The 144,179-nt window shown below is 35.2% G+C and overlaps 1 protein-coding gene across 4 annotated transcripts; it reads left to right on the top strand.

Annotated features, from left to right (window-relative positions):
* Positions 1–52,591: 52,591 nt before the first annotated feature.
* Positions 52,592–136,428, top strand: TPR8 (Tetratricopeptide repeat (TPR)-like superfamily protein). Of its 4 annotated transcripts, none has more exons than XM_089797768.1 (10): positions 52,592–52,819; positions 63,623–63,879; positions 83,109–83,142; positions 97,844–97,992; positions 129,541–129,610; positions 129,771–129,870; positions 134,254–134,417; positions 134,571–134,617; positions 134,819–134,866; positions 135,742–136,428. In XM_089797768.1, the coding sequence occupies exons 1-10, from the start codon at positions 52,744–52,746 to the stop codon at positions 135,799–135,801; spliced, it is 1,005 nt and encodes a 334-aa protein (XP_089653894.1). In that variant the 5' UTR covers positions 52,592–52,743; the 3' UTR covers positions 135,802–136,428. The 4 variants fall into 4 exon arrangements, with proteins under 4 accessions (XP_089653894.1, XP_089653892.1, XP_089653893.1 ...); XM_089797766.1 differs by having other exon boundaries at positions 135,735–136,428; XM_089797767.1 differs by having other exon boundaries at positions 97,829–97,992.
* The last annotated feature ends 7,751 nt before the right edge of the window (positions 136,429–144,179 follow it).

Raw genomic sequence — 144,179 nt, 5'->3', positions numbered from 1 at the left:
TATATGACAAAGTGTTTGACAATAATAGACAACAAAACTTAGAGATACCAACAACATATGATTTAATTCCATCATTTCCTCTTATTTAGTTTGGGTCATAAAGATGTGTTTAAAAATAAAGTAAGAATATACAAGTTAATATAAATTATTAAGCTAATATACTTATTTAAATAAACATGTATAAATGTCAAATCTCTTTGCACATATAAAATATTATGCAACATTATCATGTTATTAATTTAAATAATCTTAAATCTTAAATGGTTTAATTAATAACATAAATGTACATTATTAGATTTAAATATTGATATCAATTCCATTTCTAAAATATTAATATGACTTTTTTTAAGTCTAATATTAATATTTATTTTTCCTTTAATTCATAATGCAACTAGAAATAACTCAAACATGAAATTAAAATTTTAATTAAGTTATTTACAATTTCTCTCATAATGTTAAATATTTGTAACTAGATGACTATATAGTGAACTCCACTATAACTTTTCTTAAAATATAACTACGTCACAAATATATAATTATTAACTTATAACTCCACTTGCATTAATAATATATAACAAGTTATAACCCACTAAGAGTTTTAAAAAGAATTAATATTAAAAACCCATAAGTAGTATTTATTTATTGAATTTTTCAAAATAAATAAATAATATTTATAAAAATAATTTCTTTTTAAAATTTTTGAAATTAATAACTAATCATTAAAAAAATTGTTTATTTTTCAATAAATCTAAAAATTAAATTAAATTTTTTATATAAGTAAAATAAACATTCAATTATTATTTTCACATGGTTTTGATGTTCTAAAAACATGCAAGCATATAATATACATTATTCTCTATCTTGAATGTATCTGGTTTTCTTCAAGCTTTTCTTCTATGAAGTTCTAGTTAAGGGTTTGATAATAAGAAGTTTTCCAATTCCTCCAATTTAGATATGAAATTTTCTATTGTTTGCACAGATCCAAGTTACTACAATAAATAAAATAACCAATTTGCAAGCACTCAAGATAACACAGAATACACATCTTTTCAAACTAATTTACTAATATGGGTTTTAAACCCTAACTTAACATGTTGCTACTAATCTAGACAATCTGCTAAAATCCTTGCTAATTCAAAATAATTAGAGCTTCCAACAATTCTTTTGCTCTCACTCCAAAATTCTCTCCTCAAAAACTGTGTGTCCCTCAAGTGAACTACAAATCCTCTAATCAAGAACCATAACCCTAACTAGGGCTTTTATTCTCAATTACTAAAAACTACTAACTTTGTTAAATAATACTTTCTTTTATTATTTAATCCATTCATGCACACTTAAAGAACTTTTTAATTAAAATATTATTTTCTTTTCTTTCCCTCCACTTTATTAATTAGTGCAAGCACTATTTAAAGCATAGTTTATTATTTAAATTAATAATAATTAAATCTCATTATCTAGATGAAACTCTAATTTAATTATTATTAATTGAATAATTATAAAAAGCAATATTAAATCTTTCGCCTTTTAATTCTTTTTATCCAACTTCTTAAATTGGATTTTAAATTAAATCTTTTAAACTAAAGCATGTATTTAATTAATTAAATATCACCATTTTTTGTTTCTCTTTAACTAATTTTTCAAATTAGACCTCCAAATTAAGTCTTTTAAATTAAAGCACATATTTAATTATTTTTTAATAAACTAAATATTCTCATATTTTAATATATTTTTTAATAAAATATTATTTAATATTTCTCAATATTACATAATTAACCCAAATATTATGGTTAAATCATTTATCAAATAAATCACATAGCCAAATCCACATAGAAGCAATATTACAAAAACTGGTTAAAACTCAAACTTAAACAACATAGACAATGATAAACTCATGGGTTTAAATAGGGTGGAAAGTTAGATACATGTCCTCATTCTCAAGACAAGTAATTAGGCTATGGCTAGGATTAGACCCAAATATTATCTTCGCATTCTTACTATTGAGTTATTGCGATAGGGCAAGCTCATCCTGGCAATTCAGGGAAGTCAATGTTTGGTACCTATAAATCTATATAAAAGATGAGCATGTGCATGTGCATATATATCTAAGATAAATAGGCAATGGCAAAGAGTGGTGCATCATGTAGACCCTGACTAGAAGGTTACTATGGCTCCCTCCCTCAACCATATCAAGCATATCAAACATAAATGTAAAATAAACACACACACACACCATACACAAGAAAGTATGAGGTAAGTATAATAGTAAATCCTAAATATAAATAACATCATATTCTAACATGAACATATCATCATCATGAGGACATAATAAACATCTTTCTAAGACACACCATATGACATCATCATAAAAGTAATTTCACTAACTAAGAGAAATTAAAGCATCATCACTGCAAGTAAAAAATGGTCACACCCCCCCCCCACGAGTTAAGTGAGTTGGTTTGAGGTTGTGGGAAGCTCCCCATGGTCTCAGTTCAATTCACCTACTCGGTTGTTATCATTTCATGCCTACTTGAGGGCAGGTGTGGATTGCAGCATGACTAAAGAGACTAGTCTCACCCCAAGCTCACCCTGTAAAAGGAAACCGCTAGGCTTGGGTTGTGGGGATACCCTCTGATAATTTAAAAAAAAATTCACAACCTTAACAACAAAAAACTTACAATCTCATCCCTCTTAAATAAAATAGAAGCTAGTATCACAAAAGTTATGAATAGTAATTTTAGGAATGCAAACAAAGAAGAGTGATTTGTGGACTAGGATGTAGATATGCACAAAATTTGGAGCAAATTAATTAATCCCCCATTGATATACCCCAAAAAGAACAAACAAGAAAGAGAAGAATGCAAATGGAAACCCCCCCCCCCCCCCCACCTGGTAGCAAGATGGACCAAACTAAACTTTGATGGGGCTTCTCGTGGCAACCTAGGGAAAGTAGGTTTGGGTTGTATCATATCTCTAGACACAATGGAATGGATTATTAAGAGAGCTAAAAGGCTTAAATAAGTGACCAACAATATAGAAAAAATTGAAGCTTTGATAGAAGGCTTAAATCTGAGCTAACGATGGGGGGTTAAAAAATTAATAATCGAAAATGACTCCCAACTAATCTTAAAATGCAACCAGGAAATGAAAAAAACCTAACTAGAAAATCAACTTAAAATTAGAATTCACACTCACACTCTTGGATAAATCTGAGGAGATCATAATATAACATATATACAGAGAAGGAAATAAACTAGTAGACTCCCTAGCAAATTCAAGAGTAGATGGTGAAGACTGGCTAATTAGGAGAAATAATTAAAAGAAAGTTATTCAAGTCAAAAATAAAAAGGGCTGTAGATTTCGTCCATCTAGCACTTATTTCCTCTTTACCACCTTTATAACTCAAAATAAAGAAACTTTCTTAAGCAAAGAAGACCAAAAATAAATATTGAGGTTATAATCTGGAATAGACATATTTAACAACTCTACTACCTATTTATGAAATGGAATAACAAAATTCAATGAGTTTGGAGATTTTGATTATAACAGGGATTTGAGAAAATATCAAATTGGATCACAAAAGGAAGAGAAAATATGAGAATTGCAAAGTGCATCAAGGTTCCAATGAATGACAACAAAACAACTCACAATCAAGAAGGGAATGCCCTTCAATCAAACATGTAAACTAGGGTATTACCCCTTTATTTTATAATATAGAACATAAGTACCAAGAAAAACTAGAGGTTTTCTTCTTCATTCTTTACTACCAGTGCCCATTTGAATGAAGAAACTAAATTTCAATCTATTTTTAACTTCTATATATGAAAAGGCCTTGGTCGTTTACCAATATATATATATATATAATTGCTACAACCTGACATAATTAATTACTCAATCTATCAAAATATTGTGTTTTGAATATCAAATAAGGTGTAACACATCTATAGAAGAGCCATTAAGAAATTTAACATCTAATTCTATAATGATAGAAAATGAGGGGTATTACAACTCTAGTATTGGGAAAAACTATATAAGCACTACATAATTCACTATTCAAGACAAACCTATATTTTTCAAACTTAATGTCTAGCATCAAAGGAATTCCAAGCTTAGTTAAGATCAATTCTAGTGTTTCTGTGATTACAACTATTTGAAAATATTGCTAAGCTAACCCTAAAATTTCTAAACACATTTCTTAAACTCATTTTGGAACATAGAGTATTGTGGTATGGACTCATAGGATATTATACCTTCTTGGGTTATGAATTATTATTTACATGGATGCATAGAATATAGAATTGAGAAAATAAGGTAGTATCATTTCATGGATAATTATCATTCATTTTTATATAAAATTCAAGAGATGATAAGGTTGCAAGTTTTAGAGAATCGTTTATCATAAGACCATTAGTTGTTAAGTTTATATAAGTACTACATGACTACTTGATAAAAGATGTGTTAAGGAATATATTTATTTCCCCTATCATAACTTATGATGAAAATACACTTGTAGGGAATAACTCAAAATTGTTAGACAAAGAAGTTATAGATTCATATTCTAGTCTGACACAATAATGGACCATTAAACTAAATATATTTTTTCTTTCTTTCCCAAAGTCTATAAAAAGCCAATAATTTGAAGTGATGTAGAGAAATAAGTTACAAAACTATTAGGTCCTGAGTCCCTCTTGTTGGAATTACAAGGGGAGAGAGTAAACTTCTGAGGGGGGGGGGGGGGGGTGGTGAATTAGTAGTTTAAGCTTGGACCCATAAAACATTCACAATTCATTAATCACATGCATTAACAAGTAAGATAAAATAACATGTAAAGCATATGAATCTAAAACATATAACCATGTAAGCATTCACACACATAACACCAAATATGATTACCCAGAAACCCTCCAAGTGAGAAGGTAAAATTGAGGTGGGGATGACACCCACAAATCTTCACTACTGTAGTAATAAAATGTATCCAATGAAGGTTACAATGTTTTGACCATGAAACATGATCTACCCTGTGAAAGGTCTACCCTGTTAAAGGCTTACAAAGACTATTAGGTTTCACCTTATTAGAGGATTTCAACACCCTATTAGAAGTGTGTCTTGTTAGAGGACTTCAACTTACAACTAAGTAAGCACCTTGTTAAAGGATTTCATATAGCCTATTAGGAGTACTATGTTAAGAGATTTAACTGAAATCACATGTTAAAATGTCTCGGCATAGATCCTACGGTTAGCACTTGATTTCCTAATAACACATCACCTCTAAATAATGTCTTATTGATCCTTCTCGATTAGATGTCTTAATACTATATCCTTCTCTCTATCCTCTGTTCTTCTCTAACTGATTCTACAATTCACTCTTTCAACATAACTTCTAAGTCACCTTGAATGCTCTGCAAACTATATTGTTTGCTCCTTCAATTCCTTAAACATTCCATAATCTCTTTGTTCACTCACTAAAAAATTTATAGCTTTGTCCTCCTTAAGAAGATTCTTGTGGCTTAGGGTTAGGTATGAGTCTATGGTTGAGATTCATCCATTTTGCCACTTAATTCCTCCCTTTTTTTTATTGGCTAAATTTAATTGCATAGGGAATCCAAATAGAGATTTGTCCTCATCTCCAAAATATTAAAATATAATCTTAAGTCAGCTCAAAGATGGTTTACATAGTTTTTTGTAACATTACAAACAAATATGTCAAAATTGTGTCACTTGGCATATAAGTCACTGATGCTCGACATGCACTATTCTATATACTATGACTCGGCACCTACATTACTTGGCATCCATTGTTTGCTTGGCTCCTAAATCACTCAACATGGTCTATCTACTTAGCACTTGAGTGACTCAACACTCATTGCAACTCGGCATAGTCTAATATTTACATGTTTTTCTCGACATGTATTACTAGTTCGGTATGAACTAAGTAAATGGCTTAAGTGTGTTGACATTCAGTTGTTAAAACCAATCTGAGATCAAAAATCTCCCTCTTTAACATGAGTTCCAAAAACACTTGAATATACAATATTATCCTTAATCTCAAGCATAACATATCCATGACTCAGCTTATATACAAAACTTCAAATTTTCAAAATTTTGCACTAACTTGTATACCTCAAAATTTGATAACTCCCCCTAAGTTAATATGTCTATTTTGCATCCAAAATCTGTACTCCTTTCTCAGTAAATGTGTCTCTGTTGATACACTTTGACTTCAATGCACTATGTTACTGATACTCTTTCATCTAATATGCTCTCTCTTAGCTGATATTTGTCCCTTTGTGTTGCTTTCTCTTCAAAAGTGTATATCACCGCAATGATATATTTTTGCTACTATGCTCTCCTTTTCTTATTTCTCTCCCTTTTGTTCATACTTCCCCATATTATATTTCTCCCCCATTGTATATTTCTCCCCCTTTTTGACACTTATGTCAAATGGGCTATACACCTATGGTGTGTTTGTCCATAAAAGATTTATGGGCATCCATTATTATCCTTAGAGTTGCATCATAGTTATCACATGCAACATCCAATGACTTAATTTGGATTGCAAGCTCAATAGCAAGGTGTACTAGACCATCTAAAGTAGAAAGATTGGGGTCTTTCTTCAATAGAATTCTAGCATAGCCTAGCTCCTTGTGCATTATCTCCATATGTGGGGTGAGGGTAGGTTGAATACTTGTTAGTTTGGCTCTAATATTAGCCTCATATGTTGTTAAGATAGCTAACTAACTTTGTATTTGAAGTAATGTTCTAAAATGCTTCTCACTCTAAGTTGGAGTTGTAGGTAGTCTTGCACCTGATGCAGATATTTGACTTTCCAAGCTCAGAATGTGACTTCTGGTCTCTTGGGTGAAGATTACAGGAATACATAGTCTTGTGTACAATGAGAATATATTCTCAAGTACCTTCTTCACATCCTCAACCTTGGTTGCTAATGCAACTTGTTGGAGTGCTATCTCACTAGATATTTTCTCATTTACCTTGCCTTGAAACTTCTTTTCAGACCATTCTAATAGTTTTGTATTTGTATCAAGGCCTTCATTAGTGACCTTTTCCACTATATCATTTAGTTGCTCTATTAGTGGCTTGGTCTTGTCAGGAGTTGGTAGGCTAAATGCATCTAAAAAGATGTCCTTTATATCTTGAAGTGCTTGCTTCTGCTTGTGTTCTCTCCTAAGCATTTCCTTATGCTTTTTCCTTTCTAAGGCTTGCTGCAAAATGCCTATTTCCTCCAATGTCATATTATTATAATCATACTTTGGAATAATAATTTCTTCATCAAGGCTTATGTGTCCATAATATATTACCTTTTCCACCTTTGATGAGCTTGGGCTTGGCACTAAGATCTGCAATGGAATAGCATTTGTGCTCAACCTCTAAAGAGTTTGTGTAGGAGTGCAAAATGTTGGTAAAGCCACCAGTACTTGGTGGCCACTTGTTCCTTCACCTTTGGTTCTATTTCTTTAGGCTTTCCCTAGTCTTTCACTATGACTTGGCTTGCACCTTGTTCACGTGTTGTGGGTACAGATGAATCTATCTATCTTGTTTCCTTTTGTTGTCTTGTAGTCATGTCTTGCTCTTCTACTTTCTTTTCAACTGTATCAACCTTAGTAGATGTATTTATTGTCATTTGGATTAAAGGTTGTAAAACAGTAATTAAAGGGATGATGGAAGGTGGTTCTTGTAGATTCACCTTTTCCCTTGTAACATCAGTTACTACCTTTTGCAGTTCTTCTACACTAACCAAAATAGGATTACCACATAGTTTTACTTGTAATGTAGATTGGCCTAAAATCTTCTTTAAATCTTCTATAGTAAGAGGATTGATTTTTTGAGTTGATGGATTAGATACATCCTTAACAATTATAGTTTCAGTGGTTTTGGTTGTGTTATAAGGAGGACTAACACTTGGCACTTGTGTGTCATTCACACTCTGTTCTTCTTGGTACTGCTCAGTTGTTGCCTTGTCATCATCTTGCTTATCATCATCTTTTTCATCATCTTCATTATCATTTTTACCATCATCTTTACCCTCTGAAGGGTCAACTTCTCCTTGCTTAATAGTGGTTAACCCATAAATGAGTTTACATATTTGTGTTGATTTCTTAACAACATTTCAATATTATTTTGGAGAATGCTAAAGGCTCAATATTTAGGTGTGAATCTAACTGCATATTTCTTGACTGCCTTAGCAATTTGTCCCTTTGTCAACTCTAGCATTACTTGGGCTAATGTTGTTTCCCTAATTTGTCTTTCCAAATTCATACAATAATGCCATTTTTTCTCAAAAATACCATATAGTCTTTTAGGTATTGAGTTGGCAAATTCTAGTGGTGTGTTCTTAAACTTTGACATCATGGCATATAATGCCTCTTCCACTTGGTTTTTCTCTTCTTTCCCCAATTTATCAAAATAATATGATTAAAACCTGATGAATCAACATTGTTCTTGACATTTTCACACAAGTTCTCAAGATCTGAGAGAGGATTGTGACTTACCATCTTGAATTGGCTATTATGATCTGATTTTGTCTTCTCTTCATCAGAATTTGGTTGAGCCACATACTTCCTTCTCTATCTTTTATGTTCATGTCCTCCTTCTCTATTTTCTTGGTCTTTTCCTTGGCCTTTTGGGTAGTTACACATGTGGTGGCCCTTGTAGTAGGTATAGTAGGCTTTGGCTGACTAGGTTTTACAATTTTCTTTCCCTTTTCCATTGGTTGTGCCTTTGCCTTCCTCTTCTTTGACTCGGCAGGAGTAGGTGCTTCCTTGACTTCTTCTCCCTTGACACATACAGTCTCCTCTTCTTTTTCTTCTCCAAATCCTTTAGTTAAAGCTAGAGGTTCATGAGCTTGTGTTTGTTCCTCCTCTTCATCTTCTTCCTCTTCCTCCTCGGCAGCATCTCCAAATTTTTCTTTTAACTTCTTTACCAACTTGTCTTTTTTCTTGATTGTGGAGGTAGTCTTCAATTCCATGGTAATCTTTGATTTCACCATCTCATAATTTCCAAAAGCTTTAGCATTCTTATCTACTTCCTCTACAAGTAGGGTTTTTATGGTTTTTGAGGCTTCATCTATATTTACCTCATAACCTAAGGGTCTTAACCATCTTACCCTTGGTGTGGCAGCTTGCACAAATGTGTAGTCAGCATCAACAAGAAAACATACATCATTATAATGTTTCTGAACTAAGGAAACTAGAATCCTGAGTCTCTACTTCATTGACTTCTTAAAATCTTCAAAGTAACTAGTCATTATGGATTTAAAGTTTTCTCCTAGTTGCTCAACGTACTCTCCAATCTGTGTTGCAACTACCCTGTTGGTCTTCCATCCTACTATTCCAAATGAGGGAAATGTGTTCTATCCATAAAAGAATATACAAACTAATATAGAACCAAACTTTCATTGTTCACTCTTGGTTTTTCTTATTGCTCCAAGGTTCTTCATAAGTTGTTGTAATTGAAGTTCTACTAGATCATATGTATGATCTTTCTTAACAATCTTATAACCAACATCCACAGCTATGTAGGGTACACTATTCAATCTACTAGATTGATAGAATTTATGTGAAATTACCCTTACATCAAAGTTTAGTAATGGATTAGTGATGGTATCTATAGTTATACCTCTTTTATTCTAGACTGCTCCAGTGTTCTTCTCAATCACTTCCTTGGAATCACTCTTGAGTGTCTTTGGTTGATCTAGGGTTGGGTAGCCAATAACCCTATGAATTATTCTCTTAGGTATTTTGATTGGTCCTCCTTCCAGCCATAAGGAACCATCATGAATTTGTCTTAGTACAATTCATATCCACTCAGTTTTAAATACATTTGGAAAATCTAGGGCTCATGTTAAACCCTTTTTCTCAACAATTTTGTATTCCTCTTTTAAAACACCATTTTCATACAACCTATTGTATGCTCCTCTTATCTCCATGTCACCAATACTCTCTATCTTGCAATTATAGCATTTCCTCACATCTTGCACCATTATCACATTTGGTGGGATTATAAACAATGTGCCAAAGGGGTCTTATTTGTAAGTGAAGTTAGGAATGGCTTTAAATGCAGGCTACTTAACTTCATTACTAACTAGAAAAAAAATTTAAACTTCCTTTCCTTCAAATTTTATTGAACTTGATGCTATTGTGACAAGCTAGGGTTTTGAATATTTAAACTATGAAGCTCGGCTCTTGATAAATACCTTTGAAAATCTGATGAACTAGCAGTGAATTGTTGCACAAATCTTCTTCAATCACTTCTGACAAATTTTAGGTTATTTTTAGCTCTTCTCGCTCTTTCTCAATTTTGAAGTGATGAAAAATGAGCTCAAATTGATCATATACCCTTTGAAAACCTTGCATTTAATGCTAAGTACTTACACAGTTGTAAGCTCGATAAGAACCAATTTTGGGTTAATTCGGCATCCATTGATATTTCTATTACTCGATAGCTACTATGAGATCAGCCTCCACTAACTAGTCTGATAGCTCGACATCAACTAGCATTCCACTCGACACATACATGATACTTTTCATATTCAACAACAACATGAAAAACTTAAAGATTTGTCTTTAGTTTCTAATAATATCTTGCATCTTTACTTATGCTAATGCATTATTTTTAGTCCTATCTCCTCTTGGAACCGATGCATGATATAACCTTTAAATATCAGTCCCACATATCTCTTGTTTTCCTAATTTGATGAGGTGTGATCACCTAACCCATTGGGTGAAGTGATCCCTTCTTCATTTGATGTGTTGCAAACACCTTTCTTCTTCCATGTCTTGTTCATCTCATCTTTGATGTGTTCAACATTTGCCTTGTCTTTACCTTTATCAAATTCACAACTTGGTGCCTTTGACCTAGTTGGACAATATTTATTGATGTGACCAATCTTCAAATAGCTAAAACATGTAGTTTGACTCAACCATCTTTTGTAATTGCCATTGAAGTGTGTCCTAATACAATTCTTAAGAACATGTCCATATTCTTGACTATAATGACAGCTATATCTTGTGTTATTATCTCAATTATAAGAGTTCCCATTGTTTATTACCTTTGTTGGCTTGTTTGATGACCACATGGATTTGGATCTACATTCAAAAGCTCTATGTCCATACTTTTCACAATTGTAGCAATATCCTTCAAATATTTGTGTATGCATGGTCCTGGTTCTGCATTCATGTGCCTGATGACCTTGCTTGTTGCACTTATGACAATGAGTCATGTTCTTAGGCTTGGCATTCTGATTTGTATTCTTGCTCCTACACATATTAGTAGTATGTCCTTTCTTACCACAATTATGATTAGTAGGTTTGGAGTTCTTACCTTTGATGTTCCTTTCTTCTACAACTTTGGATGATTATCCTTCTTTAGTGTTTGTATAGCCTAGTCTTGATGTATTGTTGTTGGATCTAGGGGATCTCAATAATTTCTCAAAGTATTTGATGGCTTCATTTGGCTTGTTGAAACTTTTAGAAAATTCCTTTACTCTCTTTAGGTCATTCTATAATTTTTCATTCTGCAACTTCAATGTAGTTATCTCAATATCTTTGACATTCAATTCATAGTTGGTATTCACCATTTGACTTAGAGTATCCAATTGCATGTTGGAAATCTTCGTTAACTTTGTTGACTTCTCTTCCAATTTTTTGGCTAGTATTCTTTTGTCTTCTTCAATTATGGCTTTGTCTTCTATAGCTTTCTTCTTTTTTTCAATCACCTCATATAGTAGTATAGTTTGTGATTCTTGTTCTAGCTTGAGATTTCTGATTTCCTCAACTTGGACTCTATTCTTTTCCATTAGATCTGCAATTGCTGCATCAAATTTATTGGAGTCACCATCTGCAAATAGCTTGGTAGTGTGTATCTCTTTGTATAGTGTGTCATTTGTAGCAATAGCAATCTCTTTCCTTCTCTTCAAGGATTTCTTTAGTTCCTCTCTTGCTTCATTCAGTTGATGTAGTATGAGATGTATTTCAATCTCTTGGTTTTCAATATTCTTTCCCAACTTGTAGACTTCCATTTCAAGATCTTTCCTCAAAGCTGCAAAGCTTCTCTTTTAGAGAACAAGGCTCTGATACCAATTGTTGGAATTACAAGGGGAAAGAGTAAACTTCTGAGAGAGGGGGGGTGAATCAGTTTTTAAAGCTTGGACCTATAAAACATTCACCATTCATTCATCACATGTATTAACAAGTAAGCTAAAATAACATGTAAAGCATATGCATCTAAAACATATAACCATGTAACCATTCACACACATAACACCAAATACGATTACCCAAAAACCCTCCAAGTGAGAAGGTAAAACTAGGGTGGGATGACACCCACAAATCTTCACTACTGTAGTAATAAAATGTATCTAATGAAGGTTACAATGTTTTGACCATGAAACATGATCTACCTTATGAAAGGTTTGCATTGTTAAAGGCTTACAAAGACTGTTAGGTCTCACCTTGTTAGAGGATTTCAACACCCTATTAGAAGTGTGCCTTGTTAGAGGACTTCAACTTAGAACTAAGTAAGCACCGTGTTAAAGGATTTCATTCAACCTTTTAGGACTACTCTGTTAAGAAATTTAACTAAAATCACTTGTTAAAATGTCTCAACATAGATCCTATGGTTAGCACTTGCTTGCCTAATAATAGATCACCTCTAAACAATGTCTTATTGATCCTTCTTGATCAGATGTCTTAATACTCTATCCTTCTCTCTATCCTCTATTCTTCTTTAACTAATTCTATAATTTAGTCTTTCAACATAACTTCTAAATCACCTTGAATGCTCTACAAACTATCTTGTTCACTCCTTCAATTCCTTAAATATTCCATAATCTCTTTGTTCACTCACTAAAAATTTTAGGGCTTCATCCTCCTTAAGAATACTTTGGTGGCTTAGGGTTAGATATGAATCTATGGCTAAGATTCATCCATTTTGCTAGTTAATTCCTCTCTTTTTATGATTGGTTACATATAATTGCATAGGGAATCCAAATAGAGATTCATTCTTATCACTAAAATATCAAAATATAATCTTAAGTCAGCTCAAAAATGGTTTACATAGCTGTTTGTGCCATTACAAAAAAATATGTCAAAACTATGTCACTCAACATATGAAGTCGCCAATGCTCAACATGCACTATTTTGTATGCAATGACTCAACACTTGCATTACTTAGCATCCACTATTTACTTGGCTCCTAAATCACTCAGTATGGTCTACCTACTTGACACTTATTGAAACTTGGCATGGTCTAATATTTACATGTTGTGTTGGGCATGTATTACTAGTTTGGCATGAACTAAGTAGATGGCTTAAGTGTGTTGACACTCACTTGTCAAAACCAATCTGAGATCAACACCTCTCCTCCTATTATATAGAAATTAATCACTCCTCTCCCAAAAAAAGGTTGAATAGTTGAATAACTTAGCAATAAGAAATGATTCTTAAGGACTAATAAAGGCCTATATGAAATAAACAAATAGTTATGAGAAAGAAATCAAAGATCTACTTGATATTAGTAAAATCAAAGATCTACTTACTTGACACTCATTGAAACTTGGCATGGTCTAATATTTACATGTTGTGCTGGGCATTTATTACTAGTTTGGCATGAACTAAGTAGATGGCTTAAGTGTGTTGACACTCACTTGTCAAAACCAATCTGAGATCAACACCTCTCCTCCTATTAAATAGAAATTAATCACTCCTCTCTGAAAAAAAGGTTGAATAGTTGAATAACTTAGCAATAAGAAATGATTCTTAAGGACTAATAAAGGCCTATATGAAATAAACAAATAGTTATGAGAAAGAAATCAAAGATCTACTTGATATCAGTAAAATCATATGTTAAGTGTAAGTTTTAAACTTTGTAGAATATTTTAAGATAGTCCAAAGGTACTTTGAGCTAGGAAAATTTGGGACAATGATGAGGAGAAACTATAATTATGATAATATTTGATACCGAAAAATAATAAGATAATTAACCATGAACATAGATTAGCAAGATGTATCCCACCAAGGGATTTGTGATATTTAATGAATAGAAAGAATGTAGGAAATAACTCCTTATTGACCAACTAAACACCTAGGAGAATTATAAAAGAAAAAACTTCCCTAAATGGTTGTAGCTTTTGGTTTAGGTAGAAATAAGTAACCTCTAACCTAATAGATTTATCTTCTCTATACAATTAATTAAAGTACATGACTATTATATTTGGTAGCATAGAGAAATAACTATGCTTCAAGGCTATACTCTTTACCTTTGAGAACTAAGGTGTTGAAGTTCATTTAAGGAAATTGTAAATAAAGCAGGTAGTATAGGAATATAAGATTTTTATGCTTTATCATGTTAATCAAATATGAGTACCTACTTAAGTATGAGATCAAGAAAGGTAAAAGTCTCTAGATAAATCACATTTATACATGAACTAGAATTTTAGATAAAACTAAGAAGAAAGGATTTTTCAACCATAGAATCTAATTAGGTAAATAAGACAACTAACTCATAGAAATAAACTAAGAAACCTTGCCTCCTAATAAAGGGTTGTATTTAATTTTGAGAAGATGATTTAATTAAGGTAGGTTACCAAGAAATTTGATAACAAAATTGTGATGATGTCCAGGAGTAAGTCAAATTTTAGGGGTGGAGGATGTAACACCCCTCTTATCTTAACAAGTATTAGTAAGGTTTTGAAGATAGTATAAGTAAACTTGGACTAGGTTGGGAGATAAGGTTACTTTTGATACTCCTTGATTTCATAACTTTATGAATTCATGCATAAGTAAAACTATAAGGTAACATCTCACATTCTTAACACAAAAGATTGACACCTATCTACTCATTAACCGATAATCAACTAGGTTCTTATGCTATAGTATATTTATACATATCATACATGTAGTGCCTGCCCTAGTTTGCATTTTGCTATTATTGCCAACCTCTTTCTTTGTGAATTTTCTATTAATTAAGCCTAATTAAAAGATTCAATTAATGGTTTAATTTAATGCAAAATTAATATGGTATTTTAATATTTAATTTTATTTAATTAATTAGGAAATTAATTAAATAAGAAGAATTAAATTTGAAGATAAAAGTTATAAGTTTAAATTTGGAACGTGACAATATTTATTTAATTTAATAATAATATATTTAGAGTTCATTTTTAAATAAATGCTAAATAATATTATTATATATTTTATCAATTAAGTATCAAAAATAAATTTTAAAAATGGAAAAGAAATTAATTTATTAAAATTTCATGACCACATGACGAGTGCATGAGATTTAAAATTAATAAATTAATAAAAATAAATGAAGTGAATATTAAATAAATTAATGTGCATTATTTTAATATTTATTCACATAGGTGTATGCGAGCTCTTGGGAGTTGTCATGTTGACAACACAGGAGTTTGCACTCTAAGTATGCACATGTTGTCTACACTCAGGAGTTGGCACATTATTTGAGCACATGGTGTCTACAACATTCTAAACACCTCATCATGTTTATCTTCTTATCATGGAAGTTATGTGCTTAGTTGTCATGCTTATCTCCTAGTTCTTTTTAGACACATTATAGATGCATCTTAGAGGCCTTTGTATACAGGCTCTCCTAGTGTGTATGGACATCCTTATATGCTTCTGCAAGCACTCCTAGTCACTTGGGGGTTCGGTTCTCGGAGGAATTACGAATGTTGGAGAAGGAAGGAATTTTTGAAAAGGAGAAGGTTCTAAGAGGAGGAGCTTCTCTACAATTTTTTGAGGCGTAGCGAATTAGCATCAGTGTCCAGGTAGGCACTCGTGATTATTTCACATATTTTATTATGCTCTTTCTTTTCCTGTCTTCATCGTGTCTTTTATGTGTGTCTAAATAATTCTCTATGAATGAATCTTCTATTTTGTAATTTGGAATTCGGGCATGCATATTGTTTCATCCAGTTATGGGAATAAAAAAAATTCATTACAACCTTCCTTTAGTAGAATCAAGAATTGGAAATTAATTCAGGTTTGGGTTCGAATTAAAATAGAATTGAGAGTGAAATTTGGGAAAAGTTTAAAATTATAAATGAAAATTCTAAGCTGGAAATTCAAGAGGTTAGTTGTAAGTTTTCTATCAAATTATACTTTCAAATGTTTTATATATATATATATATATATATATATATATATATATATATATATATATATAATACATTTATAGAGGGGAAATATTGGTTTGTTTATTTATTAAATAAAATCTTATTCAAAATATATATACATCCCTTTGAAATAAATCTATAATATTTACAGGGAATGTTTTAAATTGAAAACGTATTTGTTAAGGGGAGCGTTGGATTTGAAAATGTTTTTATTAAAACTAAAAATTAAAAAAATAATAATTACAAAATATATATTGTGGGGGGGTTTTATCCCCACCCCAATTACCTTATTGGTCGGCACTCCCTGTACCTACGCGTACCCGCGATGCAGGATGGAGCGTGCATAGTAATGTTGGCGGCTCTATAAGGTGGCCGCACGGCCATAAATTTGATCAACAACTGTAATATATGATACAGTAATTCGTTAATCGCTTTAAACCCTTGTCACATGCCCTTTGTAAAATATTTGAAATTTGACTTTTGTTTTAAGTTTAGTTTATATTAAAATTTTAATATTAAACCACCGCACGCCAGTCCGCACAACAATTGATATTTGCTTATTATAATGTGTCAATTTGCATCATACTTTTATTATTCTATATTAAAGTTTAATATTATAAATCGTTATTATAATCTATGGGATATGCCAAACATTGAGGCATATACGGGCCACTAAACAGCAAATGAGTGATTCCACCATTTTCATTCTACTGGATATAACTTCAAATACTGAAACAGGTTCTATAGTTCAGACTTTAAAAGAAGGCATGGGCTCTCAACTATTCTTATCTGTCATGAGATGTTCAATGTTCTATTTGAGCTCCCATGGGTGATTATAAAATGATTCGAGCTTATCATGAAAAGATGCAAACTTCGAAAGAAAATTCAAATGGATCGGAGGATGTCTAACTTGAAGCATAACCTTTGTAATCTTGTGGGGAATGTGACTCATGTACCCACTTCCTCTATCACTTCTACCCATTCCAATGCAGATCCATCCAACAAAGGCACTTCATTGCCACCCTCAATTTCAATGTGGCAATTATCAATGCCCATCCCTTCCAAAGCAGAGAGAAAGTACTCTATGGTACGCACACTTGTTCCACCTCTCCTGACATGAACACTCGGAGTGGTATCAATCAAATTCATTGTAGAAATAGGAACCCTGACCATATGTATATTATCAATAATGAAATATCTGCCCTTTCTAGCCATAGCCAGTAAGACTCTCATAATGAGCTTCTTCTTTTGGACGTAGCAACAACCCAGTTATAGGCACAATTCTGCCACATTCGACACAGCTATCTAGTTTGCTACCAAAAAATTGTGATGCCTTTGATGCCCTTCACTTGGACGTTGCATTGGAGGTATTAAGAGGTATGGTTTCTACAAGGATTTGTCTTACTGCTGATACATATAACATACTCGTGGCTAATTTATGTAGAGAATGTAGATTAGACGATGCAAAACAATTGATCAAACATAAGAAGGATAAGTGCTCTTGCCCAACAACTATAACTTTAATAGGCTACTTGAAGCTTACATTGAGAAGAATAGTTTGAGGAAAGCATTTGAATTGGTGGATTCAATGACTGAGGCAGGTTGTACTGTAGATTCATTTACATATACACAGCTATTGCATATTTGTAACGATTATTGGGTGCATCTTGCAATCACCTCTTGCCATTAACGGGAGGCATCATTTAATGACAATTGGTATTCATCTCTTTTTTCTATGCCCACTCTCCTCTTAATTGTTGGTGTCTGTGGGTTGTTGTATTGCACCTGCGAGCGGCAGTGAAGAATGTGCACAACTTTCTAATATAGCCACATGGGCTTTAAATGTTTATCAAAGTTTATAAAAGTTTGTTTATTAAAGTTAGTTGTAATTGTTATTAAATGTTTTAATAGTAATTTTGTTTATTGATATTAATATTAATAAATGTTAATATATTGTTTAATATATATATTGAATTTTTATTTATTGTTTACTATATTAAGTAATAATAATATTGTTAGATTAATGATAATTTAATATAAATTATTATTATTATCAAGAGATATAATAATAATATTTATTTATTATTGTTAATTAAGTTATTATTAAAGTAATTCAAAGTCATAAAATTGGGAGTTAATATGGATATTTCTTACAATTACTAATTAATTTAATTAAATGAGATTTAATTAAGATTGATTAATAATGTAAGGCATTTTATTAAGTTTTTAAGCTTGTCTAGTTATTGTGATTATGTTTTAATAAAAAAAAAAGGTAGATAATTAATGAATGGTAATGGTAATATACTAGTCTTGTATAATCATTAATCAATTTAATTAGTTTAATTGAATTTAATTAATGATTAACATTGCTTAAAGAAGATATAGTGTTATCTTATTAAAGTAGTAGTATTATTGAAATATCAATGATTTAATGAATGATCATCCTTAGGTGATTTTGGAGAAAATTTACTAAAATTTGAATAGTAGTGATGCTTGTTATTTGAATATCCAAATGGGTTTAATTATTGGGGTGAATGAGGAATACTTTTACCTAGAATATACTTTGAAATGAAAATTGAAACCTCTTACTTGGCATAACCATGTATTTGCATCTTGATTATTTTTGGAAATTGAATGGGTAATTTTGTATTCTATTTGAGCAATCAAATGAGTTAAACCATATCAAGTAAGATGTACCTCTTTAAATTTGGAAGCTCACACTAAAGTGAAAATTGGAACTTTACTGTAAATTGACATTGTGTGTTCAGAGCTAAACCCAAACATGAAACTTACATTGTGGTATGTATATTGTTTGTGTTTTGGGATTTTGGGTTTGACTAGATTGTTGACCAGTCTTAGGTTGTTACCAAAGGCTCAGGGGTTAGGTGTTTGCGATGTCATGCTGATGTTGATCTCGATCTTTTTAAAACCCAACCATGGTAATGTGATGGTATGCTCTATGAGATGTTTGTATTTATTGATTGTTATTACTTTCTAGTCTTTTTGTGTGAAGCTAAGGTGTATGTATTTGAGATACTTGACTTAACCATTTTTGAGTCATCGATCAATCATATTTCAATTACTTTCCAGTCACCTTGATGGGACTGAAGTGTTTGTTTTGACCTTGATGATGTCATGTTGTGGCATGTTTTACTTGACCATTTTGAAGTCTTCGATCAATATTATTTGCTTTGAGATGCCTTTTCGGTTGCTTGTTGCGAACCGATGGATGTTGTGATTTATCATTGATATGGATATTGAGATTTATTTTGGAATACTATACAATTGCTTGATGAGGACCGATGGATATTGCAATTATCATTGATACCTTCAGTTGCCAATAGAGAACTGTTGTGGTCATGATTATCAATGGATGCTTTTCAGTTGTTCATAGAGATTTGATGTTCTTATTATGGATTATCTTTTGGTATTTTTCTAGTCATTTGTTCAGGATTGAGGTAATTTTGTGATTTGTGATTTCTTGAGCCTAGGGTAGGTTATCTACTTGTAGTGTCGGGAAGTGGCTTGCAATGGGGACTAGGGCCCTAAGTGGCTGCCAGGGTAACTCATTATAAGTTATTTAATAAGTGAAAACATTTACACTAAATGGGGATTAAAATGAACCTAATAAGATAATTGTATGTTCTCACCCATGCCTCGAATGCTAGTACAGACTAGGATGAGAGTAGAGAGAATGCTTGGTTGCAACCCTGCATTTCGTAGTATGCCTCATCAGTACGAGAGGATACTAGTGGCCGCATGGGGATCACTAGGGAGTTGGGGTCTATTGAGAGACTACTAGGGTAACTCTAGCATGATCCGCATGATGACACTTTCTCACTTACATAATAGGTTTCCTACGTGTCTTGTGTGCCTCTGGGTATAGGTGTCAACCCTTTATGATAGAACCTTGAGTTAGTATATTTTTAGGATTCCTGGACTTAGAGAGTACTTATGTTACTTGATTTGTTATCTTGTGATATGTGATTTGATATCTTGTTTGGGATTTGAGACTATCTCCTCAGCACAATGGGAGTGGGCCATTTAGGTCCCACACGGTCGGGTGGTAGTGTATTTTCACTTTTACCATTTGAGATCCATCTGAGACACCATGGCTGGAGAATTCTTGGTTGGTATTTATCTTCATTCTATTCTTGGCTCTTCTGATGGATGTTATTTACTGGTATGTTTCTCTGTATTGATGATTAGCATGTGATAAATGATGTTATTTACTTACAGAACCATCTTATGCTTTATTTTGCATGATTAGATTTCTTATGTATATGTTGTAGCATGTTAGATTCCTTTCTACATATGATGTAGTATGTTTTAGGAGTGACATCCCTACTATGATAATACCAATGATCTCTTCAGTGATTTGGGATGTTACGCGTGGAGGGATGGCTAGGGCCCATGATGGTCTAATGATGCTATTGACGGTTGGGAGGAACCGCGCACTTAGATTAGTTGTGTTTTATGATGTATGGTTATCTTTTATGATGGTTGTTATATCTTTATTGATGGATGGATGTATCATGCATGTTATGGTTTCATTTACTTTATTGTACTTGTATCATGGATTTGATGAGGATGATGTATCTTTATTTCTACATATGTTTAATCTTTTAAGCTTTTCATACTCTGTGACATGTACGGTGGATGATTGAGTATTTCAAATTTAATTGCAAAGAGGCATTCAGAATAAATGTATATTATGGACATTAGACTTTTCATTATTCTTTCATGTAGATGGGGAAGTTGTTAGACTTAGTATTCATTAAGATTAAATGTGATTCAACGTCTTGGGATCCTTAAGGAATGTAACCTGTTATGTATTCTTTAGTTGATTGCATGTTATTACTTCCACTACTATGTGTTTGATGTGAATGGTTTATCTTTCATGATTTTTTTTTAAAAATGTTTGGAAAACTTAGTAAAAATTTAGGTCAATTCTTTTGGATCCCTTGGTGGGGCGTTACAATACACATATTTTCTTTCTTATGATGTTCGACATTGATTTACATTAGACATTTGATCATGTTCTATATAATGTCTTTAGGAGATTGGGTATATGGTTGAATTGTATCACTCTCTATATAGTATTTTAAATTTATTATTTATGATTTCAATACCTTGTTTATAATATTTTGATTATTAGTTATTCTTAAGATAACCTAGCTAATCTATGGTGCATTATGTGTGTATGTGTGTGTGTGTGTGTGTATGTTTTCTCTTCTTGGTGTGTCTTTTGGATAAGTTGAGGTAGTCGTAGTCACTTCTTCAGGAGATATACATGATGTCTCACTCCTTCTTCCTTGTTTGTAATTGTTTGTATCTGGATATGTATATATGTATGTGTGTGTGTTGTATCTTCGTGGGTGGTGATAAAGTATGTGCAAGTTCCAGACATCAACTCCACCTCACTACACATGTCTAAGCATACTTAAAAATCCTCAAACCAGTTGTTGTTAAAAAGGAGATAGAACCATGATCCATATAGGCCTACTTATATCCTTAGAAATCTAATAGGAATTCAGTCACCTAGTACGGGGATTATGTTTTTATCATTTCTTTTTATGGTTTGATCGGTGGATTCCAATGTTTATAATTATGTATTAATAATCTTAATATTTGTATTTTCATGTATATTGTCAATCATATGTTTTTGGTATATTTATATAAGAATATACAAGTACACACATGTATACCTATATAAACATACATTGTTGCATAGTTAATGTATTTAAGTATTTGTGTACGTTATAAATTGTTTGTGAGTAATTTATTTATACACTTAGATACAAAGAGAAACTTATTAGAATACAAAAGTGAATAAATTAAAAGGGAAAATAAAAAGAATAAGTATTTAGAAGAGGAGTGATAATGTGCATTAAAGAAAAAAATGTAATAGGTGTTAACCATGTGGAAGAATACAAGACCAAAACATAAATACAATGATGTGCATAAAATAATGGATTATAAAGCACTAGAAAGGGTATTTATATAATTTTTAGACCATTTATTCATTATATACCCCTAAAATAGCCTTAATTTTACCCCTCATAAGCCTAAACAACTTCTAAAGTGGTAGTTAAATTCATAAACTAAGGCAATTTCGGATTTTGAAATTACTTTTATTTTAAAGGGTGGTGTCTTTTTACCTAAAGGGGTATGAAAGCTATTCAAGAACACATGTATGTGGTTTAAAATGTAAATATGAAAGGGGAGGATGGGTGAAAGGTAGAAGAAAGATTGGTTGTAATTTTAATGAATATTTTTATGGAGCTTTTTTTCAGTTTTTATGGAGAAAAATTAATGATATGTGAGGGAGAATTTGTGAGTATAATTCTTTAAGGATTTATAAGTTTTTTTTTTCTTTTTACAAGAGAAATTTATATATGAGAATTTAAAGGGCTAATAAGGGATTTATTACTGTTTGATTTCTTTTTCTTCTATGAAATTTTGTGAAAGTAGAGAGGGTTTGAATGATGCATCCCAAGTGGCTTTATTTTACTCTATTTGTCTCCTTGCTCCTACTTCTATTGAATCTTCATAGGATTTGGGGTATGAATTGAAATTATTAATTGTATTATTTATCTGACTAAATGTAGATCTATTTATATGTTCTCATGATGTACTATAATTATATATTTGATTCCTAGAGTTATTTAGATGTTTTGAGTTTCTATTTGTGAAATTTACTATGTATTTTCCTATGGTATTTAGCTACTAGTTTTTGGAGATATATTATTTTTTGTTAGAGGTTGTTGGTAACTCAAGTCATGTAATATTGTATTTTGATTTATTTCATGTGTTCCATGGTTTCTTATGCATGCTACATGTTTCTATTCTATGCTTTCGAATTATTTTTGCTTGATTTGGGGTTTTTAAAACCAGTCTGACCTCTTACTTGGGTTTTCATGCTCCCAATTGTTGTTTATGATACCAAAGGAATGTCAAATTATTATGTGACATACACCATTTATGTTTATCATTTAAAATTCTTGTAAAGACATATGCTTATAGTTTTTGTGCCTTTGTAATTATTTATGCATTGTAATGCTTATTTAATGTGTTAAGGTTTTGTTCAAACTATCGGTATGGGACCCTAAGAATGTTGTGCCCTTATATTTTCTATGATTTTGGTTTTGGATTTTTTGATTAGGGTAGAGGATCTAAGTGAGTGGTTCATCATAGGTTTTGGGACCCAAAAGTGGTCATTGGAGGATCCTATATAGTAGAGACCAGAGCCCTAAGTAGGTTAGCTCTACATGTGAGTTTGTAATCAAGTGGAAACATTAATGAAATAAATATGTTATTGGGGGTTTGGGTTGACACATTAATCAAGATAAGTGATATTGGGTCACACTTGTCCTATTGGAGTACTGAGACTATATGTCATCTTGTATAAGGCATTGATGTAGCAGGGTGACAATGGTTCAAGAGGTTGATACCAACATTAAGGAAAGTGTGATAAAGCTACATATGCCATGTTGGAGTACTAAGACCATATGTCATTATGTATAAGACCTATATACAACATGATGACATTAGTTTAGGAGGTTGATCCCAATATTTGAGAGGTATGCAATGACACTCACCTAGATGCAGTTGAACCCCTATCTCTGGTTTTGCCTCTAGTTGTCCATTTAATTTGTGATTTTATTTCAAGCATTATGCTTTGTGTGGCCTTATGATATCTTTGTACTTTTATTTTTGGAGTATAAGCCTTAGATAATCTTATAACCTATGTGGATCATGGTCTTATCTCTTAGCTCAAGGGAGTGGACCATTTTATGGCTCCATGTAGTTGTGTGGTAAAATATTTTGTAGATATTGATCTAGTTTTCATGGATGACTTTATATGGATCCTTGATGAGCAGTTTTTGAAGATTTATTGTTTAATCTATTTATTGTATTTCCTTGGAAGAAACCTATGTAATATTATAATGTAAAATATTTAAGAAAGAACAAGCTGTATGTGTATGTATTATGAAATGGAAAGACATGTAATAAGGGTAATGGGTATCTCCAAGATAAATAAAGGGAAATATGAACATATTGTATTATTTCAAAAAATGAATGACGTTATGATGACACCATAACATATGTCTTGTATTTAGATGAATATATGATGAAATAAAATAAAAATAAAATATTATTCACCAAACTTCGTATTGATTCATCTTATCCTTTTGGGTTCCCTGGTGGGGCATTACATATATCACTTAGTAATGATAAATCAAAGCCTAATGAAGGGGGTGATAAATCATGAAGGAGGAATTATTACTTCTTGAAGAAGTTGAAATGCGACATCAAGGCATGATGAGAAAACTGTCTAAAGGATCCTAAAAACCATAACTAATGATATAAGATAATATAAAGGAAGATATTGATATACAATAATCACTCACCAAGGAGACACCTATTTGGCCAAGTATTAGACTAAACTAGTAGGAGATGGAGCTAAAATCATTACATGTATAGAAATAGGTGTCTTTTGTTATGATTACAACTAATCATAAAGACCACCAATTGTAAGCATTGAAAATTCACATAATAAAAAAAAATTATAGAGTCTTGAGAGTAAAAGCATTGTGTATGAAAAATAAAAACTCATGATGCTAAATAGATAAATTTCCAATAGTAATCACTCCTCAATGTCATACAATTGCTATTAGCTCATGATTAGATCAAAGTTATGTGAAAAGATAGTTGTAAATGTGAGTGTTACTATTTTGGATATAACGTTAAGATGAAGCCTAGGATAACTGTAATAAACTTAAGGTCTCTAAATGTTACCTCAAAACAAAGCAGATTTAAGCTAACACTATTAAATTGTATGAAAAAACTCACTTCCTAGAAAATTTGAACATCCAATAATAAAAGTAGTCTACAAAAGGTTTTTATTTTGAATCTCCAATCCCAAAAATGTTGGTATAGATAATATTAAAATAATACTCTTTGATACTGATCTCAAAGTTGAGAATGATGACCAAAGCTATATTGTCATCAACCTACTTAAATAATGATAGCCTACAAATAGATAGGACTACCATAAAATAGCTATATATCTTAAGAAGGTTTTAAAATAATGATATCCGTTAATATCCTACTATCTTTTGTTACTAACTAAAGTTAATAAAGTAAATAGACCCAACCATATTGATTGTTATAAGGAACAAAAAAACAAAAAATTCTATACTGGACTTGGAATAGTTGTAGGTATAATTCAAGAAGTCTCCTTTGAGAGGTTTATGGCTAATAACTAACTTAGTTCCATAGTGTCAAATTGTTAAAGGGATAAGATAAAGATAATTACATAAAAAATCTATATAACTAATCTAAATTAATTCCTTAGCAAATCAATATGATAGATCTTAGGACCCATGTAGGAAAAAAAAATAAAAATAAAAGATAAATGAAACTTATAAAGTTGACTGAGCTTTGCTAATTGTTTATTAATACCTATATATGAAGGATAGTAAGGTTCAAGCCTTGGTATTTCTTTAATTTGGAACATTTATCAAAGTTGTAATGACATTAAACAACTAAAAAAATGCTTTAAATAATAAACATTCTTCCCTTGGTTTAGGATAGACAAAAAAAAGTCAAAAACTAAAAGCCTAAGATAAACTTTAAAATATTGAATCAGAATTGATTACATTAAAATTATAGGGTGCTCCCATTAGCTTTTAAACTTGAGACCGGGAAAACTTTAAAGAGACAAAGATAAAGTATCTATAATTTATTCCCCTAATTTCAAACCATAGGGGGAAATGATAAAAGATACAAGACTTAGAAATTAATTCAAGAATAATCGATAAAAACCTATGTTGGCTAAATAATTGACCTCCATATTACCTTCTTGATAAATATGATTGAATTCAAGATTCTCACTTGCCTTTAAAAAATCTAGAGTTTCCTCTACAAAAGACTGGATTTTACAATTAGGAGTGCTTTCCTTATGTTGAGCATTAATGATAATTTATGAATCTCCTTTTATCTCTAATTTGGACATGCTTAGTGACTTTCTCAATTTTAAATCTTCAATTAATGTGAGAATTTTTGCTATATTATTGGTGGTTTCTAAAAGGAGTCTAGCCAACTTTGTTATTACCTTGTTGTTATGGCTACGGTTAAGACATCCAATACCCAATTTTCTCAGATCTGCCCTAGATACACCATTGAAGTTTAGTTTCAAGCACCCAATATTAGGAGGAGCCCATTTGCAATGATCTCTCAAATTTTTGCTAATGCTAGCAACTTTCCCAAATTGGGCAGGAATGATTAATCCAAACTAGTTCTAATGAATGATAGCATCCATAATAGAAAAATACCCTTAAATTGGCTTTGGTTACGAAGTGTTTTGTTTAGAGTATCAATAATACTAGCTTCCATCTTATTAGAGAGTGCTTCAACTATCATCTCTTTATTTTGAAAGATATGTCAATTCCTTTATTTCCACAATTCCCAAGTAATAATGAATGGGATAATTTTCTAGATGTTCTCATAAAATCCTTTATGTGGTTAACTTGGCCATTGTTTACGATGTTCTATGAGGTCATAATGGAAGGCAAATTGCCAGTTTAGTTTTGCATAGATATTGAGCCAACAAATTTTAGCATATGGGAAGTTTAGAAGAATGAAATCAACAGATTCCTCGTCTGTCTTATATAGACAACATCTCGAGGGGCCTTCAGAGCCCCACTTTTTAATCATTCTAGAGTGAGGATTTTTCTTTGCATATATTACCATGAAAAAGTTCCATATTTTGGGGGGCAATTCCTATCCCAAAAAAGGTCAATAAGAAGAGAAACTATTGGATGGATAAGAGTGGAAGAAAAGGGTCTAGAACCATATTTGACTCTATAATTACCATCTTTAGAGCCAACCCAAATTAATCTATCCAAACTATCTTTAATAGAAAAACTTATTCTTAAAAGAATATCCTTAAAAGTCTCTAATTATTTTTCCGCTAATGGGATATCACTACAATCTTTCCACCTCCAATCTAAAAGAGCATCTTTGTCCTTAATTATATAATCACTAAGATTCTTACCCCTGACTTCACATCAAGTATTTTTAATGTTAAGATATAAACCTAATGAATCCAACGGAACATAGCTTGCCCAATAACCCTCCTAGAAAAGAGCATCTATCCCATCGTCTATGTCCCAAGATAATTTCTTATTAATAATAGATATACCAAATTTAATGAAGATCCATATCCTAGACCCTTTTGGGTGATTACACACCCTAACTAAATTAATAATATTAGCATTGATAACATACTTATTCAAAGAAGGGAAGTCCATTTCCTATTTTATTCATTGAGAAGGTCCCAAACCAACTTAGCTCCCAATGCTAGATTTTTCTTAGCAAAGTTTTTTATCCCTAATCCTCCATTCTTAATAGATTGGAAAATGTACCCCCATTTAATAAGAGAGGAATTCTTGTTTTCAAAAGAACCTTTCTAGAAGAAGTTCCCAATTTTTGCTTCTAATTTGTTAATCTTGGATGGGTTATGAGGAGAAAAAACATTTGGCTAATAGGAATTGTTGACAAAATAAATTTGATCATGGTAATTTTACTTGCATTAGACAACCATCTCCCTTTCCAATCCTCAACTTTATGGTGAGATTTGGTTAAAATATACCCCCAAATCTTGTTGCTTCTAGTACCTTTATCTAGTGGGACCCCTAAATATTTGCATGGAAAGTTCTCCAATTTGAATCCTAGGATGTTACAGATGTCTTTCTCAGTTGAGGGAGGTGTACTTATAAAGAATATTTATGCCTTATCATTATTAACCTTTTTCTTAAAGGCCTCCATATAATTATTAAGAATAATTTTAAACTTCCTAGCCTCCTCACATGAGCTTTCCACTGGAAGAAAAGTTTCATCAAAAATTTGTTGATGGGTAGTGTTTGAAGTATTTTCCACAATTTGAAAACCATTGATGTTCCCTTCTTTATAGATTTTTTGTATGGATTGCCCAAGGCTTCGACCATTATAACAAAAAGAAATGGCAATAATGGATCACCTTGCCTAATACCATTAGATGTATTTAAAAATCCTTTCAGCCTACCATTAACCATGATGGATAGCTTAGGTGTAGTGATACAACTAAAAATGAAGTTAATCCAACTTCTATAAAAACCAAAAGCCTCTAAAAATCTACATAAACACCGTAAATCAATTGTTGAACTTGGTGAAAGCTCTAATAGAGTAAAGTGTCGTTTTAATTTAATTTATTAAATTACCTTTACTCCCTTCTTAATATTTCACTTTATGCACTTTGCATTTCCATTTAATAATTGATTAGTAATTATTAAATTTCATTTACCTCTTAGGGTTTCCCTTTTAGTTTTTTGATCTCCTTCCATAAGGATTGATCTTTTGTAAAAATATCATATTCTTTTTAGTCTGATAACACAATTTGCATATTCTCAAAACAAAACCCTTGCCTCTTCTTTGCTTTTTCTTCTCTATGACAGGTACTTGCATACAAGTATTCTTTGAGCTTTTTGGATTTGTATTGCTCAAATCCTTCATGGTATTAGAGTCAGATTTATTATAGCTTGTTTAGTATTTAGAGAAAAAGAAGAACGAGGGCTTGATAGAACAAATCTGACATTTTTAGGGTATTTTCTATAAAAATAGGGGGTATCTAATTTTTGGAGCACTTTGAGGCCAAATAGACCTCATGCTTAGATTCATGAGGCATCAAAACCCCCATTTTCATATAAAATTTGTCCAATTTGGTCACAGTTAAAATCTAAGGCAAAATAATATTGCTACTAGATTGGGCACGTTTCTCAAGGTGGTAATTTTATTGTTTTCAACACATAAATCGAGATTTTTGTCACACAAATTAAGATTTTTGGCTCAAAAATTGAGAACTTTTTGGCATGTAAATCAAAATTTGTTAGTAAACAAATTGAGATTTGTTGGCACACATATCGAGATTTTTAGCTCAAATCGAGATTTTTGGCATATAAATCAAGATTTTTGGCACACAAATTGAAATTTTTAGTCCATAGATCAAAATTTTTTTTGCACGTAAATCATGGTTCATTGCATGTAAATTGAGATTTTTGGCATGCAAATCAAGGAATTTTTGCATGAAAATCAATGTATTTGGGCACAAATCATGAGGCATTTGGTACTTGTTATTTGCTCAAAATCAGATGATCCTTTTTATCTTTTGAGGGGTGTAACTTGCTCATTTTAGCTTTTTTTTTTTATCTGAAAGAAGTGCTAGAAAGCTCTTCTCGAGGACTTTTGAGATTCTCTTTCTTTTCACTAGTATTTTATACCAGGTAGTTGTGATACACAATTGAAAATATTTTTTCTATTCTTGTATACACATTCCTTCTGCAAGTTGGGGTTCAATTTTTTTGCATTGTGGGGGGTGTTTTATTATTATTTTCTATTATAATATCAACATATCAGAAAACTTCAAAACACTTTCTTAAAATTGTTATTATCTCTTGTTATAATATCAGTATATTAGAAAATCTCATATGCAATGGCTTCTCCATTCAAAGGGTTTGTGGTCTTGTTTAGATATAATGCAACCAGTATTTCAAAGTCAATATCAAACTTTGCAACACATGAATAAGATGGATGAAGCCATGGGTCTGATTTCTTTGAGTGTTTTAGACAACTTACAATTTCATCTTGATGATTGTTCCACTCCTCAAGAAATGTGGGCCAAGTTCAATGACTTGTTTGGTACCATCAACGAGTTCAGAGAACTTTAGATTAAGGTAGAGCTTCTCTTATACCTGACATTTTCCCCTCTATTCAAGACTTTCTTATGAGGTTCAAACATTAGAGAACTTTTTTATAGGGATGTGGGAAAGAGAAGAAAGATAAGGAGTGCATCTATCTGATTCTATCAAAACTTCGAGGAAACTTTCATATTTTCTCTTCTAGCTTCCATTCCATTATGGATGCCTTGGGTCCCAAATTTATCATGCCCACTTTTGAGGTCTTTTGTGATTGATTGACTAGAGAGTAGTCCAAGCTTACATTGTTGGATACTATTACCGGTTCAAAGACCCAAGCATTGGTTGCTTAGTCATCTACAAGGAAGATGAAGCATACTGAAGCACAAAATAGATTTAGTGGGTAGTGAGAATTCCTCCAAGCCTACTCCTAAATTAGATGTTTAGAAACCCTCTCAGAAGGGTAAATCTTCTCAATCTAGTGAGTCTTCCTTGAAGACTAAGAAGTACATAGGTGATCCTTGCACCTTTTGTGGCAAGGTAGGGCATCCAGTTTCCATGTGTTGGAAATGTCTTGAGGCTTTAGAGGAGGCCATGTAACATCATAGTATTGCTTTTCCAAAGCCACCAACTCCTCCTTTAGGGAAATGACATGCTCTTTCTACGTGAGAATTATCTTCTATAACTACTTGGATTATTGATTTAGAGGCTTCACGGCTTATGACACATTCACTTGATTTGGTTACCTCACTTGCTCGGAGTATTTCTAGACATATTGTTGCTGGTGATTCTACACAGCTTTCAATCACAAGTTCAAGAACTATCTCTTTAGAAGGTGGTTCACTACAAGATGTTCTCTTGGTTCCTATCATTTCTATGAACCTCCTATCTATCTTTCAGATTTGTCATTATAGCTCTAGAAATATAGTTGAGCTCTCACTAAATGATGTGGTTATTTGAGACCTCCATGATATTAACTTAGTTGTTGCTACTAGAAGTGTTGATCTTTAGTCTCACTTATATCATTTTGATGGCTTTGAGAGCTCCAATTCTACAAGTGTTTCTCACATTGCTCATCCAGACATAGTGAGAAAGCTTTGGCATGAGCATTTTGGTCATGTCAACTACAAATATCTATAGTAGATGAGTACATAAGAGCTAGTGATTGAGCTACCTCTGATCTCTTGTACCAGTAGTGTGTGTCAAGGTTGTGCACTTAGCAAACATCACAAATATCCATTTTTAGTAGGTAGTTCCACATGTGTTAGGGCACCATTGGAGTTAATACACAATGATCTTATGTCATTTCCCACTCCATCTTTTTTAGATGCTTGATATGTGCTCACCTTCATACATGACTTCTCTAGACGCACATGGGTGTACTTTTTGAAGTAAAAACCCATTTCAAATTTCAAAATTTTAAATTTTTAAGACATTTGTGGAGAAGAAGTTTTCTCTTTCTATTAGGCATATACACATTGACAATGGGGGAAATATGTGAATAAATATTTCAAATATTTTTGCACTGAGCATGGTTTACAACACTCGTTCACAGTTACCCACACTCCTCAGCAGAATGGGGTTACAGAGAGAAATAACAATACATTATGGGAGATGGCCAATTGTATGATATAGTCTTGAGCTATGAGTTATTCATTTTGGGCTAAGGCTATCAGTTGTGCCAATTATATTAAGAATCAGATGCCTCACAAGGTATTGTGACACATGACTCTTTAGGAGGCTTCGACTCATGTGAAGCCAGATGTTTCTAGTTTTCACATTTTTGGTAGTGAGGCTTGGGCATTTATTCTAGATGCTCAACGGAAATCCATGGAGAAGAAAAGTTGACCACTCATCTTTGTTATCTATTGTAAGGATATGAAGGTGTATAGGTTGTTTGATCATAATTCTAGAGATGTCTTGATTTGGTGAGATGTTCAGTTTGATGAACATTATCCTTAGATGGAGCCACCATCACCAAATTCTCCCTCACTACACAGTACCTCCTCTACTCCTCTATAAGATTATGCATCCTTTTAGGAAGATCTTGATATTGATCCCCCTTCACCACCTCTACCAATTTTTTAGTGAGTGCCCAAATGGGCTCGTGCTACTATTGATGCAACAAGACCTATGGCAGGTAATCCTATAGATTCTCATCACACTCATGCTTAGACTTTTGGTACTAGACTCTTGTGTAATGCCATTTCAGATGATCCATAGATTTTTTCATAGGCAATAAGACACTTAGAGTGGGATAGGGCTATGGATGAGGAGTAATCTTCTTTGGTGAAGAACCACACATGGGATCTTTGTCCTCTTCCAAAAGGAAGAAAGTTGGTTTGGTGTCGATCGGTGTACCATACCAAGCATGATGTAGATGGTTCTATTGATAGGTACAAGGCACATCTTGTTACAATGGGATTTTCATAGGTTGAGGATATTGATTACTCTAAGACATTTTTTCATGTTACCAAGATGAATTCTATTTGCCTTGTTCTCTCTCTCCCTTGCAACTTCATAGGGATGGACAATTTTTCAAACGGACGTGAAGAGTGTCTTTTTACATTTAGACATTCATGAGGAGATCTATATGGAGCAGCCTAATGGTTTTTTGCAGGACTCTTCATTGGTATATAGGCTTTGAAGGTCTTTATATAGTCTCAAACAAACCCCTCAAGCTTGGCATCAGAAGATGGATTCCTTTTTGCTTGCTTCATAGTTCACTCGGTGTCATTCTGATCCTATAGTTTATATTTAGCATCATGGGGCTCACTTATTAATACTTGTTCTTTATGTAGATGATCTCATCATTACAAGTAGCTCATCCTCCATGATATAGAGTGTTCAACAAGCCTTGGGAGAGCAGTTTGAGATTACAGACCTTAGATTTCTACACTATTTTTTGGGCCTACAAGCTGTTCAGTCTTTAGATGCGATAGCCATACTCTAGCAAAAGTATTCTCTTGATATGCTTCAAAGATTCAGCATGCTTGATTGTAAGCCTTCTCCCACACCTTTTTAGTTAGGTGTTGTTTTTTTTACCACTTGCACTACTCCTACAATGGGTTCCATTTTATGCAGACAACTTGTGGGTAGTTGGTTGTACTTGACACACACATGTCCTGATATTTCCTTTGTGGTTGGACTTGTCTCTTAGTTCTCACGTGATCCACATGAGAGTCATTGGTAGGCTTCCAAACATATCTTGAGGTACATTAGGGGTAATACATGTTATGGCATTCACTACAATTAGGCGATCTTTACCTTGTTGGTTACACATACTTAGATTGGGTTGGTGATATTGGTGATCACAAGTCTACTTCTAGATTTGTCTTATGTCTTGGTTCTAGTCCTATCATATGATCTTACAAGATCCAACATGATCATGCTTCATCATCTACTAAGGTAGAGTACAAGGCAGTTGTGTAGCTACTTAGGATGTTGTGTGGCTTTGACAATTGATGACAAAGCTTAGATTTTGTGTGGCTTCGACAGTTGATGATAAAGTTTGGATTTCCTCCTGATAGTCTCACCTTTTTGTAGTGTGACAATGAGAGTGCTATACACATTTTCCATAATCCAATTGAGCATTAGCAGGCCAAGCACACTGAGCTTCACATGCACTTCATTAGGCATTTGATTCTAGATGGCACTTTGAGTATGGAGTATATTCCCATTGTTGAGCAAGTTGCAGACATCTTCACTAAAACTTTTGCATCCCTGCAATATCTTCAACTATGTTATATGCTTGGGGTGAAGGAAGTTGTCCTTGGGGGATCTCAGTGATGAGTCCTTCCTTCCTTCTTTAATTTCTATCTCTTTTTGGAGTAGAGTTTTTCCCACTAGGTTTTCTCTATTTCTCCATTTCATAGAGATTTGGTTGTGGTTGGTTACCTTGTCAGGCTTTGTTGCTAGGACCCAAGTTTTCTTTCAGCATTCCATTAGTTTCCTTGCTTTTTCTAAATTATTTATAGCTGTATTGCTACTCATCTTAAGGTGAGTATTAGAGTAAAGCAATAATTTCATTTCATTTATTAAAGTAATATTACTCCCTTCTTAAGATTTCACTTTATGTACTTTGCATTTCCATTTAATAACTAATTAGTAATTATTAAATGTGATTTACTTCTTAGGTTTTCCCTTTTAGGTTTTCGATATCATTCTATAAGGATTGATCTTTTGTAAATATCTCATATTCTTTTCAGTCTAATAATACAATTTGCATATTCTCAAAGAAAAATTGTTGCCTCTTCTTTACTTTTTCTTCTTTATGATAGGTTATTGCATACATGTATTCTTTAGGCTTTGTGGATTTGTATTTCTCAAATCCTTCAAGATCAACCCCACAGCTCCCACGAATCATCTGCATGCAAACACCTATCATAGAAAGAGAGAAGCAAAAGCTATGGAGGCTGGAATTCCTAGATCTACAAATGAGACTTTCTTGATAAGTTAAAAAAAAGAAATTGCTATTAATCAAAAGTGAATGAATTACAAAGAGATCAATCCTTATAAAAGAAGATAAAAATCCTAACAAGTAACTAACCTAGGTTGCATGATAATAATTTATAAAAGAATTAATTATTGTATGCCCAAAGTTTAGCTTAAGTGAAATAGAGTTAATAAGTGACTTAATAATTAAATCAATATGATTTAATTAATAAGTAAATACTTTATTACTCTAATACCTCTCCTTAAGATAAATTTAGGGAGTAGCTAAAAGCCTAGAAACTACTACTGAAAGTAAATTTGGGTCCTGACAACAAAGTCTGATGAGGTACCCAAGCACAACCAAATCTATAAAAAGAGGAGAAATGTAGAAAATTGCATGGGAAAAACCCTACTCCAAAAGGATATGGAAATAATGCTAAAAAGAACTAGTGAAGGATTGAAAAAGCCTCCAAACTAGGGAATGTCCCAGGAGATAGGAACACGAGATAATCATGAAGAACACCACTGAAGCATGAAGATGCAAAGCTCTATCGAAAGTAACTACTATTCTTAAGAACCTCCACTTAAATAGAACCTAGCCAAGTAGAGAAGACTATAATCTGCATCGAATTAAGAGGCACACAAAGGAAAATAATTGAATTTGAAGATATAGATGGCATGAAACACCAAATCTTGAAGAGTTGATCAATCGAACATGGAAGGTTACATCCGAAGTAGGAATGAAAAGAAGAGTGTTTATATGGTAAATGATCCATCTCATTGAAATGTATAGGTACTCAACCATTGCATCTGCCTATTACATAGGAACAAAAACTAAATACATAGCTCAATCCATTAAACCAAGGAAGCATAAGAAATAACAATAGAATCCCCCTAATGCAGACAAGGGTGAGGTGATAGACCATTGGAAAAGTGGGCCAAAAGAACTACATGTCAAGGAACCATGATCAAGATACACAAAAGAATACATATGTAAGTACTGAGGTGATCAATTGAAGACACATCATGAGCCTAATGTCACAAAATGGAAACTCACTAGATAAAGGAAGATGGAAAACAAAGGCAAAACATCACCCCCCTATAGCACTTTAATCATAGTAGTGCATGTACAATAAGGCACAAGATATGGTGAATCCCAAGACATAAGGCTAATACAATAGGTAGTATAACCCATGATGAATCATCTGAAGCAACATAATCGATCCTCGAACCTAAAATAACTAACATATCTATTAGAATGCAAAAATGAAAAATACTAAATAGAATTTGTCTGGAGCAGAATCTAGAAAAAAAAAGCATCACTAGAAAGAGCTCTAAAAGACCTTTCCACAGATATAAAGAATTCCCAAATTGGAGAATGGATGCTCAAGATGTCTCCTAGAGTGCAAAATAGAACCTCTAACTTTGACTACATAAAATGGAAACCAAATATCATCAAAAGTCCAAATAGACTGCACCATCATGACAGGCTCAGAATCAACTTTTCGATTATATCTTGTTTATGAAAAACAAATTTCAGATGAGAAAGTTACGACCAAAAAACCACAGGTAGGTCAAAAAAGAGCTAGAAGGACAAAATAAAAAAGCACTGCCTCAAGATCCATGCCAAAATATCACGAAAAGCATATTCACTAGTACTATAAATTACCTTGGGATACATGCCAAAATACACTAGTTGTTGTGTCATAATGCCTCATTTTGCGAGCAAAATTCTTGATTTTTAAACCAAAAATCTCATTTTGTGAGCAAAAATCTTGATTTTTGAGAAAAAAAAATCTTGATTTCTATTTTGAAAATCACTAAATCACTGCCTTGAGAAACATGGCCAATTTGGGAGCAATATTGTTTTGCCTTAGATTTCAATTGCGTCCAAATTAGACAAATTTTATATGGAAATAAGAGTTTTTGGGTGCTTTGATATCAACGACGTGGTCTGTTTGGGCTCAAAGTACACCAAAAAAAGATGACCCTTAGATCCAATACAAAAATCCTTTGAAAAATCAAACCCTCTGAAAGAAATATCACACATCTGAAAGCCAAGCCAAACCTCTCATAAATAGAAAATGGTCATGAAGATCTGGAGCTCTAATACCATGTTGAAGATTGATAGAGATCAACCCCACAACTCCCAAGATTCTTCTGCATGCAAATACCTATCACAAGAAGAGAGAAGCAAAAGCTATGGAGGCTAGAATTCCCAGATCCATAGATGAGACATTCTTGATAAGCAAAACAAGAGATTATTATCAATCAAAAGTAAATGAATGAATTACAAAGAGATCAATCCTTGTAAAAGAGATAAAAACCCTAACAGGTAACTAACCTAGGTTGCATGATAATAATTAATAAAATAATTAATTATTATATGACCAAAGTTTATCTTAAGTAAACTAGAGATAATAAGTGACTTAATAATTAAATCAATATGATTTAATTAATAAGAAAATACTTTATTACTCTAACATCAACTTTGTTGTATGCTTTTTCGATATCGAGCTTAATCATCATACAAAGGTCAAAATTAATTTGGGTAGAGTGAATAAGTTTTTGTGCAATGATAATTCCTTCAGTAATGGATCTATTAGGAACAAAACCTACTTTTTCTTTAGATATGATTTTGGGAAGCGAGAGCTTTAATTTATTAGCCATAATTTTTTAGAAGATTTTATAAAAGGGTTATTGTAGGATATGGGTCTAAAGTCTCCAATAGATTTGAAGTTATACTTTTTAGGGATAAGTGTATTAAAAGTGTTATCAATCTCGTTTAGGAAGAACCTTTACTTTCTAGTATCCTCGATAGCTTTGTAAAGATCGTGTCCAATGATATCCCAACACTTTTGAAAGAACTTAAGGTTAAAGTTGTCTAATCCTAAGGCTTTATTCAAATTCATTTGAAACACCATGATCCTAACTTCTTAAAAGGAAATAGCTTTATTAATATTTTTATTATCCTCCTTGGTTACAAGGTTTGGGATGGAAGAAAACAATTTAGTTTATGAATCCAAGTTAGAATGGTGTTTCTCGTTATTAATATTTAGGAAGGAATAAACAATTTCATTAGATATCTCTTTTGGTTGCTTGAAAACTTCACCTTTACTATTTTTAATTCTAGAAATCCTATTACCTACTCTTCTAAACACAATACTATTGTGGAAAAACTTAGTATTTCTAACCACTTCTAAAAGTCAAATTTCTCTAGACTTCTATTTCTAGAATATTTCTTCCTTGGACAAAACATCTTCAAGATTGACAAGTAGATATTTTTCCTTTAGGAAACCCTCATTATCCATACCTTCCTTAATAAAAATATTCTTTAGATTCATTAATTCTTCTTCAATTGCTAGTTTATCATCAAAGATATTGTTGAAGTGCTCTTTATCTTAGGTAATTAATTTAGTCTTAATGTATTAAAGTTTAGAAATGAATTGAAACATCTTAGAACCATCCACTTCACACTCCTCCTATCAAGACTTAACCAAATTTAAAAAATCCTTATTCTCTAGCCACATATTTTCAAATCTAAATGAAAATTTAGCTTTAGAGAGAGTTTTAGATATATTAAGTTTAACTAGAAAATGGTATGATCTGGAATGGTTAAGAATTTTCGGTTCAAGAATTAAGTCAAAAGATAGCTAGAACACCTCTAGACAAAAATCTATTTAATTTTTCAGAGATGCTACTAAGTCTTTCCTTCTATTAGTCCAAGTGAAAATTTCCTTTTTTGTTTAAATTCCTAATAAGTTATTGTTAGCTACCCACTAACTAAAGTCCTTTTGGGCTTGAGAAATAAAATTACTCCCTCCTTTTTTCTCAAAGGAATCTAAGATAGCATTGAAGTCAGCCCCAATGATAAAATTCTCAAAAGGGCGGTGGAATAATAAGGAAATAATTTGGTTCCAAATTGTAGCCTTATACCTAGTATTATAATCACCCAAAAATGGGCATCTAGACTATGAGCCCCCTTTCTAGCATTTTCACATAATTTATCTAATGCTTATTGTTGATCAAATCTCCAAAAATCCATTTATTTGATTTTATCCTATAGTTTGACCACTTTATCCTAAGTTCATATTTAATTAAAAGAACATGTCTCCCTTTTAATTAAATAAAATTCCCCACTCATGTCTTATCCTAAATTGCACACACAAAAGCATTTCCCTTATTTGAATATAAAAGAAAAAACATTTTTGTCCCACATGAGGGACAAAAGTCAACTCTTCATTATGATTAGTGGAAATGCTTGTGCACATGGATCACTCCCACTTTCAAACTCCAACCTTAATCATATGCATCTTGCCTCATGATCTCTATCATCCATTTCTCTTGAAAAGGGAGAGCTCTCTCCTCACTTCACAACTCCACTCTTTTACTAATGTTGTGCTGCAGGATTGAAAATCTCATACTTGTGGAGCTCCTCTTCTTCTATTCTTTATTCTTCATGCTTCTCATTCATTCTAGCTCTATCCATGCTTATAGCTTAAATCATCTAGTCTAAATAGGGGTTTTAATACTTATTTTCTAGTTTAACTTGCATTCTACTTTCTCATATTTATCTTTCATTTGCATTACATTCATTCTAGATTTTTGGATATTGGCACTCTTATCACTACTCTTTGAATCTTTCATTCTATGGTGCACCTTATAAGGGTTTTCATAGCTAGGTTCAATTGAGAGTCACCATCTCATAGCTCTTGCGCAACATAGATAGGAAGCTATAATCCACCTCTTGAGGTGTCCTCTTTTATGGGTATTCTTGAGAATAATGGTTTATAGAAGTGTGACACTTTTTGTACACACATTTTTGGCACCCACTGTGGGGGTTGAATCAAGTTTCTAGCTCCATTTATTTTCATTTTAGTTTTGTTTCTCATTTCTAGTTTTTTACAGCAACATATTATATCTAATCAAGTGGTTTTGTAGGGTTCTCACTTTGGTTTTAAGGCTAACCCTTGTGCAGATTGGTTTGAAGACCAAAAACTCTAGATTTTAAAATATTTGATCATATCTCCTAAACTGCTTGGAGTTTGGTTTCGAAATTATTTTTTCAAGTTGGTGATGCATCCAAAATGTATCAATCTAATTTTTAGATTTATTTGAGTTGATCTGCGTTAGTTGTGATTTTTGTTTTTTTTCATAAAAAGTCATTTTTGGTCACAAATTAGAGAACTTTTCAAAAAACCTTACATTTTTTGAAAGGTTCTTAAATTCTAAAAGGGCTTTCTTCTTTGTGTTTTGAATTTAAAACTCATATGAGGGCTCAATAACTCAATTTGTAAAAACTAGTTTGTTTTGATAAAATGAGTCCCTAGGGCACAAATGAAGAGATATTGCTAAATTTCTTGCATTTTTAGAAAGCTCTTTCATTTTCAGAAAGGGTCTCTTCTTTTTATTTCTATTTTTCAATCTAAAATCATAGTAAACAAGTCCAATCTTGTTGACCAGGTCAAAAGCAAAGAGTAAAAATGAGAGCATTTGTGATTAGCTTGCACTTTGTTTGCATACACTTGGTTAACAAATAATTTTTTGAGATAACTAATCACATTGTGTTGTAGGTCTTACTTGGTTATTATGCCCTAACCTTGGTTGTTTTGTAGGAAGTTTCTCATTTCATTGCTAAAAAGAATGCTTGTTAAAGATAAAAATTGTGAAAAGGGCTACTAACACTTGTTTGCACGACTGCCCAAAGAAAATAAACAAACAAACCAAAAGTGTTTGTGTGCTTTATTTATTTTTATGTGCAACATTAGACTAGTTTTTTTTAATTTATAAGTACATAATTACTTACTTTACTAAAGTTTTTCACTTGATAGGAGAGTATGCTCTTCACCTTTGGGTGAATCAGAAATCTTGACCCATTTGGTATGCCAAGGTGGAGTAAGGGGTAAATGAGCATTGCTTAGTTTGTTTGGGGTAAACAATTGGAATAGGAGAGTATGCTCTTCACCCTTGCACTAAATAAGAAATCTTGACCTCCAAAACTAGATCCATTTTGTGTAGTCTAGAATCCTTTAGAGGGCCTACTCTTGAGCAATCAAAAAGAACAACCCAAATGGGGACAAACAAACCTGGCTATTCCAACCTAGGACACAAAACCTTGGTAGACATAGTACTTGTCTTCATCTAGTGGAGGTACTTGTGAGATTGTGACCATGAGGGGAAATCACTAGGTGGGAATGCTTAAGGCACTCTTGTGGTTGCGAGGTCTATTACTTATCATATGATAAGGTGTCCTGTATTGGGAGCAAGAGGAGTGCTATGAATAGAAGCCCTTCCTAAGAACCTAGGATTAGAGACCACTCTATTTTCCCACTCAATATCTTGGTGCAAGGATCTATCCTAGTGGACTACCCTGATCACCCCAAGATTTGACTCACCATATGTTTTCCTTTAGATGTGGGTAACCCATCTATGACAAATCGAATATCTATTGTGGGAAACCACTTTATGTGAGGAAAGGGAGCATCAAGTTGTGGGCCAAGGTATTGAGTAATGAATTGTGTCCTTTAGGTAGATATTGCTTGATGTGTTCTCGAATGTGCTAGACCTATAAAAATCTTTTGAACATACACATGATGATAGTTCTAGGGTTTTCCTTTTTACATCTCACATATGCTTATACCATGCAAGGTTTCTTTGTCTCTTGCTTGATTGTTTGAAGACTACTCCATGTTTCACTATCTTTCTTAGAAAAAAAAATTGCTTTTGAACGTCAAACTTTCTATGTTATCAACTATTGTCAAACTTTGTCAACCAAGTCAAAACATCAAGTGCAAACATTTGTTTGTGTTGCTTTCTAGGGGGGAGTCTCATCATTTGACTTCGATTTTCTACATTTCTAGTGTTTGAACATGCTTGAATTGGTTCTTTGGTCTTATCACTCTTGGTCTTTTTCACCTTCTTGGTCTATGTCAAGCTACTAGGACCTTTTTGGCTAAAACGATTACCTTTATCTCTTCACTACACTCTTTGATTGGGAAAGTTGTTCACTTGCCATCTCTTTTTCTTTATATACTTTTTTATTTGGGTGTCTTGCCTAGCTCTTGACTTGAGTCACCAGTGTCGTAAGTTTCTTGGACACTTTTCTTGACAAGTCACTTGTTCATTACAGCCTCTCTTTGACAGGAGAACACTCTACCTCTCTAGTTTGGATATCAAGTTATCTTGTGTCACTTTATTAGCTTCCTCTAGTCTCCTTCATGCTTGATTTTATATATACCACTATGGGCTTCAAACCTTGTGCTACCAAACCTCAACCAAGTCTAGATGATCATGAGTTCTTCCATGCCACTAAAGATTTTCAAGACCTATACACTTGATAAAAAGAACTAGAAGAAATAGACGATCTGGTTTACCTTCATCTCACTAGGTGCATGATAGAATAAAGTCTAAAATTGAGAAAAGGTTAGAGGAAAGAATGGAATCATCACATGAGCTTCCCTTAAGCTCTCAATATACACATGAATCATCTTCTTCTAGGTATGCATGCTCAAGACATCAATCATCTTCATCTTCTAGTTCCAAAGACCTCTTTAGAGAGCAAGAAAATGATAGCTCCCCAGAGCTTATGCCGAACTTTCATGACATGTCTATCTTTGACCAATATGATGAAGGCATGGATGCATGCTAGTCACTTGAGAAACAACAAGAAGATCCTAGACATACTTTTGAGAGAACTTTACTCTCTTGGAATATTCTTATGATGCTAGTTTGCAAATGCTTCTTGCTAATGAAGTCATCACATTGCCTAAATCTAGCTCATATGGAAACCCATTCTTGGATATATATTGTTCTTATCATCAACAGAATGAGCATAGTACTAAAGATTAGATATAATTGAAACATAAAATTCAAGATCTCATTGATGATGGGATTGTTGATACCTCTAATGACTCATGTGGTGAGGATACTTCTCTTGAGCAAGATCATATTAATGAACCTATGTCAAGTGATGGTTTTCTTAACACCTTCACTTCTTTTAACACCCATGGACCTCCTAAAGTGTCAAAGCTTTCCAAAATGCCTCCACCAAACAAAGAGCCTAATTCTTTCCGCACTAATTATGGATATTGTCAAAGGCTACCTCTAAAAGAAACTCAAGCTAATCTTCACTCAATTGCATTTTTTTTCTGTGATTCTAAGATTAAAGAACCCTAATATTCATGCACTACTATGCCTACTTTGACAACTACTTCATTCTCTCTTCATACTCCCTTGTCCTTATAAGTGGCTCCGTGTCAAGAGGACTCTAAAAATATAAGGCTATAAATGTTAAGAAAGATCAAGATCAAGCACCATTTCATCTCCTTCAATATGTCACCCCTTCATATCCTATGTCTTGTCTAGCTCCTAAGCATGATGATGAAATCACTTCCAATAGTTTCACTAAGCTTACTTAAAATTATGAAAAAAGTGCTCTTTCTATACTATCCAAAGAAAATTATCAAGATCAAAGTATCCCTTCTTGTTCTACTTCTCTATATCCACTTCAAAAATATGTTCATGCTTCAAATTATCCTATCAAAGAAGTTGCTCCTATAAAATCTACTCATGAGTCTATTGATGGCCTTGGTCACGTTGCTCACTCCAAAGATGCTGATATCATTATCCACTATCACTTTGCATCTTCTAAATCTATCCTTGGTCCTTATCCATCTAAGCCAAAGTATTCAAACTTTCCATCCATATTGAGACCTTATGTTCCTTCATCTCCTACACTTTCCACTTCTATATCTCCTATTGTACCTCAGTATCAACAAAGACATTCGTCCTTGAAAAATATCCATCCACTCAACCATCTAAACTAGTCATATCAGCCTTAACCATCCATAAGTTCCAAGTTTGTTGGAAGCAATTTGGATGATCAACATATGAAATACAAGAATATATTGACAAATAAACATCACTACTTGTCATCTAATTGACATGTGGATAGAAAGAAAGAAAAATTATTCAAGAGGCCACAAAGGTCAACTACCCAAAGAGCTAAATCAAATCAAATATGGGTTCCTAAACCCATTATTGAAGAAATGTGTTCTAAAACATCCAAAGGAAAATCTAAAGCTATATGGATTCCCAAGTCTCTCTTGAAAGACTTGAATATTGACCATAAATCTAAGTTGACATTCAAGCTTCCAAGGGCTTCCACTCCATCTTCTTCAAAACATCTTCCTTAGAAGCTTTCAAAGTCGTCCACTCCATCTTCCTCCAAGATTACTCTACCACTTCATACATCTAAACCTCAAGCTATTTCCTCCATGATCCCTTCATCATTCCATCACCCTTTATGGTGTGTTTCAATGTCAATCTTGCCCACTTTTTTGTCTACCCTTATGCAATCCTTTCAAGCCTACACTTACATGCCATATATCCATACTCCTACAATCCTTTCAAGACATGAATTCTTATCCTCCATATACTTATCCTACTACCATCTCTCTTCCTTCACCCTATCAACATCTTTGAGCATACTTATTTATGGTATTGGTTTATCAAGGCTTATCTTTCCTATAGGAGCACTATCTAAATTTAAAAATCTTGATCTCTTTCTAAAAATCAAAAATCCAAAAAAAAGGGAAAAAGACAAAGAAAAAATGTGCCTTGGTGAAAACCACTTTTTGTGTCACCCTGGTAGCAAAAGTAAAGAGAAATGAATTCGTCCTATGTGAAAATCACTTCTTGTAGCACCTTGGATAAATACCATGATGAAAACCTAGTAAACAAGCCTCATGCATAGTTCTTCCATCATCCATCTATTCCCTCTTCCTCTTTGATCTTGACAATATTGAGCTATCCTTGTGTATTGGCAATCTTATCCACTAGCTTCCCTGTTGTGGTTGCTCATTCATTCATAGACTTCATGTCTAGCTTCATTCTTATTTCTCTATCTCATCACTATTCTTATTTCTCTACATTTTGCAATTTCCCTTCACAAATCAAACATCTCATTTTCCCTTTTGCACTTCTCCAACATTCATTGTCGATTGATTCCTTTCATTTTCCTTTATATCTCTCCATATTTCTCCATGTTGCATGCCCATTACTCAATGTTATATATATATATATATATATATATATATATATATATATATATATATATATATATATATATATATATATATAGTTTTTAAAAAAAAAATTCTAGGAGTTGTGTCTTTTCATAATATAATAATAATATTTTATTTTTAATATAATTATATTAATAATTAGGTTATAACATATTACTAATATATTTCTTTTAATATATTATTACATTGAGAAATTATATATTGTTCTTAATAATATATTAACAATTTATCATAAAGAAACTTTTATTGTTTATTTAAAGAAATTAATATACAACTTTTGATTGATATAATCTTTCTATTAAAATATATCTTAATATATATTAGATTGTCATGTCATACTTTAGTATTGTTATTATAGTACAGTATATGTATGATACTATTATATAATATATTATACCAAAGCCTAGGTTATTTATTATTATTATTAAGATTAACTATTATTATGTGTTAATCATGAGTAGATTCGAACCCAAGACCTCCCTAGTGAGAGGCTCGCAATTTACCGATGCGTTGTAGGCTCTTGCCTAGAATATATTATATTATTGTTAACATTATATATTTATAATTATATTTATTCATCATGAAATTATAATATGTTTATATATAGCCATTTACTCTAATAATTTAATTTATTTATTTATTTAAAATAATTCACCTATATTACCATAATAGGGGACATGACAGTCCACCCTTCCTCAAATTGCTTGTCCTCAAGCAATGACCATTTTACTCTAAACCTTTCTTGTGAAGTCAATATACAGGTTATACACTAGGATGAAAGAATACATAAGGTATACATGCAGTTAATGATGTAATGCATGAAGTAAATATATGAGTACTTGTAGACATGAAGAAGACACATTAATGCATGAAGACACGAAGTATACATGATGAAGACACATTAATGCATGATGATATGAAGCATACATGATGGAGACACACAATACACATGTTATGCAATTCCTTTATTGTGAACCTGCAACCACAAAATCATTAATACACATTCATATACCTGTACCAAGGAAACAAGTTAGTACATATAAATATACTTTCAAAAGAAGCTAATAGTTTTAATTAGAAAATTTTTATCTACTATAATGTTCCTACTTGTAAGGGCTTATAATATTGTCCCATTTTCCCAATGAATCAATTATTACATTATTTAATCAAAATAATTCTTCATATATGTCCATATTTATGTCCTATCGATTATATTGTATGTATAGGCTAGGTCTTCCGAAGATTGGACTAGGACACCACATTAAAAGCTTGACAAGACCTTGGTCCCCGCCTTTCAAATGCGAGCCTTCCATCTCTAACCATGCTTGATTTTTTATATATGTATATTTTCCCTTCCCAGACTATTACATTGTATGTATAGGCTAGGTCATCCAGAGATCAGACAAGGACACCACATTAAAGGCTTGGCAAGACCTTGGTCTCCGCCTTTCAAATGTGTGCTTTCCATCTCTCACCATGCCTAGATGCTATACCATACCTCAGTCCTCGAATGTTGTGGTAGGGTCCCATAGCTCGATAAACCTAAACCCAAGAGAGGGTATTTTCCCCTTCTCTTGCCTTAGGACTTAGCTCTATCCTCTTATCCACCTAGCTCTTACTAAATGTAATTCTTGGGATCATTTTGGAATCAATTCTTCTTAATGATTGCTCTACTAGAGTACTTGGGTATTGTAGTGGGGTCCCATAGCTCGATAAGCCTAAAGCCAAGAGCGGAATAGATCCCTCTCTTGCCTTAGGGATCAACTCTACCCTCTTACCTCCCTTATCCTTTCCTCATTAATATGCATTTCCAATTTATTTTGAATCATTTTTTGATAATTAATGATTAAAGAAGTAATATAATATAATTTCATTATATTACCACTTCTTATCATTACCATTTACTTTTTATACTTCATTAAACTTTAATCCTATATCACATTTATTCTCACCACTAAATAATTTCTCATTTATAAACATTTTTCTCTTCATATTATTATTTAGTTATGAAATGAATGATATATAAGAAACACACTCACCTTTACCTACCTTTACCTGCCTCACATTATTGATACTCTATGCACTTGCACCCAAATTTATTATTCTTCCCACCTTCAGTGTCAATTGCTCATTTGACTAATCCTTCGCACTGTTATCTCCTCTTATTAAATGCCTTAATAATTGCACTCACCAATGCTAGAAAAACCTCTCCAAGAGGATTGTTGCATCCTTTGATATGAGGAATTTGTTGAGCTTCACCAATCCATCTTCAATCATCAAGATGATGGAGAAAAAGATGATTCTTTGCATGACGATGCAGAGGTATCACTGCCATAGACATATAATAGTTGAACAGTTTGGATTTGCAATAAGTGCTCCCTCCTTATAAGTGAGTTTTATATGAGCCATTGCCTCTGGATTAACCTCAGGAATGACAAGAGGAATACCCTCATCCATCTGAAGCATAGACCTATTATCAACTACAATTGTACCTTGTTTAATAGCCAGAGGTCCAAACTTCTTGCTTATAAAATCGCCAACACTAAAAAAGAGCAATATCAATACCACCAAAACTGCCCTCTATGAGCTCCTCTATAAGATAATCTCTTCCCTCGAATGTTGTGTGTTTTCCTATAGATCTCTTGCTAGCCAGAAGCTTAAGACTCCTGTAGGGAAATCTCTTTCAGTTAGCACCTTGAAGAATTTGCGGCCAACAACACCAGTCACACCCACAATGACCACTGATGGCCCATCTTCCTTGAGAGCCATTCTCACTATTTTTCTAGCTAACTTGGAAGGAAACTTGATAGAAGAAATAGATCTAAGACTTTTCCCCTATATATTGGCTACTATTGTTAGCACCATTGTGACTTGAAGTTGTAGGAATGCAAATAAATGATGGGGAGTAGCAGCTGCCATCGCCAATACAAATGCTTTGTGAAAATAAACTAGACTTCTCAAATGATAGGCTCTAAGTTTTGAAATAGCATTAAAACCTAATTCCTTCGTGCTTAACTGGTTCTGTGTATCCTTGGTGGAATTACATTTTATTGGGTGAATGCATGGACAACGAATTTGATAAAATACCATTATTGCAAGCTTTTCTTACTAAATTTGTGTAAATGGGCAATCTAAATGCTTAAAGTTCAAAGAGAAAGCTATGTATATATCGATTTTTGGTATTTTGGGTTTTTTCTCTTTTTGAGTTCGATTGAAAACTTCAAACGCTATGAAATGACAAAATAGAATGCCGCTTGAGAGAGATTTTCTAGCAAGTGCATGGCGAGTATTTACTTAGGCCCTGTTTGGTTGGGGAAGATGAATTTGTCGCATAACTAAGTTTTTGAAAACTTGGTTTTGTGGTTTGGAAAGACAATGGTTCGTTTGGTTGACACAGAAGATGAATATATCGTGGACCCCACAATATTATTAAAAAAACTATCATAAAATTCAAAACCTAGTTTTAATTTCAAATTCCACCTTTTTATTGGAAGAAACATCTTCCAATTTTTGACCAAAATTGGAAGATGAGATTGAAAACCAGGTTATACTTTTAACCAACCAAATGCGCATGTTTTTCTGCAAAACCTGGTTTTAACCCTGATAACCCGCTTTTGGTCCTCATCTTCCAGCAACCAAACGGGACCTTATGGGAATTTTCTTTCCAATTTGAGTAACATAATGATGGACCAATTTAGAATATCTCAAAGGTATAGGCATTATTAGATTTTGAGGGGAAGTAGTGTAGATTATTTGAAGAAAATGTTAACTTTTAATGATTGTCAACATTGTTGAAGAGTAATGAGTCCATGGGTTGGTAAGAACCTATTCTGATACCATTGCAATGTCCCCAACCAGGACATTAAATCATTTAATATACATTTTTGCAATTTTCCTTCACAAATCAAACATCTCATTTTTCCTTCTGCACTTCTCCAACATTTGTTGTCAATTGATCCCTTTCATTTTCCTTTATATCTCTCCATATTTCTCCATGCTACATGCCTATTTCTCAATGTTAAAACTCTATATATATAGTTTTTAAAAATATTTCTAAGAGATGTGTCTTTTCATAATATAATAATAATATTTTATTTGTAATATACTTATATTAATAATTAGGTTATAACATATTAATAATATATTTCTGTTAATATATTATTACATTGAGAAATAATATATTATTCTTAATAATATATTAACAATTTATCATAGAGAAACTTTTATTGTTTATTTAAAGAAATTAATATACAACTTTTGATTAATATAATGCTTCTATTAAAATATATCTTAATCTATATTAGATTGTCATTTCATACTTTAATATTGTTATTATAGTACGGTATATGTATGATACTATTATATATTATTATAATATTATAAAAATTTATATTATATTATTATTAACATTGTATTTTTTTAATTATATTTATTCATTGTGAAATTATAATATGTTTATATATAGTCATTTACTCTAATAATTTAAAATATTTATTTATTTAAAATAATTCACCTATATTACCATAATTAGGGGACATGATATTGAACCCTTGGTCTTGATCACAATAAAGAAAAATATGGTTCTCATAGGCCTCTTGACATGTCTATTTTGGACTATATGCTTTCATGATATTGGCTTCTACTACTTATCCTACACGTTACCTTGCTCATTAGCTTCCACTGCTTACTCATAACTTTCTTCATATGGCTATTTCACTATCTTTCCCTAGCTTGAGTACTCTTGAGGAGTCAGTCCTTGATGATCACTTTCACTTGCTTCATTCTTTCTTGATTATCCATCTTATCCACTAGCTTGTTGCTCCATCATGTCCTACGCCTTGCTCGAAAAAGGAACAAAATGATGTGATCTTGCTTAAGAACTAGTAATCTCTAAATCATTCTAAAAAATAAAATTAAAAAATTAAATATCTCAAAAATACAAAAACATTATAAAAAGTTCAAGAATTTTTTTTTTCCAAGTGGTCAAAACCTAGAAATAGATGCTACTTGGGACCCTTGTGCTTATGTCTATCAACATATCGCTTTGCACTCTAAGCTTAATCCATCACACTTCATATGTCCTTTTGGTATTCCTGGTTTGGAATTGATCTTAGTCTAGGTCTAGCGGGCATAGGTGGTCTTATTCTTTATCTAGGGTCTCTTTGTTGCATTGGCATTTCTTTGCCAACTCTTGCAAATAGTGTTTCTCAACACTTTCCCTTGACATCAAGTGTTTCTCAACACTTATCAGATACCTTTTCTATAGTTAGGATGTCACGATGTTTCTCATTGGTAGATTTGATGTCCTAGGAAGACAGTCGTGTGACTTACACACACACTTAAACATTAAACTTGCTGAGATATGATGAACTTTATCTTCTTTGTATGTTGTCTATGATGATTTATTTGTTGAGTGTTCCCTCCCTAAATATTCTTTCAAGGATGACATGGACTAGAAGACAAGGGGCATGGGACATGTTTTATTTATTTTTGCTTGTGGGTATACTTTATTAGTCTAAGGTGTTGAGAAATTTTGTGCTTGTCCTACTTGATACTTTGGGCCTACAATATATCATCCTTATTTGTTTTTGCAAGACCACACTTGAGGGTTATCCTGGTGTTTATGCCTTGATACTGGTGTAATCTTACTACACTAAACTTAGGGCATCTAACTACACTATTCATCTTGACCTATATGTCTTTGATGCATAGGTTGGATTCTCACATTCTATCCAATATAGATCATATTCATATCCTCATAGTTCATACTAGTGATTATTGTATATCTTCTGATGTCCCTAATCAAACTCAATGATAAAAACTAGGACCTAGTTATGTAACCTTTGCAATTGCATCTTTTTATACTAGCTTGCATTCTAGGGTTCATTTTAGCTTAGCTTTGCATTTTTCATGTTAAGAGAGCTCTCTTCTTTATCTTTCATGGGTGTGTCAGTTAATTGTGTTCATGCTTCTCTTGCCTCTTCTTGATCTTATCTTATCTCTTATTTCCTATTTCTCGCTTCTTTTCTATCTTACCATCTCATCTATGCTTTTGACCTATCTATTCTAATCTTGACATCTTAGATCCATTTTCAAGATCAAAATCTAAATTCAGGTTTATTTTGCTAGTCATTTTTTCCCTTCTTCTATGTAGGTGGTTGACCTATTGAGGCTTAATCTTTGAATCTTGTTGGGGGCAATTATCATTTCTTCATTTCTTCATCATTTCTACTCTCTTCCACTCTTCGCTTTCATTTCTATTTCTTCTTTCTTCTTTCTTTGACCTAATTCTTATGCTTTATCTTTCTTGGTCAAACTTAGTCAAAATGGGGCATATCTTCATTGTTTGGTGGTCACTCTTTGGCCTTAACCTCTTATCTATCATCATGAACTTTTCTTTGTTCTGATTTTATCAAATCTAGCTTATTTATGTATCTACTCTATCTCATTTTGATTTCAATCCCGAGGGGGCAAGAATATTCTATCATTGTTGTAAATTGCTTTCTGCTACAACTATCTATTTTCTCTTGATCTATTTGCTTTTTTTTCTTGACATATCAATGCTTGTCTTAGGTACTGATATTGTCTCTTATCTCTCCAAATGTTCAATATTATTGTTTAATAGACTATGCATTCAAGATCTGCTATCTCTTTGTGCTTCATTCTTCAGAGTCAGATCTCTCTATCATCTTGGCTTCTTCATTCTTTGATGTAATGTGTTCCTAGACTGATCACACATTAGTCAAAGAGGGAAAAATGTAATCACCCAAAAATGGTCATCTAGACTGTGAGCCCACTTTCTCTCGTTTATCTTTCATTTGCATTGCATTCATTCTAGATTCTTGGATATCGACACTCTTGTCTCTACTCTTTGAATCTTCCATTCTATGGTACACCTTGCAAGGGTTTTCGTAGCTAGGTTCACTTGAGAGCCACCATCTCATAGCTCTTGCACATCATAGATAGGAAGCTATAAGCCGCCTCTTGAGATGCCCTTTCTCATAGATATTCTTGAGAATGATGGTTTATAGAAGTGTGACACTTTTTGTACACACAAATATTAGTTGGACCATACACAATAATTATAGAAAATGATAGATTACTATGAACACTTCTAGCTTTAGCACAAATCCACTTTTGTCCATTAATAATATTAGATAAATTAATCATTCTTGGGTCCCAAAACATAGCAAGTCCTCGAGAAGCACCATCTAATTCAACCTAGGTAGAATTCCATTACCCAACCTTTTGATTGAAATTGATATATTCCTCTATTCATTTTAGTTTCTTAAATTAATATTAAATATGAATCAAAAGTTTTTAAAACTCCTTTCCAAGAGCCACTGTTTGTTAGGGGCTTTTAGTCCCCTAACATTCCAAGTGGAAATTCTCATTGGGGGATGGAAGGACACTTCCTCTTTCTAACATTGAATAAATTTGTTATTTTTGACTAATTTTCAGCAATCCCATCTTTCTTTTGAAGTTCTGCTAGAAGCTTCCTACATCTCTTCTTTTTATGTTTGAATTTCCTCCATTTATGATGTTCTACCGAAAACCACCCCTCATTACTTATGTCGGTAGATTGTCCAACTAGGGTGTTTGCAAAAAACTGCTTGGGAATGCATCCTTGAGATTTATCTAAATAATCTTTTAGATTTTTATGTGCTGAATGAATTCTCTATCTGAATTGCATATTTAGTCTTTAGGAAGCAAGGTAAGCAACCTACAAAATGTAAAGTTTGATTTTCGAGATTGCATTTGTAAGCAAAGTATCTTATTTTTTCTCATACCATATTTTTCACTTGTTATTTTTATGTTTTCTTAAACCATACTTATTAATTAAGCATAAAAATATTATTTCATGAAAACATACAATTCCTTTAATTAACTACAAATATATATAAATAACTTTACATATTTCTATTATTTTAAGTATTCAAATTTCTAAATTTCTAACTAAATATATTTTTTATAAATAAATACAAAAATTTCGATTAATCTATAATACATAAACATACTCATAAATTTATCCTAATGTATTTCATATTAATTATTAATCCTTTCAACCATTGTCTCTTAAAAATAGGATTGCTTTTTTCTTACGAAATTCTAATTAATCATATAACTTTTGTAAAGTAAAATATAATGGCTTGGGCCTTTAAAAGTGGTGTGCGAAGACCCACATGATTAGTGGAAGAAAATATGAATTTGCAAATTCTAGCAGACTCTAGTCTGTCTTCTCAGCGACGAAACCCCTGGGGAGTTCAATAATAGAAATTGATAAGAAGAAAGAGAAAGGCGCCGATTGACTTGTTTCAGGGCGGAACGATCGTTAAAAGAAATGTCTAACCAGCTGACAACGGATTCTGCTCTCTCCCGTCGCATAGTCAATGCCTTCATTGATTTTCTTACCATTGGTATTTCCTGTTCTCTAGCTCAAATGATTAATCACCCTTTTCTGCACAAATTCTTTAAATTTGTGGAATTTAATAATTCAGAAAGTTCAACAGCCAAAGTCCACTACTTTCCTAAGACTACCAAGAGACATTGTTGCAGAAGAGATCTGACAATTATGTAATGATTGCTCACATGCTAAAATTCATGGGCCTTCTACTATTACTCATATTTCTCTAGACTGTTCTTTTCTCCTATGTTTTCCATTTATGTACAAATAGTTTCATGGTTGTTGAATCATTCGCTGTGTTTTTATAATGCTATAACTGTATATTTCTTCTTGATATACCATTCTTTTAACATCCAAATTCGCTTCCACTTTGAGATGCTAATTTTGAGCTGTTTATGTAATGGCATTATGAATTCTTCCCTTTTATGCTCTCTGTAATGTTCCTTTTTTGGATTACACTATAATTTGCCCTAGAATCACAGTTTCAAAGAAACGGGGAACATGGTATAATGTGAGATATGACTTCACCTGAAAGATTGTAAATCAAAATAAATCCTTGTTGAAATCCTGCAATCATAATATCAGACAAATATTGAATATAGAATTCATATGCACGACCATTACTAGGGTTTTAGGGTATATGTTCTAAATTATTTTAATCATATAGCATACTCAATTTCTTATTTGAGTTCAATCATAATGGAATCTGGATAAGGAGACATGATAGGGTGCCCAAAACGATCCTCTATCTTAGGCCCAAAAGTGGATATATGATCTCTCTTGGCCTCACGTGGCCTTCTCCTATAACCGTTCCCCTTCATCATGCCACACTTATTCATTGTTCTATGATGGAGATCGTATGAATCTATTTCAACAATCATTCGGTGCAGACATTGGAGAAGAACTACAATAGGGTGCCCAATTGATCATCTACCATAGGCCCAAGAGTTGATGTACTCTCCCTCTTTGCCTCATGTGGTATTCTTCCATCTCATATGAGGTGGTGTGCTTGGCGAGGTATCCTATAGCCATTTCTCCTTCGTATACTCCCTTCCTCACCTTGCCATGATTGGTTGTTGCAATTTGTAGATCTATTTATTTGCTTATTTCTAATATATACATAAAGCTATATGCCTATATTAATGTGTACAAAACTTTACATTATATTATTGCATATATAAGGCATACACATTTAGACATATATCTATGTTCGCTTCCATTTATATGGAGTATTGGATGAGTTTCGGTTCATTTGGTAAAGACAAGTAGCAGATCAGTATGCAGGGAATTATGTCAAAGATTGACGAACGGTGCTCCCCTTAATATCACAAATACACAACAAAAATATAGAAACAACCACAATTTGAGAGAACACAATATGGGCTTCTTATTATCTCTACAAGTGTGAAATTGCAGAATTCAGAATTACAATATGCTAACCCACATGGGTGCCTTCCTTACAATAGTCTGCAAGACAGTTGTGACTATCACCTAGAATTGCCCTAGACAACCTATGAGCCTACCTTATATAGGCATTTTCACCGTTCGGGAAAGTTCTAGATACTAAGCCCTAAGCCTTGAGGCTGACCCACCTCATACTATATTATTTTATTACACTTTATTACATTGAATTGGCTCAAGACAATTTACAAATTACATTTTCAGATAGCCCACGTCTGGAGACCATAACTAACAAACTGTTGACTCGATGGGCTATTAGAACCCCTTTTTGGAAATGATAGCTAAAGTTCTACAACACATTATTGCACAAGCATCCACCAGCCGAGGTTTGACCTCATTTTGGAGCCATTTATGCCTTCATTGTTGAGCTTGCAGTTTGGATAGTCAAAATTCATAACGAAAATCTACAATAACTGCATTAATACATATGATATGGAAATGAAACTTGTTTGACAGGGTGATATATCTAAGATGAACCTTCACATATTTCATTAAAACAATCCGAGCCCATAAGACCAACTTATTGAAATTAGCAAGCTACCTCAAATAACAAATCTGCACAAGAATAACCCTTATTGAAAACACAAAACTGGGAATAAGATTTTTTTTTTGGGTGATGCGAGATTGCCCTTACTCCTAGGATGCTCTTGCATCAGAGATAGTTGCTGGTAATTTGGCTGTATCTAATTAGCAAGATGGATTGAAGGTCAGTGAGCTTGGATTGTGGTTGAAGACATGTTCGTGATGCGATGTTTGTGTTAGCATGGGCTGCCAAAAATTTACCCAAGCTATCTTCATCCCTTCTAATGGAACATGGGCCGCCAAAAATTTAAAAGTACTTGACTGTAGCTGGTTTACCTTTCTAAAGTTCATATGGAGTCTTGTTAAACTTGAACCTCATCAATGCCCTATTTTGAATGTATACAACTGTATTTACAACCTCTCTCCAAAATGTATCAATTACCTTTCTTTCAGTCATCCAACTACGTGCCATCTCTTGAACTGTTCTATTCTTTTTTTATATAACACCATTTTTTTGTGGTGTTCTAGGAGCTGAAACTGTATGCTAATTCCATGTTCATAAAAGCTCATAAACTCAATACAAGTGCACTTTTCACCATTATTTGAACACACCTTTAATTTTCAAATCCATTTCATTTTCAATTAAGGCTTTTAACACATTGATTTCTATTTTAGAAAAGCAACCCATGTCATGCGAGTATAATCATCAATCAACAACATAAAATATTTCTCACCTTGAAGGCTTGCGGTCCTAGTTGGTCTACAAACATCCGTGTGGGCTAATTCAAGTGGCTTGTTGCTAGTATATTCTTTTGGTCTGAAGGAAGCTCTTGTTTGCTTTCCTTCTTGACAATTCTTGCAAACAATATCAGTTGGTTTCTTAATCTTTGGCATGTCTCTAACCGCTTCCTTCTTGCTAATATTGATCAAATTATCAAAGTTGATGTGTCCAAGATGCTTGTGCCAAAGCCAAGCATCATCCACTTTGCTTAAACAACAACTTTCAGCATTAGAGTCATCAAGATCATAAATATTGTTTGTTGCTCTGTTGCATTAGCTATGACATCTTTTGCTTTCTTAATGATGCAAGAATTATAATTAAACCCAAGATCATACCCTTAATGACAGAGCTGATTCACACAAGAAATTATGTTTCAGTCCCTTAACATAGAGCACATGCTCAACAATAGTTTGACCATTATTCAATAAGAGTAGTGTAACATGGGGACTCGCACCCACCTCCCAAACCTCAAAGTACCCGTCCCTGAGATGTTTCCGCACCAGGTACTTGCACACCCAAGTACTCCCACCTTCGCTATTTTGCAACCATGCTTCCGCTGGAATGGGTTCTTGGATTTCTATTTGGATTTTTTTTTTGAATGTTACTATTGTGTATGTAATATGTTACTATGTTGAATGTTCAATTGTTCTAGTTCATGTTGCAATTCTAATATGTTCAAGTATTTTAATTTGGAATGTTCTATTGAAACATCATTTCATAACAAGCATTTCAAGTTCTATATGCATACTATACAACAACCCTCTTTGCCCCTTCCTCCCCTTAGTATGTTGAATGTTCAATTGTTCTAGTTCATGTTGCAATTTTGATATGTTCAAGTATTTTAATTTGGAATGTTCTATTGAAACATCATTTCATAACAAGCATTTCAAGTTCTATATGCATACTATACAACACCCCTCCTTGCCCTGTCCTCCCCTTCCCCCCGCTATCCCGAAAATGAGGCCCATTTTCTCCCCATCCTGGGAACACGTCCCGGTGTCCCCCCGTCCCGATGTACCCAAGTACTGGGGTAACATTGGATAAGAGGGTTCCTATACCAGCAACTTTTGCGGAAGAAATGCCAATAAATCTTACTTCACTACTTTTCATTTCCTTAATGGTATGAAACTTACTTAAGTCACCTGCATGTGTCTAGAGCAGCCACTATCAATGTACCATATATCCTTCTCGTTTCTTTCTAGAAGGGCAATTAGAACAACTAGAGCCTTGAGGGGTGCCACTTGGTTCTTCTTCTTCCACACCTTGGTAAAATTGGGCTTCCCGTTAGTTTCAATATTAATGAATTTCCCTGCACTATAATACTTGCAAAACCTATGACCAAACTTGTTACAGGTGTAACAAATTAAATTGTATTTACTAAAAGAACCAAAGGGATTTATTTCAAACTGATAGGTCATTCTTCTAGGAGCAGCTTTACAATCTATATCCTTATGCCCAAAATAATTGCATGAAATACAAGAACCATAGAAGAAGGGTTTGTTCAAATTGTTAGACTAATTTGGTTGAGAGATAGTAGGCCACTCACCATTTGACTGTAGCCGTCCCTTTCCTTTAGACAAGGAACATTGACCATCTTCCAGACCATTTCGTCTCATGTCGAGAGTTGGTTTTTGAAGAGCAAGAATATCATGCAAGGACATGTTGCTTCTGTTGTTAGAAAACTCCTCACTTGATAATATAGTAGATTTACCAATGTTTCTTAATGAAGCAATTTCAGCTTCTAATTTGGTGATGTTTTCTTCCTTTAGCTGAATCTGATTTCCAAGGTTCTCATGTATTTTCTTTGCCTCCTCATTCAAGATTTTGGAATCAGTCAAATGTTTTTCAGCCTCACTAAGTGCCATTGCAATCTTCAGCTTTTATTCATTTTCCACTTGCAGCAGATCTATAAGATTCTGATTTTTCTTCCTGAGTTTTTTAATTTCAGCCAAGGCAACTACCAATTCAAGTTTTAAGTCAACTTCACCATCATCCATGCCCACATCCTCATGAAGGTCTTGGTCTTAAAATCAAGTGTACTGCATGGCTATACTAGTGATATCCTTTTGTAGTTCTTCCCCATATGTAGCATGTAGCTGCTCCCAGATTTCTTTAACTGTATTGGGATGTAAGTACTGGCTACGCTGACAATCAACAAGACAACTTAAGATAGCACTCATTGCCTTTGCATTTGCTGTCACTTTTTTTTTCAAGATTTGAGAGATTCATGGTTACCGGGAGACCCATCTCCCCCTTAAAAGTCACGTCTCGGTCTCCGGAGACCTCAAAAAGGTTGGAGACTTCACGACGAAGTCTCCTGAAGTCTCCCCGTCTCCTAATCCAAAAAGTGAAGTCTCCCCGAAGTCTCCTGGTAAAATATAAATGTAAAATATATTATTAAATAATTTTATATATTTTAGCCCTCATTTTAATGTTTTTAATACAAAAATTAAGACCATCGACAATTTAAATGATTAAATCATTTCAAATATTTTATTTAATAAATTAATAACTTTAAAAACATTAGAAAAACTTTTTAAAAATTATTTTTATTCAACAATTTAAATGATTAAATCATTTAAAATATTTTTGGAGGGTGATGATTTTCTGGAGAGCATGATAGCTGAAGACCTTGAGATGGATGATCACAACCTTGTGGAGTAAATGATAGTACCATCGACATACTAACACTAGATATATTTCTGTTTTTTGTTTATTGTACAAAGTGTTCATTTTTGTTTGCATATCGGCAATTCAGCTTCAAACTATACTTTTTTGAATTTAAAAATTGAATATGTAATGATAATCTCAGCGATTATCAATCTGGTATGATGGTGATCATATGCAATATTCGAAAAACAAATATGTCTATGAGATACAATATTGTGATCATGTGAGTTTTGAAATCTTTGACTCTGAGTCTATTTTAATTTTTAATATGACATTACTATTATTATTTACTTTAGTCTTACAGTATTACTATTTTCAAATTTTGTATTTACTTTTAGTATTAGACTCTTTAAACTATTAAAAAAATTAAAAAAAGTAAAATTGCCGTCTCCAAGTACCCTCGTCTCTTATTTGAAAAATTGTCGTACCGGTACCAGTACCAGTACCGGAGACCTCAAAGTCTCCTCATCTCCCGGTGACCTTGGAGAGATTAATGAGAGGAACATAATAAACTGAAACACATTCCAATACATCAAGTCCAAGAACCTTAACATAAATCATCATTCTAAAACTTGAAGTAGTGAATTTTGAGCCATAAAACTTGGGAGCCCCGCATTTTTCATGCTCTTCCAAATTTAAGTCATCTACAACCAAATTTGAGGCATCTTTAGAATATAAGACCCTCATGGACATCAGCTTCCCAAAGTTGTTTGGAAAATCTTCTTGTCCTCCTAGCTTTTGTGTTCCTTTCATCTTGGCTGTCATCTTCTTTATCATAGCCACTTTGATGAAAAGTGGCCTAGTTTCCCACAAGTGAAACATTTCAAAGCAATCTTGCCTCGGCTCTTGCTAAGACCCTTTTTCAGCTTCCTTACTAGTTCTGCAATTTTCTCATTTGAACCTTCATCTGAGCTTTCACTTTTCCTTTTCTCCTTGTCTTTACTTACGTTAGTAGCCTTGAATGCCATCTCACTTTTGGAAGTCCCTAAAACATTAGTTTCATCTCATAAGCTATTAGGATACCATGCAATTTGTCCACCGTAAGAGTGTCCAAATCAGACATTTCTTCAACAGCAGAAACCCTGACATTAAACTTCATGGGAAGCGTACATAAAATCTTTTGAACAATGGTCTCCTCATCAATAGATTAACCAAGACATTTTAAAGCATTCACAACCTCATCAACTCTTAAGAAGTAAGTTGTCACACTCTCATCCTCCTTCATGGGAATGCCTTCAAAAATGGTTCTATGGGTTTGAACTTTCGCCTTCCTAACTTTATCATTGCCATGATAAGAATAGCTTATGCCACACATCTTTGGCTAAATCACAAGGTATAACCTCGACAAATTCAGATTTTAAGAGACCACACAACTGTGTATTCATTGCTTTGGTGTTATTTTCAAAGTCCCTTTTTGCATATGCATTGTTAGGGGGTTGAGCTGGGACAGCGTATCCATTTACCACATTCATGTACACATCAAATCCTAAGGACATAATGTAGGTTTCATACGAACAATCCAAAAGGTATAGTTAGTGCCATCAAAAAGAGGAGCGCAAGTTGTGGCAAGACCCTCTAAGGCACTCATGATCACACAGGAAGGATCTACTATCAGGCTTTTAAGCTTTAAAAGGAGAGAACTTCACTCTGACACCAATTTAAAACCACAAAAATACTGAGACGGGGAAGGGGTGAATCAGTATTTTAAACTTTAAGCCAAACACAAAAAGAAACATGAAGATAAGAGCACAAAATTTATCTCATGGAAACCCTTTTGGGTAAAAACCACAGTATCACTAAACTCCAAGAAATGGGCTGCTACCCAATAATAAAGAGCTGCAACTCTTTGGCTCACCCCAAGTCCAATACAGGCTCCAACCTGAACAAATAGAGGCAACTACCTCCTGAGGGCTCCAACCCAAAGTTATCAGAAAGTAAGGACTAAAAGATTACAAGCAGCTCAAGCTCCCGTTTTACCAGGAGTTGGTATATCACTTTGAATAAATACAATGCTCCAGAATCTGCAAAACAACCTGCACAGAGGCAATGTCTTATTTCCTTATGCTCTGGTTGTTTTCTTCTTCCAGACTTCAAAGATACATTCTCATAAAATGAACTCACAGTCTACTCATTTTCTGAATGACTAGCATTTCTCTGTTGGGCACACCTGACCAGCTAAACAGACACAGCCCCTAGTCACACTGCTTCCCCGTATCAAAAATTTCAGAGAGTGCTTAAATGTCACTTTACTTTGCAAGAACTGAGAGCTGCTTGCCTATCAATCTCAGTTTCTCATCTGTTTCTTGCATAACTCAAAACAAAATTCCCCATATGCTTAGTCAATACCCGCTTTTTAAAAAGTTAACTATAGTGCACAACACCTTACCCCCAAAATAAATTTCCAACCCAGTTTTTTATAAATGCAGAGCTCCTTCTATGCATGTATCCTGCCCCTCTGACAAAGTACAGTTAGTTCTGTATATGTGTAATGTTCGTCTGCAAGGAGAAACGTTTTTTTTCAGAGAAAATAATTAAGCTCTGCACTAAAAGAAAACATCCGTCATCCACTCCATCCACTCATTTAAATCAACGCTTCACACCTCTGAAGTGGGTAACTAGCCAGGCAAAAATCGGCGATGACTTATTCAAATTTTTTATATTTTGAAAAAACGGCTCAGCTACTTGTTTCAAGAGAAACTATTCAGGTGTTCATTTTCATTATCACATTCACGTATTTGAAAACATCAAGTAATGAAGACATCAAATAGAAGCATGCAACTGCCACGTTAACTCTCTGTTCATTCTCTGCAGTAAAAAATGACACATACACAACCTGAAGCATATCGTAACGCCTCAGTGCCCATGATTGCATCCCAGCAAAACAGTTGGTTTGATTCGTGAAACAGGTATATTGTACAGGTCGTAAAGACTCATGCGCTTATAGTCATCTTATACAATGAGGTTACTGTATTTTAATAACAACAACATCTCCCCTAAAACTTGTGCTAAAAACAAACTGACATTAGCTGCAATTGCATCTAGGCAGACACCAACAAACAATTTCATAATGAGATTGTGTCATGGTTTATAAAAGAAAAGCATGTCTGGTAAGAGAGCGCATGCCACAATGTCATTTTCTAACACAAGTGATTTGAAACGCTTCAGAGAAACAGGTGAATTGAAACACCCAACCATGTAGAATCATACAAAACACATAAAATTCTTACTGCAGTCTGCACCATGTAAGACTGAAATCGCAAGCCTGGCATTCATACTTTCGATTCATCAGAATCAGGCAACGTAAAAGAGTAGAGAAGGTGAACTGAGATGGAATCAAAATAGACACATAAGGCCACTTGGTGAAACGACAAGTCACTCAGGTTGCAGCTGAACTACGCACTGTTCCTACTCCAACTGTGTACAAATGAATGCCAGTCATCAAGAAAAATGTAAACAATGAGATACAAATGAATGTCAGTCATCAAGGAACAATGCTAACATATTAAGTAGCATAATGGGTTTATCACAACATGTTTAAGTTTGATAGAGTCTTAACAAATTCTGATAAAACATCATATATTCAATCCAAAATACCCCAAAAGACATATTTCTAGGCTCATCAACAACTTCTACTCATGGGATCCATATCACATTATCACTTGCTGCATTTCCATATTGATATGGTAGTGTACATTTCTCCAATGTTCTAGGTACTCATTTCATATCAAGGTTACCAGGAGACGGGGAGACTTGGAGGTCTTCAGTACTGGTACTGGTACCGGTATGATTATTTTTCAAAAATAGGAGACGGGAGTACTTGGAGAGCATTTTTTTTTGTTTTTTTATAGTTATAAAGAGTCTAATACTAAATACAAAATAGTAAAACTGTAAAACGAAAAGACTAAAGTAAATATTAATAGTAATGTCACATTAATATGGAGTCAAATACTTCAAAACTCACTTAATCACATTGCTGTATCTCATAGTCATATCTGACTTCTAAATATTTCATATGATCATCATCATATCAGATTAATAATTGGTGAAATTATTATTACATATTCAAATTTTAAATTCAAAAATTTATAGTTTGATGCTAAATTGCTGACATGCAAACACAAATTAAAAAACTTAGTACTGTAAACAAAAATCAGAAATTTATCTAGTATCTAGTATGATGCTGATACTACATCTACTCCAAAAGGTTTTAATCATCCATCTCAAGGTCTTCAGTTATCATGCTCTCCCAAAAATCATCACACTCCATGCTGGTTTCCATGTTATTATTCAAATAAAATTGTAAATATTTCTAATTATTGCTGGTCGGGTTGTATTCTAGAATTAAAAAAAACATAAAATATTAAGATGATTTAAATAATTTAATCATTTAAATTGTCACTGGTTTTAATTTTTGCATTAAAAGACATTAAAAGGAGGGCCAAAATACATTATGTAATTTACTAATTTAATATTATATTTTACATTTTTTTAAAATCAGGAGATGCATCTTCTAGGGTGGGAGACGAGTCTTTGTCTCCAAGATGTGTCTTCTAGGGTGGGAGATGAGTCTCTCCATAACACTTTCACATGTTTTGCAACTATATTTTGCATAGCTTTTTTTAATGAATTTATATGATGTTTCAATTTCTTGAGTTTTAACTTTTTCCAATTCATGAGTTTTGAAACTATGGGATTTAAAATATTGAGCACAAAGCAGATGAAGGTATCTGCAGTTGCAGATTGTTGTGCTTGTGGAAGTGATTTATAAGTAATTAAAAAATTTAGGTACTGTCTGTTGTTGATAAAAGTACCAAGAGTAACAACGCATAACCATTGTGGGCCTACCTCATTACATGGCTCAATTATATTTCATGCCACTTGTAACTTTAGTGGTGTAATTGATTTAGTAGCTCTTTCTTTTTCAAATCCCTACAATTTGGGGTTCTTGCATCCTTAAAATCTCTCCGTATTTAGAATCTAAGAAATGCTTATATGAGGTCAGAAATGAAGAGATATATATATATATATATATATATATATATATATATTTCTGACCTTATATATATATATATTTCTGACCTTATATATATAAGAATGGGTGCATAAAGATTAGATTTGTTGGGATTTTTTGGGAGGTCATAACAACAAATTAAGGGAATCCTTTGTACAATATAACAAAAAGACACTATTTGAAGCAATTTTACATAAAATTTAGCAAATGGAGGTTTCATGGGTAGACTTTACATTTATCTCATTTTTGATTTATTTTGTATGGCATTGGTTGCTTTCTGGATGCATCGAATAACTCTAATCTTTGCTATTTTGACTGATGTCCAAAATCTGCTAAGTGGAAATTCTGTTGCTTTGCTTTTTTTTCCACAGTTGAACCTGCATCAGGAGCTGATACTGAGGGTCTGGAAGTTGCAACTGAGTGTTTGTCAGATGTTTTTAGGCTTGGCACAAGTTCTGTTGATGAGAAAGTACAACCACATTTATTAATTGACCTTTTCAGATCAGCTGGACTCGATCCATCCGGAGGACAGGAATCAGCAACTCCTCAGCCAGTGCATCATTTTATGACTCAATCTGGGAATGACAGTCGAGGGCAGGCCAACAATGAAGGAACATCTAAATCTGGGGTATGTTTTCCAATATTAAATTTCTACATACATAATATATTCTGTTCTTCAAAATTACAAGAAACTAGCTGGTAACTTGTTTGATATTTGTTCTCTTGGAAGGATCTTTTGAGCTCACTGTTCAGTCATTTGTGGCATTAGAGAATATACACTTTTTACAGCATTCCCATTAATCCTGTTTTAATGCTTTCTTGAGGAGTCCAATCCTCACAGGATTATGTATACATATCTTTTATGATTCAGGGTTTAACTATGTTAGGGTCCAATCCTCAGAGGATTATGTACTATCTTTTTATGATTCAGGGTGATGTAGAGCATCCACATAAAACACCAATGCCACCTATGAGTACCTTCCCAACTTGTTTGTTAGACTCTCCCCTTCTTCAAATTCATCAACACTTCTCTTTTACAGATTTCCCTAAACCCTCTCGAGGCCCCAACACATTCAAAACTTGCCCTTTGACTCAACAAAATACCCTTGAACAATCATTGCTCAAACTGTCCACACATACCCTTGTTGGTAACTCATTGACCTTGTAGGTTCCTAGCCGTCCCTACTTGATCCCCAAGTCACTGATCCGAGCCTTGACTTGATGCGTATTTGTAATGCCCTTACAACATCAAGTAGCATTCCAAAACCCTAAGTCACATGGTTTGAGTTCACGTTTGTGTTCGGCAACAATGAAATTCGGATGAAGTTTGCCAAGGGAAAAATTTTGAAAAAAATTCAACATTAAATTTGCTATATGTATATATAATTTTTTTAACAATATATAAATATAAATCAATTTAAGTTGTCAAAATAATTTTAAAATGCTAATATTAAATTATATTATATTATAAAATTAAATAGTCAAATGTTTTAATTTTTATTAAAACAAAATAAAAGTAATATTAATTGTAAATGAATATAAATAGAAGTCACTTATTTAATTAAAATTATTAAAAGTAAATCAACATAATAATAAATTTAAAAATAATGTTATTTAAATGTAGTCAAAGTTAATCTATCAACTGTATGTTAAAGTTTATATTGGTCGCTAGGTTTAGACGGATTTGCGACGGAGTTTTCCTTCTAGGGTCACGACACAGCGATTTTTTTTGTATAGGGTGTGACAATTTGTTTTGTGGATTACTTCATTTTCGCCCTCATTATTTTCCGCCTGCCCGAAAATTGGCTTTCATAAAACCTATTTAAAAGTGTTCTGGTTAAAACTAAATCGTATATATTTCGATTCTGGCACAATTTCTGCTCGAATGGGTTCATATACTTATTCGATGCAACTAGTAATGGATTTTTTGTGAATCCTGAACACAAAAGCATACAATCTTTGTGCCATACGAATTTATAGATGAACTCGAACGATTTTTTTAAATTTTATATAAGTTTGGCGATTTTCAAACTTCATACACAAAGTTCGGTGAACCCTGTGACATTGCCAAAACCCATTCAGCTCCTTGAAACACCTCACTCAATCAGACAACTAGTGACTGTCCTATTTCCTATTGAATGCTTAATCCATATTCTCCCTGTTACTTGTATCAGAACTCCCCTTCCCAAGGGTTTTCCCACACTCACTCCTTCATAGACACTTGTCTCAAATCCCAAGCCAACACTCATACCCAACCGAAACACCACTGAACCATTCTAAAGGCAAAGTTACAGTTTACTGTCATTCAAACAGTCAGAAGAGTTACTGAGATAGTCACCATTTAAAGGCCTCTAATTGGTATTCCTCCTTCCTAACCCCTTGGGCATACTCAAAGCCATCCCACACACCTTACCATATTCACTGACCCCTTCTTAAATATCTCTGATTGTGCAAAGTACAACCAGAGTCCTTAACCCTGTCATTACTGGTCTGAGACAAGGAGTCAGTCATTCCTCTGATGGGATCCACATGCAAAAACATGCATGGTTCCCTGCAAATGATTGGAGCACCAAATATATATTCAATGCAATCATTTCTCTCAAGTTGAGAGCTTATTAAATATGAAATGCACAATTTTTACATTTTAATAGTGTCACTGAATACCCAAATGAGGGTTTTTTTACTAAAACAAAGATATTTTCCTTTACACAGAATGAAAATGGACAATTTCAATGCCAAAATGGTGTTAATTTAATTCTTTATCAATCAAGGTATCACTCAGAGCATTTCAATAAGATTTAACCACGACAAATGACTGTGACCAGTCATTTATGATAGAAAACTGTGAGGAATTTGCAAGAAAGCTGTTTACCGTATGGATTAATTAAGCAATGCACACAGGAAATAGACACGAACACTGAACAGCAAACAATAGAACTCTTATTATTATTCGCATATACCAACAGTACATCATGCTTCGATGATAAGATATGATGATAAGATTTGATTACAATGCTTTCCGAAGGGGTTATAAATACTTTCCGAAGAACTTTCCCGAAGGAGTCCGTCGGCGAGATACATTATGCCCGCTACAAACTGTTTACCCGTCGGCTACATAACAAGACTTTTACCGAAGGGACCCGTCGGCCGATACACAATTTCCTTCCCGAAGGGACCCGTCAGTCGATACACAATTTTCTTTCCGAAGGGACCCATCGACTGATACGCAATTTCTTCCGACGACATCATCCCCCCCAAAAAGAAAAGTCGTCTCCTGATGACAACAAAACAAAACTCAAACAACAGATACAACAATATTGATTTGCCACATCACTTTCACATTCATCCCGTTGCATCTATATCCTTTGCTAACACAATACTGACTCCTCAAGCTGACCTTGATAGCCACCTGTGCTGCTTTCTTTGCTTCCAACTCCTCGGTACCCTGAGCCAAGTGTTGCTGCACTGCCTCCAACTGGATGATCAGCTCCTCCCGAGCTCTCTATGCATCCACCAAGACAGCCTCATAGCCAACACCTACTCCCACTGCCTCTGGTAGACAGACACTCCATGCCTGCAGCAACTTCAACTCTTCTCAACTGATCAGACTCCCACGATTGATATCCGCAACGACTGGGGGTCCAGGGGGCAACGCCCACGGCGAGGTCGAGGGGCAGCGCCCCGGGTGTCGCAGTACAGGGCGGGGTCGAGGGGTAGCGCCCCTCGCCGCCAAGACCAAATTAGCATTTCGCAACCCACAGAGAAATGCACGGAACACACCATTTCTGTCATTTTCTGCCGATTCTACACTCTTTCTGGCAATCGCTAATGCTTCCCCTTCCCTATGGCATCAGCTGATACTCATTCTGAGCAACTTGATTCTGTTGTCGTTTTTTTTTGTTGTTTTTGTAGAAAACCTCCTGCCACCCTTCTGTGATGAAATCCGTACGGCTTCCAACTTGACACAATCTGGATTCCAATCTGCTTAAAAAAACTGTACTGCAATATCCCACCGTCTTGGAAAATCCGTACAATGAAAATTAACAAATTTTGGCTAGAGAAACCGTACGTTAATCTTCTGAGGCACAGAGCAACTTTGAAAGTGGAAACCGTACATTGCCTTAAAACCGTACTTCAAATTTGAAACCCGTACCTTATCTGAAAAAAGCTGCACTGCAAAAACCGTACTGCAAAAAATCGTACTACACAAACCGTACTACAAAATTGTACACCGTTCTTCAGATGTTAAAACCGTACGGTGCAAGAAAAAACCGTACCATAGCAAAACCGTACACCAACTTTGAAGATGAAAACCGTACATTGTCTTTAAAATCCGTATTGCAAGCATGAAATCCGTACATTGTCTTTAAAAACCGTACTGCAACATGAAATCCGTACGTTGTCTTTAAAAATCGTACTTGGCAATGAAATCCGTACCCTGGCAATGAAATCTGTACGGGTATGAAATCTATACCTTGGCAATGAAAAACCGTACGGTACTATGAAATCCGTACCTCACCAATGGAAAATCGTACGGTACTATGAAATCCGTACCTTACCAATGGAAAACCGTACGGCACTATGAAATTCGTACCTTACCAATGGAAAATCGTATGACACTAATGAAATCCGTACCTTAACAATGGAAAACCGTACGGTACTTTTTTTCCTCTTAAAAAAAAAACAAAAAAAAAAACAGTCAGTTTTCCCTTTGACTGTCATCACCGTTGGTCTGCAGTGACGGAGGGGTCTCCCGAAGGCCATTTCCTGACGCCAAAGTCTTCCGCTCGTGATATATTTTCAACTTCAACCCATTCACCACCTAAGGCACTTCGTGTCCATCCAAAGTCCATAATTTGATTGCTCCATTGTCCCCTACTTCCCAAATCTGATACGGTCCGACCCACTTAACCTTGAACTTGCCTGGGTTGATCTCATTCTGATCGTCGTACTTCAACACCCACTGTCCGAGTTGAAACCTGCTATGCCTGTTCCGTGTCATCTCCATACCGCCCAGTTTGCTCCCGAAGCTTCGTAGCATGGACTCCATCAGTTGCCCCTTCTGGCTGTGAATAACACGTCCACTCCGTACTGCTGCAACTTTTATTAAACCCTTCCTCTTTGTTGCCTGTGCAGACCATATCGTGTGTTTTCCTTGCCGTCGGTACTTTTCTGCTATATCTATGGTTCGACGTAATACTTTCTTCCTGTGCATTCGTACAGTAGAAACTTTCCTTCTTTTGGGTTCGTACTGTATGTTCTGTCCTTCAGCTTCAGTCATATCCGCGTTTTCTTCTTCGGCTTCTCTGTGCTGCTTCAGACATTCATTTCTTCCTTCGGCTTCTCTATGTTGCTTCGGGCATTCATTTCTTCCTTCGGCTTCTCTGTGTTCCTTCGGACATTTATTTCCTCCTTCGGCTTCTCTGTGTTCCTTCGGACATTCATTTCCTCCGTCGGCTTCTCTGTGTTCCTTCGGACATTCATTTTCTCCTTCGGTTTTTCTGTGTTCCTTCGGACATTCATTTCCTTCTTCCTTCTTACCTTCGTCGATCTTTAGCATATTACAACTTGGAAAGAGCTCGTAATCCTCTATCTGCCAGTGGTAAAGACCATTTACTGAATCTAGATCGTCATCTCCTTCCAATCGTAGGACTCCCTCCTGATCGGGTTCCATAATCTGCCTCCTCTCATCGTCTTCTCCTTCAGAATCCGATGAGAGAGCTTCTTCTCCAACCATCTGAGTGTGCAGATCGATGACATACTTTCGGCCTTTGCTTTCGAGTGATAAAGTATTTTTCTTCCAATCGTGCTTTGCCTTGGCTTGTATCAGCCACCCCTGGCCCAGAATGGCATCATATCCTCTCCGCTTCAGTGGGATTACGACAAAGTCCAACAGGAATGGCTATGTTCCAATCATCACTGGTTGTGCTGTTAGGACTCCCAATGGCTTGATTCCATGTTGATCGGCCGTTAGCAGCTGGAATGTAGGCGGCCATAATGTCGGCTATCCCAACTTTTTCCAAGTGTCTTCAAGCAACACATTGACACCAGACCCTCCGTCCACAATTGTTTCTGTCAATACAGTCCGGAGAATTCCCATTTCGACGATTGCTGGATGGCGTCTGGATGAGAGGGCTAACAGCATCGGATCTTCTGCACTTGCGCCACTTTCCTTCTCCTTTTTGTCCACTGTACTTGCTCCACTTTCCTGCTTCCTTCCATGTTCTCCTAGTAGTTGAGCAGCAGGAACAATGTTTGTGAGTGCCGATCGGAGCTGAGGCATAGTGAGCAATAGATCACTTATCCTGACAGGTATCTCGGCTTGCAAAATTTGCTGGACAATGTTCTGTTCTGCGCAGTTCCATACGGAAGTACTCGGCGTGTCCTTCAGGTGTGCCGTTTCTACCTGTGTTGCTTTCTGGATCTCTACCTGTGCTTCTTCCAGTCTCTTCTTTTCTTCCGCCGGGTCGGGGTACACTTTCGCTTGCTTCCGTTTGTGGCCAAAACCTCTTCTTCGTCCGTCCTGACAGTGATCAAGTTTACTCCCAACTTCAGACACCTAGCATCTTCGTGATCACCCGGTCCACACCATCTGCATAGCAACTTCGGTGTGTTCGTCGTTGTGCACTCTCGGGCGAAGTGACCCCACAAATTGCATGCGTGGCATTGAACAATTGGCCGACCATTCGCATCGTACTGGATTCGACTCCTTCCGCCATTGTTGTTGTTGCCACCATTGTTGTTATTGCTATTGTTGTTTGGACCGCGCCGGTTATTTCTATATCCGCCTGATGTGGCACCTTCCGTACTGGTGTTCCCGTTCCCTCCTGATGGGGATGCCTCCTGTGACAGGAACACTTGCTGTGGTGTCCTTGTTTTTAAATTGAAAGGGCATTCCTTTACCGAGTGTCCCAGGATCTGATAGATTTCACAAAATTGATCTTTCGAGCAGGATCCCTTCGTATGGCCTTCTTTCTTACATTCCGTGCACCATAGGTCATTGCCCTTAGTTTCCTTGTTCATGTTTTTGAATTCCTTCATCATCTACATCATGTCCTTCTGGAGGGCACGGACCTTCTTGTTGCTTCCTTCGTCATCGCTGCTATCATCTCTTGAGGATGCATCGTCATCTGAATCGGACAAGCTGGTCTTCTTCTTCTTCTTTGTCTTCTGGTCACTTTCGAGGTTCATTTTTCCGATTTTACGCTTCATTGTATGTGGATGGTGGCACGATCTTCATCTTTTTCCACAGCTTCGAGTGAAGGCCTTCAATGAACCATCTTTTCTGGAGCCCATCTGCCGGTTTATTCTCCATTTTACTGATTAAGTCCTTCAATCTCCTAGCAAAGACCCGTACTGTTTCATTCTTCTTTTGCTTGGTATTGAATATCTCTGCGACAATTTCATTATCATCACGCAAAAGTTGAAATTCTGCGATGAACTCCTTCTTAATGTTATCCCAACTATTTAATTTCTGTGGATCGGCATCAGTAAACCAATCAATGGCAACACCCCGTAGGGTAGCAGGAAATTGTCGGATCCATTCATTTGTATCTGTTATACCATTTGCCCTCCAGATCGTTTCACATGTTTTACAATGTTGAATGGGATCAGCTGCTTCATCACCATCAAATTTAGGCAATTTTTCCTTTGGACCTGCCATTTGTTGTGTACCTGCGCTGTTTTGCACTCCCGTGCTGTTTTGAGCACCTACGCTATTCTGAGCTCCCGCGCTGTTTTGAACACCTGCGCTGTTTTGGACACTTGCGCTGTTCTGCACACTCGCGCTGTTTTCTACACCCGTGCTGTTTTCGGCTTTCACGCTGTTTGGTGAAGAAGAGGGTTCGTCAACCGAAGCTGTTCGTTCCGGAAGTATATCTCGAACAAAGAGATCACTCCACGCTCGTGCTCCCTCAACACTCTGAGCTGTGCGAGTCGATCTCCTTCCGTCAGGATTCTCTTCCCGTGGCGTATGTAGGTTCAGAAACTCCTCCCTCGCTTCTTCCACCAACACAAGCCGTTGTCAAGTTTCCTTCAACAATTCTTCCGCGCTCTCGTTTCCGTCGGCAATTTTCTGAAATCTCCTTCGACGTTCTATCTGCTGAGCCAAAATTAAATTTTCCTGCGCAACGCGTATGTCATCTTTTTCCTTCAGCTTACTCTTATCTTTGTTCAACTGATTCGACATTTAATTCATATCCGCCTGCCTGCGTACCAGGTCCATCGGGCAACGGCGCCAAATGTTTACCGTATGGATTAATTAAGCAACGCACACAGGAAATAGACACGAACACCAAACAGCAAATAGCAGAACTCTTATTATTATTCGCATATACCAACAGTACATCATGCTTCGATGATAAGATATGATGATAAGATCTGATTACAATGCTTTTCAAAGGGGTTATAAATACTTTCCGAAGAACTTTTCCGAAGGAGTCTGTCAGCCAGATACATTATGCCCGGTACAAACTGTTTACCCATCAGCTACATAACAAGACTTTTACCAAAGGGACCCGTCGGCCGATACACAATTTCCTTCCCGAAGGGACCTGTCAGCCAATACACAATTTTCTTTCCGAAGGGACCCGTCGGCTGATATGCAATTTCTTTCGACGACAAAAGCCTTTGATCTTTATTGCAAAACTTTTCAATCTCGACCATTACATGTCTTTCAGATTGTTTTCAACATATTTATAACCATGCAAAGTTGTCTCAACAGACCAAACTCCTCCCAACTACCCAAAACCGATTAATGCAAAAGTTGTCAAGCAACTTGTAAAGTTGCTTGACAATTTTTGTGCAACTTTTGCAACTTTTTCAATTTTGTCAGTTTAATGACTCTTAAAGATTACATAATGTATTTTAAAACCAAAAATGGCCTAAATTGCCCAATTCCACCCTTGGTCTTACAATCTTGACTACTGGACCCAATTTGGCAACTTTGTGCTTCATGATAACTTTTCAGTACCTATGAACTTAACGATCCTACTAGGAGACTAAATGACTCTCAATGGCCTTATTATATCATATTTGGTCATCAGAGACCTTATTTACATTCATAGTCCCTTAAAACACACACTTTTCATACTTGGCCTCCTAGAGGCCCTTGGAGCAATAGGGTGCTCCTGCACCATACTCCTCTGTTGTAAAAAACTCATACTGCATAAGTTACCAGTTCCATATCCACTTAGAAACACCTGCATACCTGCATAAAATGGAGAAAAACCAGACTATAATTGTGTGTTAGGCTCGCACTTGCACCCTCTCCCACACTTGCTGCATACTTGATCCCTATAGCTGTGTATGTTTATTTACCTTGCAGAGGACATATTGCTGTCTCAACTATTATCCCTATCTTCAAATCCTTGTCTTCATTATTCTCTTGCCTCGCCTTGGCTACAACTTCCTCCTTCATGAGTGGTTCTTGTTTCCCAAACATGACTATCCTTGTTCCATGCTGTGCTGTATCATCACCCTTCAAACAAGTTAGTTTAAACCTTTCCCCACCTTAATAAATAAGATATGATTTCCTCTTCCCATCATAGAGGATATCCCTATCAAATTGCCATGGCCTTCCCAAGAGTAAATGGCAACGCACCATGGGACTAACATCACACAAAACTCTGTCCCAATATTGCCCAATCTGAAAATCCCCATAAACCTGCTCCTTCACCATGACTGGTTGTTTGTGACCCAACATGCCTTATAGGGTCTTCGATGAGGCATCCTAACCAGAATTAACTTATCCTTCATCTCATTGGACACTATGCTGTCTTGAGACCCTGTATCAATGACAACCTTGCATATCTTTTCCCCACACTTGCACAATGTCCTAAACAAATTCCTTCTTTGACTATCATCCTTAGGTGGCTGCAAAACTTGTCTCCTTATCATCAGTTCTTCCCCATACTCAGGATCTGCTGCAAGGTGTGGCATAACATCTCCTTGACTATTCTCCTCTTTGAGCCGTGTAATTCCTCCTCTCTCCTCCTCTTTGTCCTCTACCCTTGAAATCAGATCCTTGCCCTTGTTGCTGTTGTCGTTCATTAGTTTGTTTGGAGATACTAGTACCCCTACCCCCTATGGTCTTTCTTGTCTTCTTTTCAACTTCTTCTCTATCCTAATGGCCATATCTTGTATGTTGAATCTCAAGCACCCTAGATACCTAGCAAATTTGGCAACTTATCTCTACCTGACCTTATAACTAGTTTGTAGAATTCATTAGTATATGCTTTGACATCTAATTCCTTTTGTTTCAATGCAATCTTTTATACATCTGAACGTGATAGTCCATGGGAAGAAAATTACTTTCAATTTGGCTACCATCCAGTCCCAAGAAGTAATCTTGGTCTTCTCTCTCTTTGTCCTATCTGCTTCTTCATGGTCCCACCATAGAAGTGCATACCCCTTTAACTTTGTCTTAGACAACCTGACCCTTTGATCATTAGGTATCTCTTCACCCTCAAAATATGCATCCATTGCTGCTATCCAATCCAATAGCTCTTCCTCTTTCAAATTGCCATCATAATAGGCATATCTCCTCTTACCTTATGTTTGTCTTCTTTGATTGCCTTGATAAGTCTGATTGTCCTTTGCTCTTTAGGATCTACTGGTAATATTTCCTCTGCCTCTTGGAACTCTCTCTTCCTCATCTGGTTCATCGCTGCCCACATCTCCAACTTCTGCAGCCCTCTTTTGATTAGACTCCAAGGCTTCAAGCCTTGCCAAGTGTGTATTATAAGACTCTTGCAACCTTGCATTTATCTCCTTCAGTTCTTGTATCTCCCAAGCATTACCTGCGCCTTTAGGAGGCATCTTGGATCACCCTTAATCTTCAATTCTGCCCTTTGCAATATACCTGCTCCCTTGCTCCTGTTGCTTAATTTTAACTCATGTTAAAATTCAGTTTCGAAAAAGGACAAATGAAGTAAAGTGTTCATGTTTATCGTTTTCAGCTTATATTCAAAATTGCAGAAAACACTTTTCATTTAAATTGAAAGAATAATAAATGTCCTTGTATTATTCATTCTGAATATACAATTGATATTTACAAAAGAACTGTAATAATCAAAGAATGCTGAAAGGAAAATTCTCTTACACAAGTGACCATGAGAGTACTCCCTAAATTCCTGATATATATTTCTATTCTGCAAAAGTAAATGACATGAAAGGGAAAAGGAGAGAGTAGAAAGTCATGGGCACCAGTCATTGCCTGTAATGACTGGCTGACATGTGTCCATCCTCTTCCACGCATCCGCTCCCTCGAACCGCGTTCCATCCATGCATCCGAACCCTGCATTCATAGGAAAGTTGTTAGATCCAATGGATTTAAGCAATGCAAAGTGTCTCATTTCACCTCGTTCATTTTCCTATGACACCATTCATCTTCACAAAATAAAATATATTTCAGCAAAGAAAGGAAATCAATCACACTGAAAATGCTTTACTACTAACATGTTTGTTTACTGTGCAATGTCCTGTTTCTAACGGGTACGCAGATATTGCAATAGGCTCCCCCAAGGGTTATTGAGCCTGGCGTACTGATGAGAAACAAGACCCATGGAGCTGATCATAGCAAGAGCAGAAATATTAAAGGGACTAACATGCATTTGCTATCTTGTAACTTTTTATTTTGAAGTGAATATGGTTACATATATATCTTGATTGCAGGAGAGTTTGAGTATCATCTTAACATTTAATGCTGAATTGGAATGGGAGCAAATGTTTCTTCACAATAGTCCTAGCAATCTCATTGAAATGTCTAAAGCTCAAATGGAATATTGGTATACTAAAAGAATCAAGATTTACGCAAGTGACTGGCTGCTATCAATATTTATAGATCATACAAGTAAGGATACCGAAGGCATCAGAAAGGTTGGAATTGTATAAATTTGAAGAAATCAAACAGCTATGGAAGGATAATGACATGTGTGTGCATGGTGACATGGTATTTGATTGACAGTGAACACATCAGTATGAAATAAATGAGCAATCACATTGAAAGAGCTTACTAGAGATCATATTTTTTATACAAAGCTTCATTTAAACGTCTATGATCACATTGTATATCAAAACTTACAGAGTCCAATGAAAAATGACCATGTTGCTGGCCTGAACAAAACTATAATGTCATTCAAAAATTTGGAAAAGATTCATAGCAGGTATTTTAATCATGAATAGCAGCAAAGGAGGACCAAAAATACTTTCAGAAATGAGAAAACCAGCAAGCTACAGGAAGACCCAGTCAGGAATTATGGTGAAATGTCACAAGTTTTCCAGTTTTCTTCACAAAATGACAACAGATCTGATAAATGGTTAAAAACCCAGCAGAATGGCTATCTACAATAGTTGCATTTTCATCAGAATGGAGACAAAAGATAAAATACATCAGAACGTCCATATAGAAGCAGAAAATTCACAGGAAATCACAGGAAAGCACTTTTAGGAATAAAATACAGGAAAGCAATTCAGCCATCATTCTAAGTAATCTAACAGCCTAACGTACAGACCGAGCTCCAAGGAATAAAATACGAATGAAGCAAAGTAAGGTATTAGAGTCATCTTCAGCTGAACGACTGCAACAAAGATCTACTAAAATCCTCTATGATCAGAATAAATGAAACCATGATTTGCTCATAAAAAAATTAGAGATGCGGCTAAAAAGAAGAGCTATTTTCAAATGCAGATATTAGAATCCTAGCTCCAGTCATGAAAAATATGACAGAAGTGACTGAATCTTCAAGAAAATTTTGATATCCAACAGAAGAAATCAAAAGAAATGGTAAATCACGTGTATCAGAACTACAACTTTTTCCAGAAAGCAACTTATTCATAGCAGCAGAGGTACACTTTTCATCAGAAGAAATGGCAAAGAAAGTAGACCCATGATTACAACTATGGCATGAATAACCGTAATGGAGATTCCAGAAAGAGAAAAACAACACCCAGTCAATGGTTGCAGGTATAAAAACCCAAATGCATGAGCAAATATAACTTGCATAAAATGTATTGGAGAACTCATGGCAGCCGCAAAACTCAAGATCGGTGTTGAATCTTCATGAGCAGAACAAGGAAATATCTTCCTAGTCATGGCATTAGAAAGAAACCCAGTCGTGGTCTTAAGAAATGCTCAAAAATGGTGAATCAAGTGCCAAAGAAGAAGACGGAGAGTGGTCACGGCACAAGCAAAGAAAGACCCAAATTTGCCTTTGTAGAGAGAAAAGTCTCCAGACTTCAAAGAAGCCGAATGCAAGAGTCAGGAGAAAAGCATTCAACAGCAGAAAATGGTGGCTCAAATCAATGTGCCCAGAAAGGAGTATTTAAACTCTCATCATGCATCAGATGTCAAAGTAAAACTAGATGTCAGACCAGATGTAAGCGGCAATGTCAAGAACAACTGTAAATGGCGGCTTCAACATAGTTTTTAAAAAAAACCCCTAGTCATTCCGCTCTATCTTTTCTTTTCAGACTTCATATGAAAATGATGAAAAGATGCATTTAAGGTTGAAACGAAAGAAAATCGGGTTCCTTAATTCTTCTCCATAATTTTTGAAGTCCAAAGACCATTTGACATCTGTCTTACTCTTTCTAAATATCCAAGCATGCCGCAAGTGGGAGAGGGGATTTGATTAATGTTTTAAAGTGTGGTTTTAATACTTTATTCTTAAAAAACATTCACCTTGTGAAATGATGTATTATGTGAGTATCATGGGTCATTTAATATTTTGTTGATCCTAGTGTAAGTGAGAGGAAAATTTAAATTTGCTCTTGATCAATGAGTCAAATATAACATGTGTTGTAATACTTAGTCTTAGGGATAATGGATATATTTGAAGACGTAGCATTATCAATTAAAATCATTAAGAGTATTTTTAGGAGGTAGTTCAAGGTCGAATTTGACTTTGCCTAGTCTATTTAGAGGTCTTTATGATCAGTTGGAGCATTTCATGTGCAGTTAGGAGTAAGTCATAGGTTCCTTTATGACTTAGTGCAGTTTATTAGTCAGTTGTCATCATTTTTGATGTATATTGACTCCTTTTTTGGAGCCTTGTTTCATGGATTCGTCCCCAAGGGGTTTGTATTTAGTCTTTTGAACTATTATTGTTTAGAGAGTTTTGATTATGTAGAGGAGAATTTTGTGACAGTCTTGTGTCCTTAATGTATTTTCTGGTTTGTCTTTAGTCTTTTGAACTATTATTGTTTAGAGAGTTTTGATTATATAGAGGAGAATTTTGTGACAGTCTTGTGTCCTTAATGTATTTTCTGCATACGTTGTAATTCAGTTTTGGGATACTTAATATATGGACCGATCATTTTGTGACAGTTTGCTTCTTGAAATCTAGCTTTCTTTTCTTCTGTTTCTATGTGTGAAAATATCTGATTGATAAAGTGCAAAGTGAATTTTTAGGATTCCTTATTATTTTTTCTTAGGTATCACCTAGTTACAGTTTGTACTTTGTTTCCAAGTTATAATTTGTGTCTTCCATTATTAGGATTGTTATGTGAATGTCTTCATTTTCCTTAACTCTCATTGTCAGGACCTTATTATGAAATATTGATGCAAATGAGTATAGGATTGAAGTGTTTGTCAACAAGAGAAGTTCCACTGTTTGTTAACAGTCATATCTTCAGTATCAATAAGTTTCTTGGTGTATCACCTGTTAGCTAGGTTCAATTTTAAGGTTTTATTTCTGCATCTTCTTCCCTTTTCCTATCAAGTTCAGTTCATTTTAGTTATAAGAGCTTAGGTGATTATCACAAGGAGCTGGCCTATAACTCAAAGATCCACTCAATTACATAGGAAAATCCCAATGCGTATGAGTGGTTCAATGTTACCGGAAATTTCTAGTTCATTTCAGTGAATTTGCTAGGGTGGAAATTTCAAGAGTTAATAGCTCCGACACCTCTATGATGCAGAGCATCCACATAAAACACCGATCCCACCTATCAGGAGTACCTTCCCAACTTATTTGTTAGACTCTTCCCTTCTTCAAATTCATCAACACTTTTTTTACACAGATTTCCCTAAACCCTCTCGAGGCTCCAACACATTCAAAACTTGCCCGTTGACTCAACACAATACCCTTGAACAATCATTGCTCAAACTGTCCACACATACCCTTCTTGGTAACACATTGACCTTGTAGGTTCCTAGCTGTCCCTACTTGATCCCCAAGTCACTGATCAGACCCTTGACTTGATGAGCATTTGTAATGCCGTTACAACATCAGATAGCATTCTGAAACCTGTTGAACTCCTTGAAACACTTTACTCAATCAAACAACTAGTGACTGTCCTTTTTCCCATTGAATGCTTAATCCACATTGTCCCTGTTACTTGTATCGGAACTACCCCTTCCCAAGGTTTTTCCCACACCCAGTCTTTCATAGACACTTGTCTCAAATCCCAAGCCAACACTCATACCCAAACGCCAGTGAAGCATTCTCAAGGCAAAGTTAGAGTTTACTGTCATTAGAGCAGGCAGAACAATTACTGAAACAGTCACCATTAAAAGGTCTCTAATTGAGTATCCCTCCTTCCTAACCCCTTGGATACACTCAAAGCCATCCCACACACCTTACCATATTCACTAATCCCTTCTTAAATATTTCTGATTGTGCAAAGTACAAACAACGTCCTTAACCCTGTCATTTCTGGTCTGAGACAAGGAGTCAATCATTCCTCTGATGGGATCCACATGCAAAAGCATTCTTGGTTCCCTGCAAATGATTGGAGCACCAAATACATATTAAGTACAATCATCCCATCTGGTTCCTCACTGCCCACATCTCCAATTTCTGCAGCCCTCCTTCGATTAGATTCCAGGGTGTCAAGCCTTGCCAAGAGTATTATAAGACTCTTGCAACCTTGAATTTTTCTCCTTCAGTTCCTATATCTCCCTAGCAGTACCTGTGTCTTTAGGAGGCATCTTGGATCCCCCTTAGTCTGCAACTTTTGCCTTTCATAATAGACCTACTCCCTTGCTCTGATACCACTATGATGCAGAGCATCCACATAAAACACAAATCCCACCTATCAGGAGTACCTTCCTGTCTTGTTTGTTAGACTTTCCCCTTCTTCAAATTCATCAAGACCTTTTTTACCACAGATTTCCCTTAACCCTCTGGAGGCCCCAACACATTCAAAACTTGCCCTTTGACTCAACACAATACCCTTGAACAATCATTGCTCAAACTGTCCACACATACCCTTCTTGGTAACACATTGACCTTGTAGGTTTCTAGCCGTCCCTGCTTGATCCCCAAGTCACTTATCAGACCTTTGACTTGATGAGCATTTGTAATGCTCTTACAACATCAGATAGCATTCCAAATCCCATTCAACTCCTTGAAACACCTTACTCAATCAGACAACTAGTGACTGTGCTATTTCCCATTGAATGCTTAATCCACATTCTCCTTGTTACTTGTGTCGGAACTACCTCTTCCTAAGGGTTTTCCCATTCCCGGTCTTTCACAGACACTTGTCTCGAATCCCAAGCCAACACTCATACCCAACCCAAACACCACTGAACCATTCTCAAGGTAAAGTTACAGTTTACCGTCATTCAAACAGTCAGAAACAATTACTGAGGTAGTCACCATTATAAGGCCTCTAATTGAGTATCCCTCCTTCCTCACCCGTTGGGCACACTCAAAGCCATCCCACACACCTTACCATATTCACTGACCCCTTCTTAAACATTTCTGATTGTGCAAAGTACAAACAAACTCCTTAACCCTGTCATTACTGGTCTGAGTCAAGGAGTCAGTAATTCCTCTGATGGGGTCCACATGCAAAAACATGCATGGTTCTGTGCAAAGGATTTTTACATTTTAATTGTACTAGTCCCCTAATGAGGGTTTTGGCCAGTTTTACTAGAACAAGGATATTTTCCTCTACACAGAATAAAAATGGATAATTTAATGCCAAAATGGAGTTAAATATGCTTCATCAATCTAAGGTATTACTCAGAGAATTTCAATAAGATTTCACTACGAGAAATGACTCTAATCAGACAGTTATGCAAGGAAACCATGACGAATTTGCAGGAATACCTTTGATCGTTATTGGCATTGCAAAACTTTTCAATGTTGACCATTACATGTTTTTTGGAATGTTTTCAACATATTAGTAACCACTCAACATTTTCTCAACCGGCCAAACTCCTCCCAACTACCCAAAACCGATTAATGCAAAAAGTTGCTTGACAATTTTTGTGCAACTTTTACAACTTTTTCACATTTTGTCAACCTAATTACTCTAAAAGGTTACGTTATGTGTTTTAACACCAAACCTAGCCTAAAATGCCCAATTACACACTTGGTCTTACAATTTTGACTATTGGACCCAATTTGACAACTTTGTGCCACATGACAACTTTTCAGGACCTATGAACTTCATGACCCTACTAACATACCAAATGGCTCTCAATGGCCTTATTACATAATATGTAGTCCTCATAGACCTTATTTACATTCATAGTGCCTTAAAACACAAACTTTTCATACTTGACCTCTTGGAGCTCCTTGGAGCAACAGGATGCTCCTGTGCCACAGGGTTTAACTATGTTAGGCTTACTGAACATTTTATTTATGCTTCTTTATCGAGTAGTGCTTTGTTTCTTTTTGGTATCTAGAGTTTCTTTTCTCCAATACTTCTCTGTTATGACTCAACAATCTATTGGATATCCATTGACTTGTTGTTGGTTACTATTGGACATCAACAATTTTTTTTATCATTTATTTTATTTTATTTAATAAAGTGCTCACTGCATGACAAGCAGAGTAACGAGAATCGCGTGAATCGCCGATTCAGCGATCAGATTCATGCACCCCGATTTTTTTGGAGTCGGAAATCGTGATCGGCGATTTCATCGGGTGAATCGCCTGAATCGCATGTATCGGCGATTCACTCAAAAAATCGCCTGAATCGCCATTAGAAATCGCCAAAAATCGGCTGGCAACAGCAAGCATGTTTAGTTGGAAATAATAAAAAAATCACTTATGTTTTTTGCTTTCTTTTTTACCTTTCCTCTTTGTTATAACCCTAAACGGCCTTCTAATTGTTAAGCATGACTAGAAGAGAGGAGAAGAGAAAAGAAGAACCATAGGTTATAAAAAAAAAAAAGAAAAAAAGAAAAAAAGACGACAAATAAAAAATGTTTAGAATGCATAACGGATGATGCCCAAGGGAAGGGAAAGACATAATCAGGTAGTAAAACATCAACGGTTCCTAGAAAGAGTGTGGGATCAGAAGAAAATCACAAAAACACTGTGTTCCATATAGTTTTGTGTGGGTTTCAGAGTGCAAATTTGGTTTTGGCGGTGGGGGTGCTGCCCCTCGACCTCGCCCTGTATCGCGACAGGGAGCGTGCCTAGGGCGCTGCCCCAGGGCCCCGCGAGGGCGCTGCCCCTCGACCCCGCTGGGGGCGTTGCCCCCTAGACCCCCAGTTGCTGCGGTTATCAGTCGTGGGAAGTCTCACCAGTTGATGAGACCTGAAGCTGTTGCAGGCATGGAGTGTCTGTGGTGGAGAGAACAATAGAGCAAGCCTTTCGAGAGGGGTGATATGCTTTGAAGCACTTGGAGTAGGTGTTGGATGTGAAGCTGTCTTATAAAAACTCTTTACCCCATGTGGTAAACACAAACTTCCATGTTTATATATGTTAAGTTTCAACTTCTATTTGATGATGTTATAGTGTGTTTAAGTTATATTCAATAAAGGGTGCATGAAATAAGTCTTAAATTGTTAAAATCTCTACATTTAAAGGGTTTTTTCAAATTTGCCGATTCATCGCCGATTCACCGGCGATTCACCCCCGATTCACGATTCGATTCAGCCGTGCCTATTCCGATACGATTCCGATTCTCGTTACTTTGATGACAAGTCTTCTATAGAGGATGGCCATCAATCATTGTGTCTTTATGAATGCCATTCGGAGGAATGTCATCAATCATTAACACCGTGAATTCCTCAAATGATTGCACATTCAAAGGCTACTTGAATTTGGTTGGTGGACTTCAAGACATGTAGGTTTACTTTGGTCTAGATCCCATCAAATAGGGATATGGAGCTATTGTTCACCACAAAAACCATAATATAGGTTTTAAAAATGGTCCTTAGTCCTGGTATTGTCTGTGCATGTGTTTTTCTATCTCTGGGATTTATCATTTAAATTTCAAATGGCTTTGTGAAGACATTGGCTTGGAAGCCTGAGAGATTTGAAGGAAACTGGAATGAAGAGTGTAATGTCCGTTTTCTGCAAGAGGATTTAATAGTAAATAATAATAATAAAATTAAAATATTAAATAATAATAAAATTAAAATACGAAATAATAATAAAATATAATATAATCTAATAACAAGTTAATTATGTTTAATTAACGTTCAAGAGATATGCACATCCAGTTGATTCGAGATACATACACAACAAATTGACCATGCTAGGGGGACATAGGGAGGTAGCAGTTTTAATAATAGGAATCAAACCAAATCTGAACCCATATCAATCAACAGACAATGATAGCATAGCTCTTTGCAGTCAAAATAGAAGGTGATCTGAACACGGACATTGCAAAAAGGCTGCTGTGTGAAATACTGTCTGATTAAAATCTCATAACTTTAAAAGTTTAATAGGCAATATGAGTTACTTGGTTTTCCTTTGGATTATTTGCTGACTGTGATTAAACTGAGTCAAAGCTGAAGAAAACATAGTTAATATCTAGATTGTTTTTAATATATATATAAGTTTCTGGTGGTATCTTTGCAATACATGTTTCTTTCATTTCAATCGTGGCAAAGTTGCCATTTTGAAATTTGTTAATGATTTACTCATAATAATAATTTTCCTTCAGGATGAATCTGTGCCTATGGAACCCAGAATTCAAGGTAATTCACAGAACCTAGCTTCTAATTCTTTTCGATTTCAACTGCAGGAACATGCAAGTACATTTTTCTATTGTAAAATTTGTTAATGTTGTAAGAGGAAAATAAAGCTTTTTACTCTGTTAATGCACACTACTGATGAACACCATATTGTCCTTAATTGATTTAAAAGTTTAGATAACATCTTTTGAGCATTGTTGATAAATCATTTGAACAACTGGTTCAGTTTTGTCTGTAATTTGGGTTAATTTTGTATGATTGGTTGTGAAGTATGAATCTAAATACAAGGATAAAATGTTTCTTTCACAATTTTTGAATATCAGATTCAGTGCTAGTTGTGTTCCGATTTATTAGTTTGCACTTAATTTTCGTAGAAATAATTCACTTAAACTTCTAGGCCTAGGAAAGTTAGCTAATACTGTAATTTTTACTTTACTTTGAATACTTTATAATGTAAAACATCCTGAAGATTGTTTTCTATAATGAGTTGGTGATTCCTTGATGTGCCAAAATTTATGCCTCTTAAGATTTATTTGGTTCAGTTGCAAAACCTTTTTATTTGTTATTGAGTTTAATTTACAATAATTAGACTTTGTCTACAGTGGACACATTTTTGAATTGTGCAGAATTGACAGGTTCTATTTGTTTCTACATTTAAATTTTAAATAGGGTAATTTGCATAGTAACATGGAGACGCCCCCCTCCCCTTTTGCCCCACATCTCAGAGATGGGGACGCACTTGGAACTTGGGTACTCCGTCCCCCTGTCCCCAGTAACGCCAATAGATTCCACCACCTCTGCCAAGGATGGGGGGACGTCTTGGTGTTGACTATTTGTTGATTTGACTATTTATGTTCAATATTCAATGTTCTAGTTCAATGCAATGTTCAAGTATTTACTCTTTTACATCTTTATATCTTATATTACAATACACCTTTTCATAATTGCTTTTTAAGTACCATATGTATAGTATATACAACCCCTCACTGTCCCTTGCCATAGTTCCCCCACAACCCGCATATTAAGGCCCCTCTGTCCCCGCGTCCCAAAAACTTGTCCCCTTGTTTCGCCAATACCCCCATAAGTGAGTTTTAATACATAATGTGCTTGAATTGAAATATTTTGTTCAGCTGTGAAACCTTTTTATTTCTTAATGCGTTTAATTTACAATAAGTAGACTTCGTCTATAGTGGACGCATTTTTGAATTGTGCAGAATCGACAGTTTCTATTTGCTTCTACATTTAAATTTTAAATAGGGTAATTTGCAGAGTAACACGGAGAAGTGTCCCCACCCTTTTTGACCCACATCTTGGAGACAAGGATGCACTTGGAAATTAGGGACTCCGTACCCCCGTCCCTAGTGGTGCGACTAGATTCCAGCACCTTCGCCAAGGATGGGGGGATGTCTCGGTGTTGATTATTTATGTTCAGTATTCAATGTTACAATTCAATGCAATATTCAAGTATTTACTCTTTTACATCTTAACATCTTATATTGCAATACATCTTTTCATAACTAGCATTTCAAGTACCGTATGTATGGTATATACAACTCCCCCATCCCCCGCCACTGTCCCCTTACCATCCCCAAATTAAGGCTCCTTTTTCCCCCATCTTGGAAACTTGTTCCCCCGTTCTGCTGTTCCCTTGTAAGTAATAATTAATACATAATGTGCTTGAATAGAAATATAAAGGAAATAATTTTGGATGACTAACTAATTGTCAATATCTACATAATGTTATGTGTTGAGTTCAGGCCTTAGTGTCATGTCCCCCACTGGGAACCATGGCTATAATGTTCCTCTCCTAAGAGAAATGTTTTACAAATAATAAAGATAAATAGATAATACAAAATAGTCTCATTATAGATTATTATTAAATATATTTAAGTCCAACATACATTATTACTTTAGTAATATAATAATTTTATAACAGTACTAATAGTAATAAAATTAAAGCATTAACATTGATAATAATATAAACAAAATAAATAATAATACAGTTATATTACTTACATTATTAATATAATGGTGTCAGAGTAAAAAAAATGTATGAATGAACCTAAGGATATAATAACAATGCGGGAATAATGAATTAGTAGAGTTTAATAGATGAATTCATTCCTTATGCTATCGATAAACTAACATGGTGGCCATCCACTTGTGACTATAGAGGATTTGGAATATTTTGTGAGATAGATGTATTAGTGATGAACAAAAGACTCGAAGACATGTTTGGTGAAATAAATACCTATGTTGGGTTGAAGGTATTAATGCGATACCAATAGAAAAACCTTTATTATTTAAAGGTTGATCCTTGTAGAATATTGTAAAGCCAATTAGAGATTAATTTTTCTTATAAGGAATTCAATTAGAATTAAATGTATCAAATAGTAAGTAGTGGGAGAGTAAAGTGAGGGTTCTATAATTCACAATGACAATGATCTATGTTAGTTGGAGTAATTTAGATATTGAGTGTTAAGGATAATGAAGTATTGATCAATAGATTAAGTGCAATATTTTATACAAGTAATATTCATGTGAGGAATGTTAAGAAGGTGAGAATTCACATATAAGATTGTCAAGTAATTCATAAATAATTGCACTGGAGAAATATTAAGAGCAACATTATAAATTGTCCTTCCAAAATTGAGGTTGAAAATTTGAAGCAAAATAAGTGTATATTCCAAAGTAATGTGACTTGGACTCGGCAGTGACTCGACAAAGTGAAAAAACCTCGAAATTTTGAGATTTTTTAAGATATAAAGAACATTCCATGCATCCATTATTGAATAAAGCTTAATTACACAATAACATCATGAAATAGAAGGTAATTTGATCACAATGCACACACTTAAAAGTTAAACATACATCGATTACATAAGTACAAAGGTAAATTGCTAAATACTAGATTCTAAATAGTAGTTGAAGGAAATAGAAAAGTAACACATAGAATCATAGATATATAAAATGATAAATCCATGAAACCCATCAAAATGTATATCAAATCTATGAAATCCAACACATTAATAGTCATCATCAAATGTTCCCAATTCCGATCATATGTTAAGTTAAACAAAAAGTTAAAACAAGACTACAAGCTATGGCTCCTAGTCCTCATCCTCATCCCTAACCTCAACCTCAGGCTCAATATAATCTATAAAATGCCTCTTAGTAAGGCGTCTAAGGTAGGTCTTGGATGACTGATTAGCATTAGCCTGTGAGGTGCCTCTAGGATCAACTATAGTCTCTACCGGTGCCTGTGAGGTGCCACTAGGAGCAACTATAGCTCTTTGGTCCTCTGCTGCCATAGTCATGGCCTTAGCCTCTCTGTCTGCCTCGTCAACCCACTCTAGGTCCTCATCATCAAAGATAGGATTAGTAGCCTCAGTGAACCACTTAGACTCTAGATCAACCTCCTCTAGAGTAATCAAAGTGGTGTCACTATCCAAAATCTCCTTGGTCCTAATGCGCAGGTTGTAATGCACAAAGACTAGCGTATTCATTTTTTCCATAGACAACTTGTTACACCTTCGAGTGGATGTGCTTGAACATGCTCCAGTTGCGCTCACATCCAAAAGCGCTACTTGGCTGGCTCATTATGCGGATGACAATTTGCTGAAGGTTTTTGGTTGAAGGCTCAAACATTTTCCACCATCTATCTGAATTTTGAAAATGGGAAAAGAAAAAAATATTAGTCTCATTTCAAAATTTGAACTTTAAAGCTAGAAATTTAGAAACTAGATTGTACAAGGCTTAAGCTACAATTTCTACTTGGTTGCAATTTTGTAGGACCTTTGCAAATTTGACTTTAAAAAATGGGCCCTGTTGCATTATTATAGGCATCCATCTCAAGCAATATATCTGTGGCATTATTGGTTGTCTTCTATATCACAGTGTATAGGTCACTAAGAACCTCCTCATCTGCATTGAAATCTTCATGGAAACGGTATGCTAGATTGAGGTAATAAGTTGTTGCGTGGATGGGTTTATGAAGTTGATTTTGCCATCTCCTATCAGTTATGTCCCAAATAGGGCCATACTTGTCCTCAACTCCTACATATTTGGCCTTAATAGCTTCCTTGGCCCTATTCATGCCTTCATATATGTAGCCCATAGCGGGCTTCTCCCTATCAACAACTCGTAGGAGGGCTACAAGGGGCTCAATGATTTAAAAAACAATTAAACAAAAAAACAATTTAGTGAATGATGAAACTTTGAAAAGTTGCACAATGTAAATAAAACAAAAATATGTATGAGATAAATTAATTTATAAAAATTTAAGACTTAAACTTTTAAACTTCAAATTACCTCTACAATCTCCTTACATGGCTCCCAAAAACTTTCATCATCATAAATGCATTTTGTTGCATCTATCCCTGCAAGGGTGGTGGCAAAGGAGGAGGAACTCCATTGTGGACCAACAAACATGCACCTCAAAGCTAACCTTGAATTTAGCAAGGATTTTAGTGTGATCAAATTAGAGACAAGTCTTGTGATATCGGGATGAGCCAACTCCTTTCCCTTCATGTATTCCCTCATAATGTTGAGGACCAAGGCATGATTATAGATGAACTTGCAAAGATTTTTGGCTTTAGCAATGCATGATTTCACCCATTCAAGCTTGCCAATATCCTCTAACATGAGGTCGAGGCAATGGGCCGCACATGGAGTCCAAAAGATTCCTGGGTGTCTCTCCATCAAAAGTTTTCCTGCAACAATTTTAAATTAGTTGGCAAACAATTAAAAATTCATGTGATAAAAAACTTTCAATTTTCAAAATTTAATGAAAAACGAAAATAAAATTTATAGAACTTAGAAGTTAAAATTTTACTTGCAACAACATAATTAGCTGCATTATTAGTCACCACTTGGACACCATTCTCTTCCCCCACCTCCCTTATGACCTCAATAGCCTCATATAAGAATTTTGCATTTTTGACATGTGAGGAAACATCTATAGACTTCAAAAACATGGTGGATCCTGAAAGTGAAAATTAAACGAAATAATTGTCATTGAATAGTCAACAATTTTTTTTTTAGTTATATAATTATAGTACATACATTAAATTTTAGATTTCGAGAGGTAGAAGATGATGAATTACCTCTGCTAGAAACAAGAAAATTGAGGAGAGTCCTATTCCTCCTATTTGTCCATCCATCTGTCATAATGGTACACCCCCTTTGGCTCCAAATCTTTCTATGGTCCTCCAACTCAAGTTTCATCTCCTCAACCATTTCTAGTAAGAGGGGGCCACTCAACACATCTTCAGTGGGGGCTTTAAACCCCACACCACAGATGGAAACCGCATCAATCATCCCTTGCCAATAAGGAGTCCTGTTACATTTATAAAAACATTTTAATTAGCATATTTCAACATCAAGTTAAAATTATAAAATTTAATTTAAAAATTGAATTTAAAACTTAAAACGTAAAACAATCAAATATAAATGAAATTGAACTTTGAAGTACCTAGCTGCTATAAATGAATGTTGCAGAAATACCAAAACTTGCAAATTGCTCTTTTTCCAGCTTCATGGATCTCCCTTTTCTAGACCAAGCTCTCAAGTGAGGGTTGTGCACCAGGAGTGGAATGTGGTACAAAAAAATTGTCCAACCTAGATTTTTTGACACGAGGACCAAAGGTAATGCTAGTACTACTAGCAGGTGCAGCGCCACTTGCAGTGCAAGGAATAGATGTAGAAGAGGTACAACTAACAAAAGCACTAGGAGGATAGGGGGGAAGGGAAGCACCTTCTCCAACACAACCTGTTGAACCTAAGGGTGTAAAACTAGATACAAAAGCATTTCTAGATGAGCGTGGAAGGGAATTGGAACCAATTTGAGCTAATTCTACTAATTATTTTTGTTTTAATTTCTTTTCTTGTTCATATTTTTCTAAGGCAACATAACAAAAACGTTTAGCCTCAGGAGTTGTAGCTTTAGAAGGCTCAACATCATGACCACATATGCCAGCAATATGGTATTTCAATCTAATTATCCCCCCACTATTAACAACCTTACAAAATAGGCATTTTGTTTGAGTTCTAGCTCCATCCGAAAATTCTATGGTGTACTTTCAACACTTATCTTTTTGATTGCCTTTAGAGAGCTTGGGTTTTTTAGTTGGAGGAGCCATTATGAGTAAGGAAAAATGTCAAGGTTGCTGCAATAAGACATTTTAGACCAAATATTACCATTTAAGCATTGTATTTTATGAAGATCTAAAGTAAAACAAAACCCATAAACATACAAAAAAATTCATCCAAAAAACCCTTAAGCATAGAGAAAAGAACCATCAAAATCCAAAAAATCAACTCTTACCTCTTTGAAATGAGTTGAGAAGTGTTGAGAATAGCTCCTATAAACTCCTTGATGATCTAAATGCAAGTGTATAGTTGCTCCAATGTCACAAATGCAAGCTTTTCTCCTTTTCCTTGCAGTTGGTTGCAAAACAATGACACTCTATTTCTTTTCTTCCTATCTCTTTCTTACGAAAGCCCCTTTAGGGTCTTAAGGATAAAAAAGAAGCAAATAATATATTAAAAAAAACAACATTTTTTTATGTTTTCACCTTTGTCGGATTTTGACTACCGCGGCCTAGTCACGATTGTCGTGACCCATGGGTCACGCCTTGACTTGCGAGTCACACTCCCTGACCCGCCGAGCTCGGGTCACGGGTCATTTTGACTTGGCAAGCCCTCTCTGACTCACCGTCTTGTGGTGAGTCTTGTTACTTTGGTATGTTCCAAGAAGAAACCACTACGTATTCATCAAATATTGTGGTCTTTAATCAAGATAAGTTCATCTTTTGATTTGTTTTTTAGAATTTTAAGATGGATATTATGAAGTTCTTTTATTTTAAAATCATATTATTTAATGTATTGATATTCTTATGTTATGATCTAATCATGGTTTTTAGTATCAGATTAATGGAAGGTCATAAGTTGCAATTTGGAATTATAAAGAAAGTTAATTAGAATTATAAAGAAAGTTAATTAAAGTCTCGGAGGAGTGCATTCTCATAATCTTTTGTGTTTAAATTCATCAAGGATAGGGAGTGTAAATTGCTCATGTTGGGGTAATATAGAACCCCACGTAGATCATGTCCAAATTCGAGTAGCAGTAAATCTACCATCCACAATAGAATTAAGCTCGTATTGAGTGGATAGGGAGTGTGCACATAGGGAGGAGTAAATGGCTCACTTTGGGTCAAGAGTACCTTGAGCAGAGCATGTCCAAATTTGAGCAGTAGTAAATCTCCCATCCACTATAGAACTAGCACATATCGAGTGGGTAGGGAGTGTGCAAAGGGAGGAGTAAATTGACCAAGTTGGGGAAAGAGAATCCCAATATGAGAACCCTACATAGATTGTGTCGAAACTTGAGCAGTTGTAAATCTACCATCCACTATGGAATTAGGCATCTTCAAGGACTCTTGATTTCTTGACAAAGGAAAGGAGCACAACATGATCAAAGTGGTAAAACATTTCCTTCAGCTTTTCTTATTTCAAAATATAAAATGGAATCTAACAAAGTTTTAACATGTATACTTTCTGTCTACATCGTGTATTCATGCATTAATATGTATGCTTCATGTCTTCTTGGTGTCTTCATGCATGTGTGTCTATTTCGTGTTTGCATTGTGTCTTTATGCATTTGTGTCTGCTTTGTGCCTTCATTCATATGTTCTTGTATAGGTCATCATATACTGACATGTGTACTTTTGCAAGTGCTTAATGCATATGTGTACTGTTATTAGTAATGAAAATTTATACTAGTTAGGGGAGGAGAGCCAGGTAAACCAGCTATTTACTATTGGATGCATTTTGACACGCTTGCCACTGGCATAGGAACGAAATCTCGGAAGAAGCCTAGGTGGAAGGTGACTAGTATAGAGGACGGAGAAAAGGACAATAAAGGAGAACATAATATCGTGGCTTATGTTAGTTATAGTTAAATCATTAATAATAATACTCCATGTTTTGGGTTGTTATGGCACTGTAATTACAAATGGTTCTCGGACAATTGTGGTTAGTTGTAGGAATTGACGGTTGGTGTTTACCGCATAGATTAATTAAGAAATGCACACAGATAGTGAACACGAACACGAACAGCAGAACTCTTCTTCGTATTATTCGCATATGTTAGAACATTACATTATGCTTGAATGATAATATGAATACAATGCTTCCCGAAGGGGTTATAAATACTTTCCGAAGAACTTCCCGAAGGAGTCCGTCGGCCACATACAACATGTTGCTACATAAAAAAAATCTTTCCGAAGGGACCCGTTGGCTACATAACAAGAACCTTTCCGAAGGGACCTGTCGGCTGATACACAATTTCCTTTCCGAAGGGACCCGTCCGCTGATACACAATTTCCTTCCCGAAGGGACCCGTTGGCTAATACACAATTTCTATCGACGACATCATCCCCCCCAAAAAGAAAAGTCGTCTCCTGACGACTATTACAAAATCTCTGAGACAAATCAACAACCAAAATACATTGACTGACTAATTGGTCTTCAACACTGTCACCTTAGCCAATCTGACATCTGACCCTGATAGCCACCTGTGCCGCTTTTTGCATTCCAATTCCGGGTACACTGAACCAAGTGTCGCTGTATTGCCTTCAACTGGATGATCAACTCCTCCCGAGCTCTCTATGCATCCACCAAGACAGCCTCACGGCCAACACCTACTCGCAGTGCCTCTGGTACATAGACACTCCATGCCTGCAGCAGCTCCAAGTCTTCTTAACTGGTCAGACTCCCACGACTAATATCCGCAACGACTGGGGGCCTAGGGGGCAATGCCCCCGGCGGGGTCGAGGGGCAGCGCCCTAGGTGCGCTCCAAATGAGCATTCTGGAACCCACACAAAACTGCATGGAACACACCATTTTCTGTTATTTTTTGCCGATTCTACACTCTTTCTGGCAATTGTTGATGCTTCCCCTTCCCTATGGCATCATCTGATACTCATTCTGAGCATTCTTGATTTGTCGACGTTTTTTTTTTTTTTTTTTTAGAAAACCTCCTGTCACTCTTCTGCGCTACCAATGTATAGCTACACCATACATCCTCCACCGTATCGACTCCTTCCTCATGCAATATTCTCAAATGTTGCTAAATTTGAATGTCATATCCTGCAGAAGTTGTATGCCCAGACACCAAATTTTGGAAGGCTCTTCCTCACGCCAAGCCTTGAGAATATTAAAACAGAACTTTAATCTTTCAATTCCGTACGCCAAGTCTTTCAATCTTCAACAATCTGTACACATCCCCTTCTGCAAAGTCCGTACGCAACTGGAAGCTTTAAATTTGCAAATTCATATTGAAGCACACAGGACACTTTTCTATTGAAATCCGTACTGTAGCAATATCCTTCCTCATCCTCAACTCTGTGAAAATCCGTACTTTGAATATGCTGAAAAATCTGTATAGTGACCTGGCTCTAAAATCCATATTACGACTGATGAAAGAATCTGTACACTGCTTGCTAAAACCCGTGCGTTGGAACCTCCAAAGTCCGTACACCGTATGGTAATCAGATTTTATAAAACTTGTGATGAATTCAGCAAACCGTATGGTGGCTAGAACTCGAAATCCATACACTGCCCACTCACAAGAAATCCGTACGTTGTTAAATCATTAGAAATCCATACACTGTATCCACAATCCGTACGACAACTATGAAAATATTCGTACGGGAACTGTCTTGAAAATCCGTATGGTATCTGCCCACTAAAAAATTCGTACGGTAGCATTTAAAAAATGTACATTGCTTTCTTATTATAAAATCCGTACGGTGAACCAATAAATTCCGTACACAACCTCCAAAAACCGTACGGTGAGCAGGTTAAGAATCCGTACAGTGCCTTTTTTCAATTTTTCAAAATTTTTTTTTTTGGAACTATGTACAATATTTACATATGTACAGTACTTACAGTCTTCTTCTCTCAATTGTTCGTCCATAGAGTTGCGTTACTTCTTTTATGGCAGACATTCAACTTCGACCTATTCACTGTGTCGGCAACTTCCTTTCTGTCTAGCATCCATTGTTTTACTGCTCCATTATCACCCACTTCCCGAATTTGATATGGTCCGACCCACTTAACTCTGAACTTGCCTGGGTTGATCTCATTCTGTCCATCATACCTCAATGCCAATTGTCTTGGTTGAAACCTGCTATGCTTGTTTTGTGTCATCTCCATATTGCCCAATTTTTTCCTGAAGCTCTGTACCATGGACTCCGTTAGCTGCCCCTTCTGGTTGTGTATAACACGTCCACTCCGTACTACTGCAACTTTTATTAAACCCTTCCGTTTTGTTTCCTGTGCAGACCGTATCGTGTGTCTTCCTTGTTGTCGGTACCTTTTTGCTATATCTGTGGTTCGACGTAATACTTTCTTCCTGCACAGTCGTATAGTAGAATCTTTCCTTCTTTTGGGTTTGTATTGTATGTTCTGTCCTTCAGCTTCAGTCATACTTGCGTTTCCTTCTTCGGCTTCTCTGTGTTGCTTCGAACATTCATTTCCTCCATCCATGTTCCTTCAGACATTCATTTCCTCTGTCGGCTTCTCTATGTTCCTTCGGACATTCATTTCCTCCTTCAGCTTCTCTGTGTTCCTTTGGACATTCATTTCCTCCTTCGACTTCTCTGTGTTCCTTCGGACATTCATTTCCTTCTTCTTTCTTACCTTTGTCGATCCTTAGCATATTACAATTTGGAAAGAGCTCGTAATCCTCTATCTGCTAATGGTAAAGACCATTTACTGAATCCAGATCGTCATCTCCTTCCAATCGTAGGACTCCCTCTTGATTGGGTTCCATACTCTGCCTCCTCTCATCATCTTCTCCTTCAGAATCCAACAATAGAGCTTCTTCTCCAACTGAGTGTGTAGATCGATGACATACTTTTGGCCTTTGCTTTCAAGTGATAAAGTATTTTTCTTCCAATCGTGTTTTGCCTTGGCTTGTATCAGCCACCCCCGGCCCAGAATGGCATCATATCCTCTCCGCTTCAGTGGGATCACGACAAAGTCCAACAGGAACAGTTGTGTTCCAATCGTCATTGGTTGCGCTGTGAGTACTCCCAATGGCTTGATTCCATGTTGATCGGCGGTTAACAACTGGAAGGTAGGTGGCCACAATGTTGGTTGTCCCAACTTTTTCCAGGTATCCTCTGGCAGTGCATTGACACCGGACCCTCCGTCCATGATCGTGTCCGTTAGCACAGTCCCGAGAATGTCCATTTCAACAATCGCCGGATAGCGTCCGGATGAAAGAGCTAACAACATCGGATCTTCTGCACTTGCGCCACTTTCCTTCTCCTTTTTGCCCACTGTACTTGCTCCACTTTCCTGCTTCCTTCCATGTTCTCCTGGTAGTTGAGTAGCGGGAAGGATGTTTGTGAGTGCCGATCGGAGCTGAGGCATAGTGAGCAGCAGATCACTTATCCTGACGGGTATCTCGGCTTGCAATATTTGCCGTACAATGTTCTGTTTTGCGTAGTTCCGTACGGAGGTACTCGGCGTGTCCTTCAAGTGTGCCGTTTCTATTTGCGTTGCTCTCTGGATCTCTGCCCGTGCTTCCTCCAGTCTCTTCTTTTCCTCCGTCGGATTAGGGTATAGCTTCGCCTGCTTCCGAGTGATTGCCAGAACTTCTTCCTCGTCTGTCTTGACGGTAATCAAGTTTACTCCAGACTTCGGGCACTTAGCACGTCATAATCGCCAGGTCCACACCATCGGCATAGCAACTTCGGTGTGTTCGCCGTTGTGCATTCTTGGGCAAAGTGACCCCATAGATTGCATGCGTGGCATTGAACTATCGGCCGACCATTCGCATCATACTGAATTCGACTCCTTCTGCCTGTATTGTGGTTGCTGCTATTGTTGTTCTTTTGATCATGCCGGTTGTTTTCGTAACCGCCCGATGTGGCACCTTTCGTACTAGTGTTCCCGTTCCCTCCTGATGAGGATGACTCCTGCGTGAGGAACACTTGTTGTGGTGTTCTTGATTTCAGGTTGAAAGGACATTCCTTTACCGAGTGTCCTAGAATTTGGCAAATCTCACAAAATTGATCTTTTGGGCAGGATCCCTTCGTATGGCCTTCTTTCTTGCACTCTGTACACCATAGGTCATTGCCCTTAGTCTCCTTGTTCATGTTTTTGAACTCTTTCATCATCTGAAGCATGTCCTTCTGAAAAGAACGAACTTTCTTGCTGTTGCCTTCATCGTCGCTGCTATCTTCTCCTGAAGGCTCATCGTCATCTGAATCAGAAGAGCTGGTTTTCTTCTTCTTCTTTGTCTTCTGTTCACTTTCGAGGTTCAATGCTCGATTGTATGCTTCAGTATATGTCGACGGTGGCACGATCTTCATCTTTTTCCGCAACTTCGGGTGAAGGCCTTCAATGAACCATCTTTTTTGGAGCCCATCTGTCGGCTTATTCTCCATTTTACTGATTAAGTACTTCAACCTGCTGGTGAAGACTCGTACTGTTTCATTCTTCTTTTGCTTGGTATTGAATATCTTTGCTACAATTTCATTATCGTCACGCATAAGTTGAAATTTTGCGATGAACTCCTTAATGTTATCCCAATTGTTTAACTTTTGTGGATCAGTATCAGTAAACCAATCAATCGCAACACCCCGTAGGGTAGCAGGAAATTGTCGAATCCATTCGTTTGTATCTATTATGCCATTTGCCCTCCAGATCGTTTCACATGTTTTACAATGTCGAATGGGATCAGTTGCTTCATCACCATCAAATTTAGGCAACTTTTCTTTCGGACCTGCCATTATCACTGTATGTTGGGGGTTTTGTTGTCTACCTGCGCTGTTTTGCACTCTCGCGTTGTTTTGAGCACCCGCGTTGTTCTGAGCTCCCGCGCTGTTTTGAACACCTGCGCTGTTCTGCACACCCGCGTTGTTTTGGACACCCGCGCTGTTCTGCACACTTACACTATTTCCAACACTCGCGCTGTTCTGCACACCCGCACTGTTTTCGGCTTCCGCGCTGTTTTCAACACCCGCGTTGTTTTCGACTTTCGTGCTGTTTGGTGAAGAAGAGGGTTCGTCAACCGAACCTGTTCGTTTCGGAAGTATATCTCGGACAAAGAGGTCACTCCACGCTCGTGCTCCTTCGACACTTCGAGCCGTGTGAGTCAATCTCCTTTCGTCAGGATTCTCTTCCCGTGGCGTATGCAGGTTCAAAAACTCCTCCCTTGCTTCTTCCACCAAATTGAGCCGTTGTCAAGTCCCCTTCAACAATCCTTCCGCGCTCTTGTTTCCATCGGCAATCTTCTGAAATCTCCTTCGACGCTCTGTCTGCTGAGCCAAAATTAAATTTTCCTGCGCAATGCGTATGTCATCCTTTTCCTTCAACTTATTCTTATTCTTGTTCAATTGATTCGGCATTTAATTCATATCCGCTTGCCTGCGTACCAGGTCCATCGGGCAACGGCGCCAAATGTTTACCGCATAGATTAATTAAGAAACGCACACAGATAGTGAATACGAACATGAACAACAGAACTCTTCTTCGTATTATTCGCATATGTTAGAACATTACATTATGCTTGAATGATAAGATGAATACAATGCTTCCCGAAGGGGTTATAAATACTTTCCGAAGAACTTCTCGAAGGAGTCCGTCGGCCACATACAACATGTCGCTACATAACAAAAATCTTTCCGAAGGGACCTGTCGGCTACATAACAAGAACCTTTCCGAAGGGACCCGTCGGCTGATACACAATTTCCTTTCCGAAGGGACTCGTCGGCTGATACACAATTTCCTTCCCGAAGGGACCCGTCGGCTGATACACAATTTCTACCGACGACAGTTGGTATGCTCAACCAACTGTTGGGTGTTTTATATATGTAGATTGGCATCAAGAGTGGGTTGCTTTTAGGTATAGACATTACATGGAATAAAATTTATATCATTCTGCCAATATTATGTGCACCGCCAGTATTCTGTGCACCGTGTTCATTCTGTATGTTGTGTTCTTCATTTTCTGCTTGAATCTCTTTGTTTACTTTGTGTGTAAAACCATGTACCCCATAGGGAGTACACAATGGTGGTACAGAGAGGCTTATTTTAGACATTCAGAACTAGTACATTTGGACCAGCATACTTCCACTCTTGAACTGCAAGCTAACTTACAATATGGTTTTGTTCAACATTGTTTTGACTGAATTGTCAATGTAACTTGAATTAGAGTAGCTAACAAGTAAATTTTTTTAAATTAATCTAGCAACAAGACAAATTTTATTATATTAAATATGTTCTTATTGCCATCAAAAGATATCAGGAAGGGTTATACATTTGATGTAATCTCATATTCGCTTACATTCACTCCTTTTGGTACTGAAACCACCATCTTTGTCTGTTATGTATTGCTGTTTTTTGTGCACATAGCTGACTATCTGTTTGCTGTTGAGTTCTGTTATCTCTTACTACTGTGAAATTGCTTGCCTGCTTTCCAAATAAGCTGGAAACATACGTTAGGCTGTACAAATGTTATAAGATGTACTTTACGACATTCATTCTTACGCTTCTTTGGAAAACAATAACTTTAGTATTTCTTGCAGTATGTAATTCTTGTTGAAGTAACAGAATAATTTTTGTTCAATCTGAGTTCATTAAGCTGTAAATTTAGATGATAACCCAGCTCAGATTTGTTCTTAACAGAAGCAGGAACTCTTAATCAGGATGCATTGTTTGAGCAATTCCGTGAGGGCCTGGAAAACTGTGGATTCTTTGCAAATGTACCTACTGGATCACCTGATTACTTTCAACAACTGGACAATGCTAGGGGAGTACTTCAAGATACTATAGAGGCATGTTTTAACTAACAACTATGTCATACTTCTGTTATTTAGTCTACATAATTATTTGAATAAATAATGTCTGTATTTTTATTCTATTTCTTCAGTGTGGCTGTGGTGCTTATATAACATGGGAGTAGACTTCTCAGTCACAGGATACGCCGAATTTCATCCATGAAGTTCGAATTTCACACTTCATCCGAATTTTATGATATTTAATATAATATGGTTATTTATAATAATATTATTTAATTTTAAAATTATATTGAGTTATTTAGTTTAATTATTTAGCAGAGTCAAACTATTTTGACAATTTTGTGGATATATTACTTATATAAAAAATAAATAAATTTGTATAAGTTAAATTTAATGTTGATTTAAATTTTTTTTTTTTTACCCTTGCCGAATTTCAATTGAATTTTATGATTGACAAGCTCGAATTCAAATTCAAACCTTGTGACTTACTAAGTAGTCATGGGTGGTTTGTAGTCCACAGTGTCTCTAATAGTTAGAAGAACGCTTTATAATGCTGGTGCTTTGAGAAAGAAACTGATTATTTAGTTTATTTAATTCAAGAAACAGAGAACTATTTACAATAGACTACATATTTATTGGTGCTTTTAATTTAGCTGCCTTCCATAACTGAATGGAGCTGAGCATCAAAACCAAGAAAAATAATGGATTTAGCTGTCTGTGAATGTTATGATAATAATTACACTGTCATATGTGACAGTAATCCTCAATACACTCAAATATGGTGTTTACAGTCAAGATTTTAGGTTACAGGCAGTGCTTATAAAATTAGATTGTAATGAAACCTTGCAGTGTTCTTAAGGTAGATGAAATGCAAAATAGTTAAAAACTGAAGCTAAGTGGATTGAAGATGCTTCGAATGTTCTGAAAGGTATTTTTTGTTTTGAGGATGTCATTCTGATGAAAAGGGATTTATTGGGTAAGCAATGTATGTTCTTGGGCTGTGGTATTGAGTTGTTCTGTTATATAGAAAGCGTATTACTGTTTTAGTCTGCTGCAAGTTTACATTCATTGATTCATCTACTGCTGAAAATACAGAGGTGACGTGTAGCTTTGGATTGGGTTTAAAGTTCTAAGAAGTTTGTTGAGTTTCATATTTTTTGAGTTGTTGGTTAAACTATTCGAATTGGGTACATCAAGGAGGGTTGCTGTTCTGTAGGAGTTGGTACTCTCAAACTGGGGTTAGTGCCTCAACTCACTGGAGTTGGTGCTTTGAAGAGGGTTGGTGCTCACATTTGTAATTTGGGTCGGTGTTCATTCTTTGTCAATGAAATTTTTATATGCCGTGGTTCTTTTAATATAATAATATCCGAAAGGTTTTTTTAATAAGAAATGTGGCATTCATGTTTTGATGGTTGCTCTTATTACACTTTCGTGCTTTTAAAGCTGGAAGTTCTGAAATATTGATTCCCCCCCCTTTCAGTATTTCCTGTGTGCTCTTCAATTGGTATCAGAGTCTGCGCTTTTGGAAAAAGAGCTTAAAAGCTTGGAGGTAGTTCCTATTTGCACACATGGGTTCTCATGAAGGTCATGCTGCGAATGGAGTTACCTTATTTGATGGCTCCAAGCCTCCAACTATGCACTCTGGAGTTTTCGAATGCTTCAATATCTAATGTCTCTTGGTTTTGATGTTTGGAATAGTATGAAGACTGGTTCTACAATTTCTCCAACGACTCCAATGGATGCTGATGGGAAAGAGGTTTCTGAAAGTAATGCAAAAGCTATGAATGCAATCTTAAGTTGTTTGTTGCAGACAAAACCTGTGAAAGTCATGCATTGCTATACAAATAAAGAGTTCTGGGAGAAACTTTAGAAAGCATATGAAGAATACTTAGTTGAACATATACTGTTCATGGCCATGGAAGTACATAATGAAAATCAAGAATATGAAGATTCTATTGATGAAGAACATGATGAAAATCAAAAGAATACATGCTGATGAAGGAGGAGTTGATTTTGAGATGGAACTAATAGTTGCTCTAGCTGAGATCATGAAACTAAATAAGAAAAATCAAAACTTGAAGTTGTTGCTCCAAGAAGAGAGTGAAGAAGAAATTATAAAGTCCCATGCACTTGAAGACGCTGGAAAGCTCCTGATTGATTTAAAAGTTAAAAATGAAGAAGCGAAAAAGATTCAAGAGGATCTAAAAAATCAGATTAAGTTGAAGGAAGAAAAATGTGAGAGATTGGAAGCTGAAATTGTCTCTCTCGGTAAGATTGGCAAACCTTCAAACCTGCTGAACTATGAGAAGGTAACTCAGGAAAGTTCTCTATATCTGGATGGTTTATTAGCCTCACAAAAATGTTATCAGATATAGATGGAGTTGGCTTTGAAGAAGGTCAAGGTTTAAAGTCATCAAATGAAAAACAACAAAAACTTAATGGTGGTAGCTCAAGGGGTTCTACTACAAAAATCAGAAGTAATGGTTTCAAATAGCCTCCAACCTCCAGACAAGCACATTTTACCAGGTCTAATAATACTTTCTTTTATGGTTATTGTTATGTTTGTAATGGATGATAGAGTGTCTATTAGAAATAGTTTTAGATTTGTGAATAAGAATTCTTTTTGCTCCAATGAAGAGTTACAGTATTGTTTGTAATAAGTTTAATAACCTTAGACACAACGGAAGAACTTGTAGAACTGGTATAGCAGATTTCTCTTAGTAGAAGACATTTCAGAAAGAGGACAAAGAAAAATAGGCTGCTAATATTTGGAGAAAGAAAGAGAAAGAAGTCTTAGAAGAATCGTCAATTGTGCAAGCAACCTTTCTTGCACAAAATGAAAAGGACATTTGGTATGTAGATAGTGGCTGCTCTGGCATATGACTGAAGCTAAATACAAGATTTTGACTCTCAAGAAGACAAATGAAGGTAAGGTAAGACTTGGTGGTTATATATCTGCAAAAGTCAGAGGTGAAGGTATACTTATAGTTATTTTGAACGATGGTAAGACAAAGGTTGAAAATGTGTTATATATAGAAGGTTTAAAACACAGTGTGTTAAGTGTAAGTAATGTGATCATGGACATAGCTTGCTTTTTGATTCAGATTGTTGTGAGATTAGAAAAGATGGTAAACATTTTGCTGATGCAAGCAGGGCTGCTAATAATGTATACATTCTTGATAAAATATCAAAAGGGAGAAAATGGGGGTGATTTCATTGTCATTGAACTGTTTTATGGACTTGGGAGTCTTCAATGTTATATCCATTCAGCCCCTTTTCAGCTATGTAGGTTGGTTTCAGTTATGTTGAATGAATTCAGATATGCAGGTCGATTTCTTCATTGATGTCAAAGGGTGAGAATAAGTTAGGGGGAGCTGTTTTATTTTAGAGTAAGTCAGTTTATTTCATGTTTCTTCAAAGTTTCTTTGTGTCAGTTTGATATTAAATGGGGTGTCATCAATGACAAAGGGGGAGATTGTTGACTATATTGTTATTGATGTCGAAGGTTGATGATCAAAGATCATATAAATATCAGAGAATTAGACTGAGCTGCTTGATCTGCTTGACGAGCTTGAGCTGCTTGTAAGCTGGTTGGGTGTGTGCTTGAGCTGGTTTTCTGTTCCTTACTTTTTTATTTCACCTACTGGCTTGTGTGCCACACCATTGGTTGAATGTCAAAAGGATGTTTTTACTGGAACAATTCCAAATTTGTGCGATAGACTTTTGTTAATAGCTGGGTTCTCTATTAATGAGTTTTTTTTTTTTCGAAAGACAACTTCTGAAGTAAAAGCACAAGTTTCCTCCAGCTCACATTTACAAATATATTTGAAGCTGTGTTAATGATTTTGCTGGGTGTATAAGAAATCAAGTGTTTTGTTTTCGCTAAAAGGGGTCTGTGCATTCCTTTTGAATTAATTGACTATACTTTTTGGCCGAGTGGCTCTGTGGGTCCTTATTTAAATTAATTACGAGTAAGTTTGTTACATGTTCATTGCATCTATCTAAAGTATTAGACGGCTTCAGAAATTTATAAGAGGTGGCTTCTTTATTTTGTTGGTCAGTGGTGGCTAAATATATTTATTTATTCTTTGTATGTTCTAGACCATTTCAGATTTTAAACGACAGCAGCTTTATTTGAAATAGAACCACTTACTCTTTGTTCTATTCTTGAACCAATGGCTTCAAGATATTGGTTGGCTTGTAATGCTTTTTAAAGAGCAATTTATTGGTATTCTACAGAAAACTTTATTACTACAGCTGTCTACTTATTTTGAGACACAGTAAATATTGCAGCGGTGTCATGCATCTCCCTCAAGGGTACCATGGGTGCTATTTAAGACAGTGTTCAGTTTAAGATCAATTTTTAATTGTGTTCCCTCAAGTTTTTGGGACAGGGACGATAGGGGATGGCGAGACAAGTTTCCCGGACGATATATATATATATATATATATAGGAAAATTTTAAAATATAAACTAAAATTTGCAAATATACATGTCATTCATATGAAACTAAGCACAAAACATGTCATTTAAGCATTATAGACCTTAAATACACCATTTAAATGCCATTTAGGAAATATTAACTGATTTTAGTACTCAATTGTCAATATGCATATCAATATGTGAACAAAAATATTTAAATATAAGTTTAGCAGCGAACAATATCATAAAAATTTGGAAATCTAAATATGCCCAAAGGCTAGAGCGCTGCCATAAAGTTTCATCATCATGTTCAAGTTCAAACATAGAAAACAAAATATAGAAAAACGAAGCAGACTGTTGCTCCTATTTTGCCTCTGCCATGGCATCAAAATTTGAGTCTTCCTCACTATCATGTTCCATAGGAAGCGCAGTCTCATCTCATGGAATCCCAACCAATCCTGGTGGTGTCTCATCCTCATCTATTTGGGCCACATCCTCAGGCTCAGCATCCCACCACAAAGCTAGTCCACCTATACTCTGGAGTCTGACGATTCACAAGTCAAAGAGCATGATGCACTGCCACTAGCTTCTCCGCTTGTTTAGAGGTAAGTCTGTTTCTCTTGACAAAGTGGATAAATGAATATGTGAACCAATTCCTCTTTGCAGATGAGGAACTAACAACCTGTGCAAGGAGGCAAATGGCAAGTGCTTTTAACTTAGGTGTATCTCTCCCATGCTAGGTCCGCCATCCTATAGGATCCCTTTGTGCCAAACCACTCTATCCAACCTTGCTTGTGGTTTACCCAGTTTGTGCCATGAAGGTTGGTGAAGTCAAGGAACTGTGCACAAAGAGTAGAGGCTTCTTGAGCTGAATACATCTTATCAATGGCTCTTGTGAAGCTATCCAATACCTTGGGATCATCACATGGGAGGCTCCTTCCACCCATCTCTGCATGTCACTTGGGATTTAGAGCAAAGGCTGCCATATGAAGCGGGGTATTCATTATGTTCTACCTCTGCATCACAATAGGTCTAATATGCTCCTCATAAAACCCCAGTATAGGATTTTTTTCTGCTACAATTCTCTTCATCTTTCCCAACATGCTATCAAAAGTCTCAATATCTCTCCCAGACTAGGAGCGTCAGTATCAACATAGCTAATGACATCTACAATGGGTGCTATGATAGAGCAAATATATCTGCAAGATGCAAACAAAAATTAAAATCAAAATTAGAAATTAATTTTTTTTAAGTTGGTATGAAAATCAGCAAGTAAAAGACTAACTTTAAACTAAAAAATCACCAGTTTAACTCATTGTGGACCACCAGCTTTCATCAAGGATCCTTTGCTTTACCACTTTTCCTTTAGAGGACTTAGAATTGGACCATCGTCCCCACTTTGGATTCACCACCATCAATTGGAGGACCTCATACACCTCAATTATCCTCTCCAAGATGAAGTATGTGCAATACCTATAGAGACAATTATAAATTAAATAAAGTTAAACATTAATGATTAAACACATCAATATAAGTTTGTAACAATTATAAATAAAAATAAACTTAAAGCTAACCAAAAACAAAGTAAAATTAAAATTGACATGCCTTGTCTTGGTTGGTATGAGAAACTCCTTCTTAGAGAAGGACCTAAATAGAGCAAGTGAAGTGTGGTGGTTGCATATAAACATTTGCACTTCTCTAGCTTCTAACACCACCTGTTTCACCTATTCAATCGTCCATATGTCCTTAATGCATGAACACAACAAGGGGTCCAAAAGATGTGCCTATAAGTACCCTCTACTATCAAACTGGCTGATTTGCACACGTGTAGAATTTGTGATAACCTGTATTACACTAGCCAACTCAACCACCTCTATGACATCTCTCAAAATTGTGAACTGGAATTCTGCATCCTTCTTTTTTGAGCAATCCATGGCTTTAAAAAAATAAGAGCCAATAGGGGATGTGACACTGATACTGATGAGTGGCCGATGTCTAACATTGGTCCACCCATCCATCACAATAGAGCAGCCTGTCCTGACCCAAGTATGTTTCATATGTTCAAGCAACAAAGCAACCTTTGACTACTCTTCACTAGGATGGTGGTTCATAGCTTATGTTCACCAGGGGGTACAAATGAGGGATTCATAGTGGATATATCATTCATCATTTGCTTAAATAAGTGGAATGGACTGCTTGATACGGGATACCATTAGCAATAAAGAATCCACCAATGGATGCCTCACACTTTTCCTTTGCTTGTGCATTAATTAAACTTTCCACCTAGAACTTCTCACCACTACTCATTTTCCTCTTCCCTCTAAATTCAGTAGGGTTGCCACTAGGACCAATGGCAGATGACATATGCCTAGATGATTATGACTGAATAGATGGTGATGTCACTGTCAAATTTTGCCCCTCATTTCAGCCTCTAAATGCAATCTTTGGCATTCTAATCTCTGACTCTAAACTTTGTTCTTTAGTCAAGTTAGGACAAGCTTTGATTCCATGGCATGCAACGCCTAAAAAGTGTAACTTCACCCTTGTATAGCTGCCTCTAAAATCATCAAGACAAACATGGCAATCCCACACCCTAGTCTCTCCTGGATTCTTTTTATCTTTTGGCCTAAGTGTGAAAAATTGGAGGAGAGGTTTTTTCCTATTGAAATGACCCTTTGCAAAAGCCTTCATGATGGTGGAAGGGCATTTAAACAAATCAAGTTTTGGATCAGCTCTTTTCCTAGTCCCACTACTAGCAATATCACCCCCAACCACATTTTGCTTCTCATCACCACTAATACTGGTACTTCCACTGCTGCTCATTGTGCCTTGTTTTGAGATTTAAATATGCAATGAAAATATGAGCTGAAACAATGAAAAAAAAATTAAAAAATCAGACTTTTCAAGCTGCAAATCTATTTAAAAAATGGAAAATGGAAGCATAAAGAGTTTCATACTTGGTGCATAATAGAGGAAGCTCAAACCCTTGCTCAAGCTCTTGGAAGCAAAAAAATACCTCTTCTTGCAAAATGAAAACCCCAGTAAGTTGCAACACACTCCAACTTCACAAGCAAAACCAAACAAATGTCAAAACAACCACAATGTGATCATTTTTGACATTTTAGGGCATTTGGATGGGCAGGGCCCATTGGGTTGACCAATTTGGGATAAACAAAATTATTTTGTTGTTTTAATTTTATTTTGTGGCTTCATAAAAAATGGGGACGACTAGCCGTCCCCAATAGGGTTGGGGGACGTCTGGACGTCCCCTTTTTGTACTTGGGACAACCTTTTTATTTCCCAAATGTCCCCAAGGACCTGGGATGTCTCTTGCATTTTTTGCCGAAAAGGGGATGACGTGGGGATGTCCCATACCAGTCCCCCTGTAGTCGTCTCAGAAACCTTGGCTTTAAGGGTGGGGATGTGTCCTCAGGGAATTTAGATTCATAGTTTTAGATTTTAGGTTAACTAGTACTGCTTAGGAAGTGTTGTGTGGCTTTGGATTGGGTTTGATGCTCTATAAATTGTGTTGAGTTTTGTATTTTTGGAGTTGGTGGTTCAGCTATTTGAAGTGGGTGCTTCAAGGAGGGTTGGTGCTCTCAAATCGAGGTTGGTGCCTAGTTGATTGGAGTTGGCACTTTGAAGCGTATTGGTGCTTCGAAGAGTTTTGGACCTCACATTTGTAATCCAAGATGGTTCCCATTCTTTGTTTATGAAAGTTTTATATGCCATGGTTTTTACGCGAAAGGGTTTTCCAAGAGAAATTTGGTGTTCATGTTTTGATGGTTAGCCTTATTATGTTTTCATGCCTTTAAAAGCTTAAGTTCTGAAATGCTGATTCACCCCTTTCCCATATTTCCTATGTGCTCTTCACTTTTGACCATTTGACTTCCATGATTTCTCAAAACCTAACTAGTTCCTAATTACTTATTGGTATAGTTAGACTTATTTTAATTTGTAAACAATATTACATATAAAATGGAATGACCTGATTTATTTGAGAATAATTAGCAATATCTGTAAACTAGAAAATTTCATTGAAGCACAAATTTTTCTTTTTAGTGAAGTCAATTAATTGAGAGAGCTTTCATTCTCCAAGAAGAATATGAAATTTGAACCTTTGCAAATGGGAGTTTCAAAATTTGGAAAAATAATTGTATGATTTTCTTTTCCCACAAATTCCTTTTTTGATTATTTTCTCCAACCTTACTTTTGATTTAAGATTCGTGTTTTCCTTCAATTTGATATATTATGTTTTAAATAATTAAATAAAAGATGTCTTTTATCTATATATTTTTTGACAAAATGAATTTTTAATTGTTTAATATTTAAATTTATTTTCTATACAACCATTAGAGTTGTTAAAATTTCAAAATATGCCAAATATGATTTTCAACCTTGTCTCCAATATCAAGAATGAATATGACAAATGTCTATCTCAAACATAGCATTCTCCTAAGATGATGGATTGCTCCAAGAAGTATGGAGTGCTTCCAAATTGGTGGACTGCACATGGAAAGTACTATTGTGACTATAGGAACTCTTTGCAGCTGTCATACTACCTTTTTGAATAATGCTGGTAATGTCCAAGAAAGTTGGAGTTTCCAAAAGTTTAGAAATATGTGTTGCTGGGTTTGGACTCTGCTACTCGGATTTAGGCCCAAGTCCACGACAAGTTCCCATAGAGTCTGTGTTTTGGCCTACGCGTCCATCAAGGTTCGTGCCAATGTGGACTCGAGCGTCTCCACATGTTGAAACATGAACCCAATGGGGACCCGCTGTGGGCCTAAGTGAACCTGCGGAGGATCTGGATGGACTCCAAGCAAGGGAGACCATAAAGTGAAAAAAAACCCTTAAAACTCTTGAGTTTTTTTTTGGTAACCCTAAAAGGAGCCTAATAAAAAACATTTCACTCATTTAATCTCTCATTTGCTCTCTCATTTTGGTGTGCCCATTTTGCAAGTTTGAAGAAAAGGTTGTAGAGATTTTTTTTTGGAGTCCCAAATCATTCCAATAAGCAGTGTTGAGTGTTCCATGTATGCATTTGATCTGTTATTTTGCTTCTTTGGTAGTTTGTTTTAAGTTTTTTTATTGCTCTAAATTTTATCAAATTTTTGTATAAGTTTTGAATTATATTTTTATTTTTATTTTGTTATAGATTGCAAGAATGAGTAGCTAGAGCTCAGTGGGTGGGGAGGGATCCCAAAAATTTACAATTGATAAAATTTCACCTTTGTGGAAGTATACAAATAAGAATTCAACAATGTCTTGGAGCAGGGGGGGGGCGATAATATATGAAAATGCAATTTTTGCCAAAATAGAAGCTCCTATTACCGAGTTACACATCATTTTATAGGCCTTGAGGGTAAAGGAATCAATATGTGTGTGGGCTCATAAACAAAGAAGGGGTTGCCGGTTGCTCAAATAGTAGCCATGTGAAAAGAACAAGATGCTAATAGGTTAGTGTCAAGGGGGAAACAAGAAAAATCAAAGTACAAACCACCAACACCACCTTCTCAAACAACCACTAGACATCATCCCTTCTTACCTATTCCTTTATTGATGAAGAAGATGTAGAAAGACCCCACAACACCACCCGCAAGAGAGGCCCATTAAATAGGGCATTTCAAAATGAATTGAGAGAAATTGCTGATGTAAAGGTTGGGCGTTGCCTCTTTGTGAATGGTCAATCAATCTAGTGAGATCACCTTATTGGAGAGAGATTGTGGAAGCAATAAATGAAGCACCTCATGCTTACTGAGGTCCTAGATATGAAAAAGTGAGAACTACCTTATGTAGACATCCTTCTCAAACCAATAAGAGATTCTTGGATCCTAACGGGGGTAGCTATTGTCTCTGATGGATAGAAAGATTGCAAAACCGTCCATTAATAAATTTGATTTCTGTCTCCCCTGTGGGGACAATGTTTTTGAAGGTGGTTGATTTTGAAGGGGAGGTAAAGGATACAAAATTTACTGTCCAAATTCTCATTGAATCCATAGAGTCCATGAGAGTTGATATAGTTGTCTAAGTAGCAATGGACAATGCTAAAGTTTGTAAGGTTGTGTGTGCTTTGGTAGAAGCACGATATGATCAAATCTTTTTGACACCATGCACCGTCCACTCCTTGAATTTGGTGATGAAAGCAATTGACACTCAAATTGAATGGGTGAAAAAAGTATATGAAGGGGATGAGGAGATCCAAATGGTGTCACAATTTTTTTCACAACTTCTCCCACTTGGAATTATTGAAGGTAAATTTTAAAATTTAATTTAAACTTAATTTAGTTTCATTTATCATTTTGTGTCATACTTTACATAGTTGAATAAAATGTTTTTTGTGTTGTCTACATATTTGAAATGTGTTATTAACTTACAATTAACATGTTATTAGGTGGCTGAAACTCGCTTTGCATCACATACAATTGTCCTTAGATGACTTATGAGGGTGAAAGATGCATTGTCCTAGATGGTAATTAGCAACGGGGTGTTTGGAAGCAATCAAATTCAACAAGGGCCCAAAAGGTAAAGCCAATGATCTTAGATGATTATTGGTGGGCTCGGGTAGATTATGTATTGGAATTCATCGAGCCCATCATTTCTATGCTTCGGTTTGCGGACATTGATGAGCCTTGTTTGGGGGACATATATGATGCCGTGGACTCCATGCTAGAGAGAGTGAAAACAGTAAATGCAAATTTTTATACAATACTCTAGCCTTGTTTATTGAGAGATTTTTATTTTTTATTTTAATTAACACTACATCAAGATAATTATATGGACATCATTTGACATCCCAAGCCATTCATAGGAGAGAGCATGATCTTGAGGACACCTTGTACAAAAAGGTGGAGTCAGTTGTTCTTCATCGCTGGAACAAGATGACTACACCTTTACACCTCCTGGCATATACACTATCTCCCAGGTATTATAGTGGTGAGATACTTGCTATTCCTGCTAGAGTGCCACCGTACAGAGATCTTGAGGTTGTTGGTATAAGAAGGCATTGAGTAGGGTCTTTAGTGATCTTGAAGTGACATCAAATGTTAGGAAAGAGTTTGCAAACAAGTTGTGATAGGACAAAAACAAGGAGAGAGTTGTGGCCACAAAAAAGGGAAAAAAAAAAACTTAATAACTTGTGATAGGATCTTAATGGCAAGAGGTTAGAGGTACATATAATCTTGCCCATATAGGATTTTTTTTTGCCCAAACCCAAGAACTCGAACCCAAATCTGAATCCGTCCCCAAACTGGGAACTTGGATTGGAATGGATCACAAAAGGGACATTATAGTGCTATTTGTTTTTGTCTTGTAGTACAATATATATTTCTTACATCGTAGGGGTGGTTGTACTGGATATGTGTGGAATTGTTTATGTGGCCCCTACATGTTAGAAATAAGTGTTACCTATTGTAGGTGGTCAAATAGATACACTAATAGAACAGCTCCACATACATCCAACATAAGATGGAGAAACAGATACACTAATAGGACAACTGCACACACATCCAACATAAGTTGAAGAAACAGATACACTAATATAACAACTTCACACACATCCAATATAACAACATCTACAAGCAGTTCTTCAATAAATCTCTAACACCAAAGTTCAATTGTCTAGTAATGCATGAAACAGCGTCACTTTTGATCCAACCTGAACTATTACTTCAGGTGTTGAAGAGGTTCTTAACCAAGATTTTCAATCAACTCTTGAGAAAGGCCATTAGCTTGAGAACAAGAATCAAAAAGTGCATCAACTTTAACATTCTTGATCTAAATCTTAATGCTAAGTGACTTTTAATACTCCCTTTTCTCATGATGGATATGAAATCTAAGCTTCAACACCTAAACTATGACTTCAGGTGTTGAAGAGGTTCTTAACCAAGATTTTCAATCAACTCTTGAGAAAGGCCATTAGCTTGAGAACAAGAATCAAAAAGTGCATCAACTTTAACATTCTTGATCTAAATCTTAATGCTAAATGACTTTTAATGCTCCTTTTTCTGATGATGGATATGAAATCTAAGCTTCTTTATGATGCAAGACTTCTCTAATAGATGGACATGATATTTTTGTATACCTTTCTTACCCTTATCACATGTATGCTTTTCTGGATGTAGGTGTTGGTATGTGTAATTTCTTGCACTGCAATGACCACTAATAAGATGTAAGACAGAGACAAATAATTAGAGTGCTCTGGATTTGGATAGAGATAATAATAAAAGGTAAAACCATTAAATATCTGTCAAGGTTGACCTCAATCTAGAATAGCCTATGTAATTTCTAGAAATATCTTAAGACCTCTTTTAAGGAGGCACCTGTAATTGTTTGGGTATCATAGGAGATTCTACTGATCAAGTATGATGTGTTAATGTTTTGTAGCGACAGTAGACATCATTTGTACCTGTGATGGTTTTGTTATCTTCATTGTTCATCTGTGGAGGACCACATCATCTTGTGCATCTCTTTTATTGTTAAATAACTCTGTATATCTCTTCCTTACCAGCATTCAGTTATTGATATGGAGGTTCTGTATCAGCTTCTTCTTAGTCAAGCTCATCCTTTGTGTATCTAATATTTCTTACTTGTCTCTTCAAAATATGCTGAGTGTATGCCATTTGGAGTTCTGGGCAGTTATGTTGATAACTGCTATTCTGAAATGAACAAAATTGAAGTTTTGTGCAATGGTGATTAATAACCGTTGGCAACTTTCATGTCATCGTGTCTTCTCTTTTCAGTGTTAGTCTCCAACTTAAATCATGCGAATGTTTTGAAGATGGATTGGTTCCCATTCCTTACTGTCACCGTCCATGCCAGTTATCACTGGAAATTCAAGAGTTGACAATTTCATTGCGATTGTGTGATTTGAGGAACACAAAATGACGTGCAATTGCCATCAACAGTTTATGTTGTGACGGGTTGTGTTTAGCAAGGGTGAGAAACTACGAATGCAACGTCTGAGGCAATTTGGTAACACATTGCTATGACATGCACTTGATGCATGTGACTCCTTGGCTACCTTCGTTATAACTTATTATTCATTCTGGATAGTGTTGTGTATAGGAGAGATTGAAGTGTGCATTGATTATTCAAGGTGTGTATGCCATTATCATGGCAGAGGGGGGGATTATCGTGTCTGCTTCATGCATCACAGTATCTGTTTTTTGTTTCATCCGCTTTAGGCATCCTGTGTATGATCAGTTTCTGATCATTTTGTGTGCCTATAATCTCTAGTCTATGTGATATTTATATTGTTGTTGCTAAGCGTGTTGCTTTTCCTGTATGATCAGTACATACTTCTGAAGATTACAGTGACAAGAGTTTGATGCATTTTTCTCTAGGATCATTGTGAGATGATTCAAGTAGCAGGTCTGAGACGGTTTGTGTAAAATTGTTCAGTGTTATAACATCTGGTGTGTTTTATCATGTGAATTGTTTTATACATGTGATCTGTTATGCAAAAGGTGATGTGTATGTGCTCTAGATGTCTAATCCTATAAAGACGCACTATTAGCATTTGTTATGTGATAATCATTTTTTGTTGAAGTCATTCTTTTGGATAATCTTGTGAAGCTTTATATTGATTCTCTTGTTTTCAAAAAGGATTGTTTTTGGTGTGGCTGGGTTTATTACCCTCAAGTGGAGGTTTTTCCCAGGATAAATAATTGTGCAATTTGTTCTTGTGTAATTTTTGAAGCTTCAGTTTGGTTATATGCTTTTCTGGTTCAATATTTACGTGATGAATCCGAAAGCATTCTTAGCTGATGTAATTAATTAGTTATGAATTGGTTATAAAAGATCTTGTGCTCTAGCACTTAATGACATATGGTTGTATTTGTGTTATTATATTCAGAGCTTCATATTTTATTTGCTTGTGAATTGATGTGTTGTGTCCACTCCATTCACCACAAACAATAGGTTCCAACATGTTTTATCTCTATGGCAGTTGACAACACAATGGTTGCAATGCCCCAAAGGTTTTGAACTTGTGGCAATAACCACCTTAGCATTGGTTGTTTGTTGTCCCTTTGGAGAGGAAGGCATACCATCCACTTTGAGGCAGTGAATATCCTAGGTTTGGGGAGCATTATACACCTTGGATGAGGGCTATGAAGCCCTCCTATGAACTTTGTCAGTACCTCCTTATCCTGTTCATCTTTGTCCATTTGGACAGGCTATGTTTGGAACTCACCAGTGTAGTTACACATACTTTATCCTTATTTATGTTTTAAAACTTGTCACTTCAACGATTTTTGTTCTCTATAACTTATTGGGTATATTTAATTCTAGGAATGTAAGATCCGTGGAACCAACAAAGATTTCTTTTACTATGCTAAAGAGTTTGCATGGTGATATATGTGTCCAATTGTGCTAATCAATGGTCAAGATTTTCTACAAATAACTCTGTCAAGTCATAGAATTTTGATCTTCACTTCGACCTTGGACCAAGGTGTGGTCTTCTCCTTCCTTGGAGCAGGATTTCACCTTGCTTTTGCTGGCTGCAACTGAATTTAATTTTTCTATGAGATTCTTCAAGATGGTTTTCAGCGTATCAATTTATTTAGGTATGCTTGCTATGTCAAGTTATCTATCAAGAAATCTCGCTTCTCCATCAAGATGTTCTGCATGTCTTCGTATGCTTCTTAGTTCTTTCTTTGAACTATGGAATCCAATGCCTCTGTCGAAATAAAATAACTTTTCCTTGTGTGATCTTATCGTTGGCATCAACCATTGAAATCAGTCACAATAATTTCCTACAAATGGATACCACTGCTTTGGTACCAATTTGATCTGCAAACGAGGAGGGAAATTCTATTTCATATATTCAGAAATTATGGATCAAGAGGAATTGAAATACTATAGCATTTAAACAAACAACCAAACATGAAAGAACAAGTGGAAGCAATAAAAGTTTGGAAGACAAAATGATTAGATTGGAGAAATGGGAAACCTGAATTCTAGGGAAAAAGGCTAGCAAGAGTGATGTTTAATGACCTCCCCATGTGTTATATCTCCAATTGATTACAATCTTAGGCTTCTTTGGTTTACACAAAACAAGAATCACTGATGTTTCTGCTACTGAGATTAGTTACCAACTCTCACACCAGTCACAAATACTCACTCAAGACTGAATTCTTCCATCATCTATACATCCATTGGGATACTTGAAAACTTTCTGGTATTTCTTATTTTTTCATTTACAATAGTTTTTAAGTTGAAAGTGTGCGAGGAAGAACAGAAACGTAGAATTTGAATCGCTGCAACTGTTCCTGTTGTGTAATTGCCTTGTCTTGTTAGAAAGTGTCTCTTGGGTTGTGATTGTCTTCATTGTGGAGTCCGTTGGTTATCAAAACCGTTGGTTAGAATCCTACTAGCCTTGCTTGCTCGATGTTGGGATATCTAATTGGTTTTGGCCAACTTGACAGGATCAATCAATTCGATTTAGATCCTCTACACTTTTGGCTCCGCAAAAGCAAGGCCTGTACACCTGATCGTGGACAACAAAACTTGGATCCAAGATGTTTTATAGTGAATAGATATAATGCAAAGACAATTTCCCTAAGTGGCAAGATTTTAAGGAAAGCTTTTGGATTGCGAATGGTGAATATTATTTTTTGAATTATGATTGCTTTAATAAGTTTGAGAACGCTGTAATAAGATTAAAAATGAATTACTAAAACAAATAAGTATTAAACCCTTAATAGAAAAGATCCAAATATTGCCAACAAATAGATAGAGAATAATGAGTGAGTTAAGGATTAGTGCCAAAATTTAAATGGGCAATAGAGTCAAAACTATATGTTTTCACATACAACTTTGTGATATTACAAATATTAGATCTATGAACAATTCAATTCTCAGGATGTATCAAATTATTTCGTTTTATGCATATTTAAACCAGTCTATAATGTTTTAACCCTTATATGGACAAAACAGATACAAATAAAGAAAACAATAATATTTCACTATATTTGTATTTGGAAGATTTAAATAGCAGCGAATAATTTGATTTACTTATCCTGATAATAAATTGAAAATAAATAAAGAATGAAAAATAATCACAAACAACGAACTATATAATATTTAACTCAAAAGCAAATAGAAATCTCACTGATTATACTGCAGAAAATTTTTGTGTGGAAGACACCCGCATGTTGATGCTGCACTCAACAAAATTTTTACAGCATTTGAAATGTATGCCCCATAATCTCACTATCCAAGAGTTTTGTTCAACTTCAATCTTTCTAGAAGAGAAATTTAATAATATATATGCTTCAGGAAATGTCAAGAGCTTTTTTGAAAGTATATTCAATGGTGATTTGTTTGATTTTTCATATCACATATTTATAAACAACCTAAGGGTGTCGGTTGCCTTGTTAAACATCGTACCCTTTCATGAATAAAACTAATCAATGTATATTGACAAAGCCTTTAAACAAAATAGTTATCGGTTGGAATTGTTTGTGCTTTTAAATATTTGGCAAGCCAAACAGGAGGATCCCTTTCTCAGCATCAACATACGATTGGTATGTTTGTTCAATCCACCTTCGCACATCTGGATGACTGATATTCTTCAGAATCACGGGCCCTAGGCCTTGCTTCTCCCGCAGTGACCCCAACATATGAAACTTTCGTGAAACGCAAGGGATAAACTTCTGCATCCGAACGTGCACACCTGCCATAGAAATACAAAGTTAGAACGATTGCATACATAGCTATATTTTTTATTTTGATATCCCCAACAATGGGAACTATATCCGCGACCAATAAACGTATGATATCTCCCGCAATCGTTCACGGTAACTCCTCCAAAATACATTTTGTTGCCTTATACATTGACTCAGGTGCCGTCTGTGAACAGATACACAAATGATTCCGACCCGATTCAGATTGAATAAAGTGAAGATTGCAAATCGTCCATTGAATATATTGCTAATATGTGCTTTCATTATTCCTTGCTGGCATTACTGCTGTCTGTGTCGAGCGAGAGGCAGGGCATAGAGTGTCTTCATGTGAATGTTTGCAGTTCAGACTCTCCCAATATATTAATCCCTATACCTTCATCGCAGGTCCTTCTTTATGATCAAAATTTTGTCACTGTACATTGTTATTCCTTTATAGTGAATGCCATCTCAAAGGTGCTTCTGTATATTTATTCCACTTGAATGTCTTTGTGCTATCACTTGTAACTTGCTGCATGTAGTTTACCTGTTCAGCGAAGAATATCAAATACTGACGTGGCTTTTCACTGACGTGTCTATAGAAGTCTCATTCTTATGCAAAGTGCCAAGTATTCACACACGCATGCACACACACACACACATAGCCGTATCCCCAAATAAACTTCCTAAGCAATTGCTGTACAACTCTCTATTTGATGAAAGTTGGAAGTCAATGATATATAAAAGCAATCTGGAGGCTTCCATTGCAGATTTGACGACTTGTAATAGGATTGAACAGGCATCTCTGATCCTCTCTCTCCTTTAAAATAAGAGTCATCTTTTAACCTTCTCTCCCATCACTTCATTAAGGTGCTTACCCTGATAAGAGTCATCATGGCCAGGTTTGTGGAATGTTAAAATTGTTCACCTATGATCTCCATTTTCCCAAGGAGGGGTGAGAGATTTGTGGGATAAAATGGACATGCCTGCACTTGAAGGTAAATACTTTGCTTATAGGTCTCTCGTCTTGGGAGCAGGTGAGTGATGTTTATCATCTGCATTGAAAAGACTCTCTACATGTAAATTACTGTGCCCCACAATTGAGTCTTGACCCAATGAAATAGAATGAGTAGTAAGAGGAGTCGCAAGTTACCTCGGGAGTTAATGCAACAGAAAATAAAAAGAATTTGAATAGTTAATGTTGAAAATTGCAACTGTACAATAAACTTCCAGTCACTTATCATATACTTTATTGTTTTTTCCCAAAACCACTACCCTCCATGAAATGCCATTTTGTGTCCCTGAAGCACAAGGCCACCCACAATTTCCAAACTTCCTTTCAAATCCATATGCAAACATTTATTCTTGCACACAGATAAAAGCGATAAATATTTTTAGGAGGCTAGAAAAAACCAATAATGCAAGGAAAATGCATGGTATTTAATGAGAGTTTTGATTGATTTGAGGGATCACTAGGAAAAGTCTTTTCTGCCGTCTATTAATTATCCTTTTTGGGTTATCATTATTAAAGTCTCATGTGTAGAATAGAGAGGCATTGTAAGAAATGCATAATTATCATTTGCCTTGGATAACCTGACAAAGATGGTTGGATTATGCCTTGAAAATTCATGATATTCTTAGTTTGGCCAGTTTTAACTAATCACTGATGTTTCTGCTACTGAGATTAGTTACTAATTCTTGGATATATTAAAATTAAAAGAATATCTGGCTACACTTTGCACTCATAATAATTGTTACTGATGTATAATATTCCCTATAGATTCTTATCCAAATTTTCACCTTTTTCACTCTGTAATTTTGTCAAACACTTTGCTTTCCTCAATATTGAAAGATTAAAAGATTAATTGTTGGCAGAGATGTCTTTCAGTTGTAAATAATTTCCCATTCAAGACTGTTAATGTATGAAAATTGAACAAATATCATATTGGAACAACAAACTTTGTCAGCAGACATTACTATTTAATGCATGGGATTTTTAGTATCAAATTGCTGATGGGAAATAAATCACAACACTCATTATGCTTATCTTCATTACAGCAATAAGCAATAACAGCACGTTAGTACAAAAATATTTGCCCAGCTTGTGAACTTCTATTAACTTCACCCTCTCACACAGTTATGCAATGAGAAAATTCCTTTCATGGCAGATTTAACAATCAGGAAACTGCATAACTATATTCAGCAATACCATAACGAAAATCTGAACTTAAAGCCTTGAAATCTCTTTTGTAGAAGTCTGCTGTAAGTATTTGATGATTCTTAGTCCAACATCATCACTGTAGCTGAATATATTGACAGGTTTGACAGAATGATGGTAAGGAAAGCCCACTCCAATGACAAACTTCATCTTCACGTCAACCAGAAATAGTAAACTTAATCTTTCACATCCAGTGAGAACCCTGTCTTTCATTCAATACTTGATTGCTTAACCGAGTCAGTATCTTTTGCAGGAATTGGCCTACTATTAGGGTTCCAGTAGGCTAATACAGTGGACAGGGAGCCCACTCAGGGCCCTTGTGGTCCTTTTGGGAGGTTTGCATGGAATTTTAGGAGCTTAAAGCTAGTATCCTGTTTTTTAGGAGGAGATTGGCAGTTCAGTTCTTGACCACCCAAAAATTGACGGAGCCTTGCAGGGGGGTTTATGAGCCATTTCAGATGTTCAAAGACAGTGTCCTAATATTTACGAGGGTTTTTTTCTTTTTATGAGACTAGGAGTTGACTTGCTACTTTTAGACATCGCCGAGAAACTAGGTGCATCATCAATTTTTAGTTGAAGAGGTCAAGTGGATGCTTTTAGAATTAAAAAAAATATTGAAGTATTAACATTTTTTTAGAAGTTTATAATGACTTGATAAAGTGAATTTTTAAATAAATTATGAAGTTACTTTATAAATAAAATAAAGTGACTTTAAAAATAAACTATAGTGTCACGTCATGAGATAATTATAATAGAATGACTTTATGAGGTCATAATAGACAAACATGAGGAGAGGATAAAATTGAATTTAGTAAATTATGAGAACCCTAAAAGTGGCGTTAGGGTTTGAGGGAGAAGAAAGAGACATTTGGGCTTTCATTTTGGCATCTTTGGCATCTTTGGAATTTTTTTTTTTTGTGGAATTCATCTTTGGCACTTTAAAGTTCTCAGAGCTTTAGGGTTGGGCACAAATTATTTTGGTGGAAGATCACCCAAGGATAATATAATTGCCATTTCACACAAGGATTCCATTGGGCTTAATAGAAATTTGTAATTTTCTTTAAGACAATACTACTAGAAGATTTCATTTTTTAGCTTGCTGTAGTGGAGAGATTAAAGTTTCATCGTTGATTTGAAATAAGAAGCAGAATTGAAATATTTTGACACTATACTGCAGCATTATCCCCAAGTACAGCCAGGTGCATCATTTTGCCTGCAGGAATAATTTGATAGAGGAGGTTACGGGGGGTTTCGAGCAGATTCAGATCAGGATTATTCTACAATTATTTCATATCTTACAATTCCATCAGCTCAAAGTCTTTCATAAGTAGATATTACATTCCCCTAGCTAGGCATTTGAGTTTGGGTTGCTTGGCAACCCTATATATTGAAAAAACAAGGTTATTATTGCATTATCAGATTTATGAGATGGTTTGCTTCTGATAAGAATAATATTAGACTTGCTGCGACTATATGCTGATATCATCATTGCCTGGCTTGAGGCATTGGAACTAGCATGTACCAGAATACATTAATTGCAATAGAACCCCTAGTTAAAATATTTATAGCTTGCATTTTTAAAGTTGCTTGTTGTTATATTTCTATATTTATTTCAAATATCTGAAAAAAATTAAAATACAAAAAATATCAGAAAATTGTAAAAACACCAAAAAATTCAGAAATTAGGAAAACTGAATATTTTGGAAAATTGAAACTTCAGAGCAGGGTGGGATATTACAAAAGCCTCTAGGGAAAAGAAGATAAAATAACACAGATATAATGTGTTCTATATTATTTGCTTACAGACTGTCCCATTGACCCACTGTTCTTTACATTGGCACCTAGAACAATGACTAACATGAACAAAAAGCTTCATGCTTAGTAAGGAGTATCAACTCTACTTAAGAATGCTCATGCCTTGGCCATAGTATATGAGTCACCCAGCTACAAGAATAAATCACTGAACACTCGATTTCTATTCAAGCACTGACATCCATGTCTTTCCTAGCAAAGCTTCGATCACAAAAACGAAACCTGAAATTCATCTTGAATACTTCATTAAATTCATACAATAAGCATTGAAGTACACAATCCAAGAAACCTGAATGATTTCTCAGCTACCAGCTAGGGAGGAATCTTTCACCACTGACATTGATCTTTCCAAGAGGATTTTTGTCCTCTAGAACTTGAGGAAAACCAATTTCTATCTCCACAAACACTGGCTTTTTCAAAACAAAGAAATAATAATATTCATCATATTAAATGAGCTCTCAATCCCACTTTTGTTAAGATTTTTAGGGAACTTTCTAGAAACTTTAATTAAATCATTTTATTAATTAAATAACCCTTCTAGCTCTAGAAAGTGATTTATTTTACTTTTAAAACATTTCTGGCACTTAAAGTCAGTTCTAAGCATCTTCATTTAAAACTTTCTATTCTTTTGAAATTGTTTAAAGATAACTCTAAACTAAACTCAAATAATGACAATGGTCAAAATGCATCAAAGTTGAAAACTAATGAGTAGGAGTGGCCTTGATGATGAAATATGATGAACAAATCTGCCCATGTGAATTACTAAAAATAGATGCTCTCTTGAAGAATCTTGGAGATCAAACAGGATGTTGGAAATTACATTTGAATGTGTTCAACAACTCGAGTACATTGGTAACATCAAAGTACCCCTTTGATCAAGTTGACATAAACCTAGAAATTGCATTGCAAGAACTTGAAAATGGGGACATTGCATCATGTTAACAACATACTAACGTCACATTACTTATGTCTAATAATCAACTTTTAATCCAGTTTGCAACTGTAATAATTTGCCAAAGGCAAAGAATGAAAATGCCAAGATCTAGAAGCTCAATTGATAGCACAAGAGAGACAAAATGATATTATCAAATGAATGATTCAATATTGATCAAATGATAATGGGTAATGAACAGATAATCAAATTAAATACAATGTAGATGTGCTTGAATATATAGGCAATGTATAATAACTAGGAGTCATGCAAGTGATAAGCATAATATCTAAGCACATGTCCACCAAAGGTGGATTATCCTCCATTGTGCATGAAAGTATGTGCAACAATGAGAGGATAAGAATACAAAGGTGTATCACACAAAGAGGGGTGTGATACAATATGTGCTCAAATAAAGTGCAAACTCATATGTGTCTACATGGCAACTAATATGAAAATGCGTTATCCTAAGTAAACTTAAGTAAAGTTTAATTAGTAATATTTAATTACTCCAACACCCCCCTTTAGTGCAACTTAGGGGAATGCACTTAAGCTTACAAAAGCTATATGAAAATGCATGATGCCATGTTAGGTACCCATGCATAGAATGCAAAAGCAAACCAATGCAATCTCTCATAAAGCGGAGAAAGAGGGAAAACTGCATGGAAAAAACCCTCCTTCAAAAAGAGAGATGAAAAGAAAAGCAAGATGCAATGGATGGATGGAGTAATTAAGACCCTCCTCCCCCATTATGACATACATCATGCATATACAATAGAGAATCTCCATATAGGAGAGAAGAAGTTGAAGAGAGACCAAGTAGCCCCCCTTCAATGTAGAGTGTACACCTATGGTAGAGGCTCTAGGCTCGATGTAGAAATTGCTTCATGAGTGTATAACAACATTCCTCCCCTTAGGAAGAAATTAAACCAAAGGTGCACCAATGGAGCCTCCCCCATCTATAGGAAAAATCCTCAAAATGAATAGAATCTTTGAAACCTGCTCAAGTGTCCCCATGTCAATATTGAAAGGTGCCTCCTCCAAATCATGCGTACAATACCACTTTTCTGAAAAAGACAAATCAGGGCCAACTAAGGATGGGTGTAGAACATGTATCAAAGAGTCAAGTGTCTCCTTTGAAGAGAAAGTGACTTCGTCCAACTACAGTATCAAAAGATCTACCATCATATCAACCTTGAAATACTGATCAAGTAGAGAATGAAGATGAGGGCCAACATGCTCCCTCGCAACAACTGAAGAATGGACATCTTCACCAAAGAGGAGATGAATGTCATCAATAGTTTCTCCCAAATCTGCAATATAGGACTCCACAAACAAACTTGGAATGTTTGTCAAGTAGTCATCCCATGGAACTAAGTTTGGAAGACAAGGAGTATCTAGCTACACTGAATTACTCAAATCCATGGCTATGTGAATACAAGCATCATCTGGAGCAACAAAGATGCAATAGGAGCATAAATGAATGGCTCAAGAACTTGATCACATGTGAGCATACCCAAGTTCAAGTAACCAAAGTTCTCCTCAAAATCTAAAAAATCACTAGAAGTGTGATCAAATTCTGCTGAAGAATCACTATCATCATGAATAAAGTCTGCAAAGTAGTATAGCTGAGATGCATGATAAACCACCCCTGTAGAAATGACCTCTCTAGTGTCAAAGTCTCTGATAAAAACAGAATCAGGTGTGAATTCCACAGTACTCCTTGTGGTCTCATTCGTAAGTTTTAAGATGGAAAGAATATTATGACTTAGGTGAGGTACGCACAACACATCTTTGAAGTATGCCTCTCCCATGTCAATGTTTTGTTTTCTAATCACATTCATATAAGTACGATTGCCCATCAAAATAGGTGGAGTATGACAAGGATCAAATGATGAAAACATAGATTGTGAAGATGCCATATGATGTGAAACCCCTGAATCTAGAAGCCATCCACTTGAATCATGACTTGAAGTAGCAATGAAAGCTTGATCTTTTCTTATGTGATTCTTTCCTTTATTAAAATCTGAATGTGAAGAAGAAGGTGAAGAAGTCATTCTTGCAAGAAGAAGATTGCAGAATCCAGAGGATCAAGCTTGTCAAGACAAACTCTCATCAATGAGCTGAAGGGATTTCTTTTAAAATCGAAGATAGTGTTGAAATGGAAGGTTGGTGACACAAGTCGAAGAGGCCTCAATATTGATGAGTCCAACATTCCTGACCAAGAAAAGAACCTAAAGAAAAATTGTGGTGGCAGCTAGCTTCCTTCCTAACATCTAGTGTCCCAATTTGATTGTAGAATGTGCAAAGCATTATACTTTAGAGTAAAGGGTGATTTGGGCTTTAGATGAAAAGTTGTTGGCATGTTTCACTCTAGAGTCCACAAGCAATTGTTGAGGCTTTTGGAATTCCAATATATCAGTCAATAGTGTACATACAAAAAGAGAGGGCATTGCGAGTTTATAATGTTGGAATTGACAGTTGTGCAAAAGTCACCAACCACAAGTGGTTGTAGAAGCCTAAGGCTCATTATAACAAAATGCCCAAGTTGATTGCCTAGTTGGATCTTAGGATGAGATAAGTGAAATGGTGATGTTATTGAGTAGAATCATGGGACTTGAATCTTTGAGCCATGGATGTGGTATTTTGTTGAAGAAGTTACAGATGGAGTTAAGGCTGTGGACAAGTCGAGAATGATTAGTGACAACTTGATGAGCAATTTAGGAGTTTGGAGCAATCTAGAGCTTTTTATACAACTTTTTATATGAGATCCTATGTTGTATACATGTTGGCAAGGATAAGCAAATATGAAGGACTGAGATGCCGAGGAGCCATAGGATGTGGTCCAAACTAGTTAAAGGTGCACAAGTGTTATCCTCAATTGTACTTGTATAATGTGCCTAATTACCTAAGAGCCAATGATGTCTTTGCCATGACTATTGTCAGATCTCTTCAGGGTGTCTTTCACACGAGGTTGTCAAAGGAAGCAATGAAGTTGGCAAAGAAGTATGGTTCTTGTTTTATCCAATTCCCTACATTCACTTGTGTCTGGCTTTAAAGGTTCTTTTCTCATCCTTATAGACTAAAAAGATAATCCAACTCACAAAATAGACAAAATAGTGTTGTGCGAAGTCACGAGGTGGTTGACAACATATGACAAAATCCAAAAGAAGGTGAAAGGTGGAATTGAATTCTTAATCATCATGGGAACTTTTGACGAGGTCTGCTCATCATTGCCAGTAGCTGAAATGTCAGTAGAGGATTTGCAATTCTATCATCTATCACTTCATACAAAATGGCCAACTTTTGATCCTTATAATAGAATAAGAATGGTGGTTCATAAAATTATAGGAATAAAATGCATTTGGAAGACTATTGGGGCAATACTTAAAGATGAATATAAATTTAGGAAAAGAATGTATTCTAGGTTACCACTTTCAATGATCAGAATATCTATAGGATCTATCTAGTACTAGATCAAGTGGAGGAAGATTTGAATGTAATACAGGCTAAGTTTGAGGAGAGAATAATACCACTTAACCACTTGATTGGATTGGACTTGTAGGAAGAGATCTAATGTTATCCAAGCCAGTCACAAAATTCATGAGGTGGTGGATTGAATGTCAAGTCAACAAATTGAAGATACATAATGTTCTTTTGACTTATGTTCTGATGGGAGATCAAGAGTTGATGGTAGAGCTAAATGATCATTAGAAGTTGGAGCATAAGAAGAAGATGCACTAGAAAGGAAGAATATGGGAAAGGGAAAAGCATCATCTAGGATGAGCAACCAAAGAAAAGGCCAAATTTGCTAATCGAAGGCCTTCAGAGAAAAGACATACCAGGGCTAGCACCATCGTCAGCCACCAATTCCTCAAGTGCATATGAATTTTGATGTTAAATAGGAGAAAAGATTGGAACCAACAAAAGAAGATGGTCACAAGACTAAATAAGTTTACTAGTACACGATACGCAAAGTATCAATGCTTTCCATGATGTTAGTCAACAAAAGAATTAACAACAAGGGCCTCTTGCAGAAACAGATCTCTAGTTTCTGGAATATATCGAGAGTGTTAGATAAAGAGTTAGTAGAGCCAAATATTCCAATCCAAGAGGAGTGTTCGGAAGAGACAATGCCAGGGTAGCTAAAAGTGTATGATCAATAATTAGCTAGTCCAAAATGGTTTAGGGAAAGGATGTGAAAGATCTTGAAGAAAAGATCAATTCTGCGAATTATAGGAATTTATGGGCCGATTCAACAAACCAGCAGACGAAGGCTAGACAAATAAATTCTCCAAGGTTGCTAGGGATGAGTCGGTATTGAGAACTACACATGTAGCAGTGTCAAAGGTTGACTAGGCCAAAAATGAGATTATTCTAGAAGAGTATGTTGTGTCTACAATCGACTTAGGGCACACGACCAAGACATAGGTAATGGATGAATTTGATTACTCTACCCAACATTGAAATAATGGATGAAGATGGAGGACAAATACAAATAATTGGAAAGTGAGAACAAGGCACTGTGTCGGTATTTGCAATGTCTAATAAATCCTGTCAGACAAGAAGATTAAGCATTTGTTCCCCCCACGTCTCTTCCAAAGAAATCAATAGATGGTATTGAAGAGATATGGAAGATTGCCCAAGGCACAATAGAATCCGTGAAAACATTCATGATGTTCTATAAAAAATTGTTAAAGCTTTGACTCAAATATATGAAATAACTCTAGCTATCCTTGGTAGGATATAGTGCATGGATCAAGTAGGGGAAGACACACATATCTACTAGAATGAGAGTATCCCACACTTGGAGAGTATGTCAACAGCATGCCTGGAGTTAAGGGATGAAGATAATCAACTTGATTTGTGTTAGCTTTGCTGCAAACTTCCTGTTAATACTGTTATGAGCTGAAACAAAACTGCAAAAAGAATGCTTCCTCTGTTTCTTTTTCTCTTGCACCTAGACCAAAATCAAAACTCAAGAATGATAATACCTAAAAAATCCCCTTCAAACCGTTCCAAATACCTCTACAAAGCATATCCCCATCGTGTGATGATTTGGCATGATATATCATCTCCCATCATATTTGTCTAGGAATTCATTTTTCTAAGGTTCAAATTTCCCAATAAATAAAGATAGATTGAATGGGATTTCAAATGTTTAGGAACGCCGATAAATTTCCACCCAGCTGCTCCCTTTCTCTGCTTCCCATACAAATTCAAAACCCAAAGTTTATAACCACAATGATGACTGACCAAGGAATTCTAGTCGCAGTTGCTTACACCATTGTCATTTAATTTATTAAATATTAGATTAACATACGTTTCCTTAAATTATGTGTTAATTAAGCATCTACAAAATAATGATTTATTACATAAATTTACGATTGATAATTTATATTAAAATTATTTGCTTAATATTAACAATGTATAATTTTAATGTTAAAATATTCCGAATCCCTTCGAATACTAATACCTAGATTCACATGAACATATATGTAGTCATATTTTAACATTTTTATTTGCTGCATATTTTTACCTTGACTATACCTACATACATATGCACCGTGTCTTGCAAACACACACACACGCATGCAGGCACGCACGCGCGCGTGCACACACATGTTGACATGAAGACATCAACATATGTGCCAAGGTTACATAGTCCTATGTGGTGCAAGTCAGTGGCATTGCCATCAAATGACTCCATGATTGTCACCAAGTTGAGTTAAGGGGAAGGTGAACACATTCCTTTCAAAATCCTACTAGGGACTTAGGTCAATAAGGAAGCACTGGAGGGTTCTAGTCAGTACTCACCCATCCTCTGCAATTCAGTCCCTCATTGACGTTAACTATATCTTTTCCCTTTTTCTTGATGATATCTTCCCCTCTTTTCTTGGCGGCCGAGTCGATCTTGTATCCACTTGTCATGGCATCAAAACCTCATCAAATATACTTAATGCAACATAACCATTACATCTATTCTAGATATGATGGATCACTCGAACCCTCATTAACCAATAAAATCCAATGGACTTTAAATAGAAATTAAGCAATTATCATTATACACGATATAATTCAATCCCATTGTATAATTAAAACTAGAAACCATCTAGGGTTTAATTATACAACCCATTGTTTACTTTAAAATTGGAAATTTTCTGGGGCACAATTATACAAACCATTGTTTAATTTAAAACCAGAAATCATCTAGGGCACAATTATGTAACCGTTGTTTAATTAAAGCATTCCGAAGGGATGTGACAAATTTATGGCAAAGAATCTCTCTTGGCCAAAACCTAATTAGGGCTAATGTGAAAAATATAAGCCCTTGATTTTGTTTTGTTCTGGTCTGTTCATTGTAATCTGAAACTTATACAAGGGGTTCACCCCCACATTTGTAACAGAGTGAAATTTGGGAAATAAACGCTATAAGCTACTAGACTAAAAGACCCATTAAAGTTTGGTGATTATTTCCATTTTTTTGGGACTTTGCATGGTTTCTTGTTGCTCACATATATTAGATTCTCTTTCAAGTAATTAGGTGAATGAAATTGATAATATCAATTATGGTGAAATTGTTTGCTCGTACCTTTTGCAATTAGATGATTTCTTTGTGCAGTGTATAGTTGGTCTAAGCCTTTTGTGTGGATGCTTAACTTTGACCATTGAATGTGCATTATTCCTCTGATGGTGTTTATTTGTGGTGTGAAAACTCTAAGCATAACCATTAAGATTGTTCCTCATTTATTTAGTTGATTTGGTGAAGCCAAGTATGGTAGATTTCACTTGAGCAACCGTTGTCTTCCATAATTGTTAGGATTAGAATAGGATCTCTCAAGCTTACCCTTATTATTTTTCAGTACATTTCGTGAAACACTTTGAGATACTCTTCATTGCCAAATCATTTGAATAGCTCCAAAGCCAGAATTGTCAAAATCGGCTTGAAAGAAGTTAGGTAAGAACCCTTAGATGACCAAAATACATCAAGCCAAAGGAACTCATATCCATCACAAAGTCACATGTTTGCAGTAGAAGCCTTGGAGTCACCTTATAATCTTTGCAATCTTAGTATAAGAGGGGCCTTTGTTCAAGAGAAGAGTGTTTGTTGGCATATTTTGTGTAGCTGTGGTCATAAAACGCCCATCTACATGACAAAAGATCTGTGAACAGGCAGGAATAATTGCTATGCAATCTAAGGGCAAAATACAGAAAATTACATAAAGCAGGTTGTACAGATGATTGCTGACTGCCTGTTAATGGGCTGACTGCATGAAGGGTAAATTGTTGCAAACACTATCAAATGGCTATCAAAAGGGAGTTGACAGAAGATTGGTGCACAGGAAGGAATGATTGCTATGCAATCTAAGGGCAAAAATCAGAAAATTACACAGGTTGTACAGATGTACATCTGGCTCTACAAAAATGGTACAGAAAGGTATAAACTGAGTTTTTTGGGCAATAAATACCTATAAATGTAAATACTTAAAAAGTCAGTCTAACATTCTTCCATTATTAAGAAGACGTTGTAATTAGTCTGCATTTTCTAGCAAGGTCTGAACTTTTCCTGTAAACCACAGGCCTTGCAGTCATGGGCATTTGTAATCTTGTTTTACTTGAAGTCCAAAAGATTTAGGCGAAAACTTTAATATTTGATGTCTGAAAATGATCATGTTTGTTGATTATAGTAATTGTGGTAGAATATTTCTCAAACTATATAAAAAAATCCAAAAGTTTAGAATGCTACTTCTGCTGGTGTTTTTGAGAAAATCTTAAAAAGAAGCATCAAACTCTTGTGAAAAGGTAGAACTTTAAATTTGAAGTTTTTTCCGTTTTGGGGTTGGGTTATTGTTAGAGAATCTTTTCAGGATGAAAGATCTAAGAGATCAACTATCGACCTTCAATGTTTAACTAGAAAATATAACAGCTTCATATCTTGTAGAGTTTGGTAATAATCATAAATGAACCCAACAGTTTAAAATGCCGCGTCTATTGGAGATTTGTGATAATATCTCAAAAACAAGTATCAAGCTTTTGTAAAAAGGTAGAATTCTATAGTTGCAATATTTGTTGTTTTCGACAAAGTTGGGTGGGGTTGGGTCATTGTTAAAGTGCCTTTTTAAGATGTAAGACCTAGGAGATCAATAGTTTGCAACTGTTTTTTGAAACTTTTATGGAGTCTGCATCTATTGGTAGTGACTTATATTCTCACCTTTGACAAAATTAGTTCATATTTATTGTACAATGTATGGAGAGATGTAAATGATTGAGTTCAGTTTTGGACAAACTAAGAGATTACTAGCTGCACAAAATAAGGGCAAAGTGAAGAAGACTTCGATTTTCGATTCCTAATGCAAACACAAATTCAAGTGTTATTACTGTCATGAGTTTAAAAAAAGAATGTTCAAAATGGCAGTATGAATAATTTTATAAGAAGCTCTGTGCTTAGAGTGATGTGGGAATTTTGGTAGACTATGGAGAGATTATGCTTTAGTGTCTTCCTGGGATAAAAATAACTTAACCAATTGGTGGTTCTTTCATTCTATTACATCTTAACAGTTTACTTGCAACAAAAAGTAGTATGTAAAGTTTTTTTTTTTGTGGGTGATGATTGAAGACGTGTGATAAATATGTCTCTTGTTTTACTAAATAATAGTGAAGTCACCCTCATTATGAAATATGTTTTCAACACATTGAGAGTTGGCCAGCATAAGCAACTTAACTTTATAATATAAAGAATGTTTTTGGAGGAAAGGGTCACTATGAGGAATCGGCTAGAATAGAGACATATAAAACATTCTTTATCTGGTTGGTATTCTATTAATTATATTGCCTAGGGTTAAAGGTCGGCTTCGGTCATGATGATTTTGATACAAGGGAGCTTTTCCTTATAATTTGGTAAAGGGTTTTCCTCACATGCTGTGTTCTGTTTGGTGTTGTCTTCAGAGGGACAAATGAGAACACTAACACAGTTAAGGTACACATGGAACTCTCAACACCATTATTCTCTTTAAAAAATAAAAAAATTCTGGGACTATTTATCTAGAAAAGAACTGAAGTAAAATAAAAATAATGTGGAGATTACTATTGCATCAACATAGAAATAGAGACAATATAATTCGTTTCAAAGGAGAAGAGATTCTTATTTTAATGTCTCACTTTCAGAAGATTTTATTTTTGCACGCATTTTGATATTCATGTAGAAATCTTTCTAACAATAATGACATTTGGCATCTTTAGAGACATAAAACTGCTGTTCAAACATTAGGTTTTGGATAAAATTACACACACCTAAGTTGAGGACTTGTATCAATTTCTAACCACACAATGTGGTTCTAAAATATTCATTAGGACGAGCAACTTTGTAGGCTTGGGGCCTTTTGTTGCATTTGAAAACAGTGAAATCTGTTATAATTGCATAAATGAACTTTGAAGATTGAATATCGATTTTGAACTTGATACAGTGTCTAAACTTGAGTTTTGATGTCATCTACTCTTATATTTATATATTGTTTGTGTCCCTATATATGAAACAGGAGATGAATAAAGCAGGTACAGCTTTCGGAACAGGCCAGAAAGTTCTTGCAGAAGCTTTTAAAGTCCAAGGTTAACTGGATATGCATATGCTAGCTTTGGAATTTACAAATTTAGATAATATTGCATTATTCTTGTTCATTTTTTAATGAATAAAGTCATTTTAATTATACTATTTGATATTATTCCTAACATTAGCTATTTTTCATTCCAACGCTTGGCTATTGTGCAGGTAATTCTGCCATGTCTTCAAAAAGATATTACGAGGCAATTGATCTTTATACACTGGCCATATCTTTGTCTGGAGATAATGCTGTATATTATTGTAACAGGTATGCATATTCATTTGAAAAGGGACTTTATATTTCTTTGTATTTTGATCTGGCATCATGATGTTTCCTATATTTGCATTTTATAGGTGAAGTTTTAATTTCTTAAGAGGTTGACTTTTTTAAAAAATTTGTATATGATGATATTATTTGATTGAAATGATTCTAGTTTTCATCAGAATTTAACTTTTTACGTGCCAGTAGTCCAGATGATACTACATTACCAACTTTTTGTGAGTGTGGATCTGTCTATAATATAGTTCATAACTTCAAGTCTTCATATATCATGTTTAACCTTTGGTGACTGCTATAAAGACAAAGCAGCTTAACTCTTCATTTTCTCTTATTAAATTTTATTGGCACCAATGAATCCTGGATTTATTTCTCTCCAAATCTCTTGTACTTTGAAATGCCTATTTCATCAATCCTGTGTATGTTGTATAACATAAATGTGCAATTAAAAATAGAATCTAGATATGCAGTACATGTTCAAGAGTGCCATCTTTAAACCTCACCCACACCAAGATTATATGTCGTCATTGACATCAAAGGTCGATGAGCAAGGTCTTCTAGAGGATTATTCTAAATATTAAAGAATTTGTTTGAGCTGCTTATGCTGGTTGTGTCTACTTCAGCAGCTTGTCCTCATCCTTGCCAAGTTAGACGTTATGCCTTGTCAGTGTTTTCCAAAAGGTGCGAATACATATGAACCTCTGATGATCAAGGTCATATAAATTCTGGAGGATTATTCTGAATAATAAAAGAAATTTCTTGGGGCGGTTAAGCTGGTTGTGTGTCTACTTCAGCAGCTTGTCAGCTGCCTGGCTGTCCTCTTTCTTGCCAAGTTGGATGTTATTCCTTGTCAGCATTTTCCAAAAGGTGTGACTACATATGAAGTGTAGCAATAAAAAAGAAGTGAGTTTCTTTTTAAGGCATTGAGCATTTATTCATTTATTCTAATTTTGGTGCAGCTGCCTCAGTTTCTATTTGTAACGTTTTTTATGTAGTTTGGTTCAGAGTTATATATTGGAATGGTAGTCGTGCATCTCAGTTGAAGTTGGGTGCTGTCTTGTGGGAATAATTTTATTGGCAAATTAAAAAATAAGTGCTGTGTCATTTCCTAGTGAGTGGAGTGATGTGCCAAAAATTATGAGGCTGGCATGTGAACAAATGTAGGCCACACATGTTTTAGGAGGTTTGAATCATAGAGGTAGCCTGATTTGGTTGGATGGTGAAGTCTAGCATGAAAACATTATGCTGTTTGAGTTTTGAACAGAAATAAAGTAGTACCATGCATGGAGTAGATTAGTAAATGAGTCCTTTTTTGTGAAATAAAGCAGTGCCGTTTGTAAGACCTCATTTTATTTCGTCATTTTAATTGAGTAGTCCTTTTTTCCTACATAGCAGCATAGCTAGGTGTTTCTGGATCATGGTTTGAAAGTGTGTGAGGAAGTGTTTGATGCAAAAGAGAAAGATGTATCAAAAAAGGGGTCAGACTATTTTGGGTCAACATTTTCTGTCTTCTTGAATTTGAATGTAGTCTCTATTGAGTATTTTTCGAAAAAAATTCTGAGGGCAGTGTATGGTTTTAGTGCGCAACAATGGTCATTTCAGGCATAACTGGGCAGTGAATATTTTGGTTAAAAAATGCAGGTTCCGGCTTATCAAAATTTAATGCAGTTTCAAAATAAAAATATTTTTGTGTTTATGCTGTGATGTGTTTTTAGGTGGATTGAAGGAGCTGTGTATTGAATTTAAGGAGGCTGTGTTATTCTGAAGTGGGTTATGTTGTTTTGAGTTGGTGATTCCTTGCTATTGTAAGCAGTGTGCATAGACTCTAGAGCAACTTTTCTGAGTCAGCATTAGTCAAGTATTTTATTTAAGGCTAGTATGTTATCTGAGGATGGAACGTTATTGATAGAATATGATACAGAGTGTATGGTGAAAGTTTCGGTGTTTTTGAGTTCGTTCTTGAACTGGGGTCAGTGCATCAGTTGACTAGAGTTGGTGCTTCAAAGAGGTTTGGTGCTCTTTGTGGATTTGAGTTCACATTTATAATCCAGGTTCCTATCTTATCAATGAAAAGCTATTGAATGTTGCAGTGTTTTACTTGTAAGGGTATTCCACAAGAAATTTGGTGCATGCATCTTTATCGTTGCTCTCTTTATGTTTTATGTGGATTCATGCAGTTAGAAGTTTTGAAATTTTGATTCACCTCCCTTAGGTGCCTTTAGAGAAAGAGCTTAAACACTTGGAGGTTGATTCTAAATTCTAATAACACACATGGGTTCTCGTGAAGGTCTGGCTACGAGCAGAGAACCTTTATTCAATGGCTTCAATTATGCATTCTAGAGTGTTTGAATGCATATTTATCTAAGCTCTCTTGGTTTGATGTTTGAATAAACTTTGAAATATTGTGAGAACTGGTTACACAATTCCTCCAACTCCTCCAACAGATGCTGATGGGAAGACGAATTTTGAAAGTAATGCAAAAGCTATGGACACAATCTTATGTGGGTTATCAGCCATTGTGATACAGTTCATAAGATTTGGGACAAACTTCAGAAAACATATGAAGGAGATGACAAGGTTAAGAAGGCAAAGCTTCAGACTCATAGAAGACATTTTGAAAGTCTCAGGATGTAGAAAGAGGAAAATGGTTCTGCTTATTTTCTGTGAGTAAATGAAGTTGTCAGTAGCATGATCAAGCAAATTTCTGTAACATATCTATTGTTCAGGTTTGTTTAAACATTTGGTGTCTCTTCCACAAGTCATGTACCAATCTAGGACCTATATGAAAATCTTGAAAGGAGATACTTTACCAATTAAAAATGCTGTGACATTGGATACATTAAACAATAATAGATCACTGAAATCATATTTACCATTTAAACAACAATGTTCTGATAATATTTACATGGCTCTTGTATGATTAAGGCTGTTGTCAAGAGCTATCAAAAGCTATACACAAAAGGCATGCAGAATCTAAGATTTAAGAACTGACATATCTTATTTCACAGGTGAGGCAACTTTGACCCACCATCAATCAATGTTGGGAACTGAAATGACTACTCTGTGAATGATATTTCATATTGGAGACCAATAGACCTCCAAGTAATTACTTTCTTGTTATTGATGTCATATGCACAAAAATCTCATTCTATTGAAGAGTGGGTCAATGTTAAATCAAACAAGGTCTAATCTTAGTCAACTCTAAACAAACATTTCTAAATGAAGCTCCACATGTTTGGAAATATTTTCTTAGAAGGATTTCTACTCTTTTAGCTTGAATATTTTTGACATTTTGTTAGTCCTGTTTTATTTTGTTCTTTTACAAATGTGTCAGCCTATTAGTCACAAAATTCAGTGAATTTCACCTATGAGATTCGGATTTCAGCTTATTTTTACTGTTTCCAAACTTCATCCCAATTTTATGATATTTAATATAATATTGTTATTTAATATGATAGTATTTTATTTTAAACTGATATTGAGTTATTTAGTTAAATTGTTTTAGCAGTGTTAAACTGTTTTGACAATTTTGTGGTTATATTACTAATATTTAAAAATACATAAATATATATAACTAAAATTTTTAGTCCAATTGTTTTTCCGAATTCTTAACCTTGTCCAATTTCATTTGAATTTTATGATGAACGATCTTGATTTCGAATTTGAACCTTGTGACTTAGGTGTCAGCCGTGCTTGTAACCCTTTATTCTGACATTTGTCCGCTCCAAATAGTGTTAATATATCTATTTACAAAATTACAAGGTAAAAAGTAGAATTTGCAGATAGATTTAAACAACACAATATGGTAATTGCTCAGGCCATTTATTGAAATTTTACATGTGGTACATGTATAATTTTTTTTGATCTGGAATTTCCATTTGTTTTCTGGAATTGTGCATTTTTAGTTTATCTTAACCTCTTGTCAAGTTTGGATGCCTGACCATATTGATCTGACACTGTAGATGTCCCTTCAGGATGCCTTAAGATGGTTGTCTCCTGAAATTAAATAAACAGTGGTCTTAGATGACTCAAGAAATGAATTTCTCGTTTTATTTAAACTCATGGGTCCTCTGTTCAAGCCTTTGTACCAAATTGGATTTTTTGGAGGGTCTCTAAAAAAAAACAGATTTCTTATACCATTTATTTTTCTGTTACTTTCTATTACTTTTATAGTGCATTGTCTCCTGTAACATGTAGACTATATAGAGACATTTCTGTTAGGGACCATGTGAAAGATACGGTTAATCAGCGAAGTGGTAATATTTGGAAGTTCCATTTGAATGGTTTCCTCTGGATTTCTGTTTACATGTTATACATGTAAGAATGCAATTACTGGTTCAAAATTCTTATCAATTAGTTTGTTTCCTTCTCTAGGGCAGCTGCTCATACTCAGGTTGGCAAATATATTGAAGCTATAGAAGACTGTTACAAATCTATTCAGCTAGACCCATGCTACAGTAAAGCTTATAGCCGTTTAGGTTTGGTATATTATGCACAGGGAAAATATCAGGATGCTATCCAGAAGGGTTTTAAGAAAGGTTTGTTAGATTTTATGTTATTATAAGGTTAAAGTTATTATTGTGAATACTTGGTCTTTTCTGTTTCTTATATACACTTATCTTTGAAATTACTCATATTAGTAATAATACCTGTATTTGGTCTTTATTCACATGGATTGGTTTGTGATGCAGCTTTGGAATTGGATCCACAAAACACTTCTGTCAAAGAGAATATTCGGGTTTGTTTTTTGTTCTCTCGTTCTTAATGGTTGCTTGTTTAATTGTTTGATTTAGAGGAAACTCAGAGAGAACACCATTTTCTTGATATTGATTAAGATCTTTTCATCCAAAATTTTGAAAAGCCATGCAATACTTGGTTACTTTTGTTTTTGCTAGAGTATGAAGCTTATTCTACGAATCCATTGCTGTTAATTTCATAGGTAGCAAATGAAAAATTGGAAGAGCTTCAGAGACGAGAAAATGGTCAGGTAGGTGGTTCATGTTTCCTTGAGAGACTTGTTACTAACTATTCAAGCTAGCTTAAAGAATGTTCAAAGGATTTTATGTTTGGCGAGTGAGTACATTTCTCATTTAAATTCATGTTATCCAGTCTGATTCTTCATCAGTAAGAAGAATGTATACCATTTAGAAGCACTGATACAATCTTTGGACCATACCTGGGTAACAGTTGTGTTGTATCACAGTTGGCACAAATCACTTTATCTATTTGTTGAGTCTTTTTCAGTTATTGTAGTTGAGCAAAACATGATCAATGCAGATGGGTCCAGGATAAATAAGATACCCCAGCAAAGGATATACTGGAGTAGAATGGTCTGGGTATGCTATATGCATGTATGTACATGTGGGTGTGTCCATGCATGTATATATTGGGTAGTCTGATTGCTTTTTGTAGATTTACTTATCATTATTAGCTTGACATATTTATGGCTCGAATAGTTGGTCACTAAAGATCACATATTTCCAGAGTGCATGAAATTGGTCATAAGTGCTTTTGGATCAAACTGATAGCTTTTTAATTATGTTTTGGATCGCACTCTGTGATCCATCATTAGGATGATAGTGTGCTATTAGAGACAGAGAGAGGATGGATCCTGGGGTCTACGTTGATGAATAAAACTATGACATTTTTTAATCCAGAAGCAGTTATGACCAATTGGATGTTCTTCAAAGGGAATAAAAGGAGATTCCTTACTGTATAGTTTGCATTGAATGATTAGTGCTAATTTGTGCTTTTATCCAACTGCTAGAGTTTTTTTTTTTGAACTAGATCAGTTCAGTAGCAATTATAGTTCCTTATTTATTTTCTGTTGAAATTATTATGCAACTTCATTGTAGAGTTCAGGACCAGGAGAACAAAATCAAACAAGTGCACAAGGGACTGGGACAGGAATGCCTGGCATGAGAACAGAAACTCGTAGTGCAGGATTCACTTCAATGCCTTTCAATGTATCACTTCCCCCAGAAGTGGTAAACATGATTCCAGGTTTTATGAACATGGCAGCACAATTTGGTCAAAATGCTCACAATGAGCACCAGGAAGCTAATGAGAATCAGGATTCTGGGAGCAGAAATGTTGATGATCAACCTGAAATAAGAGTAGATGGAAACATAAATATGGCTTTTGAAGGGGGTGAGATGTCAGACCAGATGGAAGGGTTTATGCAGTCCGTGTTACAGATGTTTTCAGGATCTAATAATCAGGAGGGAGCTGCTCATGATGCTCCTTCAACGGATCCTTCTTCAAGATAGTATATACTAATTGTTACTTGCATCATAGTTTCCTTCTTGGTTTAACAATTTGATTGAGTCACCTTCCATGCCATTCAACCCATCATTTTGAAGCCCTGCATTCAAGGAAGTGGAATAATTTTTTAAGCAACAGGGTCCTATTAGATTGTATCTTAATTTGATGATGTGTGAAGTGACTCAACATAGTGAGTTGTAAAAAAAGCCAAAATTTTAGCTTTTACTAAATATTTAACTTATAATCAATTTCCAAGTTCAGTTCAGAATTTGATTTTCCTAGAAAGTTTCTCATTGTTTCTCTATTACAAGGCAGATGCTCATGGTACATTAGAAGATCCATTGGGTTCATCCCATTGGCAAAGCATTTTCGTCGTTTTTAAAGAAACTATGTTATAAATTCATGTTGGCACACTCTGTGCAAACATGAACTTTATATATATATATATATATATATATATATATGCCAAACACTATGTGGTGAGTTTATGTCACCAAATGGGCATCTTGGTGAAATTAGTTTACCTATTGCATTTTGTAAAGTTGTCTCACTCTCTCAGGTAGATTCTGAATTCCATGCTTTGAACAATATTCATACTAAAGGGAAGTCCAGAGAATCGTGGATTAGCTAGAGTTGACATCAGCAAGTTTGGAAAATATGACATTTTGTCCCTATTGAACTCTGGAATCCAAAGTAATTCTTTGACAAGTTAAGCATAACATCTTTGGTTTGTATTAATCTGCAAACACAAGAGGCAAAATTATGCAAATGTTATAATAATAGGGACACCATTACACACCCAATATTTTGACTGCATTGACACTCGTGAGCTTTGGGTGAGTAAATGCTTGAAGATGTGTTCACAAATCTTTTTGATGATTTGCATAATTATTCCATATTTATAGATAGATAGATAGATAGATCACGTGCTCCCACACATTTTGATAATTTGCATAATTATTCTCTCTCTCTCTCTCTCTCTCTCTCGCTCTCTCTCTCTCTCTCTCTCTCTCTCTCTCTCTCTCTCTCCATGTATGTATGTATGTACGTATGTATGTCTATTAAATAGATCATGCACTCCCACATGTCTGTATATAAATTAATATCACTATGTATTTTTTTTAATTGGTAATGGGCCGGAGTCGATATCAACATGGGGCTTGAGTAGACTTGAACCCAAGACCTCCTAGAATAGAGGCTCACAACTTATTGTTGCATTGTGGGTGTTCCTAGACTTCCCAATCATTATTTTGTTACAATAAACTATTCTTTGAGGTGACAATTATTTTGTTATGTAAGTTGACTACGTTGTTCCTAATAATAACATAAGATTAAACTAGCTTTGTGTTGGATGCTTTGTTGGACTTATAACAGTGTTACTCAAGATTACTTATACCTTCTACGGGGAATGATTATAGGGTGTTCCCACAATAGTGGGTTATATTTTTCCCAATGAAGGAAAGCATGGGTGGGAAGGTCGCAAAAGAAAAGCCTTTGGTTGAAGTAGACCCTTCGAGTGAAGCACTCTTACAACTTTGATCAAAGGCCCCTATGTAGGAGTCTTCAATCAAACCCATATGATGTCATGGTTCAATTGAAGACCCCTATGCTTGAGAACCCATACACACCCTTAATCCAAGGGGTTTACACCACTATTTTTTGAAAAAAATAATATAAGCCCAATGTGACCATTATCGGTCATTGTCAATAGAAGATTTGGGCCCCACAATGATTGTAGGGAACTCCTTTGGCCGAGGAGGTGACTCTCGACTACCTTTGTGCTACATTACCTCACATGTCAATGTTTCTATATTAGATATGTACTAAATGCAACCTTTCTTTGTTATTGTTGCTTCTTTTATATGCTTGACTTGCTTGGCAAGTGAAAGAAGAGTTGTTGGCATTGACGTCAACTATATACATTGACTTGTCAAAGCGGGAGTTAGATGCTAATGGAGATAGATAGCATATTTATGGCAATGTTAGTTTTGTGTTGTTCAAACTACTGGATACAAATGAGATGTTGTGGACATAATGTTCAAGTGGAATCTTCATACAAGCACATGTACATATATGTTTATATATGTATTTACTTGGGAGTCACAAAGCTAATGTTTTTTGGCTCGTGATCTTGTGAGCTAATGTAAGTGTAATATGAGCTCATATGTTCATTAAGGTTGGGCTCATGAAAGAAGGGAGTTTTATTTGAACGAGTTTCAAGAAAGGAACATTTATATGTATTAGATTTGTACACAATTGTTGGAGACATATGTTCTTTGCAATAAAGTTGATGACTGTCAAGATAAGTTGAATACTTTAGCATAATGCTTTCTTGAATCTTGAATGCAAAAAAATTAGTTGAAGTTTGAAATTAAGGTCTTACAAATCAAGCTTTTGCTTCATGTCCCCAGAGAAACAAGAACTTTTACAAAACTGCTCAATTTATGGCACTGGTGTCACATGAACTTGTAACAACCTGTTCATAGGAACATAATAGTGAGAAGCTTATTTTTTGTCTTTTTAATGTATAGCGAGGAATATTCTTGTCTGTATACATTAAAGAAAAACAAAGGTTGGTATCTACTTTTTATTATACGTTGGAGACATCTTGTACTAAAAAGGAATAATTTTTAAATTCAAATGATTAACTACATTGGCAGATTTTAAACAGTCAATTTTGTTGGTTAATTGCTTTTTCTTTTGACATTATGAAAATGCTTGAATTAATTGAGGATAGAAATAGAGATATATGGAAGATAGAGGGTGAAATAAAGATGAGTTTTTATTTGCTACTACTACAAAAGAATAATGAACTCATTATTAGAATATTATTACAATATAATTAGAAGGATGAGGGTTTTGTTGTAGTAAAGTGTTGTATATCTATTTGCATAGTGAAGAGATGATCTATTAAAGTCGTAGCTTCAATTGGATTGATTCGATTTGATATAAATCATCATTTCCTATATATATATTGTTATACATACTATTATTTATGTTAATATAATATTATGCCATGTCCCCTCCTCCACGCTAGTTCTATGGTGCTAGGTTAATCTATTTCGACATCTGGATAGATTAACGACATCGCTAGTTAGAATGCTTGCCAATCACAAGGGAGATTTATCTTAAGTCGTCACTTAATCTATTAAAGGTGCTTTAATAAAGTTACTTTATGTTTCAAAAGTCATTTAAATACTTTATAAAGTGACTTAAGTGACTAGAGGATGAATTTGGAGTTTTATCCTACATCTATTATTTCAACACTTTCCCCACTTTGAGGTTATAAATAAGAGACTATGTCTTGGGATTGGGATATGAGAATTTTATGAACATAGTAAACTGAAAATCTGGTTGCTTTAATGTGACTAACAAACTCTGAGGATGAAACCTCTCGAGTTTTTGAGGAAGTTGGATGTCACTCTAGCCTCTCATTTCTGGATTCAAAAAGGCAAATTATGGCAAAAATCGAAAACGAGATATATAACATTGTTCTTCAGGATTGAAAGTAAGTTATGGCTTAAGCATACAGTAATAGTAATATCTAGACTTATCGTTTTTTCCTCCTTAGTGGTTAAGAGTAGCTACGTCAACTAAGAGAGCATAAGAGCTGGATGGAAAAACGTGGATGGGTGTAGTCTTTCCTATAATTGCCAAGTTAATACATAGTCGATAGATATCTGCAGGAGCAAGCATAATTGGGACGTCCTCCATACTACCTCCCATTACCGACATTCCTCTCTTATTGTGTTGAAGATCAACTAAGGCAACATCAGGTGTAACCTGTGAACTGGTCTTTAGGTGCCATAGGAGTCTCACTAGTATCTGTGATTGATCATCGAATGTATGCAGTTCATGGGAATTGCCATGTAGATTCCACAACATGGATTGGAGGGTCTGAGCAATGATTTGTATCAAGGAGTAACAGGCAGCAATACTGCAAAAGTTCTTGGTCATGTGAATAGTCAAATTCTGTCTACAAACAACTAGGTCCAACTCATCATTCCTAACTCGCCGTATCACTTGTAAGTGAATAATCTTGTAAATTTTCAGTGGTTTGAACTATGAATGAATAGAATATTGTTTTCATGAGTTTGCTCTTATCAATCTATAAGGAACTGGCCGATTTATGTGAATGTTTTTCTTCATCGAGTTTGTATTGGTTCTTACTATACAACATCAAATGAAAAAAGGGAAAATATTTGGTTCAATTATATGCTCCAATTTACAACGTAATGTATGATTGTGGAATTACTCCTATAGTTTTATTATCAATCCGAAAACCAGGCCTTCATATTCCGGTTAACTGCCAATTGTTTAATAAAATTTCTTACAATCAAATAAGAAGTCTGTAGTCATAACTAGCACAGGTTATTACAGTGGTATCAGAGCCACAAGACCTGCCATCTTGTGGGAAAAAATAGAACATTTGCAGATTGATTTTTATCTAAAAATGATAGTCAGGAATGAGTAAAAGACAATATAAATTCAATCATCTACAGTCGGAACAAGCAGATTCTTTAGAACATATTGAGATTGAAGATAGTTATTCAATGGATGAGGAATTAATTTCTGGAACAGGTGAAAAAATTGAACAAACCAAATAGGTTGATCATTTTGGATAGGCAGAACAGGTAAACAACATTCAAATGGAACATAATGAAACTGAACAAGACAGGGAAGTAAGGGAAACATTACATGCTATTAGAGATGGGCAGAATAACATAGTTGATGCACTTCAACAACTTGCAATTAATATACAATAGTTAGCTCATGTTAATAAGAGAGCCTTGAGCCATCACCATAGAGGAAATAGTGTAGTTGGATCACCCTGAGCTGTTAGAGATCCCACATGTAACATTGACAGGTCTGAAATGCCAATGTTTAATGTAGAAGAAGAGGCAACACCACTAGCAACACCAAATTTACTACTAGACAATGTTACGACAATGTTTGATGAATGAGATTTGTTTCCTAATCCTATTAAACAAAATTTGACCTTTGTCTAGTACCTAAATAAGAAAAGGGAGGCAGATAGACAGTAGCAGGACAAGAGACCGAGAGCACCAAACAAAGACCTAAAGTATGCTATGAACAAGTTAACCCTCCCCACCTTTGATGGCAGCAGTAAGACATCCGCTAGAGCTTGGATTCACAAGCTTGATAACTACTTGACACTCAAACCCATGGCAGAGGCAGAAGCCATTAGATTTTCTATGAGGCAGCATCGTATGATTGGTGGCATCACCATTTAGTCACCCAGGATCATGGCCCCATAACTTCATACGAGATTTTAAGCTCCAAGTTGATTACTCATTTTGATAGGAAGGATATTGAAGTTTATTACAAGGATTTGGCTTAGTTACGATAGAGTGGGTCCTTGGATAACTTCATTGATGAGTTTTAGCAGATATAAGTGATGGTACCGGATATGATAGAACAACATAAGGTGATGTTGTTCACAGAAGGGTTACAAGACAAATTGAGGGGTTTGGTTAAGGTCCTTAAATCAAACACCTTGGATGATGTGATTAAGATCACCCATGATTTGGATTCACCTTCTTCGTTGCTGCATCCTTCAAAGAAACCCTATATTGTTCTAAGGGAATAAAAACCAACAAAAACCAAATCCTCCCATATTAGATTTTGAGACACGTAATGAACTTAGGAGGAAGAAATTGTACTTCACTTGCAATGAACATTGGACTCTTGATCATAGATGCCTTGGTAAATGCAAGATTCACTATGTTGAGGTTCTTTCAGAAGATGAAGGAGAGCAGCAGGAAGGTAGTGATGTTGGGGACATCGAGGAGGAAGAGGTTGAGGAGTAGCTCCTTAAAGATAAAAATAAGAAAGTTGCTACCAAACAACCTCCTCTTATAGCCACCCTTTCTAGTGATCTAGCATGTCATCCTTTTAGGGCGAAGGGTCTTGGTAGAGGACAACACGTTGTTTTCCTTTTGGATACAAGAGCATCTCATAATTTCATCAACACACGGATGGTATCTAAGAGAGGATTGCAGACAATTGGCATACCCAAGTTCGAAGTGAAAGTAGCAGGTGGAGAAGTTTTGAGTTGCACAAAGAAAGAGAGAGTAGAGTAATAGAGGAAGATAAACAAATAAGGATGAATATGGTGAAAAAGCTATGTATAGTAAACAATGAGTAAGAGTTAAAGGAAATTTTGAAAGGTATAGCACCTTTGCTGAGAAATAAGAAGAGATCCATTCTTCTTATGGGAGGAAATTATGAAGAGGTAAATATGGAAACTCAAAAGGCAATAGTCACATACATGTCTACTATGCCTAAGGAGACTAAGAAGAGTGCGTAGTCAGAGAAGACAAGCCCTACTGTGGTAGCAATTAGTCCACCTCACAATTCTGAGCAACCAACTGAAACTTCAATTCTAAGTGATTCATCACACATTACCATTGATAGTGAATCCATGCAAGTAGATAACACTAATATAACAATGGATAGAACTGAAGATCCTTTCAAATATTTTGGCTTTGTCATTGTTGGCAATATTGTTGATTACAGTAGCTTTTCTGATGAAGAAGAAGAGCATGAGCAAAAGAAAGAAGATGTATCTTCTGAGAAGAAGTTTGAAACTATGTCAACTAACACTGAGGTAGCTACTACAAGTGTGCCCATAGTTACAGTAATAGTAAAACCCTCTACACCACCTACACAAGTAGCAATAGTCATCACAACAATATAGTCAGATGATGAAGATGAAGCACAAAACCTTATATCTTCTTTGAGTAAATTCCTTGAAAAGAAGAAATTAGTTAAGTCACTTGAGAAGACTTTAACTTCAGTTTTGGACAAATTAGAGAACATAGTAAGATTTGTTGATACATTTGCAGACATTCAACAGAGACCAACAATTGTGTGCAAACCTTTTGACAATGAGTTTACAACACTTACCAATGTTGCTATAATGCAAGCACAGACTGAGCATGATGGTAATCTTCTTAATGCTATGTGTACAAACATAAGGAATGATATAGAAACATTAGATATATGCATTAAGGTATTGAGGTAGAGTATGGAGGAAGGGAAGCAAATACATGCTAAGTGCAACTTGACATACCTTCACCTTAACAATTTTGATGAATAGATCAAATGAAAAGTAACTGAGCTACAAATGCTTACTGATAACTTTCTGAAACAAGATCATAAGTTAGAAAACTTTGAGCACTCAATGGAAGCAATTCATGATAGCATTTGGGATATACAAGCAGAAAAAGAGAAAACCCTAAAAAGATTTACTCTTTTGAGAGATCATTTATCTCCACATATTACATTGTTACAGAATCAATTGGAGGAATGCATGGCAGCTAAATCTTCATATAACAAGTTTGTGGCTACAAACTTGAATGCAACAAAGTTAACCACATTTGTGCGCTAATAAGTGTATTAGATGCACTGAAAGACAGTTGGAAGAAACACCTTGCGCAGTTGAAGACTGACTTCAGTGATTGTTTCTCCAGATTTTGATGCAGCTTTCAGATTTTGACAGGTTTTTCTTTTTGTTGACACCTTTGTCATTGATGTCAAAGGGGGAGAAATAAGGAAAATTGCAATTATAAGTTATATAGTTGTATTTTGAAGTATAGTAGTAAGCTTTGTAATTAGAGTTATAAGGGATGTAATCTTTTTCTCAGAACATGAATATAATGTTTTTGCTATGTTATGTATGTTTATTTACTTTGATTGGTATGACAACATTTTTGGGACTTAGTCAATTTTTCCAAATGTTGCCATTAATGCCAAAGGGGGAGATTGTTGGCAATATGAGCAATCAGTAAAATAAGATGAGATCTGTAGTTGTCATTTATGACAACATATGTTTTATAGTATAACTATGATTGTTTGTGATGGAAAATTGTTTAAGTATTGGACAATGTTACATCAACACGATGGGATTCATTAGTGGAATATTCATTTAGAATATTCTCTTATGCAGTTGACTACAGATGCATGATGTCACCCTGATGATGTCCGTACAGTCAACCAAGTTCAAGTTATGA

This window comes from Cupressus sempervirens, chromosome 8 (assembly GCF_028749045.1).
Source record: "Cupressus sempervirens isolate cs-2001-9-10 chromosome 8, ASM2874904v1, whole genome shotgun sequence".
Classification (NCBI taxonomy): Eukaryota; Viridiplantae; Streptophyta; class Pinopsida; order Cupressales; family Cupressaceae; genus Cupressus; species Cupressus sempervirens.
The sequence above is the reverse complement of the archived record's forward strand: the minus strand, read 5'-3'. Positions and strand labels throughout refer to the sequence as shown.

Bases quoted from the DNA above. Each gene is read 5' to 3' on its own strand.
- TPR8 (XM_089797765.1), top strand. From the start codon at position 52,744: ATGTCTAACCAGCTGACAACGGATTCTGCTCTCTCCCGTCGCATAGTC. The intron at 63,880-83,108 runs GTATGTTTTCCA...ATTTTCCTTCAG, and splicing joins AAGGAACATCTAAATCTGGG to GATGAATCTGTGCCTATGGA. The intron at 97,993-129,540 runs GCATGTTTTAAC...TATATGAAACAG, and splicing joins TACTTCAAGATACTATAGAG to GAGATGAATAAAGCAGGTAC.